Raw genomic sequence first — 109,632 nt, 5'->3', positions numbered from 1 at the left:
ATAGGAGCTGAACTGAGTTCTAGCAATGTGGTTCATGCTCAACAAAAGTTCTCAACATAAAGGCCTGTGGTAGAATTATACCGTGTCAGTCACGGGGGTTGACTACTTTGCCACACTGATCAGTGTGGTTTGGGGAAGTGATAGTGGCCCCAAGGATGAGTTCAGATATAATTCGACACGTTAGCTCCAGCTGGCAATTGAACTCGGAGCACGAGGTGCATGAACCTACTATATGGGGGTGGTGGGGGAGATTACTGTCGAAGATGAAGACGGTACAAAACTTTTTTAAAGATTAAAAAGTGGAAGTGTTTGGAACAAGACCGATTCACCAAAAAAACAGTGGATAGGGCTTCGTTCCACGCGGTCACATTTGTGGTGACGGAACGGAACTGAATACCAATTTTAACGCACCTTGTCCAGGGTGAGCAGGAACACTGGTGCTCCTGTACCCAACGAAAGCAATCATTTTAGCTTTTTCTGTAAAGCTTTGTACATTAAGTGAAATTTACATAATATGCACATTCTAAATGATAGACGCATACTTTAATTTGGTTGGGTTTTAGTATTTGTAGTTAATGGGTTTTATTCAGTGTTGCTTTGATCTGTTAACATTCTCTCAATTATGTTGCTTTAAATATAATTGATTGTCATTTATATTTTTCCAGACTGAACTGCACTAATGGTCAAAATCAAACTAGTACCGTACATATAAAAGACTTTACCAAATGCGAAATTAGTTTAGCCTCCAAGCTGTTTTCATTTAAACAAAATGCAGAAGAAAAACTGATACAATTCTCAATAATACAGCAATATAATGGAATATATGTAGATTAAACCCAGTCTTTTTAGTGTTAAGCAACGTGAAATTTCAATTGCGAACGTACGTTTAAAATTGGCCACTGTTGGATATACGTGAAGGGAGAATTACAGCTGAAGGGTCCGATTTCATGTTGGGATAATTTCGCACGCAGACGAGCCGGATCGCGTTCTTTTGAAGGCGCTCTGATACCACAATGGCTAAATCAGTCCTCCCAACCGCAATTACTTTAAAGACGGTCATCCCCGCACAGCATTTGATCTGCTATCAAGTGCGTCCGGTCGTCGAGCTTTGCAGCAAGTATATAAGAGAATAACATTTGAACCTTAGGGACCGGCCATAAATGACGTCACGCACCTAGGGGGGGAGGGGGGTCAGACATTTGTGACGATGTGTGACGAGGGGGGGTTTGAGAAATGTGACGTCACATCAAAATGGGCAACTTAAAATAAATGGACAACACGTTCTACTTCATTAAATAGACTTTTTGATGAATGTTTTCTCCTACAACATTAGAGTGCAGCGCCACATTAAATACGCACTACAATGACAATAGTTTAAAGCGATTTGAAGCATGTTTTATATTGGGGGGGGCAGAGCTTTGTGACGTCATATTTGAGGGGGGGGTCTGACTTTTTGTAACGAGGGGGGGGGGTCAAAATCGTACAAAATCACGTGACGTCATTTATGGACGGCCCCACAGGGCATGGAACAAGACGAGCGACGAACGAAACCCGCTACGCTTTAGGTTAATTAAATATTAAACATCATTATTCGTGTGTGAAATCATCCGTTTGTGAAATCATCAGCCTCTCGACAACATCGCCATCCTTTTTACCGCGGAAAGCCATCCGCGGGTTTCTCCTCCTTGTACATAAAAGCGAACGGGGCCGTGTCCATTTCTGCTCCGACATTCAGGGCCCATTGCTTTGAGCCTCTTCTCGTGCACATCCCACTCAGCCCGTGGCCTGGCCCTGGGGCCATCTCGTGTAGAACACCGGCCAGCTCAAATTATTAAGCACCATGGGCTTCTGAGAGCCGGCTCACGAAATGCAAAAGCCTCGGACTTCACTGGAACCTGATGTTGTTGTTGGGGTCTTACCAATCAGCCCCACCAAAACTGAGCACCTGCCTGGGTATTTTGTGCCACCACAAACTCCACTCCTCTCAAATCCTCTCAACTCCCCTCCCCTCTCCATTGGTGATGGAGCTCTTGTGGAGAGAGTGGAGAGTTTCCCACACCTGGGTCAGTGTGCTCATGACCGGCTCCGGTTTGACAGCAGAGGTCTCAACTCCGAATCAGATGAGCGGCATTATCTTTTAATCGGTTGCGTAACGCTGTGTGAAAGCTACCTGGTCTGTCGCTCCGCACGAAGCTTCATGTCTTCTCGGCCACGGTCATTCCCTCCCTTCTCTACGCTTGCGAAACGTGGACCCCTCCTTAATGGAATCTCTGCGCCGGTTAGAAACATTGAGGCTGGCATGCCCACGATCCATCCAAGGTTTAACCAGGATGGATCACTATGTGACAAGCTCACAAAACCTTGAAAGATCTAGACACATTCCCATCGGTGAGCTCCTCCGGCAGGTGAGGCTGCGTTGGCTGGGCCATGTAGCCCGCATGCCCAGTCAACCGCATGCCCAAGCAGCTTCTGTTTGGCCGGATAGAGGACACGGGCTGGAGAAGAGATGGAGTGATGTGGCACAGGAGGATGTGGAGCTGAATGGACTTGCCGACGACTGGTACCAGCGGTGTCAAGATCGGCCTCTGTGGAGGAGGCTCGTGAAGGACGCTGCTGGGCAGTTTGGAGGCAGTCGCCCTCCAGCTACAATGGAGGGCAGATGAGCGACGCTCACAACAACGACCGGAGCGCCGGGTGGATAAAACGCAGCAATGTGGCACAGTAAGGGGGTACAGCTGGTGGTGCATCTGCCGGCCAGCCAAACCATGGCACCTGCTGGGTCTGTCCCGAGACCTCCTCCTGTCAGCAGCGAGCCTTCGACACTTCACGTGGCAGCCTCAAAGTCCACCTAGCCTGGTACAGGCATCGTGGCGACGTCACCGTCACTTCGTGGCGAATGGCGCGGGTGTTTGTGTTGAATAGTTCCATTGACAAAGACGTTGTGGGGAGGCGGTATTGTAGCGGTTAGGGCCACGGCCAACACCAGGAGCGATTATTACTTTAACCGGTCCTGGACCTCCCCTAGGTCGACTCAGCCTCAAATGAGCACCTCGTGCGGTGTGTAGGTAAACATCGTCACCTGGGGGAGACAAAGGCGGCCGGGGCGTGGTGCTGGCCACCCACCCCCCTCGTGTGCCACAGTGCCGGCCTTCATCATCGCTACAGGCGACACGTGGTGGCGTGTGGGTGGGGATCTTCGTCTTCGAATAGTTCGACGATTATTCCATCGACAAACATCGCCGATTAATCGTCGCGATTAAACCAAAACCAAAAATCGACGTCGCGAATCGCGACGGTTGGAGAATCGAATCGACGCTTGGACCAATCACAGCTCGGCTCGAAAGATCGCTCCGCCCCCTCCCGCTGCGGGAGCCAATGAGCGCGCTCGTTGGTGGCGGGGGGCGGGGTCATTTGGCGGGGTTTTTTTAGGGGTCGCGCGCGCCTCTCTCGTCGCGATTTTTCTCTCCCCTCACGTTCAGGTCACTCGCTTCAACCATGAGCGACGCGGAGGATGGCATCACGTTCGAGACCAGGGTACGCGCGAGTTTTCATACACGTGTCGCCGGTTTGGTTGTTTGTTTGTAAAGTAGCGACGTCGATTTGATTGTATTTGTCTTTGCCTCCCCCCTCTTGTTTTATCGCGCTCTTGCGCAGAGGCCTTCTAGCCTAGGCCCGCATGGTGCGGCTGAACGGCGTTTTAACACGGAGCGGTTTTACGTTGAGAAAAATTACAATGATCGCTGCCGCAGTCTGTTATTAATACCGTTGTGAACGTGTTTTGTTGTTGTAAATACTGAAAACGAGTTGTTAGCCAGGCTGTTGATGAGGGCTCAGGTGCTGCGCGGGAAGGCCGCGTTTAAGCCTGCTTCGAGAGCTAGGCAAGGAGGCTGCTACATCGCAGCGTCGATGGCCTTATGCATCTTCGGTAGTTAATTAATCGTAGCTGACAATTACAATTAATTTCCAAATAATTTATAATATATACCTCGTCCCACCGTGTAATGTGTTAGAGCAAACCGTACGCAGGAGGAGGAGGGGGGTTTCCAAAAACATGTTACGTCAGTTGCGGAAAAAAACCTCACCAGGAAGTTTTGTTATTAAATTATAAAATTGTACTCGAGTGCTAACTGGATGTGTTTGCTTAGCTTCCGCGATCTAACGAGGTGGCAAACTTTCTGGGTGGTTTAGTCGGATAGTGCTCGGATTGGGGTGACCCACCATGCATTAAAAAACACACTGAGGGGTAACGTTGAGGGCAGAGCAGCAAACAAATCCATTGTTGCGATCTACTCCCACGTGTACGCCTTCGCCAGCCCGCACGCACTGACAAACGTGGTGAAGTATGGTCAACAAAATCCCAACGACCCACGTGGCGTGGGAAATTAAATTGTCCAGCAGTAGGTTGATAATGAGCTGGATTTTTTGTGGCAAAATCATTGAAAATAACGATTGTGTATATTTGGTTAGAAGGAGAATAACACTGACTATAAATAATGGTACACTTTTTTTTTCGTAATTGACGTTGCATGTTTTTGGAATCAGGATTTATTAGTTTCTGTATTACATGGATGCTGGCAGCCTCCAAGCAGGTTAGAGCTCTTTTTTTCAGTGCAAATCTGAGACCAGATTAATCGTAATAGCAGTTCTATTCCAATCCACTGCGAACCAATTGCACCTCACCCCTCCCCAAGGGGGGTGTTACTAAATACAGTATACCAATAATTACGGACGTAAATAATAAACCAAGGTAGCCTGGATACAGCAGTTCTATGCCAACAAAGTCAACTATATGTAGTTACATTTTAAATAAGGATTATTTTAAATACTTTGCCATTACTGTAGATGTTCAAATCAATATCCACAATACAAGAGTAACTGGATATCGGCACACCTTATATGAATTATTATACAAAGCAACGCATTTGGTGGCCTTGAATGCAAAGGGAAATTTCTGATACAAACACAATTTGGATATACAGCACTTCCCATTGGCACGGCTGGCTACGTAGGATGCGAAATTAATTCAAGACACGACATAAAACAACGCCTGCCCTTGGCCCCAAGGGGTGTGCATATATTCAGCTTGTACTGTACATTGGTTTCACTTCGCAATGACTTGTTACTCAAAGTAGAGGAGAAGTAGTACTGTAGTGACTGCATTATTGCACAGGCATGTTAGACTCAAGGATGCTTGTCTGGTTGGTATAAAGTGTGTATTTTAGCCGTGTTTACTGTTTTTACTGCATTTTTATACGCTAAGTGCTTAAACGCCTAAAATACTCATGCCTAAAGGCCTTTACGCCAGTGACAAACATGCTCACTCTCTGCCATAGTTGTGTAACGTAAATTAAAATTTCAGTCTTTGACATACGTAAAGTCGTATCGAAACTGTTCGTGTGCTTGCACCGTTTGTGACTTCCTTATATGGAAGAAATGTGTTTGTAAAGAACAAATATAGACGTTTGTGAATCTAAATGGTGTAATGTTAAAATAATCACCCGCGAGTGTAATGATAAATGACAGTGCAGCACTGTGTTTAAAGTCAACCACGCTGTTTGTCTGCCTTACTGGCTCACCATTTAAATTGTTGGTATTCTTTTTCTTGTAAAGGTTAATCTCGGTGGCGAATTGGAAGAAAGCTTTCCAAGCTTGGGGAAGATATCCTGACATCTAGAATAATTGAACATTGGAGAAAGAATTTGCAGAGGGTTAATTGAGTTTGAAGCTTGAAAAAAAGAAAAGAAGGTTCAGATAGAAGCAGATGCATGGTACGGTAATCAGGCGTGAAGAATGTGAATGTTGTCATTGCGTGAACATGTGAAGAAACTGGTGCATTGGTAAGGCACATTCATGCGATACGACAAATGCAAAACCCGCGGGCATGTTGGATTATTGACACCATGATAATAATGCTAACTTGTAAAATTGTAATGAACAAAACCTCTGCCCGTGTAGTGCGTGCATGCATGCATCATACTACTACTCCCAAATGTTGTCTTCACAGTTCCCACGTAGATATCTGTAGCGCTAACATGCACTCATCTATCACAGTTTGCAGTTTTGTCATCTGCACATGACTCGAGGGCTCATTATTTTTCTCTTTAAAGCCACTGGTTGTATTTCCCCGTGCAAACTGCATTCTCCGCTGAACATTGCTCCCTTTCTGCTGTTAGAATTCGCTTTTGAAGTCCAAAAGCAGAAGCCCTGCAACACGCAGGTCCAAAAGTGCGTCTCGCTCCAAGTCCAGATCTCGCTCCCGTTCCAAATCCAGGTGAGTTTATAGATTGTTTTAACTGTTGCACATGTTTACGAATTGCATAATTTGTTTGAAAAGTCCCATGATATGTATTGACAGTTGTAAGTTGACGTGTGAAACTGTAGGATCCTATGCATTCTTGAACACTTTTTACAATCTGAATTAGCATAATGCTGGCAATGAAGACAAAATTGCTTTTCATTTAATCTTAATTGAAACGTTTATATCCATTAGTTGCCAAAATATTTTTAAAGTCCCAATAGTGCTTGTATATAAGTTTACGATAAACAGTTTGTATATATGAGCATGTATGTGCATACATGCTGGCCACACACCCCTTAATGCCTATACCAGCTTTAAATCGTTAACATAATTTCTTAAGAAGCTTGCATGGGTACACACAATCTTGCCATGTTACTGGCATATGTATACATGCATTTTTTTATGTTTTTGTATCCGGTTGCGTTTATCTGCCTGTCTTCTCACTCGGTTAACCTGTTACTGGGTCTGCCTGCGACCTGCCAACTGTCCCTCGGCATTCACTTAGCCTCAATATGCCGCCGAGCCTGGCGCAAGCGCCGCGATGACATTGTTGTTTGTGGTCGATTTTAATTGTGTGGGCGCGCGCGTATACGCAGCAGGTCGCGCTCCAGGTCACGGCACAGCTCGTACCGGCGCTACTCTCGTTCCCGCTCTCGCTCCCGTTCCCGCCGCCGCCACCGCTCGCGCTCTCACTCGCGCCGCCGCCGCAGCTTCACCAACTCGCCCTTCTCAAACCGTCGCCGGCACCAGGGAGACCGGGTAATGCGCAGCGCCGGACACGTCACCTCCGGCCGTCCTGACACTCGGAGGGGAACCGGATGGCAACTGGCTCCTTGCCTCCCGGGAGGGGCTGTGGTTTCAGAATTGTATTTGTGGCCTGGTATGTCTCTTTGGGGACCAGTGTTTTGAGTTATAGTTGCATTAACCAAGGAAAGTCTCACTGATCCCTGATGACTTTTAAAGGAGTGTCCTGTTTTTTGGGGAATTTTGACCCATTCCCAGGATTGTTTATCACCCAAGGTTATGTCGTTCACAGGTTATATTATGATCGTTGACATTTTTGGTCATTTTTAAAATACAAGCTTTTCAAGGAATACTTGTTAACCTGTGGCTATTAATGAAACAGTTGAGAGTCTAATATGTATTTCTCAATTATCCTTCATGTATCATGAGTATGTAGTCTTAATAAATTGTAAATAATTGCGTAATACATTTGTGATGTTAATGGATTTTAAGCTAAATGATTTATTTTAAACAATGATTGCATGCATAATTATAAGCCTTGGAAGTTGAATCATGTTATCAATTAATTTATTACGATTTATGAATCACATTGTTTCCAATTAGTGTTCATTATAGTTCACGTTCCCCCTGCAACCACGAGAGGCACTGACTTACAACGATTTTAAAAAATTATATAAATTCTTATTCAAATCGCAGCACCACATCTTTCAAATGAAACCAACGTTGTAGGGTAGGGGGGAAGTGAATCACTACAAGCATATTTATACGATCACCTAAATGTAAAATCACTTTCAATTAAAGACGTATTAATAGACTTTGGAAATTAACTTACGTGACGCAAGCTGGGATATAATGGGATTTACAGAAGTCAGCAGAGGTTACAGTTCTGCTGGAATGATAGTAGCATTCGGTGAGCAGCGATGGATGTTTGCAGTGCGCGTATAACGCCCGACAGGGAAACCCGGAGCCCAACACGTGCCTGGGCGTGTTTGGCCTGAGCCTGTACACGACGGAGCATGATCTGCGTGAGGTGTTTGGCCGCTACGGCCCCGTGGCTGATGTCAACGTGGTGTACGACCAGCAGTCGGGCCGCCCGCGTGGCTTCGCGTTTGTCTACATGCAGAACATGGAGGACTCCAAGGAGGTGAGCGCTGCAATTTTATATCATTGTACGTGCTTGTCAGCGTGAAACAATCGTGCAAATTACCCTCGAGCGGTGCACTGGATGTAGAGCTCCCTTTCGCCAAGGCCTTTCCACCAGCAGTGGTATGAGCAAGCAATTGCAGGGCTACACCGTGAGAGTTTCCCTTTTTCTCACGAATGAAAGGATGTAACGTCCAGTCCTTTTGTCCCCATGCCCGTGATGTCATTGTTTTATTATGCCTCGCCATGCCGGTTTAGTTTTTTTTGGAGGGGTGTGGTAGGTCCTGTTCAGATATAATTCGCCCCCACTGGTATAAGCTGTTTGGGTGTTGAATTCCGGTTGTCTGGTCCATAGCGTGGCATGCTAACCACTGCACCGCTTCCACACTCCGTTATCACTATATGTGTTTAGCATATATAGATTTGCAAAGACCCAGTGGTCTTGCCAATAAATCTTTAATATATCTTCTGAAATGTCTTCTGTCAGGTCGTATCCTTGGCCTGTGATTAGTGTAAGAGTTTAATGAATAGTCAATATCCATGCATTAATAGCACATTATTCATTGTCTCTTTGTTATCCTTATCAGCTGCACAGCAAATACCACCGAATAGGAGCTTTCCTGGTTCAGTACAAAGAAAGATTAGACCCAGTAAGCATTATAGAAGGGACGGTATGGTAATTAAATAATTTTAGGTTCTTTCCCTTATTTTCCCAGTTACCTCAGTGTGGCTTGATCTTGTAAACGGTGTCATAGAATCTTTATATCCACACAAATTAGCAAACATAAATTAGCAAAGACAAATGGCTTGTTTGATTCCACACTAGCACATAGGGGACTGGTCATATTGAAATTGATCAACACGAGACCTGATTGGTCAACCTTAGAGACATTAAGCCATGGGACTGCAATAAGACCAGTTCGGTTTTTTTTAAATTGATTACTGTTCAAGAGTGACTCAATATCGATGCACACTCAGTCAATTACAATCAATGTTGAGCAATATTATCAGATTATGTTTTATGTTCATCAGTCGATGAACAAGTGCACATGCAGAACAATAGAACTTAGTGTCTAGTCTATTTTGAATGATGGCTGTAATTGCTTCCAATCGATTTGCCTTTGTTCATAAGAATTTTTTAGTTATTGTCTAAAACAACATTGAGTAATGGGTTGTGGTTATAACTCATGAACTACATGTGCGATGGGACTTTTACATATTGTTGTACTTGTGAAGTAATTGGTTGCTGAACGATTGAAAATTTTGGGACCACCTCTATGCAGTGCAAATATCGTCACCCCACTTGTGCAGTTCTAGACTGCGATTAAATATATTTTCTATACTCCTTGAACTATTGCTCCTAATTTTCTGCTAATTCTTGCATTGCATACCCTTTAGCGTTTGTACAACCTAGTCGAGCCAGTCTAGAGTGTTCACAATGTGGGTGGGTTTTCGCTGGCTGTTTTGTTCTGAGCGCGCAAACAAGCCGTGATATGCTGGCCTCAAAAGGCATCTCAATCTAGTTCAGGGCCATGGGTGGGACAAATGATGCAATAGTTGCATGTGCCGATGGTACACGGAGAACACGGCGCCGCCACCAATGTGTACAACGTGTCTTAACTATTTAATTGTGTGGAACGTGAATGGCGTGGCTCTGCTTGTGCCGTTGAAATCTGACTTGGTGTGGCTCCGGCGCAGCACGGTTGTATATTTTGACAGAGGGAATAGAAGGCTTTAGGGCGCCACGGTGGCGAGACCTTACCTCCCTCGCCTGGAATACATGAGGTCGTGGGTTCGATCCCGACCCTGATGCTTGTATATTTGGAGTTTGCAAATCCTCCCTGTGGTCGTATGGATGTATCTCCGGGCCCTCCTGTTTTTCTCTCCACATTTAGAATCAATGTGCATTAAGTGTATTTGGCTCCTGTAAATTTCCACGTAATAAGCCACTTTGTTGAGCCATCATCTGTGATAGCCAAGTCGCTTCTGAAAAAGAGCTATAGTTTAGCGGGCCTTACTTGGTAGAATAAAAATTTTGGTTTTAGATTTCGAGATCCCCTATCAGATGTGTGTTCTTTGCAATGAAACCGCGGTCGCCCCGTTTCCCTCACCCCCCCCCCGCCATCGTTACCCCAAGGCTAAGGAGCGAGTGAACGGAATGGAGCTGGATGGACGCAACATCCGCGTCGACTTTTCCATCACGAAGCGCGCGCACACCCCGACGCCCGGTATCTACATGGGGCGCCCCAGCTTGTGAGTTACGCCCCTTGTCTGGCCATGCGCACAGCTCGCACAGATGTCATGTATATGTATACTATATATATACCATTTAGATGCTCCAGAAAGTGAGCCACACCCCAAACTTGTGTCCGGCATCATTGAATGTGTATAAATCTGGTCACACGCACACCCACTGGCTAATGAGATGCACGCCAAATTTTTGCTTTAAAATAGAGGTGAAAAGTACGTCCTAAAATTATCTGGAGAGCCTGGTTATTATGACTTAAAAAAATATTTTTGCCCTAATTTTATCCTGATTGTGCTATCAGCATCTTGTCGGGAAACAAAGAATACTTTTTAGATCTCTAGCCAGAAGAGTGCAAACCCATCGTAAGAACAACCCATTGAAGTGGATATCTACAGCTCTCTCTCAGAGATCCGTTCCAGTGGCTCGGAGTGGGGTGGGTAGGGGGGGTTTGTGTGTATTGGCTGATGTACCTGACTGTGTTCGCGCGCCTCTACATCCCTTGGCGCGCAGCCCCCCGAGGCGCAGAGAAGGCCATGAGCGTGGAGGCTATGACCGTGGGGATCGCTACGATCGTGGGGAACGTGGCGGCGGCGGCGGCGGAGGCGGCGGCGGGTACCACAGCCGCGGCGGGTACGATCGTGGCGGGTACGATCGCTACGAGGAGCGGGACTACGACCACAGGCACAGCCACAGCAGCTATGGACGGTACAGGTACTGCCTCGACACTTAATGAGTGTTCAGTGGCAGTGAGAAGGGCAGTTGGCAAGTGTGGATTTTGTTTGGTAAGGATAGTGCTCCCTGTGTGCAGTCCTCTGTTAATCTTAATTCTGTTGGCCACATGTTTTGCTTGAGTGCAGATTATTGACTTGTAACCAAATACAATTTTACAAACATTTAAATGGCATAGATATTACAAGAAGTTATTATGAAGTGCTATACAATGAGGTGCACCTCAAACAAAAATAGCCCGAATTTTGTTTGGATGGGTGATCAAGTACCCAGAAGATGGTCTTGTTAGGACTTTGGAGGCTGTGCTGTGGGAAAAGCAGTGCAGCACAATCCATAGGTGTTGCAGTACCTTTGTGCTTCCCAATCTAACCTCCCTACCTTCATGACCGCACACACTGAGCAGTGCAGTGGAGTATGGTCAAATAACCACTACAAAAGGCCGGAGGAGGCCCTCATCTAGCAGGGGATTTACTCAGGGCTGTACATGTACATACAGATGACTGGGTGGTGCAGGGTGTTCTTGATGACAGGCTGGTGAATACAATCTCGGAGCACTCAGCCAGCACTGCCGAGGTTGTGGATTCGAATCTGGGCAGGACACATTTAAGTTGCGATGGATCCACTCTCTTCTTTGAGAGTTATAAATGGAAATGTTGACCATATGATATGGTATATAAAAAAACTAGGAATGTAAATAGAATAAAATAACAACCATGTCAGCCTTGAAATCTTTGGCTCATAGCCATGTGATTTATTTAGCATGCGTAGAATATAATTGGTTATTTAAAATACAAAATGCGTGCCAACGAAATTAAGATCAGTTGAACGGAGGACTGCACATGGGTGGCACACGTAAACATAGGATCACTTCTTTTCCAAGACCAGTCAAATTTGTCTACATTATATCAGCTCATAATGACATTGGATAGTTAAGGTATACTAAAATAAAAAAAACTGTAAGCACTATAATTTTCCTTGCTATAGTTGCATGTAATATACTATTTGTGTTGTCTGAGAACTTTGGTAGTTTGTGCCATTATCTGACGGATGTTTTCTCGTCGTTACCAGGAAGCGCTCCCCATCTCCGTACTACGGCCGGGGGGGAGGCTACCACTCGCGCTCACGCTCTCGCTCATATTCCCCGCGTGAGTAACTTTTTTTTTATTGACATGTGCCACCTACTATCACACGAATTATAAACGGACAAAAGTAAAAGGAAAATGGAACCAAACTGTAAACTGCTGAAAGAAGCACAGAGAGATGCGTGCGTGGAATTACACTGAGAGACAGAAAGAGAAACACTTGGAGGAGAGCATGCGTAGGTTAGGCATCATTCTAACTGTTTAAAACATGTAAGTGGCCTTAGAAGTGATGACCTACGGTCAAGAATCGTGGAGTGGCAGGCAAGTGATTGAACCTATTCGAGAGGACTTCAACCAAGGGGTTAAAGCGCTAAAGCCAACTCGTGTGCAGGTGCTTGATGGATAATTTGATACGGTAATGGCTTGGGAAAGCCTTTGTCCATTAGTTGATTGGTCACACACAGGTTCGTCCAGCGTGTTGGATGCAGGATCGGTTGATTATCCTGACATGTGCATCTGACATGACTGAATCATGGCAAGTCTTATGAAGTTGTACAAAACTAACATGTACGTCAGTTTATCCATTGAGGAGCCATGGAAAACTCCACTTTTGCTTGCAGGGGCATGAAGGTTTTTCAATTCTGTCCCATGCTATTTTATTTGGCGTTGTATTTGCTTGACTTAATCTGTCCAATTATGTGTAGTGTTTGTCCCATTAATGTATTTTATTTAATTTCTTTTACCAGGTCGATACTGAGGAATTCAAGTTGAAACACCAATTCTCAACACCAGTGCAGTATCATGTGCTGTTACGTCCAGTGGGTTTTTTTTTAATTGAGACATTTTGTATGTCATTTTGTTCACATGTTACTACTTGGCCACGTTTACCCCTATTTTGTAAATTCCAATTGTGCTCCTTAGTTGTGATTTTTCTGAATAGCAAAGTTTGTGCACATGAGTTTTCATGTTGAGTGTCGCTGCTGGTTGGAGCGGCATGGTGGTCTGTCCCGGGGACGCGCCCTGGGTTGAGTAAAACAAAAAGTTGCACGAGTAAAAATCACACTTGTGCAGAGGTTGCTAATTACTGTGCTTTCTACGCTTTTTACAGCGAATGTTGAAATTCTTTTGAACCTTCTTTCTAGCTAGTGAAGAATGAGGTTTTTATTTCATGGTGAGCATTGTTTGTATGGCTGTAAATGCATAGCACATGCAAGAAGGGCAATACAGCCATGCGGAATCACCACAGTCCCTTCGTCCTGTGACCTCTTAACCTTTTTAAAGGCTCCTAGTGATGTCTGGCCCTCCAGTTGCAAACCCCTCCCTTATTCTACACCTCATTCTCACAAGAGCACAGCAGCACTTGAATAGCAGTCTGTATAGGTTATAATAATTAGTTCTTGTTAGACGTAGCGATAACAAATATCAAGCTGGTGCTGCTTGGAGTGTTGCATTACAACCTCGAGGGATGGGTGACGGCTTGGGAAGTGGATTGATTGATGGTGAGGAGCCAAAAGGTACATGGCCTTGAGAACATGGTGGCACGTGGGAATACTCTTGCCGATGTTGGATAATGTGACGCAGATACATCATTACAACTCAACACCAAGTTTAGTTTACATCGGCTTAGATTTCAATAATTGACTTGCTTATATATGGATGGAATGCATCAAAACAAATTTGGGAAATTGCATCTCAAAAACTGAACATTGTACACTGGTGTTTTGTTAGGATTGTAATCACTCATTTAATATTGCAAGTATCCAGTTAACTTTAAATGGCCTGTAGAAATGTAGGCTTAAGCTGTGTGGCATTAATTCAACTCTTTGCCATTTGTAGATTAAAATGTTGACCTTTCATTGGTATTAAGAATTGTTCAATTGGGCAGACAACCTAAACCAGATAAATAATTTCATACAATGAAACTTTTAGAAAAATCTTCCTGGCATATATTGAAGTTGAATGATGATGTTGCTACATTTGCTGATCTACACTTTGATCCGCCTAAACTTCAGTAATACATTACAAGAATGGTTAACATTAATGTCCATGCTTTGTTTTTGTTGTTTGGTTTTAATAAACTTTAATATCTAGTCTGGTGGTGGAGTTTGTGTACGCTGCTATTTTGTGTATCGTGAGGAATTGGCGGTGTACGGTGTTTCGCTTTTTATTTCCAGACATCACTTGCAGTCCTTACCAACAATATACATCCTGGTAATCGCCAGGCCCATGAAGAGAGACTTTTATAGGTTAGATCACCCCCCACCTTCACTCACACAGGGGACAGCTCTACATCATTTATTTGTTATGGCCATGCAGAGGCCCGTTTTCACCAGCTTACTCACTTCTTCTTGTGGGAGATTGAGAGGGCTTGCCCTTAGGGCCACGGCCGTTGTTGCTTGACAGACACATGGTGTACACCAATTGTGTGGAGGCACAACCACCGCCTATTGTTAGGTTCAGCGCGTTGGGCCCTACTGCAGGACCAGTGGCAAGTGAGAAACGATCGGCAGGCCCAATTTGCAGTCAACTTCCCTTGACGCGTGGTGTCTGTGGTCGCCTTGCCGTACACTGATCAGGTGAAGATGGAAGCCTGAGCAAAGGATTAGGCTCCTTGAAATGGGCCAGTGGCAGGGCAGGCCCCTAGTGAACATGAGTTGTTTCCCCTGCTAGGTAAGATATATACACAGTTGAGGTTGCACGCATGCTTGCACATCCTTTTCAATGGTAGCTTCTGAGCCAGTTGTGATTGCACATGTCCACTTTTTTTGCAGAGTTTAGGAGCGCTGACTGCTATCTCACAGATACGTTGGCACGGTCTACGATGCAGAGGATATCCCCTTCGGGAACTATAAAAGTCCATGTTTACATCACTAACGTCGACATCTTACATTCACAATCTGTACGGCGTTTGCAGATCAATTATATTTGTTGCATACACAACCCGTTAAAACTAGGTGAGTAAGTGCTTCCATGCCGTGTGAGTTGTGGGGGTTATTTGACCATACTTTGCCACGTTGGTCAGTGCGTTGAAGCTGAGTGGCATAGAAAGGGTTGTAGAGATACCGTACATTTGATGCTCTGCCCTGTGAAGCCGAACACGTTCCTTCGGAGTGGGCAGGTAGGAACTTGGTTGGACAGCGCATTCGTGCATGACAGACAGACAAATAATCCCTGGTGGGCAGTGTGGAACCTGTTGTTCGTACCTGTATGTATAAAAGATAACTTGACTTTAGGTAGCCAGGCAGACAGCCCCCTTAACTATCGCCTCCCCCCCTCCCTTAGGCCCCTCCCCCCTTAGGCCCCTCCCCTGACCCCCTTTCCCATAGGCCCCTCCCCTGACCACCCCCCCCCATATCCTCAGGCCCCTCCCCTGACCCCCCTTCCCTTAGGCCCCTCCCCTGACCCCCCTTCTGTTAGGCCCCTCCCCTGAGCACCCCCCCCCCATATCCTTAGGCCCCTCCCCTGACCCCCCCTCCCTCAGGCCCCTCCGCTGACCCCCCCCTCAGGCCCCTCTCCTGAACCCCCCTCAGGCCCCTCCCCTGAACCCCCTCAGGTCCCTCTCCTGACTCCCCCCTTCCTTAGGCCCCTCCCCTGACCCTCCTCCCTTAGGCACCTCCCCTCTCCGTACCCGGCAGTAGGTCTCCACCAATCAAAGAGCTGTTTGTAAGGTCTCCACCAATCAAAGAGCTGTGTGTATTATATATTTATTTATGCACGACAGACAGACAGTCAGACAGACCAGACAGTTAAATAATCCCTGGTGGGCAGTGTGGAACATTGTTCCTCCCTGTATAATTACTTCGTTGTGCATGGTGGTCACCCATACAAACGGATGTGGTGTATTCTGGGTAATTTGGTCCGTGCCGATAATGTTTCCAATTCCATAACGATTATAAATAACGTGGAGCGGAGTACATTTTGGCTTCTTCACATGCATCGGTTTAAAACTACGTGTGGGTGCAGTCGGTAACACTGGTGCGTTGACGTGTTAACAAGGAAGAGAGGGCTTCGGTGCCACTTCGCACCAGCAGAAGGCGCCATGGTCCGAGTCGGCTGGAAGAGGGGCATCTGGTGAAATGCGGCCAGAATTTATGATGCGAAAACCACGGTGACGAATGGCGGCTACGAAAAGGTCACATTACAATGTGAAATTCCAGTAGAGGGCACGCGTGAGCAGAGCTTAATTTTCACCCCATGTACTGTTGTCCGTAACCGTTGCGGGCATGGCTGGAAGTGAGGATTCCCGGCGTAAGAACGATCCTATGTTATTGTACTCTCAATTCGTGCAATCCTATGAAGAAGGATGGGTGGGGAGGGGCTGGTCACGCCGTGGTGCCCTTATAAAACTCAACGTTTAACCTACTCACGCCGGCTTGTGCCCGCCCTCACAGTCGGGCATATTTGCGGAATACACCACGCCGCCGTTGACCCTGGCCATTGACCGAGCAACCCAACGTTCCTACCAGCTCCCTCCGCAGGAATGTGTTATATATCACCGGGCCAGCCGCAATGAGTCGTGCATGACATCGGGAGGGGCGGGGGTGGAATATTAAGCGAGCAGAGCAGAATGAGGTCAGGGGATCACAGTGCCACGACCTCCCCAAATACACGAGCAGGGTGAGTATTCGCCAAACCGGACGTCCATCCAGATTAACCAGGTTGAGTCCGAAATTAACGTGTACGGATGGATAGACGATAGGTCGCAGAAGTAACCGTCGCATGGCTCCATGTCAGGGGTGGACGTCGGCTCCCACACATGCTGAGCTTACAAGATCGGACGAGATCGCGATATGATTGACACGATGGCCTAATGTGAATTGTTGCAAATTTCTTCATTAATTTCCAATTTTACAGCTTTGGTAATTACTTGGCGTCTATTGGGAATCAAATCGTCACTTTTACGCTCGCTGAAGAAGCAAGGCGCCTCCTTCCCCATACTTTCCCCCTGTTTTATACAACCCATCAGCCACACGGCATTCAGAGAGTGCATCGTCACACCAACATTGGTTCAACACAAGCAAACAATGGATCGATTTCGAAATTCATTGTCTCATCGCAGTGCCGTATTATCCTCGTAGTAAAAGTAGCTACGTATGCTACGTGCCCCGCACTTTCAAGGGCCCCGCGCTAAATGCTTTCAAGCTATCAATTCGGTTTCAGTGATTCTGCACTTGCTCTATTACTATAGTACTATACCGCCTTCGACTTTTATGAACGACTGGGTGTTTAAGGTTAGCGATTTGTCGTATTATCTGGCTGCATAACAAATGAAAACATACAATTACTTTACGATGCAAGTAAAAAAAATTGTGTTTTAATATTTACGTGTTTTTTTTTTATTTAGGGACCCGCACTAGCTTCATCCGGCACTGTCTCATCGGCAGGGTCAGGCCCGCTTTGAACCAACGCTGGTCAGCGTGCCAGATGTTTCTCGGCAAAGATCCTGAATTAGATAATTATCACGCTGACCACAATCGCAGACTCCTTGTGACCGCAAGAGGGTGCCTGTGAGTCAGACACGCACCCAAAGTGACGAATCATTCGGCGAGAAGACTGCGCTAAGCCAGTGTGGTGCACAAGCAACACAAGAATATTCAACAATAACAAAACCTCAACACATTCGGAAATAAAACGGCCTTCAAAGGAACAATACATAATAGGAGACGTTTCGGACACGGGCCCTGTTGTGTTATGAAGGGTCATTTCCAGAAACGTCGACTGTTATGTGTTTGCCCTTTTAAAGCAGTTTATCTTACCTATAAATACGCAGGTTACCAATTTAGTTTAAAAAACTTAGATCCATTGTTGTTAGCGAGCACCCATTAAGGGCGGCACTGCACACGAGGGGCCTTGATGGCTAGGAGATGTTAACTACCTCGCCTGGTATACAGGAGGTCGTGGGTTCGACGCCTGTATATTTGGAGTCTGTGTGTCTCTCTCTCCATGGTCGCAGGGATTTTTCTCTGGGTCTTCCGGTTTTCCCCTCCACATTTAGAATCAACATCACGTGTTTAGACTATTTGGTTGCTATACATTTCCAGATGATAGGCCACTCCATTTGGCTATCATGTGTCGCTTTTGTCACGAGCTATATAGCTCAGTGGGCCTTACCTGGTAAAATGAAAATAGTTTAATAGTAGTTTTAGTTTGGAACCATTTACAAATGGCTACCCTTCTCCGTCTCACATTGCTGGGTTGAACGACATCACTTTGGCACTCATTTTAGGATGAGCCAACCTCGGGCAAGTCCTATTCAAGGCAAGCTTTATAAATCAATGTCCACATTAATTGAAAAGCCGGCAATGTATTAACAACCCACACATCCCATTGTGTGTCTGTGTGAATGGGTTGTGGGGAGCGGTAGCGCGCTGCGCTACGAACCTGGCGACCCGAGTTCGATTCCCGCTCACGGCGAACACCAGTGACGGTCCTGGGCCTCCCCTAGGTCGACTCAGCCTCAGTTGAGTACCTGGTGCGGTGTGTAAACATCACCGCTGGGGAGACAAAGGCGGCCGGGCGTGGTTGTTGGCCAGCCACCCCCTCGTGTGCCGTTCCGGACTTCATAGGTGCTCGCTAACATCACTTGCCCCAACAGTCTGTTACAGCCTATACGGGGGATCTTTGTTCTATATGTGTTGCATGCGATTAGCACGGTTGGGCTACGTACGGCGTGAAAGAAATTCAACATGCGTACAAAAAGCAGCAGGAGTAGCACTGTTTAGAGAATGCAGCGGTGGTGCAGACCCCGACAACGTGAGTTCGATACCCGCCCACGACTGATGCTTCACGTACACAAGGGACCACGTCACAGCCAAAGGACGGGACGGAGATGGAGCGATGAAATCAGCTCCTGTGCTCTATGGGTTTATTCATCTCAAGAAGAAAATAGAGATGGGAGAGATGGCGAATACTCGGGGAGCCCTTCATCCAGCAGTGGGTAGATCATGGCGACGGCTGCTGATGATTTATCGTACTTTATTGCAACTTGAATTGCTGGGTGGACAGAGGCAGGGACGGCGGACTGGTTAGAGAAACCTGCCACTGTTTCAACTGCCGCACCTGGAGATTGAAACGTCGACCAGTAGATTGCAATTCTAGTGTCGTAACCATTACACCCACGGTGGATATAATGTATTGCTAAATGTGGGCATAGTGGACTCGAGTGTATGTATCACATTGCTACATGTCACTAGTCCAGTCCATACGTAACGATGTAATGCACACATTACTGAGTGTATGTATCACTCAGTAATGTGTTCATTACGTGTGTAGTGACTGACCCAGAGACACTAAGAGTAGGAGGCACTCTGTTTACACTGGGTAGCTACGATTCCCAGTCAGGGCAGCTGGCAGACTGCCTGACTGGCGACGCCGAGATGATGAAGACGAAAACTCCAGCAGCACGATGGGACCCCACTTCTGACACCAAATGTCGTGACTGACTTGGAAACGCAAGTTCTTGGAGGCAGTTATATTATTAAATCGAGCACCCTTTGCACAATACACACCTCTTCTCTCTCTCGTTTATACACGACTCTAACACGACTCTACGTAAGTTGCTAGCCTATTCACAACACTAGCTGTCGGACACTGACGGCGCTGAACCAAGACAGCCAACTACCCCTAGCTGCGCAATATCAGGTGAAGACAACAGCGACGAAGGCGACGAAACGACAGCGACGATGGCGACGATCTTCAACAGCAACGAAGGGGATCCCACTCCAAACGACAGCCCCGAGGTCCCCTCCCAGGGCCCCTCTTATACTGTCACGTGGCCTGGCTCCGCCCCGACCACGCCCCCCTTCTGGAACCTACCAGCGGGTTCTCGATGTGCCCCTTCCATAACCTTACCCCGAGATCCCTCTCTGGTCTATCACGTGACCTGCTGTCAGCCAGGGCTGCTGCAAGCTGCAGATCCCCTTCCCTGCCAGCAGCCAGCGCTATGCTGCTACGTGACCGATTCTATGTCACTACACGTGCATTCACTCATAACGTATTTATAATCCTCTTCTGTCAGCAATAGCCTTCACATGGCTTCGAACACCACAGTGGTTTCACAGTATTCCACAACACAGACAACACGAGGTGTCTACACGTAAGGGGATGCGTTCTTGATTTTTAAAATCGTGGGGGAAGAGCCAGTTCCAACTGTTAAGATTTCGAATTATTGCAATTTTTGGGAAGTATTCATCCGAAAGCGTTACGTCACAGGGAATTACGTGACCACGTGGCATCGGCGACGTCACTTTGATTATGACAAAGACGTGTTACAACAGTGCATCGTGTCAATGAACCAAAGTTCTGAAGAAGAAAAACAACCCATCTGCTATTTTCCTTAAACATCCGAAAATGTCGAATCAAAAACGTCATCCCTACCGCAGTCCACTGCTGGATGAGGGAAACCCCCTACGCCGTTACGGTATTATATTTGACCATACTTCACCACGCTTGGTCAGTGCGGGTTGAAGGCGATTAGCATAGACCAGGGGTCGGCAACCTGCGGCTCCGGAGCCGCATGCGGCTCTTTTGAACCTTGACCGCGGCTCCGGGGCGGATGCTAGCGAGGGGAGGAGGCGCACTGTGACACCTGCTGTGGCGTTGCCGCTGCTGACAGGTCGCCGCTCCGCTCCACACTGCCCGCCCGGTGACAGGCAATAACGTTGCCGTTGCTTTGTCACATGTTTGGAAGAAGTAAAAACCTTCCTGGGCAGCAAAGAGCTCACCTTTGCTGAGCTGGAACAGCCAGAGTGGCTGGAAAAATTACATTTTATGGTAGACATGACAGCACATCTAAACACGCTAAATACAACCCTTCAGGGGAAAGGAGGCACAGCCCTGCACATGCTGGAGGAGGTTTTGGCATTCGAGCACAAGTTGACAGTGTTTGTCAAAGATTTACAGAGAGGTACACTGTCTCACTTTCCCTCTTTGAGAGAGTTCAAACAAAGTCATGATACGATAAATTTGGAATATTTCAAGTCTGCAATCACCACAATGCAAAGTTCGTTTGGGAAACGATTCTGTGAGTTCAGAGAGGAAAAAACGACATTATCCTTCCCTGTCACTCCCCTGGCGATCGATCCATCCCTATTGAATATGACTGCATTTGCAGGTGTAAGTCAACCTGATCTTGAGATGGAACTGGCCGATATAGCCGACAAAGATATATGGGTGTCCAAGTTCAAATGCTTGACCGCTACTCTTGAGGATGTTGCCCGTCAGAAGGCCATTCTGGCTCAGAATCATAAATGGAGTGATATTGAAAACCTTCCCAAACAGGACAAACTTGTATTCGAAACATGGAATGCCATCCCCAACACTTATATAAACATGAAAAAGTATGCATTTGGAGTCCTGTCGATCTTCGGCTCCACATATGTATGTGAGCAGGTCTTCTCCAACATGAACTATATTAAAAACAAACATCGATCACGCCTCACAGATGACAGCTTGCAAGCCTGTGTGAAAATGAAGGTGACGTCTTACAGCCCTGATGTGCAGACACTGTGCACTGAGGTTCAGGAGCAAAAATCCCATTAACCAGGTAATTTAGCTATTAATTTGCAAAAATATATTTTACATTGTTAAGTGAAAAAGTCCTTTTTTTATTCAGATTGACAGCTGACTGCACGATCCTGTATATAGCAATAAGGTAAGAAACAATATATGCAGTGTTATATTTGTTTTAAATGTTGCAATGGTTTTGCGGCTCCCAGTTTATTTTTTCCTTCGGAAACGGGTCCAAGTGGCTCTTTATGTCTTAAAGGTTGCAGACCCCTGGCATAGACAGTACAGTACAACCATCCCTCTGCTGCACTGCCCTCTGCTGCACTGCCCTCTGCTGCACTGCCCTCTGCTGCTCACGGTGCGTCACAGCTCGAAGCCTCCAACGCCAACCTCTGTGCATTGTGGCCACCCCATCCAAGCCCTGTCCAGGCCTCCCTCCTGCTTAGCTTCACGAGATAGGACACGCGCATTCCGGATGAACTGATCACCTGCACAAGATGTTCACATAAACAATGAACACGCAAGAGCTGTCTTCTTGGTTCTTTCGGTAAAGTCACGTAGAAGGGAAATAATAAAACAATTAAAATAAAACATAATAAAATAATTCTCACGACGTTTCGGCCACAACGCAAGCAGCCGTCCTCAGGTGAAGAACAGGTCTGTCGATAAGACAGAGTCTGAATGACACACTGCAGGCTTGGAGCGTCTATTTAAGCTTAAATAGACGCTCCAAACCAAGAAGATGAATGCCTGCAGTCACGAAAGCTTTAAATCGAAACGCAAGAGCTGGTCTATGTATACACTACAGACCGATAGACGGAGTTGTATTGTTATACAATACACAAATATACCATTGTTGTCATGTCTATTCAGGACAGTAGCGGTGGTGCATTGGTTAGCGCACGGTCCGATGATTCCGGTTACCCAAAGTATTATCCCGTCCGTGGCGAGTGATGTCTGCACTGGTCCTGCACCCGCCACGTCACCCGCCCGCACTGACCAGCGTGGTGAAGTATGGTCCCTTGACCGACACGCACTTGGGGGAGAGGACTTCATTTAGCGGTGGATTGACGAGCTGTAAATTATGATAATATTGTACATACCATATGCCATAGCAACAGGACAATATAACAACGGTAATATAATACACAGGTAATTATTTACGTCATATTTTTATAGATGTTACTTTTCGTGATTAAGTTCATATAGTTCCAAAAGCACTCCAACTTTGCATTTTTTGGGCCTTCTTTATTGAAGCATTTTTAAATCCTGGTCCGCCTTTAATTATTGTCCTTTTAGTTTGACACGTTTCTCGTCCACGTGTTTTCGAGTTGGGTGCTTCCGATGGGGACATCTTTCAATTGTTTACCGAACCTGTCGCGTGCGACTTTCATTCCCCCCCCCCACCCTCGAATTGAAAACGGCGGCTCAGAAACGTGGCCATTGACAAAAGTCGAACGATACAAATGCTGAATGTCGCAGATATAGCAGTGGAGAGAGGTCAGGTGTGAGTGGGTGGGGTGGGCTACGACCACGCTGGCAAATTACAAAGTTCAAAGCACATTGAGAGACAGAAAAAGGAACGCATAGAGATTAGACGTTTGACTGTAAACCCACGTTTATTGCTGCCAGCAGCCAAAGCGCTGGAGCCTACCTCGATACAAAGTCGCATCGAATACAGCAGCAGCACGCCACAAAACAACAACTACCTGCGGGCACACATGGGGGGGGGGGGGGCTACACGCGCAAACGCAGCGTCGCTCCACGAAATACGCTCGTCCGGAGAGTGCAGAATGCCGTTCGCGCTAATGCAGGGGGCTTGACGCATCCCTCGACTCATCATCATCCCCACACCACCACCACCAGCAGCGCCACGCTCGCCTCCTTGCCGGCATCGGAGTGTTCCACGTGCTCCAGGAGGGGGGGGGGTGGAGCCGTGCCTGGAGCAGGCCCCGGAACGCGCAGAGCGCGGACGGCGTGCGCCAACTGGAGACGTTCTTCGTGTTGACCGTCGGGGGGGGAGGGAAGCGAGGCTTTGCGAGGACGCCTCGCGGTATAAATGACGCACGGAACTGCGGTCGAGCCCAACGAAAGAGCGGGGATCACCGCGGAGATTTGCGTCTGCACGTTGAACTTCTTTCGCACCGCACGTAGCCAACCCGGCTCGCTATTGGGAGGTTCGGAGATGGAGCGGAAGGTGCCATTGTGGGGGTTGTCGTCGTCGTCGCATCGCGAGACCGCGAGGGGTGACGGCGGCTTGAGCGGGGGAACAAAAAGGCATTCATCCAGCAGTGGATTGTTCATGGTTGATGACCATCCTCACTTTACATGCACGTGGATGAATGCACACCATGATGTGCAGCAGAATGTGTGCGCGTGTGTGTGTGTTGTGTGTGGTGTGTGTGTGGTGTGTGTTGTGTGTGTGGTGTGTGTGGTGTGTGTGTGTGGTGTGTGTGTGGTGTGTGTTGTGTGTGTGGTGTGTGTGGGTGGTGTGTGTGTGGTGTGTGTGTGTGGTGTGTGTGTGTGTGTGGTGTGTGTTGTGTGTGGTGTGTGTGTGTGGTGTGTGTGTGGTGTGTGTGGTGTGTGTGTGTTGTGTGTGGTGTGTGTGTGTGGTGTGTGTGGTGTGTGTTGTGTGTGGGGTGTGGTGTGTGTGTGGTGTGTGTGGTGTGTGTGTGGTGTGTGGTGTGTGGTGTGTGTGTGTGTGTGTGGTGTGTGGTGTGTGTGTGTTGTGTGTGGTGTGTGTTGTGTATGTTGTGTGTGTGTTGTGTGGTGTGTGTTGTGTGTTGTGTGTGGTGTGTGTTGTGTGTGTGGTGTGTGTGTGGTGTATGTGGTGTGTGTTGTGTGTGTGGTGTGTGTGTGTTGTGTGTGGTGTGTGTGTGTTGTGTGTGGTGTGTGTGTGGTGTGTGTTGTGTGTGTGGTGTGTGTGTGTTGTGTGTTAGTGTGTGTTGTGTGTGGTGTGTGTGTGTTGTGTGTGGTGTGTGTGTGGTGTGTGTGGTGTGTGTGTGTTGTGTGTGGTGTGTGTGTGTGGTGTGTGTGGTGTGTGTTGTGTGTGGGGTGTGGTGTGTGTGTGGTGTGTGTGGTGTGTGTGTGGTGTGTGGTGTGTGGTGTGTGTGTGTGTGTGTGGTGTGTGGTGTGTGTGTGTTGTGTGTGGTGTGTGTTGTGTATGTTGTGTGTGTGTTGTGTGGTGTGTGTTGTGTGTTGTGTGTGGTGTGTGTTGTGTGTGTGGTGTGTGTGTGGTGTATGTGGTGTGTGTTGTGTGTGTGGTGTGTGTGTGTTGTGTGTGGTGTGTGTGTGTTGTGTGTGGTGTGTGTGTGGTGTGTGTTGTGTGTGTGGTGTGTGTGTGTTGTGTGTTAGTGTGTGTTGTGTGTGGTGTGTGTGTGTTGTGTGTGGTGTGTGTTGTGTGTGTGTGGTGTGTGTTGTGTGTGTGGTGTGTGTGTGGTGTGTGTTGTGTGTGTGGTGTGTGCGTGTGTGGTGTGTGTGTGGTGTGTGTTGTGTGTGTGTTGTGTGTGTTGTGTGTGTGTTGTGTGTGGTGTGTGTGGTGTGTGGTGTGTGTTGTGTGTGGTGTGTGTTGTGTGTGGTGTGTGTTGTGTGGTGTGTGTTGTGTGTGGTGTGTGTTGTGTGTGGTGTATGTGGTGTGTGTGTGTGGTGTGTGTGGTGTGTGTGGGTGTGGTGTGTGGTGTGTGTGTGGTGTGTGGTGTGTGTGTGTGGTGTGTGGTGTGTGTGTGTGGTGTGTGTTGTGTGTGGTGTGTGTTGTGTGTGTGTTGTGTGTGTGTTGTGTGTGTTGTGTGTGTGTTGTGTGTTGTGTGTGGTGTGTGTGGTGTGTGTGTGGTGTGTGTGGTGTGTGTGTTGTGTGTGTGTTGTGTGTGGTGTGTGTTGTGTGTGGTGTGTGTGTGTGGTGTGTGTTGTGCGTGGTGTGTGTTGTGTGTGTGTTGTGTGTGTGGTGTGTGGTGTGTGTTGTGTGTGTGTTGTGTGTGTGGTGTGTGGTGTGTGTTGTGTGTGTGTTGTGTGTGTGGTGTGTGTTGTGTGTGTGGTGTGTTGTATGTGAGATGTTCAGGGTGAGAGTTGGTGCGCTGCGCTACGAACCACGCGACCCGAGTTCGATTCCCACTCATGGCCAATACCAGTGACTCTCTCCCCCCCCCTAGGTCGACTCAGCCTCAAATAAGTACGTGGTGAGTACGTGGTGTGAACATCACCACTGGGGAGACAAAGGCGGCCGGGCGTGGTGTTGGCCACCCCACCCTCTCGTGTGCCGTGCCGCCTTCATAGGTGCTCGCTAACAGTACTTGCCCCAGCAGTCTGTTCGGGCTATACGGGGGATCTTTGTCTTCGATGTTCATGGTGAGGTGTGTGACACCACACGCCCTACGCGAATGCACATGCACACACAATCACGACATGTAGGCCTCGGAATATAATGAATAGTTCCACGTCCGCTCCATGCGCCACAGAAGAATAGTGGTGGTGGTGTAGTCCATGGGCCTATTGATCTTCCGTATTCATTGTCACCAAGGAACGTCTGTTTCTGTGCCGGGTTCACCCTTCTGGGTTCATCGGCAGGACCAGGAGGCCGTGATAAGCACATCCTCGTTGGTTGACGGGACGCTGTTGTTGGTCAGAGCACTTCCTCTACACTACACTATTTTTTTTATTTTACCAGGTAAGGCCACACTGAGCTATATAGCTCTTTTTCAGAAGCGACCTGCCCACAAATGAAGAAGTGGCGATCCACGTGGAATTTGATAGGAGTCGCCGAATACTCTGAAAGCATTTTTCTAAATGTGGAGGGGAAAAACCAGAGGACCCGGAGAAAAATCCACGCGACCACGGGGAGAGAAACGTTCAGACTCCAAATATACAGCAGCAGGAGTCAGAGTCGGGATCCAACCCACAACCTCCGCCATACCAGGAGAGGTAGTTAACATCTCGCCACCGCAACAAAAAAACAATGTGCTGTACACCAACCCCTAAAATATAAGGAAGCATCAGTTCATAGCATCACATTTAACATTTCATTCAGATTCAAGAGGCATGGGGGTGTTGCATTTCAAGCAATATATGACTACTATTATGTAATGTGGGAGGGGGAGTTGAGTGGGGTCCTGTTTATGCGGCTCATTGTGTGAGATTTTACATCTTGGGGTAGAGTGGGGGAGGAGGATTGGGGGCTCGTGGTCCACACACGGCCCACGAGTTCCATTTCATCCACCCCGTGGCCACCACTGAGAACCCTGCCACTGACAAGGGGCCCACGAACGAGGTTGTATATCCCTCGCTACAATAATATCGGATCTTAGCCGCACTAATCGGCAACGAGCAGAGGGGAATCGTTTCTAGCCCGGCAATAACTACTGTGCAAATCATGTGAGTCCTAATTGTGTATTTTCGTTAGTATTACATAACGATCAGATATTCGCTCGTGTATATCCCACACGCACACACACACACAAAAGGGGGTGATCCTAAATAAGGGAAAGGATTTTCTGGAGTTTAAGATTTGGATAGCAACTTTTGTCCAGCTACATAACGGTGGTCATTGTGCGTGCATGTGGCTACAAAGGCGCAGCTCTGCAATGTCTTGTTTCACTGCTAGCGGAAGGGGGTCTCCACTTTACAGAGGCTACAGCTAATGAATGTACACACACACAGGCTAAAAAACATGCCGGCGTCTGTAAATAAACACTGCCCTACATCGCAACGCATATCACGCTGACGTTTCGGACAACGTACCTCCTTCAGAGCAAGGGCATCAATTCCACTCCAACATCAACCGTGATTATTAACACTGCTGTAACTAAACCGCAGACGGATCAATTGTCCTAAATCAACGTGGTTGGTGCAATGGTTGATTTCGGAACGATGGCTCTTCTCGTTTGTTCTGAACAAAGGCCAATTCCCGAAACGTTATTTAAATAGCGCCTACACGTGTACTTCGTAAGGAAGTGTGGGAGTAAGGATCACGGTGGTGCTGTGGTGTCTTCTGCAAGCAACGTGGACCCCCGGTACGAATTAATTCCCGCGGTATGCACGTGTGTACGTATGTTGTTACATGAGTGCGAGTTGATGTGTGCGTATATTCGTGTGTCCATGCGTGTATGCATGCATGCACGTGTTGGGTTTGTGACTATGTTTGCGTATGTCCGTGTGTACGTATGTGTGCAGTATGCGTGTGTGTACACACGTACGTGTGTATGTATGTGTCTTTGTTTGCGTGTTTGCCTTTGGTATGTGTGTGATATGTTGTGTGTATGTGTGTAACATGTATATGTGACTACGAGTGTCCATGTGTGTACGAATGTGTGTGAGCCGTACGTGTGTATGCTTGGGGGTATGCATGCATCAGTGTGCTTTGTATTTACTGGATGTGTATATATATATGTATGTTTAATTATCTATCTATCTATAAACTACTAAATACGATAGTGAGTATGCTGTAGGTTTGTGTGTGTGTGTGCTTACGTGTACTGTATGTGTATATATGTGCGGTTTCATAGGTGCTCGCGAACAGCACTTGCCCCAACAGTCTGTTAGAGGCTATAAGGGGGATCTTTGTATTGTGTATATATGTGAGCGGGTGTGTGTTTGTATGTGTATTGATATGCATGTATATGGATGTGCATTAGTATGTGTATGCGTGTACATCTGTGTATACAAATGCTGAAATGTTTGTACATGTGTGTATATGATGTGTAAGTGCGTGTATACACGTGGTACTGTATTAATGATCGTGTGAATACATCCTGTGGTTGAGTACATGTAAGTACTGTATACATGTTTACTTGTACAAATGTGTATGTAAACATGTGCCTATTTTGTGCATATGCATGTATATATGAGCGTGTAAAGTGTGTGTCCGTGTGTTTGTAAAGAACATGCATGTGTACGTTGACACGTGCATATGAATACGATTCTACACGTGTGTTCGTATATGCGTCAGCGTAAATTGCAATATGCATGTGTATAAGTATAACAGTCCACGTATGTTCATTAATCTGTATTCGTGTAAATGTTCGAACACGTGTAGAATACGCAGACGTGTACGCGTACATGTAAGGTGTACACGTGTAAGCACACGCGCATGTAAATGTGTGTACGTACACGTGCGCGCACACACCATGCGTGCAAACGTGTGTGTGAGGTCGTCTATTCGTACATGTGAGGTGTAAACATACAATGCTGCACACGTGTGTGTGTAGATGTGTGTGAGCACACGTGACCGAGTAGAAACGTGCACGTCAATACGTGTCTGCATATGTAAGTCTGAGTATATATACATGCAAGCACATTGTGCATGTACACGTGTACGTGTAATACGTGTACATACACTGGTAGGTAGGTGTACATGCTAGCCACCCAACCCCTCGTGTGCCTTGCCGGCCTTCATAGGTGCTCGCTAACAGCACTTGCCCCCCACAGTCTGTTAAGGCTACACGGGGGGTCGTTGTCTTTGTAACACGTGCACGCACAGGTAGGTACAGGTAGGCGTTCGCATCGTAAACCTTGCAGTGCAGAATTCGCGTTTTCCCCTCTGCTTCGCCGAATTTTCCTGGGAATGATTTCATTTGTAGGCGGCGCTACCTCTGAAAAAGCTTCCACGGCCACCTCCCCAATCTCTCCCCTCTCCTCTCTCTCTCTCCTCGTGCGAGCATGGACGGCTACACAGACCACCACCACCACCACTACTGAACATCCCTCCCCTGTCCAAGTCTCAACAACCCAGCCAGGGGCAGTGGGGAAGAAGGGCAGCTGCGGGTGATAGAGCAAAAGAGATAGAGAGGAGAGGTGAGGCAGTAGCTCCACTGACAGAGAGTGGGAGAGAAGGGGTCTGTGTGTGTGTGTGTCTGTGTGTGTGTGTCTGTGTGTGTGTGTCTGTGTGTGTGTGGGGGGGTACAGCGAGAGGAACAACTTGTGGGAAACTGCAGCCTTAGCGTGTATGTGTGTGAGTGTGTGTATGTATGTATGTGTAAGTGTGTGTAAGTGTGTGTATGTGTGTAAGCGTGTATGTGTGTGAGTGTGTGCATGTATGTGTAAGTGTGTGTAAGTGTGTGTATGTGTGTAAGCGTGTATGTGTGTGAGTGTGTGCATGTATGTGTAAGTGTGTGTAAGTGTGTGTATGTGTGTAAGCGTGTATGTGTGTGAGTGTGTGCATGTATGTGTAAGTGTGTGTAAGTGTGTGTATGTGTGTAAGCGTGTATGTGTGTGTGTAAATGTGTACGTATGTGTACGTGTGTGTGTAAGTGTGTAGGTATGTGTGTGTGTAAGTGTGTAAGTATGTGTGTGTGTACGTGTGTAAGTATGTGTGTGTGTACGTGTGTAAGTATGTGTGTGTGTACGTGTGTGTAAGTGGGTATGTAAGTGTGTGTATGTGTGTAAGTGTGTATGTGTGTGAATGTGTGTGTGTAAGTGTGTATGTGTGTATGTGTGTAAGTGTGTAAGTGTGTGTGTATGTAAGTGTGTGTGTATGTGGGTGTGTAAGTGTATGTGTGTGTATATGAGTGTGTATGTGTGTAAGTGTGTGTATGTAAGTGTGTAAGTGTGTATGTGTGTAAGTGTGTATGTGTGTGTGTATGTAAGTGTGTGTGTATGTAAGTGTGTATGTGTGTGTGTAAGTGTATGTAAGTGTGTATGTATGTAAGTGTGTATGTGTGTAAGTGTGTATGTGTGTGTGTGTAAGTGTGTGTATGTTAGTGTGTAAGTGTGTATGTGTGTAAGTGTGTATGTGTGTGTGTGATTTGCTCGCAAAAGCGCGCCCACCAACCCCTCCCTCCCACCCCCCCAAACCTCCCCCCCGGTCATTCTGTACATCCCCGCCTCCCGTTCCCACCACGTACAAAGAGACCACCGGGCAAATAATCATAATCAATAATCGTGGTAGAAATCAAAACACGAATATCACAGCGAGAGAGCGAGCGAGAGAGAGAGGGTCGGAGAGGCGACATCAGAGCGCGCAGTGAAACCAGAGAGAGTGGTGGTGGTGGAGAGTGGTGGTGGTGGTGGAGAGTGGTGGTGGTGGAGAGTGGTGGTGGTGGTGGTGGAGAGTGGTGGTGGTGGAGAGTGGTGGTGGTGGTGGAGAGTGGTGGTGGTGGTGGAGAGTGGTGGTGGTGGTGGAGAGTGGTGGTGGTGGAGAGTGGTGGTGGTGGAGAGTGGTGGTGGTGGAGAGTGGTGGTGGTGGTGGAGAGTGGTGGTGGTGGAGAGTGGTGGTGGTGGAGAGTGGTGGTGGTGGTGGAGAGTGGTGGTGGTAGAGAGAGAGAGTGGTGGTGGTGGTGGAGAGTGGTGGTGGTGGAGAGTGGTGGTGGTGGAGAGTGGTGGTGGTGGAGAGTGGTGGTGGTGGTGGAGAGTGGTGGTGGTGGTGGAGAGTGGTGGTGGTGGAGAGTGGTGGTGGTGGAGAGTGGTGGTGGTAGAGAGAGAGAGTGGTGGTGGTGGTGGAGAGTGGTGGTGGTGGAGAGTGGTGGTGGTAGAGAGAGAGAGTGGTGGTGGTGGTGGAGAGTGGTGGTGGTGGTGGAGAGTGGTGGTGGTGGTGGAGAGTGGTGGTGGTGGAGAGTGGTGGTGGTGGAGAGTGGTGGAGAGTGGTGGTGGTGGTAGAGAGTGGTGGTGGTGGTGGAGAGTGGTGGTGGTGGTGGTGGAGAGTGGTGGTGGTGGAGAGTGGTGGTGGTGGAGAGTGGTGGTGGTGGAGAGTGGTGGTGGTGGTGGAGAGTGGTGGTGGTGGTGGTGGAGAGTGGTGGTGGTGGAGAGTGGTGGTGGTGGAGAGTGGTGGTGGTGGTAGAGAGTGGTGGTGGTGGTGGAGAGTGGTGGTGGTGGAGAGTGGTGGTGGTGGAGAGAGAGAGTGGTGGTGGTGGTGGAGAGAGAGAGTGTGAGGGTGGTGGTAGAGAGAGAGTGGTGGTGGTGGGTGGAGTGAGTGAGAGAGCGAGAGTGGTGGTGGTGGAGAGAGAGTGGTGGTGGTGGTGGGTGGAGAGAGTGAGAGAGAGAGTGGTGGTAGTGGTAGAGAGAGAGTGGTGGTGGTGGTGGAGAGTGGTGGTGGTGGAGAGAGAGTGGTGGTGGTGGTGGGTGGAGAGAGTGAGAGAGAGAGTGGTGGTAGAGAGTGGTGGTAGTGGTAGAGGGAGAGTGGTGGTAGTGGTAGAGAGAGAGTGGTGGTAGTAGTGGTGGTGGGGGTGCAGTGAGAGAGCGAGAGAGAGGAGAGAGAGAGAGCGGGAAGTGGGGAGAGTGTGAGAAGAGAGGAGAGAGAGAGAGGTGGGGGAGGAGGAGGAGGACAGAGAGAGCACACACACACACTCTCTCTCGACTGCTTGACTCGGACCATCACCAGCACCAGGAGGACAAGCCTGCAAGCCACAATGAACAAGCTTTACATCGGCAACCTCAGCGAGAACGTCTCGCCGGCGGAACTGGAGTCGCTGTTCAGCGAGAAGAAGATTCCGGTGTCGGGGCAGTTTCTGGTGAAGGGTGGCTACGCGTTTGTGGATTGTACGGACGAACAGTGGGCAATGAAAGCTATTGACGCCCTGTCTGGTAGGTGCCGTGTCTTCTTCACGTGTTTGAATGTCATCCCACCCCTTGGCTTGACTTCATCAATTGTTGTAATAGCTGTTTTGTATTTGGAGCCAGTCACTCCGGGGCATATGCACTGAATGTTATAGAAACGCGTAATTTTCCCCCCTCCTCCCCCACAACGTAAACGTGTCTGTGTGTAATACGCACGTTTGTATGTATACCTGGCCTTAACAGATGCTTATTCATGTTCGACGTAAGAATATGTCGCTGTATGTGTATCTAACGAAATAATGGCAACTCGTCACTTACGTAAAACACAGGGTTATTCATAATGCCATCTGGGGGGGTGTGTGGTGTGGTGGTGATGGGGGGCACTAAAGGAACGAGTGGTGGGAAACGCGAAGAGGACTTTGTTTAGTGGCATCACAACGGAGGGGTGAATGATGAATGGGGAGAAACAGCGACCGAGATGACAGTTCGTAGAGAAAATTGATTTAACAAAATTGTATCTTCTTCTGTCGCTATCCGCGCTACCAAACGCACGTGGTGGTCCGTGTAACCCTCCCCAACTTTAACGTGGCAATGTCCACACTCTTAAACACACCGAGGTCACAGAGTATTATAATAAGTACCTAAACAAATAAGAGAGGTTCCCCACGTTTATCCTTTTAAAATATAATGTTGGGGGACAAGTGATGTTTGCGAGCACCTATGAAGGCCGACACCGTTGCACGAAGGGGGGCTGGGCCAACACATCTCCCGGCCGCCTTTATCTCCCTAGAAGCCGACGTTAACACACCGACGATAGTGGACCTTGCCCACAACCAAGTTCGTATATTGAACATTGGTCGCAAGCGGGAATCGAACTCAGGTGGCTGGGTTCGAAGCTCCGTGCGCTAAACAGTACACTCCCGGTCCTAAATGTACGTAGGTCGATGCACACACACGCACGCGCACACGTGCGCTCGTGTGTCGGTCCTGTACACACGTGTGCATCGTGGACATATGACAGCTGTAGATTGTTACGCTATATGATGGTGGTATAGCAGCTCGCTCTCGGTAGGTTTTTCGGGGTCGTACCGCGACGCGCGTGTTGTGCGATCTGCGTGTCCGACGTTTCGCACCACGCGCTGGGAGCTTCTCAAGTAGGGGGGGGGGGTTGGTGGCGGGGAGAGGGGAACTTTAAGTTTGTATTAAAAACGTCGAAACAAGCCGAATAACCACCCGGCATCGGTAGTGCTTTCTGTAGAATAACATTGGCGCACCCTCCCGTGCAAATGTCGTGTGCACGTAATAGCGACGTGCACGACGGAGGTCCCCGAATCTTCATCGTTCAAGGTTGTTTCACTTGCCTTGGTGTCCCCGTCACGATGTCGGGAGTCTTTCGTAAAGTTTATTTGGAAGATGGAATGAAAATGCCGTCTCTGGGCCAAAACTTGTCGAGGAGGGGGGGGGGACAGAGCGTGGCGTAACGATCAGCGAAGCGAGAGATCGCGTTCTGTTCAAGGCCCTATATACTAAGCCGATAATGATTCATATCGACGATGACGGCGGTAGAACAGCAACGATAAACTAACACACACACACGTGTGTTTTCATCATTATAACATTCTTATTTACGTCGAAGAGTGTTAGCCAAAGGAGAGGGTTCGTGCTGCTATTACAGTGCACGGTGACGGTCGTCTAAGACGCCTTAGACGACCGTGAGATTCGCTGTTTCACGCCTAAGACAACGCGAACCAAAGCCACACGTCCTACGAATCGAGAAATTTGGCCAAACAAGTCAGGCAAGAAACAACATCTTCAACAACATCAACAACATCAACATTAACAAAATAGGATAGGTCTCGAGGCTTGTGTTGAATTGCCTCCGCCGCAATGGTGAACGACACAATGATTAATTCGTGTTAGCGGTATTTAAATGCACAATTTTACAAAACGCTTCTGCAAACTCTTACACACAAGCACACACGATTGGTACACGCATATACGTGTGAACGTGAGCCACCAAACGCTGTATGTACCCAGCAATATTTTTGTTAATTGCTGGAAGGAACTAATAACATTTTATATATATAGGGGGCCATTATGTAATTGCGCGCGCGTTATACATTTTGTCAACAATTTGATTTATCCATCAAAATTATTCACGCGGTAAAAGTCAACAAAACCCACACCATACCCACGCCATAGTATTAAATCCCACACCATAGTTTTACCATGCGTAGACCCCAATAGTGTAGTAGTTTACACGCTAAAGTTACGTCATCCCCCCCCTTCCAACCTCTATAATGTTTAAAAGCACCTTGCCACAACTGTGTCAAAAACATGCAAACGCAACACTGCGATGTTTAGTTCAACGGCCGTATTCGCATTGTTACATATGGTGTATGTAAACATTGTGCCTTGTATATTCATTAAAGTAATATGTTCATGGTAGTCAAACGCCTGCTCATATTCAAAGCCTTTTGTCGATTCACTCCTGAATGAAGAAGGCCTTCCCCACGCCTTGTCGGTCATACGTGTTGTTTGACCATACTTCACCACGCTGGTCAGTGAAGTCGTTGGTGGTGGTGGTGATGATGATTTGAAACAGCACCACGATTCAGACAAATGCACACGTGTACATGTACATCGGCTCTTTTGTTTGTGAAACGCTGGACTTTATGAATGAGGGCCTCGCTGTGGCGTACGGGCAACGTAGTGTGTGTGACCACTCTGGTCAATGTGTTGCGTCGGGGGTTACTGAAGTCTTGTTCAGAGGTGCAACGTTTACGGAACTAGTGGACGTGGTCCCTGTCCTGCCAAGCACCCACTCAATGCCAATTCCATTGTGCATAATTCAACGCGTCCATACTATAACCGCAGTACAATCACTGGTCTTGTTGGTGATCGCTAACGTTCAAGTGCGCTGCACGTGCGTTTCAAACTCGTCCTAACGTTGTCTCTCTCGGTGAATTGTAGGCTCTCGTACCTGTGTTTCTAATTCCCTCCCCTCTCCCCACCCTTTCCCTTCTCGTAGGAAAAGTCGAAATCCACGGGAAATTAATCGAAGTTGAGCACTCGGTTCCTAAAACGCAAAGGTATGGAGCGCGTGATTTGTTTAGTTCACTCGTGTCCCAATGCATATTTGATACATGAAAGCATGGGTTTAATGGCTCAATCGATATTTCCTGGGTCGCTGATTGGGCTGGAAAGTAGGTGGTACGTGACTAGTAGCCGCAGCGAGATGGATACTGGATGCGGTGTGCCGGATGCAGAAATATTTTCACTGACCCGGATGGAAATAAACTCTGCAGAACAAGACAATGTTCTATTGGCTCTCTGTCCCAATGAGCATTGCGGGTATGGCCTGTAACCTATTGAAACGTCCACATTCTCACGGCGAGGGTCAGACTATCCATAAGTCCACCGCTGTTGACTTTTCCAAAAAGCGGTTGTTTTATCGACCCCGGAGATATGATTGGCTCAGAACTCGCAATCTTAAGATTGAGTCCAGCGCTCTAGCCACTGCAACAAGATTGATTGATAGTGGACATTGAGAAAAGTATTATGAACAATGCTTTCATAATCTACTGCTGGGTGGAGTTCTAAAAATACAAACTTTAAAAATTGTGTTGGGAAGAAGATAGCTGTCAAATCAAAATACACGCAACTGATGTGCACACTTTACTCGGCCGTGCCAAACATTGTCTAGGTGATGCGTCAGAGGCACCCGACCTAAACTACAGGCCTCGCTATTCGCCACGGGCACTCACTTAATGTTCACCGCACTCACACTTTCAAATAAAAATATAAACGCGCAACACGCTGCACGCACCTGATGATTACGCAACGCACGTGCGCGTGTGACGGACAGGGCGCGGTTTCAAATTAAAGTAAGACATTAGGACCAGTATCTTAAAGAGAGGGTCCTTTGCCTGTTATTACATCTAGCAGTTCGATCATTGATTAAAGAAAGTCTGACTGCTGATGCGACCCCGCATGCCGAAACCGGTCCAGTTTTGTTATTGAAGCAATGCTGCTGAGATGAAGCACTCCCAGAAGGCCTTGTTGTTGACGGGAAGTATAAAATAAATGCTTATATTTGTTTTATATGGAGGGACATATATGTTAAGGAGATACATACCCATCTTCTTGTTTGTTAAATTAAGGTGTAAGTTGATTGTACATATGTGTGTTTGTGTTACACGTTGACGGAGAGTTACGGTTCGTATCGGAGGTGTTGTGCATGTGGATATTCCACGTGAGCAAGAGAGGGCTGATTTAAATTAAGTTAGAGGGATTGTGCGCGTATGTAAGGTAGATATTCAGATTGTGAAATAGATCTTGTGTGTACCCCCAAGTGACGTTAGAAATCGCTGATTCAAATTAAATTGCAGCTCTCAAATCTCTGCGTCATTTGGAACGCGTTTACCAATCATCAGGCGCGAGTAGCGACAACTCTTTGTATTCGAATGGAAAAAATTGGAACACGTGGAAGGGCATAAGGGGCTCGGGTGTGTCGTGAGGACCGGAGGTTCAAAAACCTTCTTCTCGCAGTGCAATTATTACAATTAAGCAACATGGCTAATTACAGCGGTTAGGCAGGGTGTAGGTGTTGTTTGGTGATGGTTCGACCTCTTGCGTACCGCGGTCACCGCCACCACGGTTCCAACCCCGGCCACGACCCACATCAAGTCACCGCCGGCTTGACATGAACCCGGCTCGACTCACGCCTATGTCGGCTCGGCCCTAAAACGTGCACCAACCCACGCGGTGGCGTGGGTATTGCATGGGGCTTGAGAGACAAAGGCATCTTCATCACGCGTGCGTGTGGTTGGTGGTGGTGTTGGCTATCCTCTATGCCATTTGTTCCTCGTATGTTACCCTACCGGCCTTAATAGGTGCTCGCTAACAACGCTTGACTCGTATACAAACCTGTTGAGGACAACCGTGGTGTCTTTGGTTTGTTACACGTGTGTGTGTGTGAGTCTAAAGTCCTAAAATTATTTTATTTTCAACAGCTTCTTGGCTTACACCACCGCGGGACAGTTAAATGAGTGATTGTGTGACAGTCACCGGCGTACCGGGTTTAGATGCACACATCTAAATTCTATACTACTTTACAAACAACTAACGTGCTAAATATACAAAGGGTTTGTAATACGCATATGTATATATATGCATAGCGCCGTGCGTGTGTGTATATATATATCTCAAAACCATAGCCCAAGAGCACACGTGGAGGAGGCCTTGCGAGGCATCTCGTGGTCGAGAATGAGACACTATTTGTGCACGTGTGGTGTTGTGTGTCTATGAACAATGTTCAATGCCTATGAATAATGTTCATAGACACACAACAATGTTCATAGACACACAATAGACATAAACATCACCGTCGTCGTGTTTTTGTTTTTGCGTGCGGCGTGAGATTTGAGAGGAGCGGTGGCGTTTGTGGTTGGCGCACTCGAGCTGACGAACCCCCCCCCCCCCCCCGGGGTCAGAAAAGCTGAGTTCGATTCCCACGGCAAATCGATCCCGCGGCGATTGCTTTATCACAACCCTCCCCCCTCTAGGTCAGCTCGGCCTTAAATAAATTAATTCCCGGTGTGATGTGTAATATATTTTGTTTATAATCAGCATTTGGGATAGGAAGGCGGTCGTGGGTGCTCCGCTAATATAATTTCTCCACCCCCCCCCCCCCCTATACGCCGATATAATAGGGGATTCTTTTGTGCCGTGTACTCAATATGGATAGTACACAATGGCACAGACCTTGAGCTTACGTGCATAATATTAAATAGCGTATTATGACGAACGCAGTATGTACACACTATATGGATAGTGTGTGTACATGAGATTCACATCACGTTTGGTATTGTGGGGTCAACAATATGTGAGCGGTACGTGGTGAATGTGTGTACTCTATAGGATTAACAGACTGTTGGGGCAAGTGCTGTTAGGTAGAACCTATTAAGGCCGGCAAGGGCACACGACGAGTTCGGGTGCCGAGCAACCCTCCCGACCGCCTTTATCTCCCCTAGTGGCCTACGTTCACGCACACACACCGTACCCAGGTAGTCATTTGAGGCTGAGTCGACCTACGGGAGGCTCCAACACCGGTTGAGATCTGTCACCGGCGTTGGCCGTGAGCGAGAATCCAACCCGGGTAACCGGCTTCGTAACGCGAGTGCGCTAACCACTATGCCATCGCTCCCCAACCCCAAATGTCATCCTAAAGAGATCCCCCATATAGTCTGAGCAGACTGTTGGGGCAACAGATTTGTACGTAACATGTGGACACACACAAACATCCCCCTCGACGTACGGACACACGCACGCTCAAATGTCAAATGTATACATTCAATATAGTGATGGGAGATCTCGCTGATTTAGCATTTCGTACATTATACGGTAGTCGTATATATTTATGTAGAACATACACACGCACGTGTGTGTATGTGCATACACGTGCGTCTACATACATACAACACAGTGCCTGCATATACAACACAGAGATGAGTACACGCACGCCACACACGCTTTTGATGGACGGAAGAGAAAATGCTAATAACTTGAATGAGAAAGAGGAGCAATAGGGGTGTAGGGGTGCGCATTTGGATGGGTTAATGTATCTCATGTACGTGTTTGGATGCACGATTCACGTTTTTACGTTTGGTAGGAAAATATTCGCGAATGTTCGACGGTTGGTGGTGGTGACCGCGGCCGTCACGTTTAGTGATGGTGATGCTGATGGTGATGCCGATGGTGATTGTGTTTGGGTTGTTGATCGCGGTGGTGATGGTGGAGGTTACGGTGGTGATGGTGTGGATATAATGGGTGGTGTTGGGTGATGGTGGTTACGGTGATTTTGGTTGTTGGTGGTGTCGTGATTGTGATGGTCGTGGTGGTAGTGATTGTTGTCTTCTCGGTGTTGGTGTGTTGGTTGTGCTGGTTGTAAGTGATGGTGTTGTGTCAGTGTTGTTAGGTGGTGATTGTGTGGATTTAATGTGTGGTGTTAGTCGTGGTGATTGCGATGTAGGATGATGGTGGTTACGGTGATTTTGGTTTTTGGTGTGGTGATTGTGATGGTCGTGGTGGTAGTGATTGTTGTCTTCTCGGTGTTGGTGTGTTGGTTGTGCTGGTTGTGCTGGTTGTAAGTGATGGTGTAGCTGTTGATATGATGCATATCAAGGTGGTTGTTGTTGATCGTACGTATTACTACCAATAATGGTAATCGTTCCAGCGATGGTGTGGTGCGTTTGTTGTAGACGATGACGTTGATAGTAATGATGATGGTCATCTTGGTGATTTTAACTGTGCTGGTAATTGGTGATGATGGTGGTGCTGTGGATGGTAATGATGGCGATGGTGGGTGTTGATGGTAATCATGACGATGGTGATGATGCCAGTAGTAGGGATGATTACGAAGAAGATGATGATTATGGTAATTACTACGACAGCGATGGTGGTGCTGTTGGAAGTGGTGATGGTGGCAATGACGATAATGGTGGTGGTAATGCAGATGATGGTGGTTATGCTGGTGGTGGTAACGACAACGACTGTGGTGGTGGTGCTGATAGTAGTTGGTTGGTGATTATGGTGGTCGTGGTAATTATGACGATGGTGGTGGTACTCGTGATAATGCCGATGATACACAAGATGATTGTTTAGTTGGTGGTAATGACGGTGGCGGTGGTAATGATGATGGTGTTGTTGGTGGTGGTTGCTGTTTCCTATGCTAGCTATTCAAGCCACTATCTGACCCATCCATCCACCTTATTTTTTACTAAACAACGGGGCTGCGTGATGATGCACATTTGATGATCCACCTTACGTGTCTTTAGTTCCATAGCCCTATGTGAAGGACATGCAACACCACCAATGTGACGTTCACATTTCTATCATACTCGTACCAAACCACAACCACAGATTGAAAACTAATTTCTTTAGAATTGCTTTTTTGTGTCTTAGTCTGTTGTCCACCCTCGCAACCCCGATCAGCAGAGTTGGCTACGTACGGTGCGAAATAAGTTCAACAGGATGTAGTGGTGGGGAGAGTTTTGGTTTTTAAAACATTACACTTTAGCTATCAAACAAAACAAATGAAACAAACAACGTTAGAGCTAGCAGCTGTGAATGCATGCGTGCATGTGTGCATTCGAATTTACAATGCGTAAACACACACACATGCGATGCATTAACAACCCAGCAAAAAATAACCCAGCACTTGAAGTTTGTCGGCTTCTTAAATTGTAATCTCCGGGCTGGGAAGAGCTCATTGTGTGTGCATTTTAATAACTTGTGTTTGGCGTTTGTATACGAAGATGCTTTGATGCAACGTTATTGACAACATGCTATGGCAAAGCTTAGCCTGTCGGAAAAAACATGCACGCAGAAATGGTCACGAAGGCCATGGCCAGATTTAACTTGACACAAACAACAATAATGATTCCCCGTATTATTGCATTGCTTTGAAAGACATTTGGGGAGAGATGCGGTTCGCAATGACAGATGGATGGCTGGCACGGCACACGAAGGCTGGTGGCGGAGTGGCCAACATCACGCGTGGCCACCTTCGTCTCCACAGTGGTGATGTTTTACACACAACGCCTTACTCATTTGAGGCTGAGTCGACCTAGGCGAGGCGCAGCATCCTTTTCAGATAGTCGTCAACGGTGTTGGATTGTGCGGGAATCGAACTCGGGTCGCCGGGTGCGTGGGGCATCACTTTAACAGCGGCACTCTCTGGTCCCCCCCATAAAGGCAGGCAACGTTATGTTTATTCCATCATAGACACAGAACTTCACGTTTTTATTAAAATACTCGATTGTAAAGTTAGTGGTAAATAACATGACGCGGCGCTGCGTTTCAGACCGCGTTCTTCAATGTTAATCAATGCTGGTATTCAATGTTATTATTCAATGTTATTCAGTTCAAACCAAAAAGCAAAACTGCATGTACACACACCACAGGGCGTATTGGTGGTGCCACGTGAAGTGTCTTGGAATAAGCTGTACGCGTCCCATGTGTTGTTTCATGTTGATATTTCTCCTGTAAGTCCGGGCTCACTTGAAAAAAAGACCATTGGTGTCACACGCGTGTGTCACAGTGCAGTCCCCAATACTTGCGCCGTGAAGGTATCAGGCATCATGGTTTGGAAAGAAAATGTTTTCCCGCAAGAGAGTTAAAACTTAACGCGCAATCTTCCACCCCTAGCTCCATTGCGCTGGTGTTTACCTTTGTGGCGTATCCACGGCATTACATAACGATTACAGTAATAATGCACGTGCACAGTGCCCTGTCAATCCACTTCTGGGTGAAGACCGTGGCAGTCATGGAGGTTGAGTTGTTTGACCATACTTCGCCACTCCCTTCAATGAGGTTAAAGTCAAAGATGGATTTAGGGGAACTGAGCGTGGATGGCCCGGAGGGTGATGGGGGCCACCCCCTCCAGAAATGGTTCAGATCTCACTTCACCACTGATCTTAGCCGTCGCTGGGAATCGAACTCAGGTTGCCTCGGGTTCGTAGCCCGGTGAAAAAAACTATAGCGCCATCTCTCTCTCTCTCTCTCACCCAATCTAATATTTATTGTGAGCTTACACCGCATTGCTTTATATACAGCATAAGCAATGTCCACAGCAACGGTTGTTCCACGTTGAAATGCACATTCGTCAATATGCAGCAGAACTGTATTATGGAATAAAAACACTGCCCTGTTCAAGCCACTGCTGGATGAATGCTTAGCCAAATGGTTACACGTTTACACCCCGCTGTACGTATGAAGCGATCTGTTGTGTCTCAACGGGCAGAACACAAACTCACTGGAACATAACCAGGATAATAAGGGGGAGGGTGTTTGGCTTATAGAGAACATAGTCGATGTTCCAGGTGATTTGCCTGAATAAGGGATATAAACGTTTGTGTGTGCTGGGATGAGTGCATTGAAGCCACCCCACAGCCTGTGTTTACCGTGTGAATCTCGAGTGTGTGCTCCAGGTACACGATGCTCATGTTGCATGTTGGTGGCGTTTATGTCTCGTAGTTTTTCAAGACATCCGATCATTGTTATTGCTAATTAAAGAGTGTGAGCTAAGCACTTTTGCTCATATTTTCCCCGTTGGCAATGAAAATTACATCCACAATGTGAAAACAAAATACGTATCTGTGCGCAGTCTACAGTTATCGAAAGCTTCTGTGTAACTGAATCAAATTGTCACTGAGTAGTAATGTTAACGTTTCAGGGAATGACCCTCGAGAATGGAGGCTCATGGTCGTCACATGTAGTTGGAGAGATAATTTATAGACTGATTTCAGTCACAATCATGCTCCTGTCCTGTCACTTTCTCTGCACTGTAGAAGGCCCATTGCCCGAATCGTCATTTAGTTGTTATTTCAGTGCTGTGCACACAGTATTTCTTACTTAAAGGCAGTACTGCTGCTCATGGCAATGGTGGCAAAATGTTTCAGCCAATGCCTATGGCTCCACTGCCAAACGATATTGCCTGAAGTTTTACTTGCAAGATGAACACCCACAGTTCATAATTAGAATCCTTGTTTGGTTCTTTCGGTTAAGTCACGTCTAAAGATAAAATAATAAATTAAAATAATAGCGACGTTTCGATTGCAACACAAGCAATCATCATCAGGCATAAGAGAAATAGCAACAAAAATCTAACTAGAAAACTATAGACAGACATACAAGCAGACAGACATCACAAGGACACACAGAGAGAGGACACATATCGGCACAGAGAGAGGGGTCGTTTCTGTGACGGTCCCTTAAATATAGGGAGGGGGGGGGACGGAGGGGGCAGAGAAAAATTAAGATTAGAATCCTTGTTTTTTTCCTCAAGGAATGTGATGAGCTATAAAGCTCTTTTTCACAGAGGTGCAGTTGGAGGTGTGTCAGCCAGCTACATCAACAAACAGTGAAATAAATGAAACAAGAATGAAACAGAGAACAGATAAGTGACTAGTAAATATGTAAAGCATGAAAGCACAAATTGCACTGGTACATCAATTCATGCAGATTTTGCAAACACCAAATGCAAGCTTGGGCAAGGCAGCAAAACAACAACACCATTCCAAGACAACTCCAAGAGAATAAAGTCCCTCAGTTACATTGCAATTTAAAATTGAACTAAGGGCACAGAGTGGTAGCTCGGTTGGAATGGGTGCAATACATGAATCGGATCTATTCCCCAACCAATGTCCACTTCGTAGGCCGGAGCCTGGGCAGCTCCGGCCTGTGTGGGCCCCAGTGCAGTCGCAAGGCCTGCTACGTCACTTGCGGTGGCCGTTCCCAGAATAAAACATGAGGGAGGTTTTTTTTTCGCGTCTGGAGGTGGAGCTGAGTTTGTTGTGAAGCTCTACAATGTGGATGTATGTAGCCTGTAGCCCATAGGTTCTGGTTAGAGCTAGTGCAGTGTGTGATGGATGGTCGCTCAAGAACACAGGGGATTTTGGGGGATGGGCACAGAGCTCGCAGTGCACTTTGACCTGACCAATCCTTGTGTTTGTGCCTTGCCACTGTTTGCCGGTTGGAACTTCTGAAAACGATCTCCCACAATTTGTGATGGGAGAAAGTGTTTCCTCACATCTCTCTGGCAGAAGCAGAATCCGCATCCATCTGCCTATGCAGGTGAAATTGTAATGTTAAAGTGGAAATTAAATTAAAGTAAATTTACGCCGATGCATGTTAAAGTGAAATAGAGTTTGATGGCACAGCAGTTCAATTGTGCCTTTGTTATAAGGTTTTACTTTGGGTATAACAAAGGCGTTTGAGTGTACACAACATTAGTTAATAGTTAAATGCACGTTTGTGTGTACGTCTGTATTATGTTTTAATGTTCTGTAAGTGATGCCTGGGGTGTTGTGATTACTTCTTTTGAGCATAAAAACAGACGTTTAAGCAGATAAGTGACCACGTTGGAGGATTGGTGTGTCACTCCTCTGCCTGTCATTTCCCCGTCTGTTAACTTAACTTTCTTAGTATATACCATACTAGTTCATGGATGTGTGTGTGCTCATATTGTGTCCTTATCTTTGGAAGGTCTGAACATTACATCCACTAGAAGTCACACGTGTAATTCTTCTGGTTTGTGATCTTCTAGAGTTCAGTTTAGAAATTTGTAACGTCCAAAGATGATAAAAATATGCATTTAGCGCTCCGATGTGTTTACAGGTTGTGCCGCGTGTTGTTTGCCATGATGTCTGACGTTTCGCTCCCACGTGCTGGGAGAAACCTGTAAGCACGTGGCACAACCCAGAAACACGTGGGAGAGTTGTACAGCACAACCGTTGGAAACTTTTCAATACTGCAGTAAAATATGCAATTAGAATATAAATATTGCAGTTTGCAACGTTCAGTATATAGCCAACCACTAACCTGAAGAATATAGTACTGACACCCTGCACAAGTATAGGCATGAGATGAGGGGCACCACGGCGACGAGATGATAAATACCTCGCCTGGTATACGGGAGGTCGTGGTTTTCGATTCAGACCCTGATGCCTGTGTATTTTCGAGTGTTCATGTTATCTTTCAGTGGATTTTTTTCTGGGTTTTCCAGGTTTTCCCTCCACATTTAGAATCAACGTGGCTTTAGTGTATTTGTCTGATAAACACTTCTACATGATAAGCCACTTTGTTGAGCTATCATCTGTGGCCAGATCGCTTGGGGGGAAAAATAGCTATATGGCTAAGTGGGCCTTACCTGGTATAAATTAAAAACATGTTTCAGTTTAGTTTGTGTCAGAGGTGTGCTCACACACACACGTGTGTTGTGTACTTGTGTATGTCTGTCTGCTCAGCGATGTACATTACTGTACCGGATCACACCAAACTCTCGCGCCGTTCATTTGGAGCTGTTGGTGTGGAATGGGTCTCTTCGAGTCCAGGATGCTTCAGATATTCATAAAAAAAATGCCACTTCAGAGGAGTCTCGGCAACGGAGTGCATTTGTTGTTTGAAAAACGCGTAATTGTAGACTTGTGAAATGAGCAACGAGGGATTCCAGGTGTGGTGAGATGCTCTTGATGTGAGAGGTAGTATGCAGTGTGTGTGGGTCTCAATCAGTGATGGGATCTGTACATTTTGTTGACATGCATACTATGCACAGACACGTGTAATATCACGGCAGCACTGTTGTTTACACCGCATAGAACAGGACACATGAGTAACGTTGTACTGTTTACAGCATTTATACAGTTATACAGTATCATGTGCGTATTCCCTACACATTCCTTAGACGCATACTACTGTATGAAGAACTTCGTAGGTTCACATTTGCAGTCCACATTTACAATATCGTGTTTTCATTCTAATTGAACACATTCTGTATCACGTGCCACAAATCCATGAGCACGTGGATAACTTCAATCAGAAATCTATCTAAATCAGATGAGAGCCGCATTGAGACTAAACGTCTATTGTCCTCGAAGATCCCGAGTCGCCAACAACAATTGTAGGAAGACACCGATGTATATGTTGTGTTGTTTTTTTAACACAAACGCAGCGGTACATACAATATATTCGTGACTCGTTCCAACTTATGTCCCATGCAGTACAGCAAAATGGCATTTACAAACATGGGTATTGCACCTTTAAGATACACAACTGCCCGCTACATATGATTGTGTTTCTATGGGAAACGCTATAAAAAAAAACTATTTCTTAAACTCTGCTATTTCCTAAACTCTGCAACTGTGAACGATGATTCATTCACGTTTAGAATTTTTTTTGGTGGGGTGGGGGGGATTTACTCTTTGCACGAGAACCAAAGTTTAGGTTTCAGTGTAACAAAAAAAGAATGACTCATCAATAAGTATGTGGATTATAAGCCCAGTTGACTCATCGGCATGCCATCATAGCCTGCTGTCACTACAAAGGCACAAAAACACCCATGGCTTGTAATTGAAAACAACGTTCGCAAAAAAACAATAAAAGACACACACACAAGTCCCGGCGAGCCAGTTGCCAACCTCTGTTTATCACGCTTTGGTTACCGAATCGGCTTGTATAAGGAATACGGGGTTGGGACAGAGAAAAAGGGGAAAAGTGAAAAAAAACTCCATTCCAACTGAAAAAAAATTGTAAGGTGAAAACCAGCTTTTTCCCTCCCCTCCTCTCTCTCTCTCCCTCTCGCACTCTCTGTAATGGCTCGATTCCAAACTCGGACGGGAGGCTGTGTGTGGCTGCGTTGGCGTGGGGTTTGTGAGCTTCTTCAACACCGCCACTTTTGCCGGCCACCATCTCCTCCTCGTGTCTCTGCCGTGTGGCTACGCCGTGGAAGTTTTGGGGGGGTGGGGGGTCACGCACAAAGACAAAGATCCCCCGTATAGCCTTAACATTCCTTTTTGCGTGCAAGCGCTGTGTTAGTAGGCACGTTGAGGTTAGGTACTGGCACACAAGGGGAGGGGGGCAGCGGTTCTCCCGGCCGCCTTTGTCTCCCCGGTGGCGATGTTTACACAACGCACCAGGTGGTAATTTGAGGCCGAGTCGAGCTAGGGGAGGACCAGTTCAGATAATCGCCACAGCTTTTGAGTCGTGAGCGTCAATCGAACTCGTCGGGTTCGTAGCGCAAGCTGCCCCCCACACGGGGTTAGCGGGGGTCACCCACCACACAAAGATGCCCCGTGTAGCCTTTAACAGACTGCTGGGGCAAGTGCTGTTAGCGAGCAGCACCTATGAAGGCCGACGATGTTTATACTCATCGCGCCAAGTACCCATTTTGAGGCTGAGTCGACCTAGGGGAGGATGTCCATAATCGGTGCAGATAATCGTCACTGGTGTTGGGCCGTGAGCGGGAATCGACCCCAAGGTTCGCCGGGATTCGTAATGCAGCGCGCTAACCGCTCCACCACCGCTCCCCACACCCCACGCACGTGGCGACTCGGGGGGGGGGGCTCTCTCGTAGAGGAGCAAGGGCGACCAGGCGGGCGAGTACGGAGGGGCGAGTGGGGGGGGGGGCGAATGGGGGGGGGCGAGTGGGGGGGGGGCGAGTGGGGGGGGGGCGAGTGGGGGGGGGGGGCGAGTAGGGGGGGGGGCGAGTAGAGGGGGGGGGCGAGTAGAGGGGGGGCGAGTAGGGGGGGGCGAATAAGGGGGGGGCGAGTAGAGGGGGGGCGAGTGGGGGGGGGCGAGTGGGGGGGGGAGCGAGTAGGGGGGGGGGCGAGTAGAGGGGGGGGCGAGTAGAGGGGGGGCGAGTAGGGGGGGGCAAGTAGGGGGGGCGAGTAGGGGGAGGGCGAGTAGGGGGGTGGTAGAGGGGGGGGACTAGGGTGGGGGGGGCGACCAGGGTGGGTGACCAGCGTGGGGGGGGGGGCCTGGGGGGGGGCAAATGTAGCCCCCCCCCAGGTCCACCCCCCCACCCAAATGTAGCCCCCTCCCCATAGAGCACGTGGTGGTGGCATCGCTTGGCAAAGCGAAATGTCTCCACAGCGCACTCCACGCATGTGGTCGCGGTCTCTTTTCTCGACCCTTCGTCGTCGTCGTAATGGTGGTTGGTTTGTTGTCGCGTTTGTTTTAAACTTGCAAGACTGCCGTCCGCTTTGTACGCGACGTTGCAAATGTTGAGAGCATCTGTGTGTATTTGATGTCGATGTTTGTTTTGTTATTGGTGTGTGCGTGTGAATCATACAGTGCGTTCGGTACTTAAGCTTGGAAACTCCACAATTGTTTGTGTAGTCTCGACGGGTTTTTTTCTCTCTCGGGTTTGCTTTTTTTCGCCCCATTTTCTTAGACATTGCTGCAAGCAAACAACGTTATCATTTTAAAGCTCCGGTTGTTTAAACGCGGCCCTATTTTTTCACTAAGTCTTGGGTTTTTGTTGTTGTTGGGTGGGCGGGGAATGGAGGAGTATGAATTATCCCGGTGCTGGTAGTTGACCATTCGTCGATTTCTTTCGGTGCTCACAGAAGGACCCAAGAGGCTGTTAACAGGGCCCTCCAAACCAACTCGCGAGCTCCGATTAAGAGACAACTATTTCACTTAACTATTCCCTGGTCATTCGCTGGGGGAAGCCACGACATTTTATATTAACAGCCAGATAAGCACACGGTGGGTGGCGTGAACAGTTCTGAAGGTGGGTTGGAAGTCCCTCTTCAATGTTCCTGTTATGGGGGTGGTGGTGGTGGACACCCTTCCAATGTTCCGTGGTCAGAGAAGAAGCCACAAATGTGGAGTTGCGTCCAAGGTAGTTTCTGCCCAAGGTTTGCTTGTTGGTGGGGGTCTTCCAGTCGGCATCTTTTGGTCTGCAAGCCATTGCTACAGTTTTTGAGTCCGTCGTGTTGACTGAATGATTAAGAGTTGTGTGTGTGTGTGGTGAGCCTAGCAATGTGTGCTAGGTGCGAGTTTTGAGGGTTGTTGATTAATAATAATCCGTGCCACGGTTCGTAAACGGACATCTCGCTTAAATTGTTAAACCCATAACTTGCACTTTAGTATTAATATCCAATTAAATGGACGTGTAATTCTTCTCAAACGTTCCAACCATATTTAGGGAATATTTTCCCGTCCTTCGTTGCGCTACAGCTTGAACGTACACATTTTTTGACATTTTTCTTTAAACAAAACCAATGCCCCCCCATGCAATTATTAGCGGCATCTTTTGACCAATTTTTTGTTATTTTTCTCAACAATATCCGTGGCCCGCCACAACGTTTGCGAATCTCGCCACGGAAGGCGAGCGAAGAAATGTGTCACGGCGACACACGCACAGACTATAAGTCTACAAAATAACATTAGACTGTGTGCAATATTTAACGTTATTAACTATTGTGGCTTTCCCGCACCGCGCCCTCCTATCTCGCCTATGGGACTCCACAAAATGGCGGGCCGGTGGAAGTGGCTCTGTGGTTTTTTTTGTGTTACTGGGTGTGGGGGTTGGGGGATTTGTACTTTGGTGGTGAGGAGGAGGAGGAGGAGGACGTTTCAGTTTTGGGTTTGTGAAAGCACAAAGAGGTCACCACCTCTAACCCCACTTCCCTCTGTAAGGCAGCTAAAGAATTCCTAAAGAGGGTTAGCAAGGCGTGTTTGCCGCTTTTCACATCGCCACCGTTATCATCACCATCAACACCATCATCAACACCACCATCATCATAATCAACATCATCAACACCACCATCATCAACACCATCAACACCATCATCAACACCACCATCATCATCAACAACATCATCAACACCATCATCATAATCAACACCGTCATCATAATCAACACCGTCATCAACATCATCATCAACACCATCATCAACACCATCAACATCAACACCATCATCAACACCACCATCATCATCAACATCATCATCAACAACATCAACAACACCATCATAATCAACACCATCATAATCAACACCGTCATCATCAACATCATCATCAACACCACCATCATCAACATCAACACCATCATCAACACCACCATCATCATCATCAACACCATCATCATCAACACCATCATCAACATCATCATCACCAACATCAACAACACCATCATAATCAACACCGTCATCATCAACATCATCATCAACACCACCATCATCATCATCACCACCATCATCATCATCAACACCATCAACAATAGGAGCGTAAAGTAAATTGATGAAACGGTGTTTGTGGGAAACATTGAGTTTAGTTTTTGCGACCGTAACTGGTGGCGCATAACAAAAAAAATGCGCCTCTAAAGTTAACGTCGTCGCTGTTTATTGTTTGTGGCGGTGCTTGTAATTGTCCCAGTTGGTTTAAAAACATATACTAATTGAGCTCGTAAATTATCAGAAATTTTCGAGTGCAAACATTTCCCAATTACGCTAAACGTTGAGTGACGTACTGTATGTACAGTTTGCGCCATTCATACCCTGAATGGACAATTGACGCGCGCATTTATTTACTTTCACATTCGAACGTATTCCTAATCTTAATTCTAGATTTGAAGCTTAATCTTACTCGTATACAGCATTGTACCGCGTGCTTTCGTCAATTTCAAAACCGAACGTTAATTCCAAAAAACACGGAATGTGCAGCGTCGTGCACGTACACGATCAAAAATAAAATTAACCAATTTGTCTACTTGGTTCTTTCGGTAAAGTCACGTAAAGGAAAAAAAATCAATAAAATTAAAATTAGATAAAATATTTAATAAAAAAGTAATTTTTTTATATTTATTTTGTTTTATTTTATTATTTCCCTTTTTCGTGACTTTACCGAAAGAACCAAGAAGATGAATCCCTGCAGTTACGAAAGCTTTAAATCAAAATCAAATTGTCTTTATCAACGCACACACACACGTGCCATTTCACACTTGCTTTCGCAAGTACCACCCCGCCAAGCCCGCTACTTTCGCTAGGCAGCACGCGTTTCATTTACCCAAATATAACAACAAAGCTTTAGCCATGCACAAGCGTGTGTTTGTTGTGGTTGTTGTTGGTGGTTGATGGGGAGGGGAAAGGATGAGGTTCCAATGACTGAGCCCGCTCCATTTTGTCTCGTTGCCACTTTCACCTCTGACCCCCTCCTCACGGGTTGGCCCTCAAAATGGCCGCCTCCGCCATGTGCCCCACTTCTGCATTCCCCCATCTTGAGTTGGGGAGAGGACTTTTTTGTGGCTGGCTTTGGTGGGGCAGTGGGATTGCCACCACCACCATCACCATCTCACCCCCACCGCCCATTCGTTGCTCATTGTTTTTATTTATAATTCCATACATTTCACCGCTCCCCGCCTCTTGTTTTGTCCGTTCAGAATTGCGTTCTTCCGTAGACAACTAGCGAAACGAAGAGGCCACTTTTTCACGGAAAATTCAATTTATTTCGCTCATTTTTTAATCCACGAGTTAATAAACGTTGCTGCGCGCGGGGCGGTTATGTTCGCGCTTATAAATTGGCTTTACACTCGTGTCCAGTGTAGATATTTCTGTATGAAAGGGTGCATCTGTAAAATAGTAAACACGTTAGTCCGTACAGCAAAGACTCAAGGAATTTTAAGACCAAGTCTGCATTTGTGATTTTTGACCAGTTCTTGACGATACAATTGTTCTATATGTACATGTTGGCAGCAATAGCTGAATATAAAAGGCACAACAATTGTAAAAAAGGTAATCTTTCATAGGCCAGTTCCAACAGCTTTAGGAGAATGAGGCGCGCAGTTGACAAAAGAGGCGGATGATAATTCTGTTTTGAAAATTTCTTGTTGATCAGTCGCTTCAATTTGTGTCCATTTCTTGCATTGAAGGCAGTAATACAGTTGCTACGTGTGATGTATTTGAATCACAGATGGGCATTTGCCATTCCTCTCACAAATAACATCCTAATTTTGTCTTAAAGCTTTGTTGACTCCAGGAATTTATATTCTTTGGGTCTTTCGGTCAAGTCACGTAGATAGATTAAAATAAATAACAAAAAAACTACGACGTTTCATCAGGTGACGACCACTTGTGTTGATGACCGCTTGTGTTTGCAATCGAAACGTCGTAGTTTTTTGTTATTTTCTTTTAACCTATCTACGTGGCTTTACCGAAAGACCCAAAGAATATGAACATCCTATTTTTTTTTATTAAACTACTTGTCACGCCAATTGTGTTTACGTCTAACATTTTGCTTTGTAAGTTACTAAAAGCTAGGTGAAACCTAAAAACATATCCATATTTGTATTAATTTGTTATTTTAAAGTTCATAAAAATACACATTTCAATCGAACGAGCATTTATCATTGTCTATTCAAGATATCGGGACGCTGCTGTAGCATAATTGTGAATGCATTGGACTTGCAATCCAGAGGCGGCACCTGTTCGATCTCTCCGTGCGGCAGTTTAAACAATGGGGCGATTTTATGAAATCCTCCACACCGCCTCTTGTTCATCCAGCAGTAGAGATGGGTGCGCTGCAGTTAGTCGATTGGTGGGTCTCGTGTGTAGGGGGTAAAGTGTGGTTAGCTCTCACCTCTTCCAAGACGTCTGGTCAGCGTGGAAGAGTAGGCCAAATACCATCTAGAGGAGGATCTCTAGAGGGCCCTCTCGTGGAGGCTCTTCTGCCAGCAGTGCTGTAAGCAGGCAATTACAATGCTGCACCTTTATATTTATGCAAGATGCGGTATGTGGTTTTGTCAACTTGTTTACATTGCCATTGGTGGCTGCAGTCTATAGCGGTATAGATTCTGTGCACAGTCGAATTGGGGATTATTACACTGATAGGGCGTATAGGCAAATGTTGTTCCTTAACATCCTGCAAGGTGAGCTCAATGTGTTGACAAGTCCATTGGATTGTTGGTAAATGCAGTGTCAAACAATTAGTGGTGTGTGCGCATTTCTAGAGTCTGCGTTCATATTTGTGTTAATGGCCGGGACTTAATTTCCCACTGATATTTTTCTGGGTCGCTGGTAGACTGAAATATGTGGCTGGTGACGAGTAGCCACAGCCAGAAGTATACTGGATGTGGTGTTCCGGGTACAGACATATGTTCCCAGGTTGTTGACCTGGCTGAAATGAAGCCCAGGGTGTACATGGCCATTAAGGCAGGGGAATGGACACTGGGGCGCTAGGAATAAACACAACACATGAACAATATGTGCATTGCTCTTGACTGTATACTGAAATGTACACAGCTACAATGAATAGCACGTAATGTAAAACAAAACCACGACTCGTGTCCTCAAGGCAGTCTTGGTTTAAATCACATTTGTGTGTGACGACGGCGTGGGTTTTTGCGGTTGTGCTGCAAAGCTCTCTCCGATGTGTTTTTGTGGGTTGTTACTGCGTATTGTTCGGAGACGACGGCCGACGTTTCATTCCCAGCGCTGAATTAATTTCCTGGTGAAGCTCTATCAGTGCATCGAATGAAACATTGGACGTTGTGCTGAACAACGCCGCGGTACAACGTCGAAGAGATATTTTTGTGCTCTTGTAAGAAGGCCAGTCGGCCAAATGATCAAGGTAACATTTTCTGATGTACTGTAGTATACCAATGCAAAGAGTAAGACAAATGTCCTCCCCGCGTCGCCATTTAGACTGATGTGGAAAGTGCTGTTGGAGTGTGCACCCATGCACTCACTGTATTGAGTCCAGAATGGTGTAAGCAGGGCAGCACCACGCACGACCACATTCGTCTGCCCAATGCTGCCGTTGACATACCACACCAGGTTATTAAGGCTGAGTCGACCTAGAGGAGGCCCAGGATCTCTTTCTGATATCGCTCGCCGCTGATATTAGCCGTAGTCGGGAATCTAATTCAGGTCGTCTGGTTTATAATGCAAAGTGCTAGCCACTGCACATCCATTCCCTGCACACACACACATTGATTTACACAATTGATGCATGTACGGAATGTTACACTGCCTGTTGTGCAGTGACATATTTTGATCATTATAGAATAACAATAATTTTGGGATGACTGCAGTGCTGAATTGAAAGACACGACTACTTTGTATTTAATTAAACACTGAAAACTGAGGCTTCTACATTTATAGAATGCAATAGAATACCAGTGGTCGAGCAGTGGTTGTACAGTGGTTATGTGCTGTGCTTTGCAACCCTGAGTTTGATTTCCTGCCATGGCTAGCATCAGTGGCAAGTGCCATCAAACTGGCTCTGCCCTCCCACTTCACCAATCTGCACTGACCAGCGTGGCGAAGTACGGTGAAAGAACCAACATGCATGGGGAGGCCTTTCACATGGCTGAGAGAGTATTGTACATGCAATATGGTGGTCACATGACATGCATGGAAAGGCATATGGTTGGGAGTCTGCCATCCTGCTACTGGTGAGCAGCACACATTTGCATGTTATTTCCAGGCCTTAGTTCATTTGTGGATTGAGAATGGCTGGACTTGATTTATAAACCGATTGTGTGTTCCAGTGTACAAGTGATGGCTGTTTAAAAGGGAACAGAGATTTTGCATCGCACCGCCTCACTGGAGGGCCCAGCCTGCACCTGTGACATTAGAGTTGTCACCGCACAATCAAGGGGCCGTGTCAGCCATGCTGTGCCTGCAGAGGTTGCTTTTGAGGTCAGGGGGTCAGCGATGAAAGTCGCAATCTCACGCAGACCTGCCTGCGGTCCTGGTGCTTGTACGTTGCTAAGCAGGCGGCGAGTTGTAATATTTTTGTTACCAATTTGAGCCAAATTCTCAAGGTCTGTCTGGTGAACCCCCCCCTCCTCCTACCAAAAAAAATGACGGTGACGCCGTGGTTTTTTGAGAAAAGGTCAAAAGTTAAGAACGTAATGAAGAACCATCTGAGAGATGGACTGCTGCCGTGGTGTTGTGCGTGCCTGACGGAGCCTCTTAAAATAAACAGCGGGCGTAATAAAACAATGGTGCCAGTTTTCAATAATGACTTAATTGAAATACAATGGAAATGACTAATTTGCATAATTGGCTTAATTGAAAAACAATATAAATCATGTCTAAGGAAAAACCTCCGTTCGGTTCGAGGAAACGACGAAGTGCCTTGCCCAAGGAAGCAGATTTAACGATTGTGCAAACCGCACATTCATTGTCGGAAGACGGCAGAACGCACGTCCTGATATACAATTTCCAAAATTGTGCTGCATTTTTGCAACAGACATCTGCCACGATTTGAATGCAATCGTTGTCAAATGACGGCACCGTAATTCTATATGACACGATATGAGCTCCAGATACATACACTGAAAATGGTGCCTGCGAAATACGTATATATACTGTATACACAGTGCAAGATATTAATACACTGAATTTATATCTATGCTTGGATATAATTGGAGGCCCTTCATCCAGCAGTGGATTGAAAAAAGGCTGCACATGTGCATGATATTAATCGTGTATATTTGTGAGTGCCAGTTACAAAAATGTGTATGCTGTGCCATTGCAAAGTATGGAGAGAAACCGCGAACGTTTGATGGATTTACACCTCGCGTTAATACACTTGTTTTTAATGCCACATACGATACAGATGGGGCCTCAGAATGGGGGAAACGTTGCAATGCTGGGGCAACAATTCAGAGTAAGAAAGCTTTAGGCCACCCTCCGCCGTGCGCGCGTATACAAAAGCGTCAGCAAACGCGTAAATGCGCATACATTTAAATGTGTTCTACGCAACACGCAAGATTCTGTAATGCTTAAAACGACGTGCGTCAGTGTAGCTGCGTGCATTATGTAAAACTGCGTAATGACTGAACACGTGCGTTGCATTGGCAGTAGGACCACGTGCGTGTAACTGCGATTTTTGCGAAAAGCTCTGGAATTGTGATTTTCAATTTTTTTAAAACCACTGGTACCTTTGAGATGTAGGTATCTAACCAAGATCCTGTGCATGGTGGTGGCAGAGATGGGGGGGGGGGCAGCGGTCATGTGAAATTTTGGTTTTAATCGTCACATCAGAGCCCACTGTCCTTGTGCGCCTGGTGGGACATTAACATGCGCGTGTGCATCGATTAATGTTAATGAACCCCAGCTCAATTCTACGGGGGCATGTGCATACGCCCGTAAATAAAATATAATCTCAAACCCTCTTGTACATTCTGCTGCACGATGGTTTGTCCACAATAGTTTGTCCACCATTGGGATTGTCAGAACTATATTCAATGGCGAAATAATTTGACAGATTAATGAACGCATCATGTGACACGAATGCAGCATCGCATGCGCACGCACGTATGTACGTCCCGATGTTTTTACACCACTGTATATTTTTCTCATGGCCGGGTGGCTCAGCGGCTCTCAGTTGGGAATGTTGCAGGTTCAAATCCTGGTTGGGGGTTGACTCGTCCTATCATCCTTCTGTGGTCGATAAAACAAAGTACCACTTTGGTGGGGAATTCAAAAGGGGTTGACCTATGGATAGACTAACCCCCTAATGGGAATGTGGAATTTCCACCATGAGCTCAGGGCTGTAAACAGGAGATGATCACCACCGCCTCAGTGCTCATTTGTCCAGGCAATGACTTGACTAAGATGTGTGATGTGTGGAGTGATCTCATAGTGTTTCCCACTCTGTGCTGTGATGGTGGTGACGTGCCTTGGATTCCTGGCCACAATGCACTTCAACAATGTGGGCCACTGTTGTCTCGACTTGGCCTGAAAATGATTGCTTGGTGCTGTGTGGGAGCGGAAGTGTAGTGGTTGGTGTGCTGCGCTATGAACCTGGTGACCCAGGTTCGATTCCTGCTCACGGCCGACACCAGTGACGAATATCTGAACCGGTCCTTGGCCTCCCCTAGTTCGACTCAGCCTCAAATGAGTATCTGGTACGGTGTGTAAACATTTCCACTAGGCAGACAAAGGCCCGTGGTGTTGGCCACCCATCCCCTCGTGCCGTGCCGGCCTTAATAGGTGCTCGCTAGCAGCACTTGCCCCTAGAGTCTGTTAAGTCTATACGGAGGATCTTTGTCTTTTTAATATGTACCATTATTGTCGGGAGACACAAAGGTTGCTGGGTTTTTCTTAACATTTACTGGCCATCGTCATCAGCAGCAGCCGTGGTCTGTACACTACTGGATGAAGTCCTCCCCATTCGATCATCTGCCCTCACGCTTTCACGATGCTGCGATCCATCTCACTGCTGCATGTGAGCTTACCTCATCGCTCCATCTCCACGGTGGCCAGCCCCACCGCCACTTGATTAGAATGGATGATGCTGTACGTGTCTTGCAAGCAACAGTGCAGCAACACCAGCGACACCACTGCAGTGTGGTACGCCTTGCATTCTGATATTGGGATGGCCTGCATCGCGACTGCCATGGATACAGTTCCGTGAACGTCACTCATTGATTCCTTCGCCCATGTTGAGGACTCTGTCTACCAAACACTGACTGTTTCTTCTCATCCGTACTGTGTTCAAGCACCTTACAACTGCAGGTCACAACACTTGTCTTTCTGCTTCTTCCCACGCACTGCTCTATGTTGGAATGCCCTCCAATCATCTCTTTTCCCATTTTTTTTCTCTTGCAACCCAAGTTCTATCCCAGCAACAGCTAACATCAGTGGCAAATTATGTCAGAGCTGGTCCAGCCTTCGCTGCTCTTCCATCTCGCAGACCAGTGTGGTGAGGTATGGTAAAACAAAAACCCCAAACCTGATAAATATGACATGGGGAGGCCTTCATCCATGAATGGGTTGAGTGACTGGAATCTATTTATGTGCTATGCCCTTCAATGGTACTGTTAGGCATTTTGGGGCCTGCACTCAGCAGCGATGATTAATAAAAAAACACAAGGGGAGGGGTGAATGCCTAGTTTAGTTATTTTTCAGCGGAGTTTGCGTTATGTCATGCTGATGGGATCACAGCAGTGATGGCGGCGTCGGGCAAGCGGGCTCGGTTGACATTCAAATAAGCTCGGGGACCACACGCCTTTTTAGATGAATGAACGCGCTTGGTTTTTTTTTACGATGATGCCGAGATGGGAATGCAGAGAAGAGGAAGCGCCGTTATTAAGTGGCGGGTTTATTACTCCAGCGCATCTCGTTTTTTCTTAAATGCTTAGTGGATTTATCGTCTGTCGTTTCCGTACTGCCATCTTCGCTTGGGATCAATCTCGTTTCGTGTTGGTGCTGTTTGTTTACGGTGGCCGTCCAGGCATTTAAACAATGCAAAAATAAAAACCTTGTTAGTAGAGTAATTACTTCAAAATGTGATATTGGTTTTAGAATCACTGTGCCATCATGAATTGTTGGGTATAGAGGATGTGTATAGAGATGGCCCGGTGGCTAACAGGGCTTCAATGGTTGTGTCGGAGCGGCGAGCCAACGCTGCCGAGTTCCTGGGTTTGAATCTGGGCAGCCACCCGTGATGAAACTGGGTTCTCGTACACAGAGAGTTGACGGTGTCAGTCCGGTCATCAGGCTTAGACGAATAAAGTTTCAGACGATTCACATGCGGCTGGAGACTCACTATTCGACCTCTGTCCGTGCTGGCTCGGAGAGGCTGAGCAAAGATGCTCGTGATCTCCTGTTGCTGAGTAATCTTCCGGGGCCATTGATTGACATGTGACTGCCGACTAAGGGAATCCCACATGGACTTTTTTTTGTTGTTGGTGTGACTGATAGCACGATTGAAATTCGTGACGAAAATATATTTACTTTGAATATATTGAAGCTTCATGGATGCGTTTGCTTGCAGGTACATGGGGATGCAAGCGTGCATTCTCAATAACGGACAAGGTCAACAATATCCGCAATAACGCCTAAACAATAACGAGGCTACACGTTCAGCTCCCGCTGAGTTGGTGGCTTATACTAAGGCTGAGGATTGTACACGCGATGTTGTTGGTCACGTGATGTGCATGCAAGACATCATGGGAGCTGTGTGCCTTCCTGCTGTTTGTGAGCAGCACACACTTTTTGTGTCTTGTTACTTCCAAGTGACAACACCGTCGGCCAAGACCGCAGTCCTTCCCTTTGCTCGTTTTGTTTCTGACGCAGTAGTTTGACGGCGGTCACGGCGCTGGCACGACGACGACTCGCGGTGTCGAGTGTTGCACTTAAACGATGATCTTGATTTCATTGTCCATGCGCCCGTTGGTGCCTTGCAGCAGTTTTGTCAAGAGCCACCTTTTCTCATTTCGTTATATAACGAGGGTTTTCTTTTCAAAAACACAAGGGAGCAGGAAAGAAAGGGCACTTTGGCAAATGCGGCTACCGTCATGTTTTTGTCAAGACTGTGAAGTGTTTTGCGCACTGTGTTGTGAATCCGAAAACATGGGTTTGAATCCCTGCCACGGCTAACATCAGCGGACGAGTGATATCTCGAATGGTTTTGATTGCCACCCGATCGCCAACCTGTGCTGACTGATGTGGTGAAGTATGGTCAAACGAGCATGACTGACACGGTGGGGGCAAGTCTGTCATCCAGCATGGGATTGACAAAGGGCTGACATTTTCTATACTGTTACTGATAATACTGTAATAACAATAATGCCAATTATTTACCCAGCAAAGCTTCAGAGACTCAAGATTATATATTTTTTTCAGTTTTCAGTTTCATTTATTTGGTATAGCCCTGTGAGCCATTCGGCTCTTGAATCGGGTGCAACCGCAACAAACAAAAACATGAACAAGAAACATCCTAAAATGACTACGTGCAAACATCTCAGGAGGGGTCCTACTATGGTTTTGAATGTTTGGCCAAATCCATTCATGAGTGTTGGTCTTCATGTGGGAGAAAATGGGAGTGTCTAGAGAAAACCCTTGCATATGAGGGGATAGCGCCCAACACTGCCATCTCCTGTTGGTGCTCAAGTTTGCCTCAATTCTACCTGCTGTGGGTGATAGCGTTTAACAAAAACAATGTAGAGTTCGGTGTTAGTCTTTTAAGTCACCTACTTAATCTTTTATTGAGATCATAATGGGAATTGATCAATAATATATGATTTAAAAGCTGCTGTTTAACTTGTGTGTGTTTTTTACTGGAAATGTATTTTGGGGTACAGTTCACCGTCGCATATCCAACCACCGTGACCAGTTAACCGCTCGCACCCAGTGCAGTATCTTGCGCACAGTGTAACCGTGATTTTTATACAGACATTTATAAATCCGACCTTTTCGCACGCAGTAATGCATTCACAATTTCGTTTACATCTGCTTACTTGGAAAGCACAGTCAGTGTTCAAAGCAGTTCAACATGTCTTATTGGCCTGAGAAACAATGCATTTTCAATGCGAAAAAATGCATTTGGTCTTAAGTATGAAAATATAAATTGTATGATTATTTAAGCGAAATAAGTCAACAATATCCTGGCATAACACGTTTGTGACATCATCATCGTTGTCTGTCCCTTCATTCAGGTCATGGCGCCCTATGAATTTCCACTCCGGTTATTTCTCCAGCCAGTATCACCGCTGCACTCAATCTCTTAATCACGAATCGTGTAGGACTTTCACCACTGCGCCTATCCCACCTGGATTTCTGTCTTCCCCTGCTCCCGTGTCCTTTGGACAGCAGTCTTTCCGCATATTTCAATCTCTATTTTTTACTCAGATTATTTTTTTCCGGCTGCATTCTGCATGTGAATGAATACAAGGTTGTTTGAAATATCCCATTCATGCACTCTAACGGTGTGTGTTGTGTTATTTTAAAGGTACGTTCTGATATTGATCTGATGCTCAAAAAGAATCAGAATTTGGCAATTGTACAGCTAAATATTGGTATAAACTGCCTTTCAATTTACACATGAATTTGGCACTCAGATCCATAATATTTTTTTCTTATTTCAGTGTAAAAATAATTGATAATCCTCTGCAGTAATCGTTATGCTTATTGTCAGTCCACAATTGTGTAGGCCCTCCCCACGCTGTTGATTATGGGGTTTGTGTAACCATACTTCACCACGCTGGTCCACGTTGGTTGGTGAAGGAAAAGTGGTGGTGGATGGAGGTGCAAGAACCTCTTCAGCAATCAATCTTGGGTCGTCAGATTAAACGCATTACGCGAACGACTCTGCCAGTTTCAATGTAATTTGATTTCTGAAAGAAAACAATCTCATTTAGGTTTTTGTTTAAAAAAAAGGATAAAAATTACATTGCCCTGCCAAAGAAGCTTGAGGTGCCGAATGTTTAATAGAAGATATTCAACAATAGGAATGACATTTATTTTTTTACCGAGGAAAACCTCACCGGGTCTCAACCCTTCCAGAAGGGTCTTTTCGTGAACTGGAGTGCCAGTTTGGTCATTTACATTATTGTTCGTTTGCCTTGTGGGAGGAATCTGGAGCTGCAGGAGAAACGCATATGAGAGGGGATGTTTTGTGAATTTCACTAAAAAGAAATAAATGCAACGGCAGTAAAAACTATTTTTTTAGTAAAATCAAGCGAAAACCACCACCAGCAGCACCACCACGACTGCAGCGGCCACCATGAAACACCGAAGCCAAGGGGGTCGTGTGTGATGCCATCAGATCGGTGCTCCATCGCGCTGCCGATGGAGTGCTGATCTGGGGAGCATATACGTTTAATGTTGAACTTCTTTCGCACCGTACGTAGCCAACCATGATAATCGGAGGTCCTCGAACCACCTCGCATACCCCCCCCCCCACCACCCACACAATCACTCAACCACCTACCGTACAAAGACAAAGGTCCCCCCCGTATAGCCTGAACACACTTAAGCGAGCACCTATGAAGGCCGGAATGACACACGAGGGGGTGGGTGGCCAATACCATGTCCGGCCTAGTGGTGATGTTTACACCACACCAGGCACTCATTTGAGGCGGAGTCGACCTAGGGCAGGCCCACGACCGAGTCACCGGTGTTGGCCGTGAGCGGGAATCGAACTCGAGTCGCCGGGTTTGTAGCGCAGCGCGAACTGCTACACTACCGCTCCCCACAGTACCCCCCCCCTCTACACACAACATACACATACCCCTCCCCATCTACCCAATCACTCACCCCACCCTCTCCACACAATCACCCACACAAGCACCCCCCCTACACACACAATCAACACACAACCACCTACTACCCTCCCTCTGCACACAATCACCAACGCACCCCTCCACACACACACCCCCAACATCCACCCATCTCCCACCCACCCACACATCCCCCCCACCCACACATCCCCCCCCTCATACATCCCCCCCACACACACATCCCCCCCCACACACATCCCCCCCACACACATCCCCCCCCCACACATCCCCCCCCACACACATCCCCCCCCCACACATCCCCCCCCCCACACATCCCCCCCACACAATGCCCCCCCCCCCACACATCCCCCCCACACATCCCCCCCCCCCGCAATCCCCATTCCTTCTCTGATGCAGCTTTCTATCCAGTTCCAGCCGGTTTTGGCAGCTGGAACTGGAGGCTGTCCTGGCCCGGGTGACGCCCCCTTTCTCCCCCTCTACTCAATGGAGGTTGGTGGTGGTGGTGGGGGAGACAGGGAGAGTTGGGAATGGGAAGAGGAAGGCGGGGGAGAGATTTTGGTGGGAGGGTGATGAGAGGTAGTAGCAATTAGGGGGTGGGGGGGGAAGTGGTGGAGATTCTGGGTGGGTTTGGGGAGGTAGGATGTGTGCGTGGGTGGTTAGGGGTGGAGTGGGTGGTTAGGGGTGGCCTGTGAGGATTGTGGTGGTGTGAGCGGTGCTGTTGAATGAGACGGGATGCCTTCTTGCTAGGTGCTCGCAACACTGTACACTGGGATCTCCCTCTTGGTGGGAACACATAACGTTCTCGAGAGAAACGCAGCGTTCTTGGCGTTGGTGCCCCCCCCCCCATTTTTTAAATTGAGTCGCAGTAAGAGAAGGGGCCCTAGCGTTGGCCAGTGATCAATGGTGGAGCCGTGTTGGTGTTTGGCAGCGGGGGTTTAATGCGCACCCTCACGAGCGTTCTGGCGGAAATCTGGCATGCATCGTGCTCGCTCCAAGCTGGTGGATTTTTTTGATATTTTGTTCAATGTCCAAAAAGCTCGGCGATAATTATAATGAATTTGGAGTCATTTGTCAAGCCACTACTGGATGAAGGGACTACTCATGCCCTGTCGGTAATTGGGATTGTTTAGAGCAGCGGTCCCCAACCTTTTTGGCACCAGGGACCGGTTTCGTGGAGGACAATTTTTTCACGGACCGGGGTGGGCGGGGGTTCATCACTGGGTCGTTCTCCCTTTTCAAAGAAGCTCTCCAGCGACGTTTGTTTTTTACTCATGGTGGCTAGGGGTTAGCAGCTTGTGGGCTTACCAAAACTGTGACCGAGACAAGTGCTCAGGGCGGGAAAGAAGCACGGACGGAAGTGATAAATAAAACAATGGGGGCGGGTCACGAGCAGACTCACCACTCACCTGCTGCTGTGCGGCCAGGTTCCGAACAGGCCACGGACCGGTACTGGTCCGTGACCTGTTGGTTGGGGACCCCTGATTTAGAGCATCCTTCGCCTTGTCAATGCGGGTTTTGGTGAACGGACGGAGAGGACCATCAAACCGGTTCAGATATCATTCACCAATGATATTAGCCGTGGTTGGGAATCAAACTCGGGACGCTGGCTTTATTGATAGAGCTTTCGGCAAAACGACTGCATCACCGTTATAGCCTTTATCTTAACACAGCAAGAGCGTTCCCATGCTCACATGCGTGGAAGGAAATACTCATGTTTTACTTGCAGTAAGGGAATTCTATGTTCTCTTGGATGGGACAAGTCTTACCACAAGACTATCACTTAATTAAAAAATCAACGGATTACTTGTACCCACCATTGCTATACGATAATGTTATTGGTGAGTATCATTTTGATGAAGTTGATGATCATCATTCAGTTCGGCTGACCATGTCTGAGATTTTAACCCCATAACCTCATGGCATCCCTATCACCTGAGCGATTCACAGTTTATGCGAAAGGAAATTATAAGCTCACATTTATTATGTCCTTTTTTTCCATTCAATTAAAACTTTTGTTGTAGCCAAGGGATTTTTGCCTTAGTTTCCTTATTTAAAATACAGCTACTCTCTCGTTTGCGTCTTTATAATTGCTGCAGTGGTTGCGGTTTGGTTTAGAAATCCTCCGTTTAATGCTTGTTGGCACATATATTTAAAGTCATTATTATGACATGAAGATCTATTAAATATATTTTTTAATTCAATCATTGAAACATGTTATGAAACATGTTAAAATATATAATTTCACTTGATTTAATAATATCGACGATTTATAATTAAGTCAATTATTTACGCGCTGAGTTTCGACACCCATTTTCAGGTGGGATCCACTGGGATGTTTGGCCAGAGTCTTGAAAATACAGAATGAGAATAATGCAAAAAAAAATGTTAGTTACTAAATTTCACGAAGTTTTTTTAAGGAACTTTCTGCTATGTTTTGTGGTATTTGGGCCACACTTGGCCGCCCTCCTTGATGCTGAGAGACGGAGTTACGCGTACATTGACAGATTTTGTTCGCAGACGCAGTCACCCAGCTTATAATTCATGTCGGACCTTTTGTATAAACTTGGCCATGTGTTCGTTGGCGTTGGTACAGTCCCCTAAGTTGGCTGCACTTCCGCTGCATGGGATTTAAATGTTGGTGCTTTGGTCAACGATGATGATGCCCCATTGTCACTGGTGGTAAAGAATAACCCACTTGGACTTGTTGACATAATGGAGCTCTCGGAAATAATGTCCACACTGCTTTTCTGCCACGCGCTGCGATCGCATTCCGTCTCTGATCACTGCGAGGAGTATCGCTCTTGATGCCCGTGAGCGATGGGGACCTGGTGGGTTGTGACGTGAATTTGCGTTGGAGAGAAGAAAACAAAAACGAACAACAGCTAGCTGTATTATGTAAAAAAAAAGGAAATGGAGAGAATTCATCAATCGCAAGCGAGCTTTTGTGATCACGTGGACGTTTTCATTGGTTCTCATGAATCATGTGCTCTTGTAGGCTGATATGTGATTGGTCAAGAATGTATCTGGAGAGGCTTCATTTAGGTGCGTGCAACTATTTTTCAAAGCCCTGTGAATTTGTACCATATTTCATGAAACCACATGTCAAGTGTCAGCTATAGTTCAGTGGGCAAAATCAACAGGGGGCTCCCATTTGTAAGGACATGAGTTCGAATCTCAGCCAGGGTTGACTCGGACCACCATCATCGGTCGCTGATCATCGTCGATCGTCACCAACATCTACATCATGACCATAACCAATGTAATCAACAATAATGTTGATATATTGGGCACCACTTGGTACAGTGGCGCTCTAGTCCCTGGCATAGGAATGTGACATTTCCACCACTGACTCTGGAAGAGTCAAATGACCAAAGCACGTAAAAAACATGAGCGTTCGGCTGAAAGGAAGTTGCACAAATACACAACCTCACAGTAAAAAAAATGGAATCCTAATAATACACGTTCACATGTCATTGGTGCCGTTTGAAGGCTATTATATATACCGTATAGGTTTAGAATGTACCGTATTGCTTATTTATGGTATAATTGAACAGTTTTGAAACTACACAAAACTGAATGCAGCGTCACCGTCCTGGTGTGGTCAAAACCCCAGTGCATCCGAGTACGTCTGACACCAGCGCGTTATCTTCTGAGCGTTTTTCCCTTTCCGATAAGCGTGGAAAAAATTATTTCAATTTGATTCGCAGCCACAATTGGTTGTAAAACGCTGTGGAAAACTCTCTTCCCCAGAACATTCGGTCGAGTCTTTTACTTTTCATATACCTTGATTTTAATGTATAATTTTTTAAATCTCTTAATCGGTTAATTCGTGAAGGTTTAAAAAAAAATTCATGGTTTTTTCTTTCAGTTTTTGGCATTAACGATGTGTTATTAAGCTTTTGGTGATTGTATGTGAAGCGATGTGAAGCCTTGTTTGAATGGCTCTGTACGAAATCAAATTTCAGCTAGTTAGTAAAAAGAGGTACTGTGTGATTACCCTAACGATAACTCACATTTTAGTGTATGAAACGTGCGTCCGAAATTACGGAACCGCCCTGAATTTGAATGTGACCCCGTGGAGCCCGTGGAGCTTGATTTATTGTTCCTGTGATCACCGAGGAGAGCCTCGCTGAGTCTCCAGACACTTTTTCAGGTGGCTCTTGCCAAGTTTTCCCAGTAGGGCGGTGATGTTGCCCCATGCAATCCCAATTGAGGTACAGTAAAACCTTGTATTGCGAGCATAATTTGTTCCGGAAACGTGTTTGTAATCCAAAGCACTCGTATATCAAAGCACTCGTATATCAGGTGTGATCACGTGACGCTCGGCAGACAAAGCGTATACACGTACTGCTCGTATTGCAAGACCTCGCTCGTTTATCAAATTAATATTTATTTAAAATGTTTGCTCGTCTTGCAAAACACTCACAGACCAAGTTACTTGCAATCCAAGGTTTTACTGTAATTGTGATCATATTTTTCAGCATGGGGAGGTTTGGCCAATGCCCGTCGCGTAACGTTCATCTAATTACGGGAGGAAACCAGAGAACCCGGAGGAAACCCCCGTGCAGAACAGGCAGACAGCATACAAACTCCACGCAGAAATTACGCCCGAATCAGTAATGAAACCCAGCTACCTCTTCCTGCGAGGCACATGTGTTACCGCTGCGCCAACCTGCCGCTCGATTGTGAATTTTCTCGGTGCCATGCATCGGTCTGTGTGATCGTTACTAGTTGATACTCGACCTCAATGTTTTGTGTTTGGCACAGCCTATTTGGCTGGCTTTCCAGGCCGATCAGACGCTGGTGTTTCTGAGCCTTGTTAGGTGAACCGTCGCCGGTCCAGTGCACCGCTCGCTCGTCACGGGAAACCCACGGTCCCTCCGTGTGGATTGCGTTTTAGGGTCTGGGTTGGGAGGGGTAGCGGGGGGGTTAGATGAGGTCACCTTCGCTCCAACATTACCTCCAACGTCAGCGATGCAATTCCCAACGCGAAAGCTCCCGCGCAAATGCCACGAGCAGCGTGTGAGTGCACGTTTGTGCGTGTGTTTGTCTTTGAACTGGGTGAAGCTGTAGCGCAGTGGTTAGCGCACTGCCTTACGACACCGGTGATCCCAGTTACATTCCTGATCATGGCCAACGTCGGTGGCGATTGTCCGAATTGGTGCCGGGCCTCTCCCCTAGGTCGGCTCCAAGGTCAGCCGGCTTTCATAGGTGTTCGCTAACAGCACTCGCCCCAACAGTGCATATGGCTATCTTTGTGTTGTCTTTCACTGGACGGCCGGGCAGAGGCAGCTATCCTCGTGTGAGCAAGCCTCTGCATCCGTGTGCAATGCCCTGCTAGCGCCATTTACTTTTAGGCATTCCCCCCATTGTTACCGCACACAGCCACCAGACGAGACTCAGCGGAGATGTCTGTTGAGCAAATCAGCACTGTTGAGTCATTATGCCTCGGCGGCCGGATTCATGGAGTAAACATCTCCGATTTTGAAGCAGATGATGATGAGCGTAATGTATTGGAGGGGAGCGCTTGGCCATGAACTCGCATGCACATTTATTTGCTTGCGTGTTGCGTTTCGGATTGGGGGGGGGAGAGATGCGTTCGCGGGGAGGGGGGCGCAGGGGCTTGCGGATGGTGGAGATGATGTTGGGGGGGGTGGCGGCTGTGGGAGAGCGTGAGGGGGGCGGCCCCTTGCTGCGGCTCGTGGGTTGTGGAGGAGGCTGGAGGCTCGGAAGGGGGGGGGCGTGGAGAGAGGTGGTGGGCTGTGCTATAAGAGCTGGCACTCGGCCAAAAAGCCCAGCGTGTGCGACCGTTGCTGAGCCCAAGCGAGAGAGAGGGGGCGGGAGAGAGAGACGCGGAGAGGTGGAGTGAGGACACGGGGGGAGAGAGAGAGACCGAGGTAGAGAGAGCAAGAGACGGAGAGGGAGATGAGCTGAAGCAAGCGCCCCGGCTTTGGAATAACGTTGGTGCCAAATAAAAGTGACAACGGCTCGAATCTTGAGAAAAGAACGAATAACGGCGTACCGTTGCGTCGAGCCGACCGGACAGAGCGAAACGGACCCCGTACCAACACGACTGCCGCCGCTGCGCTTTCGATAAAAACCGCGTGTCGCACACGCAGCGAGGCAAGTTGAGCGAGCGGCTGGTGGGACGCACCTCCGGCGCGATGGAGCTCAGACCGACGGAGCGCGCGAGCATCGTGCGCCGGGACGGGATAATTGGAACCTGGGCTGCGGCGGTGGCGGCAGCAGCGGCGGTAGCAGCGGCGGCAGCAGCGGCAGCCACAGCCCTGCCGTCCTCGGCGGGCGTCTCCTGCGCTCCGAGGGTCGTGGCGACGCGAGAGCGCCAGCGCACGCAGGGGGAACGTGCGCCCGGATCTGCCGCCTGCACCGGCGCCGCTGCCACCACCATCGTCGGGAGCTTGGCCGAGGACGAGCTGCTTCTCGGAGCGACGCCGATTTCCATGTCGATTTTCAGCATCGCGGCCGCCACCGTCGTCTTCGCCGTCCCGTTTGTCGTTCGCTTGCCGCGCTGCCATGAGGACAGCTCGATTTGCGGCTGCGGCGAGGGCGCTCGCTCGCGGACGGCCACTAGCACCGGGCTGCGCAGCCATCGTGGCTGCGGGACTGCGTGGCGACAGGCACGCGGACTGCATGGCGATGGTGAGAGACTGCGTAGTTGAACTCGGACTGCAGAGCGACAGCCGCGCGGACTGCAGAGCACGCGATGACGTAGATTTGGACCGCGTGGCGACACCGACCACGACATACGGACTGCGTGGGGACATAGAGCCGGACTGCGTAGCGATGGAGCCACAAGCCTGCAATCAGTGAAATGCGGACTGCGCAACGACTCGTGGACCGCGTAGCGGTGGACAGAATGCGCAGCAACACACGGACTACGTAGCGATGGAGGCAGAACCGCGTAGCGACGGGGCGCGGAAGCCTCCGCGCTCGCGTAAACGCACCGACGCTCGGCTGGCCGAGGTGCTAACGGACGGTGGCGTTGCGACCGCGGCAACTGCAGGTGAATTAACGAGCGCCGCCGAAGTCGGTGTGAGCGGCGTTAATCGACGGCCTCGTTGACACCGCCCGGTAGGGTCGGCCCACTGCTGCTCCCCGCACGAGCGTCGGCGAAGTGTCGCGATCTCTCGAGTGAGATTGCGCGCGCCGCCGCCTTGGAGGAGATGGCTCGAGGTTGGGAACGACGGCGGCGGAGGCGCTCGTGACCGACCGACCGATATCGCTGACTGAGCGCCACGAAGAAACCTCGGCCGTGAAGTCCACACAAACGATCCAACTGCCGCGATGAAATTGCCAGGGTGGCCCAGGTTGGAGAGGTGAGTCCCGTTTGTTGGTCGACGGACCTGAGAATGATGCCACCTTCGGATGCAACGTGCGGCCGCTGGGAGGGTCGTGCTCGGGGAGCACCTTGAGCGATTTGACGGCGTCGGTGGACCATTCACAGCGTAATTTTTGTTGTTGTTGCAAAAAGCACCTACTCGGCAATTGTAAGAAACACATGCGCGTGTTGTACGTTGTTTGTATATGTCATACGGGGAATGGGGACAGCAGTGGCAGTGCATGCAGTCGCTGTGCTGCGCTTTGAACCCGGTCGTGACCTTGGTTTGATTCATGGCCAGGGCTAACATCTGTGGCGGCAAGTGATGTCTGGACCATCCCTGGCCCCCTCCCCCACCTCCACAAATGGCACCGACCGGGCATCGTGAAGTATGTTCCAACGAACCTCGTGACTGACACACGGCGTACAGAGGCCTCGATTCAGCGATGAACTGACAAAAGGGCTGGAATGTATTCTTGTTTATTCATGGCAAGATGCACCAAGTGAACTTTACGCTGTAATAGTTTTACGACCTACTGGGGGCACCCACGTATGCATGCGCCGGTGTTTTTCACTGGTTTGCCTCTCGGCCTTGGTTGTTGGCTGTTTGAGACACACATCGGCTGGAACTGGAACATTTATTCCATGAATCGGACGTACGTGCTGTTGGCGAGGAAGTGGTTATGGCGCAGACTTCCTAAACGCCGGCAAATGCCGCGTGCGCGTGTGCGGAGTTCACTTCCCGCTCACGGCCAACACCAGAGACGATTATCTAAAGCAGTGCTGGGTCTCTCTTATTTTGTCTCGGACTCAAATGAGAACCTGGTGTGGCGTGTAAACATCAGCACTGGGGAGACAAAGGCGGCCGGGCGTGGTTCAGTCCACGTGTGTTATTGCGAGGGGCCAGCACCGTCCGTGAAGGCTATACGGGGCTCATCAGGGATTTCTTATTTTGTCTGGAGCTCTCTTCTCTCATCTCAGCACCTCTGTTGTCCAAATCTATATTTTCTCAAAACTTCTCTATCTCAAGCTCTACGTCTTCCGTCTTCTCACGAGGAGTTTATACATCGAATGGGGGGGGGGGGGGCACCATTATAATTTATGATTTGTGACTCCAATGGGGCCAGCACCAACACTGATTCTGCACTTCCAACCCCCGTGACCCCCTGTTCTGTCTCTTCCTCCTTACTCGCATTCTTTGATGTTGCTTGCCCAGCTGATGTCCATTCTGCCACGTCCTCTCGAGCTTTATGCTGGAGTGTCAGCGCTCGTCTGATGGTGAAACATCCCCGTTAAATCAAGGGCCACTGTGCTTGTTCAATGCCTTTAGCGAACAACCCCTTGGAAGCCATGTCCAGTGGTACCTGCCTCGGATCCTGTTAGGTCATGTAAACCTCGGCCATATTTCGTTGCACCCATTTATCAAAATAAATGTGGACACCGAAGTTAAACCGGTTGGTGGTGGGGTTAACTGTGGGTGCTTTCTCTCTTCCGAGCCATTGGGGCAGTGTAGAGGAGGAATTTTAAATGTTATTTTAACTTTACCAGGTAATGCCGACTGAGCTATGTCGCTTGCTTTGCAGAAGAGACCTGGTAAAAAATGATAGTTCAATGAAGTGGCTTATCATCGGGAAATTTATACCAGCCAAATTTTTTAAATGCGTGATTCTAAATGTGGAGGTAAAAAAACGGAAGACGCGGAGAAAAATCCACATGACCACGGGGGAAGAGACATGCAAACTCCAAATATACAGGTGTCAGGGTCGGGATCAAACCCACGACCTCCTGTATACCAGGCGAGGTAGTTCACGTCTTGCCACCACAGCACCCTTAAGAGTTAGAGGGGCGGAGGAAAGTGTTCTGCCTGTAGTGACGAACGTTCTCAGCGTAGGAATATCCTTCAACTATAAAGCAGAATGCTTCGTACTCGCGTGTTGGATATAAATGATATACATTGTCGACTGCCAACAGGTGCCAGCTGTCATACATATATCTGTTCTTGACCGAGAGAGTGACTGATGTGAATTGACATTCTACAAGGGATAGAAAGCTGAAACTTGGCACAGATGTAGTCGAGTCTATGCTTATAACCAGAAAACAATAACAACCCAAACAGTGTGTTTGTGCCACCAAAAATAGGTTGATTTGTTTCAATCCGAATATTTGTACTGGAGGAATCCGATGAGCTATAAACCTCTTTTTCACAGATGTCCACTCATAGGGGACAATCAACCTGGAATTGTACATTGCTTTATGTCTCGCACTAAATACAAATATACAACTTCAACAATCATGAACCAAGTAATTCACCTGTCGTGGAGTGTGATGCTAAAGCCAATGCAAAGTTGGGCGAAGCCCGGTTACTAGATTGGTAAATTTCAGCTTTTCGGTTTGAGCCGTTGTTAGGTTGGTCATGGAGCCCATTGGGGGGATGGTCTTTGTTTCTGTGTTTCATGCCCTGGCTTGCAATCGAAAACATAACACCTGGTGCAGGCCCTTGACCCCGTGACCCCTTGTGTCAGTAAGCCTTCGGCACTCTGCATGGCATCGTAGTACATCAAACCGCAGTGATGTCAGTGATTTTAACACGTAAGCTTTCACGACCAATATCATCCATAGAGGTTTTTGGGTTAGATCGCGTGAAAAAAAATGTGTCATTAAAACCCGCCGCCACCTGACACAGCCAACTGTTAAGGGTTGTCACGTAAACGGAACATGCCAATTCGTCACTAGCACAGCACGCCGGTGTGTTGGAGAGCCAAGCCACAACATTTCCAATCGGAGTACTATGTCAGATTGTAAATGTTGTGGCTTGGCTCTGAGTACGACGTCAGAATGTAAATGTTGTGGCTTGGCTCTCCAACACACCGGTGTGCTCTACTAGTGACGAATTTGCACGTTCTGTTTACGTGACAACCCTTACTAGTTAGCTGTGTCGGGTGGTGGCGGGTTTTAACGACATATTTATATATTTACGCGATCTAACCCAAAACCTCTATTATTGATGTCAGTTATGTTACTGCCACATAGTGGTAGCGATTGGCTGTTTATTGCTGCTGCTGCTATTTCCGCCACCCGTCACTGTTGCTATTGTTGCTGCTGCTATTGTCGCTGCTGCTATTGTCGCTGCTGCTGTGTACAGATGAATAAACGCCCCTGAGCCGGAGGTGGCCGCATGGCTGAAGAGGCTAATATCGTGTCAGATCAGATCATATATCACTCGCTTGGCACATGGTGAGTGTCTCAGGTTTGAATTTGGGTTTCAGCCACCGTGATTTCAACTGAGTTGTCAAATATTAGCAAGTTGATGGTCTGATACCGGTCACCAATGGCCACACAAAAAAACAACACACCATTTAAAATGTTCTTTTCGCCTCATTTTGCACATTCTCACAATGGGAACTATAAAAAAATATTTCTTTGAGTGCCGTGTGCCGAACACCAGCGCGTAGCGGGGCATGTGAGAAGCTGCACCACCAAGTGTCGGTAAGAGGCACTTGTAAGAAACCTCACAAGTAGTTCTGTGACATCTGCAGACTCCGCCCTTCTGCGCGTACCTCGATCCCGGCTGCGTTCCCGGAGTGAGCGGGCATCTGCTGTGGCTGCACCATGGTTATGTAATTCCCTACCTTTGGAAATTCGTTTATCCGATTATGTGGATACATTTAAGTCTCGTCTTAAAACATCTTCTTAATTCTCCGTGTCATTTGGCCTTTCCTTTTTCTTACAAGGTGCCTTGAAACATTCGTGGAAAGCGCCTTACAATTAAATGTAAGTTATTATTTTTATCAGCTTCCAGAAACTGTTCTCTGACTCTCTTCTGTTTTCCGTGAATGTTGGAAATGCAAGTGATGCTGATGGCACAGTTGTATAATTTTTCAGATGCGCTTCTGCGGTCATCTGGAATGCTCTTCCGATATTAGGAAGCCACTGGAGCTATGCACTTCAAAATCAGCTGGATTGAAAACTAATTTGTTTAGAACCGCTTTTTGTGTTTAGTTTGTTGTCCTTCCCCCGCACCTCCGATTAGCACGGTTGGCTATGTACCGTGCAGAAAAGTACATATATAACGTGACGAAAAAACACTTGGTCTCTCGGACTCGTTGTGTTGGGTTGTAAGTGTCTGTGTGGCCGGGCTTGGCTATACGTTGTACTCATTGTGGGCTACGTGGTCTTGCAGTGTCTGGAAAGATTGGGAATATCGTCTTATTGTAGGCCTGGGCTGCGAGGTTGCCAGGAGATACCTGCGAAAACAGTGGATTCTTTTGAATCTATCTGCGTGGTGCTTTGGGAGTTACCGCCTCGCGATTGCGTGATGGGTTTTTTTCCCGAGTTTCTTCTGGAAAAAACATGGCAATGGAGTGGGACCTTCCAAAAAAATGTCTTGAGATTCGGTGAGGCCTTTCCTGAGGGTTGATATAATTCTTGTCATTATTATTACACCACATGTTAGTAGACTGTCACCCATGCCGTGGCCCTCGGTGGTATTTCTACACTTCCACACTTTTCGCCCTTTTGCTTTTCACTGATTTTTCCATCCGCAACTTCCCCTCTGTATCCCAACCCCAATATCCCGACCACCACTCACCCCCCCCCCACCATCGCCACCACTCCACCCGCACCCCACCACCACCACCACCCCACCACCACCCCACCACCAACCAAACACCACCCCACCACCAACCAAACACCATCCCACCACTACCCCACCATCACCACCACCCCACCACCAACCAAACACCACCCCACCACCACCCCAACTAACCCCTTGCTTGTACTTGCCTTCACATTCCTGACATGCCATGTGGCATTCACATGCACAGGGGTAGATGTGGCTGGTGGGTGGGGGGGTGGTTGCGAGGTGGCTGTGGTGGGGATGGGGTTTGGTTGCAGTGCTTTTCTGCTGGGGCGGGAGTGGTGGTGGTTGGTGAGGGGGGGGGTGCCACTGCGGCTCTGCTGGGTGAATGGCTGTGCGGTTAAGCTATCCGCTGTGTGTGCACGCGCATGCATGCGTGCTCGTGTGTACACGCGTGTGTCATTTGGCTTCCTTCCATTTCGCATTTTAGCTTTCCCTCCACCCTGCCCGCCTTCCCCCTCTCCCTTCATGCTGTTCAAGCGCTGCCGCGTTTTTCTCTTTGAAGCAAGCGGTGATCGGAACCCATTGATTGCTGCTTTCAGAGCCGTTCTCCCTACATCAAACATTTGATATTTTTCAGCATAAACCCCACCACTGCCCAGTTTGTGCAGGATTCCTCCACGTTTAACTTCGACGATTGCCTCACCCAGTTCTCTCGACCCCGTTTACAGGACGGGGGTCCTGCGTCGTGCCCTTTGACCAATTTTCCCCTTTAATGTGCGAACTTATTCACAACCATTGCGCTCACCTGAGTCTCTCGACCCCGTTTACAGGAGGGGAGGCAGGGGGGCAGGGGCAGAGGGTCCTGCTTTTTTCACCGTTTGGCAAATTCCTCCTTGCGTCCGTGACTTTAATAATGTCGTCGTTCGTCGGAAAGGATCGGCCACCACGCGGTTGATCCATCTCTGATGCTGCGTCTCAAAGTTCTCCCCGCTCGCGATGCTGCCCTCTGGCCGTGTTTTATTGCCCGACGATCCCCTCTTTGGAATGCTGGCTCCATCCTCCCTTTTATTACTTTCTGAGAGACTCAATCCTCGTGTAAGCTGACTCCTGATTCTTCTAGTGTGTTTTTTCTTCTGGGGGCTGAGGGGGTTGGGGGACAGCAACGTAAGCGATTAAAAATAGGTGTCGGCTGGTCAGTGTGTCCACGTGTGTCCACGCGTGTCCACGCGCATGTTCGCGAGCGTCGGGCTGCGTGACTTGTATCGCTGCTGCTCGTTGGTGACACGCCGGCGTTTGTGTGTAGCCCGCCGCCGCCAGAGTCGTGGTGCACCGCTCGCACAGTTTGCATCCCCTGGATGAAGCCGAGAGCCGCTGTGCACGCAGTGAACACCTTTGTGTTGCGCGTGCGTGTGTGTCTATATGTGTGGGGAGCGGTCGTGTAATGGTTAGCGCGCTGCGCATCGAACCCGGCGACCCGAGTTCGATTACCGCTCACGTCCAACACTCGTGACAGTTATCTGAACCGATCCTGTGCCTTCCCTAGGTCGACTCAGCCTCAATTGAGTACCTGGTCAGGATGCCTAAATATTGCCACTGGGGAGAGAAAGGAGGCCGGGTCGTGGTGCTGGCCACCCACTCCCTCGTGTGCCGTGCCGGCCTTCATAAATGCTCGCTAACAGCACTTGCCCCAACAGTCTGGTGAAGGCTGTACGGTGGATCTTTGTTAAATCTGGCTCTTTCCAGCCTGCACACATTTTTTCCTTGCAACGTGCTTTCTCTTAACTTACAGTATTGAATGATTGTTGTCTTTAGGGAACTGCCAAGGGGGTCTCCCCAAAGTGTAAAGGTCACAGCCCTTTACGTATACGGGGCTCCCAGAGGCATATGGCAGCAGCGAACATTGACGACTCTACTCTACTGATGAGTCCTAATGATCCATAATACAGGTTTTTTTGGGTTAGATCATGTAAATATATAACTGTGTCGTTAAACGCGCCACCACCCAACACAGCCAATTAGTAAGGTTTGTCACGTTAACAGAACATGCCAATTCATTACTAGTACAGCACACCGGTGTGTTGGAGTGCAAAGCCACAACATTTACAATATGAGTACAACGTTTCGCCAGTAATTACAACTAGCTTCATCCAGCAGTAATTACTAAGTGGCTGTGTTGGCTGATGGCGGGTTTCACGACACATATTTACGCGATCTAACCCAAAAAACCTGTTATGGATGATATTGGTCGCGAAAGCCTACGTGTTAAATTGAGTCCTAATGAGTCTGAAACCGGTCTTCAGTTGTGCCTTGTGTTGTTTCACTGCATCCTCTTGGCGATCATAATGACAAAATGGCCACACGCGTTCAGAGCTCTTTTGAGCTGGTGGTCTGCTGTGCCGAGCTCTTCAATTGGAGCCGTGCATTTTACAATTACATAGTCACTCTTGCACATTGGATATTGGCAATACATTGATTCCCATCGATTGAGGAATTCTATGCATGTTTGGAGCGGCCGCTGGTTTAAATGTGTGCAGCCAAATTGTTTGAAGGTCTGCACGTGTTTGTGTTGTGTGTGTGTGAATGTTCTGTAACTGTAGGAAATAATTAACGTAATACTTTTCAGTCTTGTGTCAGTCCGCTGCTTTTGATGGAGGCCTTGTCATGCCTCGTCAACCGTGGGGGTCGTTTGACCACATGTCACCGTGTGGATCAGTGCAGCGCCGGTGTCCAGGAATCGCTCGTCACTGATGTTAGCCTTGGCCTGCAACAAGACTCAGGCCCACGCACGGGTTCTCCGTGCGGTGCGCTCACCATAGCGCCACCGCTTCACCATTATCAGCTGTGTGAACGATCGGCACCAATCTTGGTGAGGCTCAACTTGGCCCCATCAAAACCTTGCCCATGTGGTGGGGTTAAATGAGGCACTGTACTGTCGCCTGAATTCACAAGTAACATTACATTTATGAACAGAGACATTTCAAGTTTTATTTAGCTGAACCAGGTGGGAACTTGAGAGACCAGAGGGATGAGTCTCGTTTGCAAGAGTGATCATCGGTGTCATCACAATTACAAAAGCAAAGCAAATAAAATAAAGTTACAGCAATGAAGTGAATATCAGTGTAACAAAAATGTGTTCCTGGGTAATGTAGTAAGTGTTATTTCCTAATTGATGGTCCCTCAAAAGTACACAAAATGGCTATTATTCCCCACAAATGTTGCCTTTGTGACCAAGACAGGGATATTTTGACATTTGCCTATTTTCAATGAGAAAATAGGCGAATTTGTGTAAATTTGTTCACGTAAAGTCAGAAAAAAACAACATATTAATAAAAATTAACATGTATTTATACTGAAGTAATACAAAAATGACTACATAGTGATATAAATCAGAGCAAAAACAACTGCGTGGCGCATGAGAACTCGAATATATTGCACGTGCGTGAATCGGTGTTAAATTATAAATTCCCTCTCGCGGAAGCTGGCTCGGGCAGATTATAAAAAAGTTAAAGTGGCTTCCGGAGAGAGAGGGGTAGAGAACCATTGCTTACAGCCAGTGTCAGAGTCCAATTGGGGTTACAAGTCTGTTTCTAGGGAGAGCTGATTTACAAAGGCAGATACAAGAGTCGAAAAAGCGAATTTGCAAGAAAACAAAGCGTTAAATGTTTCAATAAAATTCAATTGAAAGAAATAAAAAAAACAATTAACACGGAGGCAAAAATAACACAAATCAGATAAATTGGAAGTGCGCAACTTAACGAGGTAGAACAGCGATAAAGAAGCGATTGCACTCGGCTTCAAAGTAATTAATCCGATTGATCGTAGAAGATCGTGTAAAACATTAATGTGGGGGCAGTGCTCTTCCACTTATGATGTGAAACTGAATTTCTTTCTCTTTGTTGATCCCTCTAGCCGTGTGCACTGCGGTCCCCTACCGCACTGCTCGGTTGTCATTTGTTGAGCCAGGCATCCCTTGCAAAAGAGACTCGGTGGCAAGCGGAGGTGCCAGCGGTCAGCACACGGTGCTGCTATACACACCTAGCGACCCGAGTACGATTCCCGGCCAAGGCTAACGACTGTAAAATTGAGCGATATCTGAACCGATCATGGTGAAGTGTAGATCAAACAATCCCCACGACCAACACGGTGTGTGTATGTGTCGTGGATTTTATCCAGCAGCGGATTGACAAATGGTGTTAAATCGACTTCGTTGTTATTTTTAAATCTCTCTGTTTAAAGTGCTGAGACAGTGGCTGGATTTTCCACATTTTTCCGACGGTGTTGGGCGGAGGGGGGGGAAATCGTGTTTTGTGCAGATAATTCGCCTGGTGCAATCAGGCACTCGAGGGTGGCACGATGCAGAGCATTCTTGAGAATTAAATTGACAGTGTCTTCCTCCCACCCCAGGCATGATCATCGTGTTGCTTTGCAGTCGTAGCGTTTGTTCTGTATTTTAATAACAATCGATCAGATATATATAGCGGTAGAGGAAAAACGTGGGGCATTATTGTGACCCGACACCTGCGCTGTGTATTATTCTTTCCCTCCTTTCCTCTCTCTTTCTTAACGTCAGCAGCCGTTTCGTGTGAGACCGTTCAGAGGATCTTATAAATGGGCAATTACTTAATGAAATGCTTTAGGAGTCAAATTAGTTTTAATAATGGGCAATAAAAAACACGTACGAGTGACCCGAAGCAGGTGTAGCAGCGAGGTGCTGGGTGTACCGATGCTGGGTGTACCGATGCTGGGTGTACCGATGCTGGGTGTACCGATCGGTGCTTGCGGTCGACCGCTCGCGTACGATCGTGGAAATAGCGCCGACCACTCTGTGACTATTCAATGAAGCAACAACGGTGGTCTTAATTGTGTGATTCCAGTATAATTGGTGTCTTAGCATTTCTTTCTGCATTAACGTTAATTCATAACAATAATGGCAAATATGTATTTATTAAAGCGTCGGTGAGGGCACTTTTTTTTATCTGGAATGCTCTGCCACATTGGGGATGTTTGAGTGAGTCATAATTGCATTTTTGGGTTGGAAATTTTTTTTATCTGAATGAGAGTTTGGTTTAATTTGGGAGGACAGCGGAGAGCCCGACGAATGCTCCACCCACCCACACATGAAGGGGGTGACACTCAGACCTGCCACCTTCTGGACACACCTCTCACAGCCATAGACCCACAATATCTGGCTAACCGTCGTGGTGGTTGGTGGTGGTGGTGGCCACCCATCCACGTACTAAGCAGGGCTCAATACTGCTCGGCTCCCAAGATCTGATTATTGCCAATCACAAATGGACACATTTGGCAATATTTAAGAATCCAGAATGTAGATTTTTTTTTTATTTGGCTGGTTTTGATAGCGATGCCTTTGAGGTGAGGTTGGTGGGTCACACAGAAATGGAACTGTTGGTTGTGCGTGCGACTTCCACTTGCGAGACAACGGGGTGGTGCGTGTGTAGGGGCAGTACAGTAAGGAGGTTGCAGGCAGGCTATGTTTGTGGATTTTGAGTGTTTCTCCTCGTGTGTGTGTGTGGATTTTCTTCACAATAATATTGACCGGATATCCCAGTTCAGCAGCCCGAGACTCGGACTTTGATGTAAACAATAAGATTTTATTTTTTGATTATATGTCCGTGGAAAGATGTGTGGGTTGTGTCATTCCTTGTAAATTAGATTGATCCACTCTTACGAACGTGGCAACGATGATAGTCGTGCATATTTGATCGCCTTGGTTTCATAAAATATATTCACAAGCAAAGTAAATAACCAGCCGAACGTTAAATTCCTTACCGTAGCTTTAGTCACATCCAACATTTTCTCGTTGTCTCTTCTGCAATGTTACTCCGATTGTGCTCTTGACTTTAAGAAAATTTCCATTCATAACTCTCGCAGGGCAGTGCTTCACTCCTTGATAGAGATTGCTCTGCGGAAGGAGATGGCGCACGAACTCCATCGGAGAACCTTTGAACTGACGTCTTATCCACGTTGGCAGAGCAGCACGTTCCACGTGGCCTGCTAAAGAGATGTTCTTTGTGTGGCGATCAATCCAAAAAATGTGGCAAATTTAGCCTACGTGAATTCAGAAACTAGTGCAACATTTTTTTTTTGTCCTGACCATCAACTCCATGGCACCTGAAATCTCGGTTTAACCGCAGTCAGCTGAGACCTGGATGAGAACCCATGCCCTCGGGATTGCTGGCTCAGTGCTCGGACCTCTGAACCACGCGGCCATCTCTAGCTACATCGGGCGTAAACGTTCACAATCTCGTGTTGTGACTGAGTCGAGGGAGGGATTACAAAAAAAGGAAGGAAATGTGCTTTAGGGGAGGCAGCGAGTCAACACGGCTTTCTTTTTATTGATCCCGGCGAAGGCTGTTCCGAGTGTTGCCACGCGTGCGTTTGGTCTGCGGTGGCAACAACTTAGCAGCTCTGGCCGACCGTCAGCTTTCAAGGCGATGCTAATGCTCGTGGCGCAAGCGAAAAAACGCAACTTGGATCTGCGGCGAAACGGAATTCCGCGCGCGCGCTCACGGCCCCTAGCGACGCCGAGGGAGACAGAGGTGGCTTTGACGGTAGCGGCAGAGGTCGCAAACGGGTTTTGATTCCTTACCCGTACCCGTACCCGGCCGCACCAGGGCCGCAAACGGGTACCCGTAACCGGCCGTACCCGTACCCTACCCGTACCCGGCCGGGTACGGGTAGGGTACGGGTACGGCCGTACCCTACCCGTACCCGGCCGGGTACGGGTAGGGTACGGGTACGGGTATCGGGTACCTGATTGCGACCTCTGGGATGAAGCCATGTTGCAGGCGCGGGTGGGTTGATTCTAGGAACTTGAATTGTGAGAAGAGACAAGACGTTGGGAAATGAGTGACAAACAGTTACTCACCATTGACTCACGGTCTACCCGTACCCGGCCGCACCAGGGTCGCAAACGGGTAGCCGGGTATCGGGTAGGGTACGGGTATCGGGTACCCGGTTGCGACCTCTGGGTAGCGGCGCCGCAGTTCGGCTCCGTCGTTGACGACGCGCCGGCGGTGGGCAAGCAATGGCTCGGGGTACGCGTGGCAGCGGTTGTCGCACGACTCGCGCGATGGACTTGGCGATCTGGCGCTTGCGTGTTGCGGGCGACGAGGGGATCTCTCTGTTGACGGGCGATTATCGACTTAGCGGATGCGTCGGAGGTAAGAGGGTGTCGCCGAGCGCCTCCGCTGCTCATCAGGAGCGTGTCGGTGGAGAGCTGCCGCTTACCCTTTTAAAGAAAGTGAGTCTCGCCTAAGGGAAATGTAATTATTGCAGCGTGTGTTGTTCAATTGGTGACGTCGCTCTAATGGTTTGTGCCTGTGTGTGTGTCTGTGTGTTGTGTGCGTGCACCTTTGTGTTCTTCCCGTGGCCGGTAGGAGTCGCAAGATCCAAGTTCGGAACATCCCTCCCCAAATGCAATGGGAGGTCAGTGAAGTATGCGATAGTTTTTACTCACTGAGCGCTCTACATGTGTGTGTGTTGGTGATAAATAAAATACATGAATCTTCTTGTGTTCCATATCTCCCGATGATGAAAACGCATTGTGTGTTCTGTCGGCCAATCAGATGCCTCCAGCTTTAGCCGTTAATAATCACCGGTGAGCACCGAAAGGGAGAAACCAGCCCAGTAGTTTGTGTATTTAAACAAATGCTGATAGTTTACATACTTCTAAAATACAAATACAACGTATTTAATTTTGATGTGCAGATATGGAGCTCAAGTTAATTTGTGGATTTTATTTACGAGAAAAAGTGTAATTTTTTGCAAACCTATTCATGTTAACCATTCTCTTACGTGGTAACATTTTCTGAACATTTACATTTGATATTCTTGAACAAAAATCTTCATATGACCGATAACGAAATACTGTCTTGTTGTTTGTAAATTAACGTGCACACTACAAACAACACGTACATCCGTAAATAATGCACACTATTGCACACGCATACATGCGATTGTACATACAGTTATATGTTAAAACACACACAGAAACATACTTGCATATCGACACATATGTCTGTGTCATGCTAGCACTTAGTTTTATTATAATTTTCATGATCGTAAATGCATTTACGTCAAACAAAGTCGGTCACCGCATCGCGCGCTTTCAGATGCGCTTCTGCGGCCATCTGGAACGCTCTTCCTTCCGATATTAGGAAGCTACTGGAGCTGTGGCACTTTTACACCGTCTAGATGGACAAAATAATTTCTTTAGAGCTGCTCTTTGTGTTTAGTTTGTTGTCCTTCCCCCGCATCTCTGATGAGCACGGTTGGCTACGTACAGTGCGAAAGAAGTTCAACATACATACATAAAACGTACGCATGTGCATACTATTCAATCGTACACATTCTACTAGCAATATTGCTCTTGATTTGCCTCATGTCTAAGCAGCGAAATGTTTCTTAAACTCTCCCCCACCCGCCCCCAACCCCCACCTCTTTCCCACAGCCAGCAGGATTAATTGGTACACCGCAGTTAGTTCGATCGGTCGGCCGCACGCCCGACTGGTGGGGTACAGTGCGGGTACTCGCACCTCTTCCCGAGATGTCTGACCAGCGTGGAAGAGTAGGCCAAACATCGTCCTCTAAAGAGGGGTTCTCTGAGCTCTCTCTCTCTACTGCAGGCCCCGTATGGCCAGCAGTGGCATGCGCGAGCTCTAGCAGGGCGGGGGGGGGTGCATCTTTCAACTTTTGCTCGAGCGGCAGATCGACGCGCGTTGTGGAACGAGGCAGAAATGCGCTCCGTAGCTCCAAGACCAAACGTGTTTTGTTTTTGTCATCTCGGGTTTGTTCAGTTTAATTAATCGGGGGGTTCTTGTTTGTAGGTTTTAGATGGCCTGCTAGCTCAGTACGGGACCGTGGACAACTGTGAACAAGGTGAGACTCTCTTGCTGAATCCTTCAGATCTGAAGCTCGCTCGGTAAAATCAAATCGCGCGGCAGGTTGATTTTGTCTCTCGGCGACTGCAACAAGAAACCCGTGTCACGCTACATTTGTTTTTGCGCTTAATTTTGGCAAATTTCAGCTCTTGATAATTAAAACTTTGATTGGCATTTGGCACAAAATCTTTGCAGGGCATGAAGAGGTGCGCCTGTAGTTTGGGATGAAGAGGTCACTCGAAGTGACCTCAGAAGTAGTTCTGTGATGTCATCTTCTGGGGCCATTCTCTGATACAGGGCTAAATGGAAACGTCTTCATTTTGTGACTTGATGTTGAAAGCATAATCGGCATCTCCTGCAATAGGTGTAGGGGAAATTCCGTGGCTCTTTAATTCATCACACCGGCATCTTGTTGGAAATTACAGAAATATCCTGCTCGGCTAACATTTTGGACAATGGCTCTTCCTCCTGGGAAAGAGTGATTTGTGTTTACAACACATTTGCCTCGATCACAGACTGCAAGCAAATCAGCCTGAATGTGCCAGTCACATCTCGGAAGCTAAGCAGGCTTTGAGCCTGGATGGTGCTTAGATGGGTGGCCACCATGCACCACAGGGGCTACGTGGTGACCGAGCATAATCCATCGTTGCACTCTCCTTGTACGCTGCCACATCTATGCTCCCCAACCTTCGCCAAAACGAATGCACCGACTAACTCCAACGACCCACGTGGCGTGGGGAAGGCCTTCGTCCAGCAGTGGATAGATAAAGGACTGCGTTGTCGACTTTAGAACTGTCTCTCGGTGCATTGCCTGACGTGTGTCCGTGCGCGCGGGCGTGCTTCTTGCAGTGAACACGGAGAGCGACACGGCAGTAGTGAACGTGACCTTTGGCAGCAGGGAGCAGGCCCGGCAGTGAGTGTCACCTCCACCCACTCCCCCTACCCCCCCCCCACCACCACTACTACCACGCATGAAATGATTAGTACACAGAACTTGCAATCCGGAGATTACTGGTGTGGCATTTCAAACAGTGGGGCGTGTTTCTTGAATCCCACTTGTACTGTTCACCCAGAGATGTAAATGGGTACACCACAGATATTCGATAGGCAGGTCGTGAGTTGTGCGGTAACGTGTGGGTACTTTTCACATTTTCTCTGATATCTGGCCATCGTGGAAGAGTAGACCAAATACGCTTTCTGCGGCGGTGTGAGTAGGCAATTGAGGGCTGCACCTTTATTTTTACAAATATTCCTCCCAGCTGCGTAGAGCGAGCGGCTCACAGGCTGAAGGTTGCGAGTCCAAATCCTAGCTGGGGGTTGACTCACCCCATCACCCCCCCAGGTTTGAGAAAGGGAGTACCACCTTGTACTAAAGTCAACATTGGTTGCCCCTACGGACAGACTCGCACCCATCATAGGAATGTGCAATTTCCACCACTGGCTGGTGGGCTGAAAACGAGAGATGAGCCACCACCTCAAAATCAATTAAAACACGTGGTCTGTTTGTAAGTCGATTTGTTCGTAAGTCTAACTTTACTCCTGTCGATTCCATACATGTAGTATGGCGTGCACACGAAACACGGGGAATGGCTTTAAAAGTTGTATAATCTCCTGTAAATGTAGATGCCACTGCTTCTTCATGTTCTGCAGATGTAGATGCCACCACCGCCATCTATTACGCGGCGGTTGAACTTACGACTCTCGATCCGAACAGGCAACTGGACATACGGACAGGTTTGTTCGTGTCTCTGAAAGTTCGTCGGTCAAATGTTCGTAGGTAGAGGAGTCCCCGTGCGTACGTGCGTCTACCTCCTCCAGAGCCATCGACAAGCTCAATGGCCACCAGCTGGAGGGCTACTCGCTCAAGGTGGTCTACATCCCCGACGAGAGCGCCGGGCCTCCCCCCGGTCGCCGGGGGTTCCCGGGCGGCCGTTTCGGGGGCCGCCAGCCCGGGGGGGCCGGTGGGCAGGCGGCAGGAGGAGGCGGCGGCGGCGGCCTGGGCGCCGGCGGTGCGTCGGGGGGGCCCGGGGGACCGCACGGCGGGGGCCAGTCCGGCGGCGGGGGCCGGCAGCAGGGCGAGGTGCCGCTGAGGATGCTGGTGCCGAGCCAGTACGTGGGCGCCATCATCGGCAAGGAGGGGGCCACCATCAAGAACATCACGCAGCAGACGCAGTCCAAGTGAGAGGCCAAGCCGCGACGTGCACGCATACGCGCGTCAACAAAGACCCCGCCCCCCCCCAGTGTAGCCTTTAAATAGACTGTAGGGGTATGAGTGCTGTTTGCAAGCACCTATGAAGGTCAGAAAGACAGACGAGGGGATGGGTGGCCAGCGCCACGGCCGGCCGCGTTTGTCTCCCCTGTGGCGATATTTATACACCTTGCAAGGTACTCATTTGAGGCTGAGTCTACCTACGGGAGACCCAGGAACCGGTTCAGATATTCGTCACTGGTGTCGGCCGTGAACGGGAATGGCACTTGGGTTTCTGGGTTCATTGCGCAGCACGCTAACTGCTCCACTACCACTCCCCACTCTCGCAAAAATACAAAGATCCCCCCCACCAGCAAAAATCTGTTGGGACAAGTTCTGTGAGTGAGCATCGACTGAGGCCAGCACAACAAACACATGGACACCATCGCCTCCCCCAGTGCTGGTGTTCACTACACACCGTAACCAGGTACTCATTTAAGGCCGGGTCGACTTACGGGAGTGCCGGGTTTAGGTTCAGATAGCACTTGGCACTGATGTCAGCTGTGACCCACGGAATCAAGCGTTGAAAATACACAAACAAAAGCCACAAGCACCTCCGCGTCTCCGAGCTGCGCGTGAACGTTGAGCGCAATGTCGTCATCGTCATCCTGACTTTTACCATCTCGTCCAGGGTGGACATCCACCGCAAGGAGAACGTGGGCTCGGCAGAGAAGCCGATCACGATCCAGTCGACGGCAGAGGGCAGCTCGGCGGCGTGCCGCCTCATCCTGGAGGTCATGCAGAAGGAAGCGCTGGACACGAAAACGTGAGTGAGAGAGACGCAGAGGTCGCAACCGGGTACCCGATTCCCGTACCCTACCCGATACCCGGCTACCCGTACCCGGCCAGGTACGGGTACGGGTAGCCGTTTGCGACCCTGGTACGGCCGGGTACAGGTAAGGAATCAAAACCCGTTTGCGACCTCTGGAGAGACGGCTCGCCCCGTCATCCGCGCGCTGTCACCGCCGCTCCCTGCTTTGCGGTCGCGTATGGGCGGTGCTCGATTTTTTATTTGTTTGGACGCGAGCTCATGTCCACTATTGATTGAGAAAGTGTTAATGTGCCCTGCTTTAACATCACCTGTCTAAACACATGACTCTTGCTGTTTAAATGTTGATGATATGATAAGTATCTTGCCCCGTGTTATTATATACCTCCGAAAGTACCTTATCTACAGCACGTCGTATCCACCCACCTACCTACCCACCCACCCTACCGAATAGGACCCATTCAGCAACCTCACCAACAGCCAATCTCATGTATTGTGTTCATGGGGATGGTACTTGTACTGTCGATGCGCATGTGAACCCTGTATTGACGTGATCACTCTTTGTTGATCCCGTGTCATGGTTGTGCAATGATTCGCTTCAGCGTCTCAATACTAGTCTCCTCGGAATATAGCGGCCCCAAGTGGCTGCACAGGTCACATTAACACGTGACATACAACACGTACAAATCCCAACACCTTGATTCTTACTCATGCGCCTATCCCGAGCTTCGACGAACAGTATGAATCAAAGAGTCCACAAGTGGTTGCAATGCTATTACCCACGCTAACCCCATGTGAACCTCGTGTTTTATTACATATCAGTGCCGTTTACGATTTGTTTAAATATAAGATCATGTTTTACGTTAACTAAGCGAGTGTTTATCTTCACTGTTCAAAGGCCTTTAACTAGATATGGGCGCCACTATGGAAAGATGTTAACTACCTCGCCCGGTATACACGAGGTCGTGGGTTCGATCCCGACCCTGACGCTGGATATTTGGAGTCAGGATGTTCTCCCCGTCACGTGGATTTTTCTCCGGGTCCTCCTGGTTTTCCCCTCCACGTAGTATTTGGCTGCTATAAATGTCCACGTGATAAGCCCCTTCGTTGAGCTATCTTTTGCGGCCAGGTCGCTTCTGAAAAATAGCCTATACAGCTCAGTGGGCCTTACCTGGTAAAATAAAAAATAGTTTTTAAATAGATAATTTCACCCTGGACGTGCGATCGCAGTGCCGAGGAGGTCCCGCTGAAGATCCTCGCTCACAACAACTTTGTGGGTCGTCTCATTGGCAAGGAGGGGCGCAACTTGAAGAAGATCGAGCAGGATACCAACACCAAGATTACCATCTCGCCGTACGGAGTCCGCACACACCACCGCATTCGTCTTGCTTTCAAAACCACATCCGCAAGCTTTATGTATATTAAAATTATATCGCGCCGTATGTAGCCAACCGTGCTAATCGGAGGCGTTGATATTGAGTGTACAGGCACCGGAGCTCACAGGTCGGCGGTGCCCAGGTGCTGGGTATTATGTAAAGGGGAGAGGCACTGTTTCAAATTAATCGCAAGTATCACTCGTATGTTGTAGATAGATGGATAGTTTTTATTTATTTAAGCAGGAAGGAACCCAGTGAGCCGTTCGGCTCTTTCATGGGTATCCTGCGACGGTACAGATGTTATACACCGTGTGTCACGGCCAAGTAAAAATTTTAGTTTCTTGGCTACATTTAAAAAAAGTAATCGTTGAAGTCTCTCAACGACGTAACACGGTGCAATCTTTGCCGGGTGACTTGCGCTCCGTCACCAGGCTGCAGGAGTTGACCCTGTACAACCCGGAGCGGACCATCACCGTGAAGGGCTCCATTGAAGCCTGCTCGCAGGCCGAGGTGGAGATCATGAAGAAGCTTCGCGAGGCCTACGAGAATGACCTGGCAGCCATGACGGTACCACCCCTCCTGTCGCCACCTCTTCTGAGGAAAACCTCATTCTTCTAAACTAAATAATTTGTATTTTACCAGGTAAGGCCCACTGGGCTATATAGCTCTTTTTCAGAGGCGACCTGGCCACAAATGATAGCTCAATGGGATCGAACCCACGACCTCCTGCATACCTGGCACGGGGTAGTTAAATAGCTACATAGCTCAGTGGGCTTTACCTGGTTAAAGTAAAATATCTATTTTTAGTTTAGTTTTAATGATTACCCATGTATTTAAAGTGTCTAAAAATATAAGTTTCGAAATCGTGGAAGGTTCCTCTCGTGAATCGCGGCATCAAAGTGGCATTCAGTGCCACTGGGCGAGAAGAGGTCTTAATGTCTGTATCTCATGAGCGGTGTCGCCTCCCATCTTGTTCTTAAATTTTTGCAGCAACAAGCGAATCTGATCCCAGGCCTGAACCTCGGAGCCGTGGGCCTCTTCCAGCCATCGATGCCGATGGTGCCACCGCCGGTGGGTTCCGGAGGCCCCTCCTCCTCCTACATGGGCCTCATGGTACGCAGCCTCCTGACAAGCGGTAGAAGCTCTGGGCTTCAGAATCAGAGGAAATTGTTTTGTTTACCATTGTAATTGTGTTGTTGTTGTTCCCATCAACATCGCTGTTGGGATTTTTTCAAGAGTCATTGATCAAATTTGGCAAATGTGGACTGTGACTTCGGGACACACATGGCCTACGCTTGTTTTGAATGACGACATGGAAACTTTTAACATCCTCTTTGAGCCAGACGGCACCTCTGATTAGCACGGATGGCTACGTACGGTGCGAAAGAAGGTCAACATACATACGTAGTCATTTCACGATTAATATACATGCAGGATTAACCAGGGCAACCGCTTGGCTCAAACCGCGAACCTCTGTAACGAGCAGTAAACACGCTACCGCTCGACCAGGTCACTTGCCCTAGAAGTATCAGGATCGTCATTGTCATGATCATTGCACAGAATCTCTTAACTATGAGTCTCCATCGCCAGTTTCGCCAGCAACATTTTAACCAGACATGATTATCATCGCTGGCATCGTTATAATCATCAGAAGCAGCAGCAGCAAATTCATCGGTAGAATTATTGAACATCCGGTATTCATCATTATAATTGTCATCTAACCACCGTTACCTATGATTCACCGTTATCTTTGTGGGATATTTTCATTGGTGAGATGAAGGCAGCCGGGTACACCTGCCGCTGACCACGCCACCACGTGGTCACAAGTGTTCTAAAGCTGCAACAACCTCTTAATAGCCACTTGTGGACAGCATTTATCCTGAAGGCCTCCGTCTATTGAGCGGAGGAAGAGTATGCGTGTGTGTGCGTGTACATGTCTGTGTGCGCACATGTGCGTGTGTTTGTAGGAGCGGGTGTGCACGCACGCGTGCGATTGTGTGTGCGTGTCCACACACCCACGTGTGTTTGTGTGAGCGTGTGTTGTGCGCACCGGTGTGGATGGGTTTGTATACGTTTGCACACATCCCTGTGTGTGTCTGCATGCGTGTGCGTGCGTGCGTTCGCGCGTGTCCGTTTACACGTGCGTGCTTGCCCGCGCGTGTGCGTACGTGTGTGTGCGTGCGCGTGCCATCCGGTGTAGGCTTGGCACGCCGCCGCGGCCCCGGGTTCCGCCCCGGGTGTTCCGTCGTGCCCCGTAAGTGCGCTGGCACGCACAAGCGCCAAGCCTATTAACGAACACTTGCTTCCTTTTTTTTTCTCTCGCGTTCAATAAGTTCCGCCGCAGGCTTGGCCAGTGACCACCACCGCCACCAACCCTCCTTCGCTGCACTCTCCGCCTCTGTCACGCGCGCACCGAAAAACTAAAGTGGAAATAGCCGTTTCAAAATAACGTGTTTTAACAGTGCTTGGGCAGGATTCCATTTCACCGAACGATGTTATTCTTTTCGTTTTTTGCCTCTCAACAAACATTATGAATATAACCGTCTGTTCTCCACGAGTCCTCATAACATTGCACATCGGGCAATCTCTTCTGCTGTGTAAATCCTTTGTGCATCTCTTCAACACCTCTGAAGCTCGTGGAAGCCACTGCTTGGCCCGGCTTTGCTGCCTGCTCCTGTTCACCTGTGGGCGTGTTTTCTGTACCGTAAAAGTTACACGCAGCAAGCGTTTTAGAGAGGGCGAGGGGGGACAACTAATTTGCCTTTCTTTTTCAAGCACTGGGCATTTTGTCTGCCATGGCATTGCGTGAGACATTGCTTCTTAAAAAGATTAAACAAATTTCACGGACCTTAATCCCTAAGACCTCACGCTTCCCCTGCAGGGGGAACCTAAGGTCTGGATTTCATTAATTATGATACATTTTTAATGGTTTTCAATTCAGGTTGAAATTGTTTACAAATTAGTGCTCTGTCCTGTCCATAGTGAAGGTGGGAGCACTGTCACTCTTGTCAAGAGGATCCCATGTAAATTAATCTGGAGTATTACATTCTGTTGCTGTTAAGCACTTGCCCTAATAAAACCGGCCCCAATGATAAAGGGGGTGAGGCACAAACCAGAGCAAAAAGGATAATTTCGGAATATTCAAACGTGTTTTGCCCTGACAGCTGCCCTTGGTCTTCCGAATGGTTATGAAGACAAACTCACATTGGAAAGCGTTACAGAATCCATGTTGCGTGCATGATTTTTTTCCAAACTTGTAAATAACGATGCCTCCTTCATCGGTCATATGATGCATCGCGATGGGTCACATGACCTTGCACGCACTAAGATATACAGCACATGCAGAGTTTCAGGTTTATTATATTTAAAGAGGTGAGAACTCAGATACCAGGATAAATTCTCATTTGTAACAGTGACGTGTAGCACCAAAACGATGAAAGCAAAACAAAATAAAGTACAGCAATGAAGCGAATAGAAATCAAAACAAATTTGGATGGGTAGACGAACAGGATGATCCACTCTGATTCACGTACAGATTTCACTTTTGCGTGTCAGGGCATGTGTCACGAAATCATGAAGGATTTGTCGATACGGCATGTGCACAAGTGTGATGCACAGTGTGTGCTTACCGTGCACGTGTGTGTGTTCCTGTGTGCACGCGTGCTTCCTCAGCCGTCGGAACAAGAGACGGTCTTCCTCTTCATCCCGGCGCAAGCAGTGGGCGCCCTCATCGGCAAGAAGGGGCAGCACATCAAGCAGCTGTCTCGCTTTGCTGGCGCCTCCATCAAGGTGTCTTTATCGTCGCACTGGCTCCCCGCGGCGCCACCACATCCAGCACCGTCGCCACTGCCGTCACGGTCATCGCATCGCTGCGATCCCCATCTTTGCCGCCAACCTCACCATCGCTATCTTCCTCGACACCACCACCATCGTCATCACCACCATCTTTTGCACCATATATAGCCAACTGTGCTAATCTGAGGTGCGTGGGAAGAACAACAAACTAAAACACAAAAAGCGGTTATCACCATGGCTATTGTTTTCACCTTTGCAATCATCACCATCATCACCACCATCCTCAACATCACTAATATCCTTGATTGTCGCTGCCACAATCCTCATCATCGGCATTATCATTGACACTAAACTCACTATCATCACTTGCTCTCAAGCACTGCCACAACAAGATTGACACAGTCTTCACTAAATAGGCATTTATGTTGGACACCATCCGTTCTATCTCCATCACCACCGTTGTGATCGTTATCACCATTATTGCCATCCTCGCCATTATCACCACCAGCATGGCAATATGCATCATCAACTATCACCTATGACACTATCCCCATCATCGTCATCGCCACCGATATCATCGGCATCACCGCTGCCGCCATCGTCGCCAGCGCCATTACTGTTATCGCCATGCTACTATCCTCACCATCACCCCCACCATTACCATTATCACCACCACCATCTCCGCCATCCCCGTCGCTACTTCCACAACCTATGCGAGCCGCCGTTTGTCGTGTATACCATCTTACAGATTGCACCAGCAGATACGCCGGACTCCAAGGAGAGGATGGTGATCATCACGGGCCCTCCTGAGGCTCAGTTCAAGGTAATCTCCTTCAGCCGTGCTCTCTTGCCCAGGACCTAATACACTCTTGAGTGCCACCGATCTCGTCAGCTCACACGCACCAAGCAGGGTTCTTGAGCCTGTCTCTGGACTTGAATATGAGATTACAAGGATGGGAATACCAGGTGTTGCCATGGTGGCGAGATGTCGACCACCACGCTTGGTATACAGGAGGTCATGGGTTCGATGCCGACCCTGACACCTGTATATTTGGAGTTTGCATCTTCTCCCCATGGTCGCTAAGACTTTTCTCCGGGGCCTCCGGTTTTTCCCTTCACATTTAGAAACATGCGTTTAAGAGTATTTGGCTGCTATAAATTTCCACATGATAAGCCACTTCATTGACCTGGCCAGGTCGTTTCTGAAAAAGAGCTTTATAGCTCAGTGGGGCTTATCTGGTAAAATAAAAAATGGTTTAGTTTGGAGGCTGGGGCTATTAAGATTGGCCAGAAGGTGGGTCTCAAAAGTGTCTCTCCCCCTTTCCCCGGGGCCGGTGGATGCAGTCTCAGGGCCGCATCTACGGGAAACTCAAGGAGGAGAATTTCTTCAACCCCAAGGAGGAGGTGAAGCTGGAGGCGCACATCAAGGTGCCCTCGTCGGCAGCCGGCCGGGTCATCGGCAAGGGCGGCAAGACGGTGAGCATGGCCCGCAGCGACACCGCACGGCTCCCGTTATGCTATTCATAATGATTGTTTTATATTTATTGATTCATTATTAACTTGTCCTTTGTCAGTTCGCTGCTGGATGAAGGCCTCCCCATGCTGTGCAGGTTATGGAGGCTATTTATCTATACTTCACCATGCTGGTCAGTGTGTGTTTGTGAAGATGGGGAGCGTATATGTGGGAGCATAAAGGTAGATGACAACGGCGGGGTTTGTTAGATTGTCGTTAACTGGCCACTGCGGGGGAGGGGACTTCACAAATAATCGATCAGATGTCGCTTGCTGCTGCTGCTGCTGAAATTAGCCGTGACTGGGAATAGAACTCGGGTCACCGGAATTATTATCCTGCGTTGTAATACAGTACGAGTGGTATGGAGCTCTCCGTTGTTAGTCTGCATGACCCAGAAAGGATTGAGTGGCATTGACATGTTTTGGTGGTCCAGAGACAGCGGTGGACATGTTGTGGTACTTATGCCAGGAACCAGGAACACATGGATCCGAGAGTATATGTAAGTTAGAGACGTAGTTACTGCTCAGGAATTGAAAATGGCTTGGGTAGGATACTTCGTTAGAAAGGTGATGGCTGGTGGTGGATCGCTAACAACAAAGTGGCACCCAGAGGAGGGAACTTGCCCGCGAGGATGTCCGCCATGGAGATGGAGCAATGATTAAATCAGCTAATGTGCAGGCACTCAATGGTGGTGACGACCTGGGGGAGACCTTCGTCCATTTGTGAATAAATCATGGCCGCTGCCGACGATGACGTGATGACGACGATGATGATGATGATTGCGTGTCCCCCTCCCATGTGTCCGTGCCGTGTCAGGTGAACGAGCTGCAGAACCTGACGAGTGCCGAGGTGGTGGTGCCACGGGATCAGACGCCGGACGAGAACGATCAGGTCGTCGTCAAAATCATCGGCCACTTCTTCGCCAGCCAGGTGAGCCTTAGTGTGCTTAATTTAGCGCAAATATAAACGGAACCGCGTTGTGTCTCTCCGGACGTAAATTTAAAAAAAGCCGTTTTATTTCACCAGCCTCTTGGCTTTCCACATCAATATTATCAAGCAGTATTTTTTTTAAAATAGGCAAATTCGACTGATTTAGACAATCTAAATGTCATCAGCAAGAATAAGACTTGATGTTGTTATTGGCAAGAGCACTCCGTGTAAAATATAGGACACTGTTCGAAATGCAACGTTTTGTAGTGCTTCTTGCACTCTTGCTCTGTAACACATCCTCTAGTGGAGGCGGCAACGTCAGCAGTGGCGTCAGTAAGAAATTGGGGGGTAACTCACCTTACCTTCACCTGTTAATGTCATTAAGTTGAAGCTGAATGTTGCCCACTTTCCCTGCGGTTGTTTGGAATGTGTGTAATTTAGTTATAGTTTTTTTTCTCTCACTTCGATTAACCTTGTTGACTTTCAAACATTTTTTCTTTTTTAGACGGCGCAGAGAAAGATCCGCGAGATTCTCCACCAGTTTAAGCAGCAGCAGTCCCGACCGGAGCAGTCGCAACCCCGCAGGAAATGATGTCATCGCAGAGGCCCAAGAGGACAACGGGGGGGGAAAAAACAGCAAAACGCCAGTGATGATGTCTTCCCTATATTGAGAAGCCAGTATTGATTATTGCCAATGTTGTCTTGTGTTCCATGGAATGTAACTATTGGACAAATTAAATTGTTAATGCACAGGGACGTCGATCGCGGGCGTGGAGTTGAAAGAGCGGGGAGCAGTAAACACAGGTAGCTTAGGGTACAGGGGCACGCACATCAGGTGTCCCGTTGTCGATGGAAGGCGACGGGGGACACGGGACTATTAATTATTACTATTTTAATTTTTTTTAACGACAGCTTTTGGGGAAAACCGAAGCGGGCTATTAAACTGTGCTCTTGAGAGTGCCTGCTTTTTTGTCGTGCGGCCGCGGCCGATAGTAATCGTTGCCGAAGCCCCTCGGCGCAAGAGAGCGTTTTAGCGGTAGAGGCGTTTGTCGAAGACACTGCCCGAGCTTTGCGTCGTTCGCGACCGGCGCCCGCGTGGGCTTGCGGAGCGGCGAGCGTCGTTCTCCCTCGAGCGGCGTGGCGCGATGCGGCGCGACGGGTGGAGGCGACGTTTTGCGCGCCGCAGTTTGCCGTGCCTCGTGCACGGAGAACGTCGCGACGTCACGCCGCAACCCAAGCGGCTGAGATCAGAGAAAAAAATCTATAATACTCTAAGGCACATGATGATTGTATAGGATTTTATATATATACACAAAGCTCCGCTAAATGCCTTGCAAGTATTGGCACAAGAGATTTTGTTTTTCTGTTGCTCGTGCTCTTCGCCTCTTCCCTTTCACATTCCATGGAATCGTTTTTATCGCGCAGTTTCCCCCGTCGAATATTTCGAGGGGACGAAATTGCACGCGGCTTGATATTTCTTCGTAAAACATATCATTGGGCGCGTTTCCGAAATTGTGCTTGCGCTGGCTTCTTTGGTAAGCCAGCAAAGTTGTAAAGCTTTTTCTTTTTATTAGATCTGAAAAGGGTCTGAATTGATCCCTTAAATGCGTTATTTTGCATTTTTATGAACACAAATGCAAAACAGGGCTTTCTTGTAACCGTTAGGGTTAAGTTAGTTGTAACGTGGCAAAGAAAACTTATTCAATTTAACAGAACTGAACGCGATGAACCTTTTAAAGAGTTGATCGAAACACTGCGCAATATTCGTGTCATGCTGGTTTTGTATAGTTGTCCTAACCGCAAGGGGTTACATTAAACTGCTCTTTTTGGATACAGCTGCTGCAAAAAAATTCAAGAATTTTAAAACGCCGTATACTTTTAGCTGGCCGCCAATATGTTAAAACAAAACACAAGCTATAATGTAATGATGAGGAAATAATAATGATAATACATTTTTTTAGCATAATCTACCTCAGGCATATTTAGTACCTCAATGTATTTCATTTTTTTAGTTATTTTGTATGCTTTATATGAAAAATAAAAAAAATTAATAGACTTTATAATGTTTTATTTTTTTAATAAAATGAGAAGTTTGCGTTCATTGATGAGGAAGCTGTTGGTGGCATTTTGAAGGCGGTTTGCCTTCAGGACTTCCTGTCAATGGATCCACGTTTGGGACGTTTACTCATTCAACTCAAATTTATCAAGGAAATTGTGTGGCAGAGATCAGTAATGATCAACGGACATTTTGTTTTGCCTTTATTATTTTTCTCATCCACCGTTAAAAAATTTAGGTTTAACTTTTAACTTTTTTTCAACCTCAATTCTTCTGAGGTGTGTGTGTGCGCTGATGCTAGTTTTGTCGAGATGTGGGGAAGTTTAAAGATGGGGAGGGAAACTAAAAGAGATATGATATATATTAAACTACAAGAAATAACGCGAATCGATTTGGATTTGCGTTGTTGCTGATGGTGCCAGGTTAGGTTTTAAAAATAAATTAGCGCATGAGAGGGAATGAATACGCACACATAATTGTTGGTCAAAATGTCGTGAGATGATGCTACGGATTTTTTTTTATGTGTAGTCGTATTTGTGATACTTGGATTGCGGTGGGAAACTAAAAAAAAAATATTGTTTCCTTGCCCAATCTTAAAAAAAAAGACAAAAATTACAAAAAAATATCCCAGAAAACTTAACAAAAACAACTTGTGTCGTTACATGGTGTTCACCTTATTTTTGTCCGGAGATTCCATGTGCATCAAGGGTGCTGTATGTGCTGTGGTAAGAACAGGTGGTTTTAACTTTACGTTTCCACAATACAGGTTTCAGGCTTGCGAACTTAACTGTGACAGTACTGTGCCAGAACCTATCACGGATGATCATCCTCAAAAACTTAGTGAATTCATCCCATCCCATCTCCCTCACCTGCTTCCCACCCCCTGCGGCCTAGTGACCGACCCAGGGAACGTGCACCTTATCTGGGCAGCGTTCTAGGCAAGGTCAGTGGGGATCCTTGTCTGGAAAAAATGTTTGAATACATGTTAATGGTAATTTAGGTCGTGATAGAAGAAAAATATATATTTGGCATTTAGCCCTGCATCACTTAAAAACAAGCTTTAGTGACTGAGGTGGCTGGCCTGTGGTTTCCTCTGGCGATTTAACGGCCGTTGCGAGGGGTGGTCATGGAAGTCTTGGCTCTGTTTTAGAAAAGAGAGCCAGATTGCTCCATGGCTGGAACGTTTGTAACATTATTGGTCCGCTTACAATATCTAGAAAACCCACATAGCCCTTTTCCACTGGCTCATGTTAGCTGATCCACTCCCGGTCTGGGTGAGTTTCCACTGGATATTTTCTGAGCCGAGCTAAAATGAATCTGCGAAACTGGCCACACATCTCAAATCTGGCTCGGGGGGGGGGGGGGGGGTGGACCAGGGCCAGGGGTCGGGTTGATAATTTTCATCGCACTCGTCTATTGCATGATGACGTGAATGCCACGACTTGGGTTCTCCCATCAGAAATGCAACGACGCCCGCCGCCTAGGCTGTACCGGGCTCGATCGGTGTAGCCCCGAATGCAACTCTGTGGGAAAAAAATGAGAGAGATGTTGGAGGAGGCCCTGGTATTGTGGTTCGTGTAGAGTTCAGTTGCAGGCCACTTGCAGCTGGTTGTGAGAACGTAGCATCAGTTTCCGGGAAAGCCTCGTTGGGATCACAAACCTACCGTTGTGGCTTTGAAAATGGCCGTCGTTCCGGAATCACGGCCTGCACGTGGCTACGTTGAAAACAAAACTCGTGCAGAAATGTGGCCCGGATTTTTAGTTTTTACATTTTTATAGGATCAAAATGAAATACATCACAAAACGAGATGAGATCAGCAAAATCGACGGTAGCTGGAAAGGTGTTTAGTGTTCGATAATTTTCCCCAAGTCCTTTTCCCATCGTCAAACGTAATTTTGCATTGAAAGTTCTAATTAGCATCGAGTAAAGCTAGATAATGACCATTTACTTATCATACCTATGTACTGGCAGATTGTTAAATGGACCTCTAACATCCATTTTTAGAGTACATCTTTGCTCCCCCACCTCGTTAATTAGTTTCAGTAACGACTGCTAAAATAATGAACGTAATCTTTCTCGTGTATATTTGATGCTTCTGATGAATCGTAGATCGGTAGCCCGTATCTTATGGGGAAATCGTGTTTGGTTCAAGATGGGGTGGGGGGGGTGTTTCCTTTATTTCACTCATAAGTTGTGGATACTCCAGATTTCCTGCAAGTCAAGTAGCCTGCTTTGATCAAATTCAGGAAACAGCAAAAAAGATGCATAGTTTGGGGGGGGGGGGAAAAACTAAAAAATCACAAAAAATAAAAAAAACCCTACCTCTTCATTCTGCCGAATGATAGCTTTTGAGTTTGATATTATTTTGCTGTTTTTATCTATTTCCTCTGTCTCAAGATTAATCAGGTTTTATAGTACCCATGGCAGTGAATATTTTGTACACTGACAAAACGGTAACATTTTAAAAAGCTTTAATCTCCGCTTGTAGATCACGTAAAATCATGTATACATTATCGCAGTATAACCTTCCTATGCTTTTTGATTGATCAGACAGTGAAGTTTTTTGAGGAGATAATACTAAGAATTTAATGTCGACATTCTCTAGAAATTGCATTGCTCTCGATTACTAACATTTGATAAACAGTGAAGTTTTTCGTTTTTAAAAAAATATTCTCTATACCAATCTAGCAGCTCAGCTTAAATGTATGTGTTCATGGTGTTTGCAGACTTGGTCGCAGACCTATTTGAGAATTTAACAAACAAAAAGCCGAAAACATTTATTTACCAACAGCTACACATCACAACTTCTACGAGTATCACATGTATCACATGACACAATGATTGAACGTTTGCTCAATAACCCACTCTCTTTATTTGTCAACGTTTGCTTTGATTTTCTTCGTTAATGCCCTTCACATTTGTTGTGTCACGTTAAACGTTTGCCCAGTGCCACTTTCGATTGGCGAATACAACCCTTTCTGCCACTGTTCCACACTACGTGGAACCACGATTGGCTCTGAGAATCAAAGCTTATCGGTTCGACGTCGTGCAAAGAACAGGGGCAGAGAGTGGGGAAGAGTGCTGCTCCCCCACCTACTGTGGTGGAAGGGATCTTGGATGTAGCTCTCATCGGATTCCGTGGTGCTGTTCTGTTATTCGAAGGGTTACACACAACACGGTGCGAGGGATTCAAAGGGGAAACTTCATCGAGTGACATTAACATGCTTTCGGCACTGGACGAAATGTAATTGTAGAAAGTGCCGCTATGAAGCCTATTAATCATGCACCCCATGCTCATCGATGTTTCCCCCCTCTACCGAAACAGCGTTCTGAACACTGCCAGAAAAAAACCATTCGGTGTTCTGAGAAGCGCACCGTTGTTTAAAGTCACATTTCCACCACTGGACAATCGAAATAAAATTGGGCGAATTGGCGGCAGCAGGCGTGACAACAACAAAACTTGGCCAGCGTGAACGCAGGGGCTGGAAGGTTTAACGCTTGTGGGGCACTGGGCAAAAAGAGGATAATAGTGGACTGCTATGACACCCCTAAGGGGAAAGAACTCCTCTGCAAATGTCTTGCTGAGTGTGTACAAATTGGCGTTCAATCGCAAGTTAGTGTGTAATCTTAACAGCTCATGTGACACGCACTGGGCAGGAATATTGAGGTTAGTCGGTTTAACGCTTAAGACTTTCGCTACCAATATCCATAATAGAGGTTGTTTTTGGGTTAGATTGCGTGAATATGAATGTCGTTAAACCCGCCACCACCCGACAGCTAATTACGCGACAAACCTTACTAATCGTCTTGTCGGGTGGTGGCGGGTTTAACGACACATTTATATTTACACTATCTAACCCAAAGAAAAAAACTATTATGCAAGAATATTGATCCTACCTCATCAGTGTTACTCTCTTTCAAGTGTTTGAAGGGTGTTGTGTTATTTTTGTTTAATGTCCACACTTTGTTTTTTGGAGTTGTATTTTTTTAGGAGTTAAATGTATTTAACTGAATGTTACTAACTGATCACACTGACTTCAGTAGCTGAGCGAGAAACGTAACATTGACGAAAACTCATTCGGCATTGACTGGTGGATTTATAGCAGGAGTGGTAACGACTTCTACAGGTCTTTCACTTGAATAGTTTCTTAATCGGTAGATACACACAGTTGCGTGTGTACCCATGTATACCTTAGATCGCGCATACATTTCCATTGATTTATGATGCAAAAACTTGTTCAAAGCGCCGATGAAACCTATAACATGTTGATATCCAATTACAAACTAATTTTCTCAAACGGACTGCCTAAAACAAAGTTTCCCAAACTTCATTCCTTACGATCCTCCCTCCCCCCACTCCACCACCAGGCTACGTTATTGCGCGTTCACCAATTTACTGCACATTCCAATGCACAAAATAACGCGCTCCACGCCGCCGATGATTGTTCAACACGTCCGACGTGATGCGCTAAGCAATTCACGCTGTCTGCGTCACGTAGAACACGTGTACACACACGACGAGATCTCAATCTTCATTTGGATCGGCTCGATGAACGCGTAACGTGGGACGCGTTTAACAAACATCGGGCGCGTGCATACCGAGAACGATTTAATGTTGGCTTTGAATGGGAGGAGTAAATTGGCAAACGGGGAAATACGTAACGTGGTGGTGGTGGGGGGGGAAGGATCGTGAGGACTGGAGTTGGGAAATAGGCCTAGAACATTACTACCACCCAAGAGCAAACACGCATTTACAGCTGAAAGATTGAGGATTTGGAGCTAGATATGTGGTTATTTTCAAATAGAGCATTACAATAACTGAAGGTTGTGTTTTTTCCTTCTCTTTACCTATTCCGTATAAATAGTAGTAATAACGCTTTACATTGTTAACAGTGATGAAGATCGGGTCTCTAATGACTCTTAAAGTTTATCTGGCGTCTGTAAGGTTTTCGTTCCCTCTCGACGGCGTTGTCTCGTGGTTCACATGCGGGGTGGGAGGGCCGGGGTAGTGGTGGGGGGGGGCATGATATCGATCATGCGTGTGATTAATCGACACCTTGTTTATTTCCAAACGTGTTCCCGTTACAATTGTGGAGGAAAAAAATCCTTGGGGGGTGGGTGGGGGGATAGCCGCGCTCGCTCAGCACCCAACGATCGATTGGTTCATCGATGCACCTCCCATTCTTTATATTCACGGTGCATACATTGAATCACGCTCGAGAGAGAGACTTGATAACGATTTGGAGCAAATTATATGCAAGAGATGGTGCTCGTGTTACAGGTGTGGGCTCACGGAGGGAGTGGGGTGCGCTGTATAAGATAACTAAAGATGTGTTGTGCGTTGTTGCCCCGTGTTGATTGACGTGCACTCAAGAAGCACCGGGGTGCGAAACGTCGGAAACTGCAGAACAACGCGTGGTGCACGAAGGCACGACCTGATAACTCGTCGCGGAAGCTGTACAGCACAGCCGCGGAAACCCTACGAGAGAGAACAAAAAAAAATCAACAATTGATTTTGTGACCCTCAATCTTGACGATGAATCCACTCGTGCACCCTTATTGCATTGTGCCAACGTAATTTAGTTATATACGGAAGGGTTCCGGTTTTTAGCTCACGCGGTAAAGAATCTTGGATTTTATCGAACCACAACTTCCTCCCGCAGAAGGAAAAAAAATACTCCAAATGAAGTTGACCTAATATCCCAAGCGGTGTCGAAAAATGCATCTTAAAAAGAAAAAAATCTACAAAGATTCAGTGAGGCTTTGCGGCAGGGATACATATTCTAAAGTACAATTAATTCAAGTCTGTTTTATTCAATACTTGTTACGTCAATGAAATGTGACCGTATACATTGTAAAGAACTGACTTTGTTATTGGCTTAAGTGCCACCGCTTCCCTTACCCCCCCCTCCCCCCATGATATTAACCAGGGAGCAGCGGAGAGGCTGTGGTAGTCGCTCTTGGTGTTGATTCATTGTTGGTTCTGACTGTTTCGGCTCGGTCTCGATCCATGGTTGAAATAACTTCGGCGGAAAAAAAGAAACCAGGTTCTCTTAATTTAATGCTTATAAAAATGCAGATGAGCACAAACAATAAAAACAACAATCTCCAAGGAGTTGTAAGTCAAAGTGTTGCTCGACGGCATAAAATAATCATACTCGCATACAATGTTCAAAGGCAGCTGAGACGGCTATGGTAGCCGTGTGACTCCTTGATGTGGTTAGATTTTCGCGACTACACTTTTACATTTTTAAAGAGGACAAGCTGGGCTGGCGCATGCCAGTTTCCGAGTCGATCCACCTCTTTCGAGTTTTTCGAAAGTACAAACAACACGATGCGATTGTTATTCTGGTCCTTCATTGACTTGTCAGAGTACATGCAACTCAAGCATCGGGCCGTCGGAATGGAAATGCTTATCATTTATATCGGGTCGCGTTCGCACACCGCCGAATACCTTCTGGGTCGTTGGTGAACTGGACGAGGCAACGTGGCCAAGTAACCGAGGACATGGTGGTGTGTCGGGTACGAATATATATGTTGGGATCGCCGACCCCGGAGAGATACAAATGGAAAAACACCCACCGATTCTGCCCATCACATGACTCGATTCCTTGAGAATAAACCGGGGAACAATGCCAGGTGAATTTTACGACATGTGACAGGGCGTTGCGAATGGCTTTCCAGCTGTGCAATGTTTCCACATCCGGCTCACCATACCCATTATACCTCGCGTTATGTCCGTATGCATGTTTAACTTCTCTAGCGCACCGTACGTGACCAACCGTGATAATGATCGGACTCGCTGCCTCCGAGCCACGTGCCACTTACCGACTGAAGCTGAAGTGATGCACTCTGCATTGTTCCCATTCTCAGTAGAGATTCCAAGATGCGGTCACTTTTTGATTGAATCAGGTCTCTTTTTTTAAGAGAAGTTTCACTCATCTGAACTTTCAAGAGCAGTTCCACTCATGCTGTGAAGCAGTGGAAAACACGAGATCAACTTTGGACGAGTCGTATATATGCGTTGTGCAAACAGCTTCGGACTTTTTTTCCTTCTTAAAATTAACTTTTAAGAATAACGTGAATGCTTTTAAAGTTATAAACAGTGAGTCGTGGACCTGAATATTTGCGTCATAAAACCGAATTATACAATTTTGCATTTATGAAGCGTCAAAATGCAACATCTCAAAATTGTAGCACGCTTAATAAAAAAAGCGTAATTTGAGAGCACATTTAGTAAAAAGTTAAAATAAAACCATCCACCTGCACGAGCTGCAACAACATTAATTAGTGATTTTTTTTTACAATTCCTGGTTGACATATCTTCCCGTTTCCAGTCCAGTTTACCATGTCTACCAGAGGTGTAACGATACGTCTATTAATCGACCTCTATCTATTCTCGTGCTCAGGATACACGCATCGAATCTCGTGCGCAAGAGTCACGATGTGTGTCATGGTGATGGCTCCGTTTACCACAATCGTAAACAAAATTGTGACAATTCATCGAACCGCGCCCGGAGGGAGGGCTATGCAGGTCTTTACGCCTCTCATGTCTGCATTATGTACTGTTATTGTGCCTGATAAACCTATGACTGAATGCCAGTTTGCATGTGGGACGATGCTTGTTTGGCATCATAAGCTCTTGCGCTGACAGCGACTCCAGAGGACCTTTGTTTGAAAAAGCAGGGGGGTGGGATCACCGGCAAGTTTTCCGTTATCGTCAGCAGAAATGCAAAAAAACAACCCACACACATAGGAGGATTTAAAAAAAAATGTAATGGGAGTCATCAGAAACGCGCCGTGGTCTGTTGTATCGCGTCGATTACAAGCAAAGTCCGTTTATGTATTTCCCGTCGGCTCGCACAACGATTCGCCAGCGAGTGAATGCGGCGGTGGTGTTGTGAGGCAGCGAATTACGTTCTCTAACCGAGGCACAACTACACAGACAGTAATAATATAAAGGGGCAAATGCAGGAATGTGATTTGTAAACGGGCGATGTTTTGTCCCAAGTGTTCTTTTTATATAGGCATCACGAACAATTTATAGGTGAGCGTTAACTGAAAACAAATTAATTATCAAAGTTTTTTACTGACACATCACAATGGGAAGATTAATATGCAGTTCACCGTCTTTGCAAATTGTGCTTTTGATATTTGAACGCAGTCTAAAACATTGTTTATTTAAAAAAAAAACTGATCGCGTATGGGGAGTAGAAAATATCCATACATTATTTTGAAGCTACTTGGAGAATACATTCAAATAGGTCGCTGTTTGGAATGGCAAACCATTACTGTTACAATTGAGGAAAATTAGTGAAACTATATTCAAAACAAATCCTCAAAGCAACCTTTCTAAATATTGCTGTGAATGAAATAATAAGTTACAGCCCTTTACCAATCCGCTGATGGATGAAGGCATTCCCATCCAGTGTTGGTGATGAGGCTTGTTTGACCATACTTCACCACTTTGGTCAGTGCTGGTTAGTCATATCACATTGTGTCAGTCACTGTGCCATTGGCTTCCTCATAACTCTATTCCGCTGTCTGAATGCCCCTCGAAACGGCTCGTACTCACCACCGTCAACAAGATGTTGTTATTATTGTTTAGAACTTTTCCTCCGTGGATTTAGATCGCACCGGTGTCCAGCAAAATTGTAACTTTGGTCGTCACTCTTTTAGGAAACATTTTAACGCTTTAGATTAAGGACCGTGAAGAAGTTTTAATTTGAATTTCTGGCTTGTGTATTTTGTTGTTGTTGTCGTCGTTGCTTGGATCCTACGCTGCTCATAAGGAATTAAACGACCGAGGTTGGGTTTTTTTCTCTTTCATGTCTCTGTAAAAAAACAGACGATGCTGGGAATCCTGATGCAAGATACGGAATTGTTATTTTGTAATTTTCTCTTTCATTAGTTCTTTGATCAACAGACTTTGCTTGAACGGGATCCATCGCCCAGTTGCGGGGTGTGGGGATGCCTTTTTGTGTCTCCCAACATTTCAATAAAAGCAAGATGCTGTCCCAAAAATAACCCACCGTCTTCTGCTTGGTGATTTTGTTGTCTGTTTTAAATTTCGATGTAAAGCTTTCGTGACTGCAGGGATTCATCTTCTTGGTTCTTTCGGTAAAGTCACGGAGAAGGGAAGTAATAAAATAATAAAAATAAAACAATAAAATAATTCTCACGACGTTTCGGCTACAGCGCAAGACGGCTGCTTGCATTGTAGCCGAAACGTCGTGAGAATTATTTTTATTATGTTTTATTTTTATTACTTTATTACTTCCCTTCTACGTGACTTTACCGAAAGAACCAAGAAGATATCTGTTTTAACTTCCACAGATTTCTGGAGTAACACCTTTAAACTACAGGATGTTGCCGCCCCTGCGGTGTAAATGTTTCGTCACACACTGGGAATTTGCAGACCTCCGAGGATCACGGGATTCGACGCTTTATCTTCCGGCGTGGCAGTTAGAATTCATGGTATCAAGTTTCGTAAATTCTCGCCTCTGTTCATGGGTCCACAACATGTCGTGGACCCATGAACAGAGGCTTGGTGACCCCCCCACCCCCACGTTGTTGTTGATGTGCACAATAAACGACGTTTTAGACAACGATCGTACGAGTGAAATGAATGCACGCACACCTTTGCCCACAAGGGAAGCGAGCCAATGATCTTACACACGCGCACGTGTTCACGGCTGCGTTGCACTGCACTCTCTCTGCAGTTCGTGAAGGAGCTCTCAGCACGTGGATGCGTCGTGTTGGCTCGTCGAGCCGAACTAAAGGGCGGTAGAACCCGAAAACGAAACGATTTTTATTTTATTTTACCAGGTAAGGCCCACAGCTATATGCCTCTTTTTTCAGAAGCGACCTGGCCACAAATTGTAGCTCAACGAAGTGGCTTATCGTGTGGAAATTGAGAGCATCCAAACACTCGAAACGCGTGATGTTGATTCGAAATGTGGAGGGGAAAACCGGAGGAGCCGGATAATTTATTTTATCCGCTCCGCGACCGCGGAGACAGAGAAAGAGAGACACGCAAACTCCACATATACAGCAGCAGGCGCCAGGGTCGGGGTCGAACTCACGAACCTCCTGCACACCAGGCGAGAGAGTAAACATCTCGCCGCCGAGGCGCTTGGGAGAGATTCGCAGCCAGCGTGGGACTCGCGCAATCGGCTGGCCATTGTGAGAGGTGGCACCACCACGAAGGGCTGCCCATTGTGAGACACAGAGGAATGGCCACCGTTGTGTCCCTGGTGCTCTTCACGCGCCATGCCCCACGACGACGAGAACAGCAACAGCCGCCGACGTTCACCACGAAGTTGCGGCGACGTCATCGCGGCGCTTGTGCCAGGCTAGGTGTACCTTGAGGTCACGTGAAGTGTTAAACCACACACACACGCGCGTGCAGCTGAAAGATCAAGGGACAATAGCAATGCAACACATTGTTCATTTCAAGCATCAATAAAACCTCGGAGCCTTCGGAGGTGGTGCCCAATCAGGCCACATGGCGCGGCACTTTGCGTTGTCTGCGGCGTAAATGCTCCACAAACACGCGAACAATAAACCCTGCAGGGTGAAGAAGTGTGGATTTAAACCAAGAGCACCCCCCTCCTGCCCCACATTCCATGGCATTTGCGCCGTGAAGTTTGAGAAGTGCTTCTGCTAAGTCCCACAGACCTGCAGCCAAATTGATCACGGTCTCTTATTAAATGGAAGTACATCTGTTAGAATGTAGTAAAGATGAGCTGAGCCCAGGCCTTTAATTTGAAACAAAGCTGAACACATACCTGCGAATATTTTTGTTTAGTTCGATATGCTCTTAAGAATGTCTACATGTCTCAAATTTAAATAGAATTCATGCTGTGGTGTTCCCCCTTTTCGGTTTAAAGACCATTTGCATTCATCCCCTTTTCATGTCCTGCAACTGGGTACTTGCAGTGGGTTTATACTCCGTGCCAGCCCATCCATCAAGCCCTTCCCCGTCGGAGGCAACAACAGATCTTCAAACGGCGTCGGGTCAATAGGGTGAGGCTGCAATGTGCCACTTCACCCACCCACCACACCATCATCGCTACTCCCCCCCACACACACACAACTCCTCCTCCACCAACCTACCCCAACCCTCTCTCGCTAGAACGCCCCTCACCCCCATTATCACCTCTGACCTTTATCCACCAAACCCCACCAAGTGTTCTGTGGATAAAGTACAGTACCAGATTGTTCTGTGTTTCTGGACAGAGCTATAGAGAGAAACGACACCACCGTTGTCATTTACCAACTGACTTATAGGGGCGAATGCTTCGTAGGGCAACGAGCCGTCCTTCACAGACATCTGGTAAATAAATTGGGGATTGCAAAGTGGTCAACTGAATACGACTGTTGGAGGTCTAATTTTCGATTTAAAGCTTTCGTGACTGCAGGGATTCATCTTCTTGGTTCTTTCGGTAAAGTCCCGACAGACCTGTTCTTCACCTGAGGACGGCTGCTTGCGTTGTGGCCGAAACGTCGTGAGAATTGTATTTTATTATGTTTTATTTTTATTATTCTATTATTTCCCTTCTGCGTGACTTTACCGAAAGAACCAAGAAGATGTTGGAGGTCTGTGCAGTTGTGCTCGACCAGGATACGTCTCGGATGGACTTTTGTCGAGAGTTTCGATTTGGTTTCCTGAAGAAAACTCTGAGCACGAGGAGTGAAACGTTGGATATCACTCATGCCAAACAACACGGCGGCACAGTCCGAAGACCGATCCGAGAGCTCGCGACTTGCGTCTGCGTCTGTTTTCAGGAGATTCGCGTGGTATCGATAGATGGGCGAAACAAAACATCATTATTACGATGATTGTTGCAACTGCTGATTGGTTTTTTTAGGCTTCTATCAAATGGCAGGTCATCGGCACGGCCTCCTCCTATCTCCTTTCGATCTTTGAGCTCGATTCTTCATTTCAATGAGAACAAAGAAAATGCTTTACCCCTTTCTGGCAATAATGCATAATGTGTAAAGATGCCATCAAGGCATATTTGTTGTGCAGATTTTACCACAAGTATGCGTGTGTTCAATGCAGACTTGATGCCTTGTAAGAGGTGTATATTTGTTCTCTTTGTTTTTTTTCGGTAAAGTCACGTAGTTAAGAAAATGAAAACAACTAAATTAAATCACAACATTTCGGGCGCAACACAAGCGTCCTTCTTCAGGTGGGGACAACGTAGCGAATCCTTGCAGTCACGAAAGCTTCAAATCTAGAATGTATATTTGTTGTTTTAATATCTTTACACCTCCTGTATTATCGCCAGAAAGGATGCAGCCTTTCCATTTTATTATCTTAATAGGGTGCCGGCAAAAACGAGTCCCGCAAATAAAACAGATTTTTCTTTTAACTGCATTTTGCTTTTCCCCTTCCTTCTAATTTCCCATCGTTCATGATCCGCCTCATGGCCTTTTCTCCAACAACTTGTCGAGCTGTCACAAATGCATTCGTTTCTGGATTGCTTTCAAGTGCCACGTGATATAATTGTTTTTTAATAGTATAACATGGTAAAAAAAACTAAAAGAACCTGCTTTTCAACATTCAGTTTTTAAAAAAAATAAATCAATTGGCACGTTTGCCCCACGTGATTGGCTCTGTCGGGTGGCGGAGGTTATCGCTGTCGTTATATCTACACGATCTCATCCAAAAACAAATAATTATTAATCATAGCATTTGTCCTGAAAGCCTAGGAACGTAATTAATTTACAGCCGTTTGTCCTTCCACTGATGCATGAAGGCCTCCCCATGCGGTACCGTTCATAGGAATTGCTCGACCATACTTCACCATTCTGGTCAATGTGTGGGGGTATGCGATGAGGATGGCTTCAGATGTAACTCGCCACTGATGTTAGCCGTAACCCGGAAAACGAACTCGGCGTCGTCGAGTTTAAAGTGCAGTGTGCTAATTACTGCACCACCGCTCCTCCGGTTTACAGAACTATAACCATCGGGGAAGTTTGACTTCTATATTCGGGGGGGGGGAGGGGTTCGCTTTGGACCTCACATTAGGAATCGCGTGTGCATATAATGTTTAATTTGAATAGTAAACTACTGAAAATAAATTAATAAAGGTGTCCAGTTTGGGCGGGGCGCTGCACTCCCCGTGCCCCCCCCCCGTGCCCCCCATCCCCCGTGCCCCCCCCGTGGCCCCCTCCCCCGTGCCCCCCTCCCCCGTGCCCCCCTCCCCCGTGCCCCCCCCCGTGCCCCCCTCCCCCGTGCCCCCCTCCCCCGTGCCCCCCTCCCACACAAACTCTGACTTTAACTTGACAATAATCATATTATTGCTATTTCTGTTTTTTGTATTTTTATCATCATCTTATAATCAGCCGACTTCTCCCAACACCACAATTTGTCGCAACCGTGTTTCTGGCTCTTTCCTCCTCCACCCCCTCCACCTTTGTGGTTTAGTGGGGGAGACGGAGCCCACTCCGTGCATCATTAGCATGAGAATTAAGCAGGGGGATTGATAATCCGGGAGAAACCCATTACACCTCACAGCAGGTGCCATCCACAGTGCCAATTATCCTTTAACTGTGGGTCACTCTTGAGATTATTTTACCGTTGTACTCATTGATTTGCTTTGTTCCGTTAACAGTGATTTTTTTTATTTTTGCATTATTTGTTGGTGTTCTCTAAATTGTACAGTTGAATTCATACTAACCGCGACCCGATTACCCGGGGCTCCCATTATCCTCTGGTTTTCACAGCTAATTTGATCGGTTCAGATATCAAGTACCAACTGACGATATATCTTTGGGGACCATTTTTTTTGCCAGTATCAAAATGATGATGAAAAAAGAAAGATACCAGCAAAATGGGCCCCACAGATATAACTGCTCAAACTGAGCTACCCATGCTTTGATATTTGCATTGCCTTTGTTATGTTCGCCTTTTGGCATTGTTCTGTGCTCCAACACTAATTCTAGATTTGAAGCTTTCGTGACTGCAATGATTCATATTCTCAGGTTTTTTCGGTAAAGTCACGTAGGTAAAACATTAAAAGTAATGAAAGTAAAATAAAACAAAACAAAAATAAAAATAAAATTCACGACGTTTCGTTAACAGTGTGTTGCCTCCGAAACGTCGTGAATTTTATTTTTATTTTTGTTTTGTTTTATTTTACTTTCATTACTTTTAATGTTTTACCTACGTGACTTTACCGAAAAAACCTGAGAATATGCTCCAACACTGGTAGTGAGACAAGGCCATAAAGAAGACTGTCTCTGGTGTCGGCCAATCAGTATCAAAGACAATGCATACATGAATAATTATCAGAGCATATTGTTTTGCATGTTTAGCCACAAGCATGTGTGGTTAATGCAGACTCGATGCCTTGCCATAGGTGTGTGTATTTAGTGTTTGAACATCTTAACATCCGCTTGTTCTTTTTTAAAATGACAAACTGATCTTATCCGTGGACAATAATCGAGCTCAAGGCAACGGGTTCTCGAGCACGGTACGCCAAACACTGCGCCACCGCTCCACCCCACCGCACCGCACCTCTCTACGTATGAATTAACAATACAGACCGACACAAAAT

At 47.3% G+C, this 109,632-nt stretch overlaps 2 protein-coding genes across 20 annotated transcripts; both read left to right on the top strand.

The window, feature by feature from the left end:
* The first annotated feature begins 3,400 nt into the window (after positions 1 to 3,400).
* Positions 3,401 to 14,335, top strand: LOC144729093 (uncharacterized). 12 transcript variants are annotated; one of them, XM_078609004.1, is made up of 8 exons: positions 3,401 to 3,534; positions 6,174 to 6,271; positions 6,898 to 7,057; positions 7,998 to 8,186; positions 10,323 to 10,438; positions 10,959 to 11,138; positions 12,231 to 12,307; positions 12,991 to 14,335. In XM_078609004.1, the coding sequence occupies exons 1-8, from the start codon at positions 3,496 to 3,498 to the stop codon at positions 12,999 to 13,001; spliced, it is 870 nt and encodes a 289-aa protein (XP_078465130.1). In that variant the 5' UTR covers positions 3,401 to 3,495; the 3' UTR covers positions 13,002 to 14,335. The 12 variants fall into 12 exon arrangements, with proteins under 12 accessions (XP_078465130.1, XP_078465128.1, XP_078465127.1 ...); XM_078609002.1 differs by having other exon boundaries at positions 10,959 to 11,144; XM_078609001.1 differs by having other exon boundaries at positions 10,944 to 11,138.
* A 17,335-nt stretch (positions 14,336 to 31,670) lies between these two features.
* On the top strand, positions 31,671 to 104,089 carry LOC144729092 (insulin-like growth factor 2 mRNA-binding protein 1). Of its 8 annotated transcripts, none has more exons than XM_078608984.1 (16): positions 31,671 to 32,257; positions 35,262 to 35,322; positions 80,872 to 80,920; positions 82,321 to 82,372; positions 83,224 to 83,287; positions 84,193 to 84,552; positions 85,254 to 85,388; positions 86,622 to 86,744; positions 87,199 to 87,334; positions 87,758 to 87,880; positions 88,968 to 89,021; positions 90,440 to 90,556; positions 91,311 to 91,385; positions 91,907 to 92,038; positions 92,892 to 93,005; positions 93,511 to 104,089. In XM_078608984.1, exons 1-16 carry the CDS (start codon positions 32,083 to 32,085, stop codon positions 93,595 to 93,597), a joined length of 1,857 nt encoding a protein of 618 aa, XP_078465110.1. In that variant the 5' UTR covers positions 31,671 to 32,082; the 3' UTR covers positions 93,598 to 104,089. The 8 variants fall into 8 exon arrangements, with proteins under 8 accessions (XP_078465110.1, XP_078465109.1, XP_078465117.1 ...); XM_078608983.1 differs by having other exon boundaries at positions 80,872 to 80,929; XM_078608991.1 differs by lacking the exon at positions 88,968 to 89,021.
* Positions 104,090 to 109,632: the final 5,543 nt, after the last annotated feature.

Source organism: Lampetra planeri, chromosome 31 (genome assembly GCF_965212315.1).
Source record: "Lampetra planeri chromosome 31, kcLamPlan1.2.h2, whole genome shotgun sequence".
In the NCBI taxonomy this organism is placed as follows: Eukaryota; Metazoa; Chordata; class Hyperoartia; order Petromyzontiformes; family Petromyzontidae; genus Lampetra; species Lampetra planeri.
This window is presented reverse-complemented; position numbering and strand designations above follow the sequence as displayed.

Excerpts from the sequence above, each read along its gene's own strand:
- LOC144729093 (XM_078608992.1), top strand. The coding sequence starts at position 3,496 with ATGAGCGACGCGGAGGATGGCATCACGTTCGAGACCAGG. Across the intron at positions 3,535-6,173 it reads GCATCACGTTCGAGACCAGG|AATTCGCTTTTGAAGTCCAA; the intron begins GTACGCGCGAGT and ends TTCTGCTGTTAG. Across the intron at positions 8,187-10,322 it reads ACATGGAGGACTCCAAGGAG|GCTAAGGAGCGAGTGAACGG; the intron begins GTGAGCGCTGCA and ends CGTTACCCCAAG.
- LOC144729092 (XM_078608983.1), top strand. The coding sequence starts at position 32,083 with ATGAACAAGCTTTACATCGGCAACCTCAGCGAGAACGTCTCGCCGGCG. Across the intron at positions 82,373-83,223 it reads CGTGGACAACTGTGAACAAG|TGAACACGGAGAGCGACACG; the intron begins GTGAGACTCTCT and ends TGCTTCTTGCAG. Across the intron at positions 90,557-91,310 it reads TTGCTGGCGCCTCCATCAAG|ATTGCACCAGCAGATACGCC; the intron begins GTGTCTTTATCG and ends ACCATCTTACAG.